This window comes from Oryctolagus cuniculus, chromosome X, assembly GCF_964237555.1.
Source record: "Oryctolagus cuniculus chromosome X, mOryCun1.1, whole genome shotgun sequence".
NCBI classification, from domain to species: domain Eukaryota; kingdom Metazoa; phylum Chordata; class Mammalia; order Lagomorpha; family Leporidae; genus Oryctolagus; species Oryctolagus cuniculus.
In genome coordinates, this window is record NC_091453.1 from 5,044,548 (window position 1) to 5,156,058 (window position 111,511).

Consider the following 111,511-nt stretch of genomic DNA (forward strand, 5'->3'; position numbering starts at 1 on the left):
CTCCACCACAGAGCCCAACCCTTGGAGCGGGGCCTGAGGGGCAAGGGGAAGGAAGGCACCTCACCAGGGCGCCCCCCCTACCCTGTGACGAGTTCGCAGCCCCGCCTCCACCGCAGAGCGGAACCCTTGGAGCCGGGTCTGAGGGGAAGGAAAAAAGGGGCGGCCCGCAGGAGCCACGGAGAGCCTGGCTCCGGGTGGGAACCAGCTTATCTGCCTGAGCCCCTTTGTTCTTCAACCAGCTGGCACCCCAGCCGATGCTGGAGAATCGGGCCCTCTCGCTGTGTCCACCTGGGTGCCCTGGCCACATCTCTAACTCTACTGCCGTGGGGAACCCTGGTAAGGGGACCCAGCCTGGAAGGGAAAGAGGGAAAGCTGGAGGGGTCCCCCAGCTACCCACCTGAGTGCTGCTCCTGAGCTAGGCTTTCAGTTTACCACCTATAGGTCTACAGTTTGACACATGCTATTGGTTCATTTCTCGTGGCTGCTGATGACCTACAGTTGAGTCTTTGGCCTGTTATTCATTGTCCACCGCAATCTGCCCCACTTAAGAATTCTACTGGACGACTAGATTCACGTAATAGTTTCTGCTGGCCGTTGGCTAGTTTGCAAGCAGTTTCTGTATACTTGACTCATTCAGCCCTTCCTTCTCAACTACCTGAAGCAAATCGCTCCCTTAAGGATCAGTGTGACTTTTCCCTGTTAACTCTCCCCATTCCCTAAATTCCTATAGCACTTTCTTTAGTAAAAACTTTGGACTTGCAGTCGGTTCAAATTTCAGTTCTGCCATTTAAAAGTGCTGTGACTTTGGCATGGTGTTTCACTGTTTGGACTTCAATATTCTCATCTGTAAAATGGGGCTAAAGATGAATTTAAAGCCCTGAGCACATGGCTGGCTAGTAGAAATGTACTTAAGTTGTAGCTGCTTTCATCATCATTGGGCAATAACTGTTATGCTTTCCCATATGGATAAAGCATGCTTTTCTAACTTGATTCTAAGTTACTCATTCAAATAGTCTTTGGTGTCTCCTATGACCAGTACGGTGTTGAGCATATGGTTGAAGCTCAATTAATGTTGACTGAATGAATAAAAATCAGTTCTGCTCATCTGGGATCCCTATGTTTGGTCCTTGACCAAGTTCATGTTAGATATTCTGGAACATAAATATGACTTCAATCTGTCACTCAAAGCAACAAATCCATTATCAGCTCATACGCTTCTTGACTTCTTAATATTTTATGAACAACCCATGTATGTATCTCCATGAAAAATTTGCTATGGTCTAGGGGGTAAATAGAACTAAATGTTAAATTATCACTTGATCCCTTTTGGAATTTAAAGCTGTATGTACTCCTAGAGTTTTCATGCATTCGTCATCTCAAAGCTTGATTCCTTTTATTAGGATCTTTTTAAAAATCACATCTGGATGCTGCTCCAGGAGTCCATTTTGCAGCCATGAGGGCAATAACTGATGACCTTTGCACATTACCCGGAACTTCTGCCTAGTATAAAGACATTGTCCTTTTCTTGGTCTGATTCTGCTACAGATTTTGGTGCATAGCCAGTTAACTTCCTTAGGTTTTGGTCCAGGCTTTAATGAACATTACCATATAAGCTGTAGTTTTCAATAAGCTTAAAATTCTGAGATTAAGATCAAGAAGGAAGGCTACTACTTTTTAGCGTTTAAATTCCAAATGAGTTTTAGTAGTTCTTGGACTAGTAAGCTATGTATGCTATATAATAATCAGTCTTATATCTTCATATCCTTGAGATACAAAACCTCCACATCTTGGTGTCCATATCCATCTCCCTTCTCTGGCTATCACCCAATAGAAACCTGTCTCCAAGTCATTGCTCAAATATTTGTCAAGGATAAGATATAGTATATGATTGGAAACATTATTTGCTTCTGAAGCATATTCATGATCTTCATAAAGATGAAAACCCAGAATTACACCTTGGTGTACCACCACGTATGCCTGTCTGACCCCAACAAGAGGAGCTGTCCATCCTGCCACAGGGGCCTCTAAGACAGTTTCCAGAGAGCCACGTGTCTGTGCCCAAGGTGGACATCAATGCTTTTCTCAAAGTTCTGATCTTTAAAGAAAAGCACTCCATTTTTCGATCTAGAGAAGGTCAATTCTGAATTAACTGAAAATGGCCAATTCATTAAATGTAGCTATTTCTATGACAATTTATTTTTAACTCACTGGAGATAATTTTTTCATCATAAAGTTGTAAAGAATGTTGAATTTGGGCCGGTGCCGCGGCTCACTTGGCTAATCCTCTGCCTGCGGCACTGGCACCCTGGGTTCTAGTCCCGGTTGGGGCACCAGTTCTGTCCCGGTTGCTCCTCTTCCAGTCCAGCTCTCTGCTGTGGCCCGGGAAGGCAATGAAGGATGGCCCAAGTGCTTGGGCCCTGCACCCGCATGGGAGACCAGGAGGAAGTGCCTGGCTCCTGGCTTTGGATCGGCACAGCGCGCTGGCCATAGCAGCCATCTGGGGGGTGAACCAATGGAAGGAAGACCTTTCTCTCTGTCTCTCTCTCTTGCTAACTCTGCCTGTCAAAAAAAAAAGTGTTGAATTTGTCTCTGCTCCAGCTTCCTGTAACTAGTTTAAGATTGAGAGGGAAAGAGTAAACGCTAGGGAACGTAAGATTTCTTCATAGTAAGAAATATGTGTATCTAGTAAATACGAGAATATATTCTGGAAGAATGTTCAATTTTTGTCTGCTCCGACTTCTTGATGTTGTACTTGAGACTGACGTGAAAGGAAAAGAATACACTGATAAGAACTCTTCACATTCAAGATTATGTTCTTATGCACACTTGGTCTTTCCTTTTTCCTGTCTGTCAGATTCCAACAGCAGCAGTGAGGAGCTGAGGCAGAGGCAAACTGAATAGTCTTTAAAATGCTGTTATGGAGACAAAATGGCACCCTACAAGTTCACTCGGTGAATTGGTCACTAGGTCTTCATCAAACTGGACTTCGACTGACCTGCCTCCTAGGTGACTTTGTTAGACACACCCCAGTGTCCCAAGTGAAGTTGTTCATCGGTTTTGAAGGGACTAATAATCATGATCATTAAAATTAAAGTCAACAGAATTCCTGCACGAGGTTAATCTCTCCAGTGTTCTGGGGAAATGCTTCTCACATGCTGGCCTCTGCTCTGCTCGTCTTTGCTTTCTGATAGCCTTGTCTTTCTGTCCCCTTGCAATAGTCTCAGATTGTGGATGCTTCTTAAGAGCATTCTCTCTGCCCTGCCCCATTTCTGTCTGAAGTTAAACAAAGTTTCCCTACTTATGCAGACCCAGGGAGGCAATGGTGATGGCCCAAATAGTTGGATTCCTGCTACCCATGTGGGAGACCTGGATCTAGTCCCCAGCTTCCTGCTTCAGCCCAGCCCACTCCCAGATGTTACGGGCATTTGGGGAGTGAACCAGTAAATGGGAGCGGTCTCTTCTTGTCTCTGCCTCTCAAATAAGCACAAATTTAAAAAAATCAACAAGAAAACTTGGCTTAAGGACCATGGTCCAGACCCAAAATACAATGGGAAAAATAAGGGCAGCATGTTTTAAAATGCATTGGACATTGTGAACCCTTTGGTTACATAATCTGATTCAGGAGATTAATTTTGGGGAGGTAAGATGTAGAAACCAGAGTGTATCATCACATTCCTTGTCAACTTAGTATCTTTTTTGGGAGCTGAGGATTTTGGAAGGAGATTGCTCAGACACCTCGAGGGGGGTGAAGCCAGTTTCTCCCACTTGTGGCTCTCATGTGCTTACCAGCAATCTCGAACCCCCAAATCCTGTCCTAACTTTCCTGAAATCCGACAGTTGGATGCTGAGGAAGCAGACATGTGGAACAGATCTGGATCCGATCTGGTATACTGCCTACAGCCCAATGCAATGTGTTAGAGGCAATCTTGAAAGACTACTGGGAAAATGGAAAAAGGCACAGAAATTGATCTTGAAGGAGAACAACCTTTACTCTAATTTGTTATAGCGTTGCTTTCTATCTCCCCAAAGATATTACTATTGTATTTGTCTTCATAAGGCACATCCTACCACTTTCATGCCACCCCACCAGGGAAAGTAATCGTAAATGGCCTCTCTTTGAGAACGTTACCAAACTTCAAAAGACTTAACTGTAAATTTATTTTGTTGATTTTTTAACATTTTTGATTTTTAACATTTTGTCGATTTTAACATTTCTGTCGATTTTAACACTTTTGTCGATTGTAACATAAATACAAGGAAATTAAATAAATCAATAAATCAAAAATATTGTAAAGACAAATCGGCATTCACAGAAAGCTATTATATTATTAGTATGGTTAGTCTGGAATACAGCATTCACTGGAAATGTATGCAAGGGAGGCTTAGTGAAAGAACTAAAGGGTTCTGAAATGTTCTTAAGACGGACATACTTGAGGCACTGCTTGAGCAGGTATGGGGGGAATCAAGATAGGCTCTATATGAGTAGGAGCAATCAGGGTTTGATACATACAGCAACAACAGCATTGCAGAATAGTTGACTGTTCCCAGTAGCTGCTCCCCCTTGCCACTATACACTCTTCAAGGCTTGAAACATTTTTAAAAGTAATCATAAATCTGGTTGTGCCAGGGTGGACCAGTCATAATAATCAACAATGTGCCTTTTAAAGAACAGCAACGTTCTTTTTTCCCCTTCTATAGATCTCTTAAAGTAATCCTGTTCTACTCCTCTCTTCTGAAAGGCTCTGGGGACGTGAGAAGTGGCAGTGTGCATATCTCCTGCACGGTCACTGCGTTGCTGACATATGATCTAGATTACAGTTCCATCCTTCTCGGCGGCCAAGGTATTAAGCTAAAGACCGTAGTGCAGACTGTACACTCTGGCAATTAGGGCTGGAGTCTGCACGTAGGATATTGGTATCGGATGCCAGGTATGGCTGTAAAGATTGCATGAAGATGCAACCAAAAGAATGAGTGGAGTTTGCCAAACAAGGTTGTGCCTGTCCTGTGGAGGCCCCTTTTTCTAACTTGCTCCAAGGCACTGTATAAGCTCATTGTGGCGCTATTTGCTTACATTTTCCAGTCTGGCTGGCATCATTATTCTTTATTTCAGTGAAGTTTCTATATTTCACATCCCATATAGTCTCCAAAAGGAGATTTTTGGTTCACTGAATTATCACATTAGACAAAACAACCACAATTCTATGAAGGAATAAACTTAGCAGAAAATAAATACAAAAAAAAGATTTTTGACATGTGGTCCGCTAGAATTTAGCTTATATACAACAAAGGCATGCAGAACTACACTCACCAACAGGCTGAAGTCAACAGTTGCTTTATATGTTATCAAAGACAATTTCCAGCCCATATGTTACAGAGGCTAACTATTTTTTGAGGGGGGGGTCTTATTTTTAGTATGTTGTTTAAAACCAATCTTCTTTTAAAATGGCTAAGAAACCAAATCACAAATGTCTAAAAACTATGATCATGTCTTGATTCTTTGCTCTTCCGATAGTAACCATTACTCTCAATTAGCTTATGTTCCTCCAGAAGTTGCTGAGTATAAAACGAGTCGATTTTCATAATCTCACATTGTGTAAAAGGTAAAAATTGGGCATTTCACACTGTCAAGCTTCACGCTTTGAGAAAGAAATCACATTTGCTCGACAAAGGGTAAGCTTCCTCGCTTTGAAGTCCTTCTGAGAGTCATACGGCTTTTTCCATTGCAGGAATCATCTTTCTCATTAAATGTGTGCTGTTTCCCCGTGAAATCATGAAGGCACACGTCTCCATTCTGAACACTGAAAGAAACCCCGTTCTTCTCTGTTGATGCATTCCCTACGTAAGGAAAAACAAAGTTGGTGTCATGAAGTATCCAGAAAGCATTAAACAGACATCACTTTAATCTTAAATATGTGCAAAAAATCTTTTAAAAGCATGATATATATTCATGTTTATTTTTATTCCCTAAGGTCACTCAAAATAAGCACAAAAAATTGGAGACTGATTCTGTTGCAGTTTTATTTTTTTAGCAAAATGATCAAACTATGAAACAAAGTCACCCTGAACGCGTCCCATCTTGTCTGATCTTGGAAGCTAAGCAGAGTCGGGCCTGGTTAGTACTTGGATGGGAGAAGTAATATATTTCAAAAGGTTATTTTCTAACTCTGGTTGGACATATATTGATTACAAGTGGTAGCGAATGTATTAAATAACCGAAAGTAATTTCTTGGTGTCCCCAGAAGTTAGTTAAGAGATCCCCATCTATACCCTTAGAAAATTCTTTGTTCCCTAAAATTTCTGTAAAATGAAACTTGATACCAGAGAAACCCAGAGCAACAGCTCCAACATTCATGGTGAGAGAGATCATTTCTGTTGTAGATTAAAGCAGCCTTGCTGATTAAATCAGGGTAGGGCTGCTTCCCAAGAAGAAACCACCAATTGCACCCTAAGACGCCAGGGCCAGGGAGCAGGAGGCCTTCTAGGGCAAATGCGGTTTAAACCAGGGCCTCCTTCATCCCTGAACATAGGGGAATACAGCTGCTGAGATCCTCTAGCTACTGGGTCCCATACTCTGTTCGGAGACAGTACAGAAAGCTGAATAATCTCATTTGTTGGTGACACAATAATAACAATAATGAAGAGCACTTTATAATTGCCATCTTGTTTCTAACCCTACTGGATGGGTAGAATTATATCCATTTCACAGATGATGAAACTGTTGCACAAACCTTGCTGTGCCCAAGGTTACACAGCTCCGAAGTGATGGAGTCAACATGGGATGTTGCTTCCAAACTCTGTGGCCCTGTGTACGTGATGACATGGCTGCTTATGCAAGCCCTCTAAGGCAGCTCATAACTGAAGTATGTCACATTCATGCCAACTCGGTGATGGACATGGTTAATGCAGTTCTACCTGTGCCACCGCTCAAATAGGCCATGGTGACTGGCTCAGGCAGCTGTTCTGATTTAGGCATTTTGGTCTGAGGACATTTTGGTAGAGGAATACTTTGTCCTGGTAGAATAAACCAGTCCACGGTCAGCTTTTTGAAATTGTCAACTCCCTTCCCCATCCATCCTAGATCCTGGTGGGAGGACTAGGGACCCAGGGATGTTCATCTGATCTGCATAGCATGTAGCCTGAAAATACCTTCACCCTTACTGGCAGGCACCAAAAATAGCTGTGGCAAATGTGTGTTTCTGTCCGATCTGACTCTGCAGAAGATGACAAACATTGGTGAGGCTAAGCCAGTGAGGTTTCATCTTTGAGTTCTTTTGAGAATATGGAAAATCTGGTACATGGATTTGGAGCCCTAAATACATGCTGTGATTTGAAGGCCTCTTGATGGACCCTGTACACTCCTTTGATTTCTCTGCTTTCAAATTGCTTTCTCAGACTAACTTATGAACCCACCTTGATTCCCACACCCGCCACTATGTTGACCTACACTGAGTCACCCATGATGTAGCTATTTGGCATGGAGCCCCAGAGCCTTCTGGTATTGATGGTAAAGAGCTAAGGCCACATGGCAGCTGTTTTTTTTTTTCCAGCAGTGGTTCTCAACCAGAAGCAATCGTGGACTTCATTTTGCCTCCCCCTGCCCCGGGGTCAACTGGCAGTATCTGGTGACATTTTTGGTTGTCAAAGCTAGGGGTAGGGTGCTATTGGCTCTAACGGGCAGAGGCCAAGGGTGCTGCTGTATATCCTTTGACTCCACAACAGAGAAGTAACCAGCCCCAAGTGTCAGTTGTGCCTGAGGCTGAGAAATCTCAGTTTGAGGCATCCTAGTGTATTTTAAAAGTCTCTAGACAGACCAACAGGACCTCTCAGCTTTTGGAGATTGGAAAACTATTTTGTAGATGTATGAACCTTCTGACAAATTTCGAATCAGGCATGAAAAGAACCACTAGCCTAAAACAGTGGATAAAGGTAAATTCTCCATGGAAGGAGAAAGTATACTGGCAGAACTTAAGGTTTTATAAAAATGCAAAAGATATATTAAGAAGCCAAAGAAGGTAAAAATAGATAAGCTTTTATGAGTAACGAACAGCCCATTCTTATGAATGAAAGAAAATACAATAGAAGTTTTAGCTAGAAATGTCAGAATTAATGAGTGAAGGAGGCACAGCAGCGATAACGTGTTCATGTATTGGTGACGTACGCGATCACAATACTGGTCACTAATCTTTCGGTATTTGATATATTCATGGGGTTGGGTGCTGTCACAAAGCAGCTGCATTCTGGGAAAGACTTAACTAATGTGAAAAGTGAAAAATAGCAAGGTTTACATATGACTATAGATAACAAAAATCAGTGTAGTCTTATTGACTCTTTTAGGTACTGCTCTCATAGAAATAGCACAGTACTAAAGTCCTTGGGCAACACTTAAATTAGGATTTAAACCATTAAAACTTTTAGGTCATAATCAATTCCCATTATGAAAAACTAAATCTCAAAAAAAATTAGTTGCTTCAGTTTTTGCTCTAAAACAAATTTGAATTAATAAACTTTCTCTTATCAGGGAACCACATTTTGACACACTAGTCATATATGTAATTAGTCCATTGCTTAGCAAAGATGCCATTAAAGGATAAGACTACTTTCAAAAAGAAACACTAGCTTGCTAAATACTATATGGAGACATACATACCATTCCCGCTTGCGTGTACTGAGCAATCATTATTCACTAGCAGTGTGGTGGAGTTAGTGGAGTTACTGTTTGACTGTAAGGAATTTGAAGAGCTGGATACTCCTTGGTTTACAGTCTGCTTCTTTAAACCATTAGTAGCAGTTTTACTCCAGTCTATAGCAGAATAAGCATTACAGAAAAACAGCAGTATGTTGAAGCTCCAATGCAAGAGACAGGTCACAGTGTAACAGTCCTAAGCACCTGACCTCTCACTACCAGACCTCAGACACCTCGCATTTCACAAGTTGACGTGCTAAAAGCATTTCCATCTAGACTATATGCATTTGTCCTGCACGTGACTGCCTCATGGGAAGCCACCTCCTTTTTGGAACGAAAAGCCAAGCTGACTGGGTTGTGTCTGTAACACTCGCTGTGTTGGCCAGTTCAAAGCCTCACACTGCCTTCATGAGAACACAAACTGTGTTGTGTTGCTTAATCGTTCCTAAGTCCGTTGCAATGACTCCTCTCTAGGTACTGTCATTTTCTGTAAGCACTGCTGCGTGGTCTTTGTGGCTGCTTTGCAGGCAGAAGAAATCTAGCTCTTCAAACAGTACTTCATTTCTCTTTCCTTAATAATGACCCATCTGCTCGACTACCCAACAGGGCGTATGTGAAAGTAATTTCAAAATGATCAAACATATGCTATACCCAAATCATCAAGTACATTCAGACGCGAAAGCTTGATTAGGAAGGTTAGCCTGCTAACAAATAAAACAACTGACCACTAGGACCCATAGAGAAAGGGTGAAGTCGTGCATTAAAAGGTTGTGAACCTTAAATATTAAAAATTACTTTGGGAACTGAAAGACATGAGCTCGGTGGGAAATTCTAACACTTTCACTGTTGCTTCCACCAAGAAACAGATGTATATGAATGATTTCTTTTTAATCCATTCGGTCTTTTCTGCTCATGTTCCCAATCGCTATTTTCCCTTGAGTGGATTGCACCCACTGATTTCCTGATGGAATGGCCCTTTGCTAAGGACTGCTTTGGATCTTCATGTACACAGTCTTTCTCTCAAGATGTAGGAGAAAAAGTAAGGTCAATGGTTACCTGAGTTTTCAGCCAGTCGTAACTTGCCACAACAAAGGTACCGCCTCCATTGCTTCCTGACATTCTCTTTGGCTACACAGTAGAAGAGGAATATGAAAAATCCTAAGGGCGAGGGAAAAGCAAGCCAGAACAGAATGAACTCCACAGAAGACCTGGATGTCAGGAACTTACTTTGCATAGAAGAAAAAAATCTTTTGCAGCCATGGGCAGAGTGAAATTTTGCAAGTGACTAAAACATCCAAAATCCCAGGAAAGCTTGCTAGAGAAAGGCATGGGGGCAGGGGTATACCTTTTATTTTTACTCTTGGTAAAATAAAGAATAAAAAGGAATAATAATTCTACCTTTTTCATCTTATTTTGAATTTTTAGGGTGAATAAATTTCATGTATTACACATATACAGATTTAGGAACATAGTGATACTTCCCACATTTCACCCTTCTTCCCCCTTCCTCTTATTCCCTCCCAATTTTTACAATGATCTATTTTCAGTTTACTTATACTCCTAAGATTAACTGTTCACTAGGAGTTCAAAAAACAGTAAAAGAAGAAACTGTTTCTCAGCAGTAGAGACAAGGGCTGTAAACAATCATTGATTCTCAATGTCAATTTCACCCCTGTACATTACATTTTTTGGAACTCTTTCCCCAGCCCCAGTCAATCTACTTTGAAAAGCGTTATTTAAAAATGCTGGGTTTGCATCTAGTAGGGTACATGTGCCCATCCTGAAGACTCGCTCAATGTTGCACACCTGTGAGCATTTGCCACTTTGGGAGGCCGCCTCAGTTGTATTAGGGAAGAAACAATGTAAATCGGACATCAAAGTGGGGATACCCACCACCAAAAGCACACTCTATACACATGTCTTCTTAAACATATATTTAATTTTAACCTTTTATTTGAGAGAGACGGAGACAGCGACTTCCCATTTTCTGGTTCATTCCACAAATGCTCATAACAGCTAGGGCAGGGCCAAGCCAAAGCCAGGAGCCCAGAAGTCGATCTGAGTCTCCTATGTGGATGGCAGGGAGCCAAGTACTAGAGTCACCATCTGCCACCTCTCAAGGGACATGTTAGCGGGAAAACGGAATGGGAAGCTGAGCCGACCTTGAGCCCAGGTGTTCTGATATGGGATGCAGGCGACCCCAGGGGCATCCTAACTGTTGTCATAATGCCCACCCATCTCTTTATTTAACCTCAAAGCCAGCCATGTGAATAGGGCTTTTATTCCCTTTTCTTTCTATTCATTCATATCCAAATAAGATATTCCAGAGAAAAGAGAAATAGGTTCAGTTTCCATATTAAACATGTGTGAGGGCAATTAGCTTTCATGTTAATGATTAGTGAAATTTGGGCATACATACATATACTTATCTGTTACTTTTTATATGCTATTGCTGGCAAACATCTTTTCTTAAAATCCTTAAAAATAATTTGGGGCCGGTGCTGTGGTGCAGCGGGTTAAAACCCTGGCCTGCAGTGCTAGCATCCCATATGGGTGCTGGTTCTAGTCCTAGCTGCTCCACTTCCAATCCAGCTCTCTGCTATGGCCTGGGAAAGCAGTAGAAGATGGCCCAGTCCTTGGGCCCCTGCACCCACATGGGAGACCTGGAGGAAGCTCCTGGCTGCTGGCTTCAGATCGGTGCAGCTCCGGCCATTGTGGCCAACTGGGGAGTGAACCAGTGGATGGGAGACCTCTCTCTCTGCCTCTCCTCCTATCTCTGTAGCTCTGACTTTCAAATAAATTTTTAAAAAATGAAGCTGTAGAGCTTACCTTGTAAAGTGTTAAAGATGGCAAAGAGATACATGAAGGCAACGTTAACTGGTCCCCAGGCAAAGAAGGCAAAACCCCAAGTAATTCCCAGTAGAAACGTAAGGCCAGCGATACTCCTGAGGTCTTGGATGCTGGTTTTGCGCTGGGCTCCCAGCTGCTTCTTCCTTTTAATTCGACAGAGCTGAACCAGGACGACGATGAACATGCTGAGGTTCAGCAAAAATACCACACAGAAATATCCCACAACCGTAATATAGAATACTACATTGCTGTTGATCCAGCAACTGGCATGGGGCGGGGGGTGGAGAAAAACAGGGGAGAGCACATTACACTGATGAAGTGAATTTCAAAATGGCACAATGAACCTATAACACTTTATGGAAACCTCTTCTACAAGCACAGGAGAAACATATTTAAAAACTGCTGTTGTTCACAACCATCTATAACTCTGGGGAGAAGAACCTTAAGAATTTATTTTAGGACATATGCTGATTTAAAGTATTAAACACTGAAGTGTCCAGGGTTTTACCCTTGTAAATCCTAGTGATTCTGCTCCGTGAGTCTTTATCAGTATAATGTAACTGGCATTTCATTTTATCAGAGGCTAACACAGATATTTTTGAAATAGTACCTCTTAAGTCATTGTTTTTCAAAATGTGCCTCCTATCATTACTTAAACAGCAGCTTGCTATTTCCAATGAGCTTATGTCATTACATATAATGGGGAAGGCTGTGATTAAATATTGTCGGATCTGATGAAAGCAAGAGTCAATATGCTGATTAGATGATCCATTTTCTGGGAGAATTTCATTTTTTAGTCTACTTGGCATTCCTTTGGGGGGCTTTATACTCACAAGTCATCAGGTGACCCATTGGGGAATTTCCCATAGGATCCAAGCCCATAGTTATCTGGAGATATAGTCAGGACAATGGTCACAACCACAGCTGGTAACCCTGGAAGATGGAAAACATGGGTCACGCATAGCTCTAACAGCCAAAGGTGGTGAGAGGGAGAAAAAGAGTCAGAGATCACAATCTACCTATACCGTCGTCGCACACGTGTCTGGTGTCTGGGAAGTACAAAACGGTGAGGCCGGCTCGGAGTTCAGGCACCGAAAGCTTGGCCTCATGGCCACCATGCTAACTTTCTAAATGTACCGAGCATCTTCTGTGGCAGACCCAACTCTAGGCTGGAGATACAAAGAATTCATAGCCCAACCTCTAGGAGTTCTACAGTCAGAACAAATCCTGAGGAAATGCATTCCAGAGCAGCCCAGGTTGCTCTCTGGGCAGCGTACTGTATAAGCATAAGGCTGTTTTTGAAACTTGCCAAGTGTCATCTGCTTCATTCTTTCTACCTGATTAAAAAATCAAAACGCTGAAGAAAAAGCAGAGAAAGCAAAGGCATTGTACAAGCAAACTTCTACATACCCCAACCGATGATGCAGAATTTAAGGATGTATTTTCGGATGTAGGTATTAAACACTTTGACAAGGGCCAGGTACATATGGAATGCTTCCAGGCCCATCCATGTGAATGAGACCAAGAGAAAATAATGAAGAAAACCAGCCACTGAGATGCAGAAGCCTCGAGTGTTGTACAGAGCGACCCACGAGTCCAAGAGGAACACCAGGTTTAGCAGGAGCAGAGCGGCACACAGCTGGATGAGGATTTTGGAAGGATAGTCCCTCCGGATCTTCCTAAAAGGAAAGGACAAGAAAAGGATTTGCATGCCCTTCTGCCAAGCCCGCTATGAGTATATTCGTCAAGCTGTCTGAGTCCTGAGCAATTTATTTTTATTCTTTGGTAAACATCTATATTCGTACATTTTAAGTATGCACGTCTCTATGGGGGAGGCATTATAAATAGCTAAAGGAAGTAACCAGAAAAATCTAAACAGGATCATCCGTGACAGCCATATGGAAGGCTTGTGTCTCTATTCTGTGGGAACTTTCCATGATGACCACTGGCCCATGCTCTAAACAGTTCCTAGACATTTCCCCCCAGCCTTCTAGAAGCACTGCTGCTGCTTCTCCTAGAACAGCATGCCATATTCAGATCTTCAAGATATTGCCACATTTTCGTATTAACTTACGTCACTAATTAAAGTGAGATCATGGAAAAGGATAAAATATACCCAAATGCAACAGCACAGGAAAATACAGCTCACTGATGACATGTACATGTTTATGTGTGAAAAACTGCATCTAGGAAAGTCATTCTGAGTAATGGCTAGCCTTCTGGTCACTTAGTCTCATTAACAACATTTCCAAAGGTCCACGAGAAGATCTGCCGTGACCCAAAGTTGGACACTGAAAATAAATTTGTACATTTCCTGATCAGTGTCCAAAATCTAATCCCAGAACCCATAGATTTTCATCTAGTTAATATAAACGTGTCTGTTCTTCCTTCTTTTCCAACAGAATGTTTTGTTAGAATTTTTGCCCCTGAAATGCCTGGGGGATCCTGCTAGTCGGCTGAGAGGAAGATGCTGCATTCTGGCTTTGACTTACCAAACCACACCTGATGAATGTCTACTTTTTTCCAGTGTTTTTCTAAAACTATTTTTTAACCAACACATAAAAATTATACGTACTTTTGGGATACCACATGATGTCTCAATACATGTATACATAATGCAGTGTTCAACTCAGAGTAAACTATCTCCTCTAACGTTAATATCCTTTTGTTAAACATTTCAAAATCTCCTTTTTTTAATATATAGTACATTATTGTTACCTACAGCAACCCTAGTGTGCGATAGTTCAAGTGAAATTTTACAACTTCCTCCTCTGTCATCCCTACATCACTTAGTGTATTACTCTTTGGTGTTGATTCAGTATAATTTAGCAGCTTAATTTATTTTATCAACCATAGCTCTTCTGCTTTACATGGAGTTGAGGTCTATTTAAGATCATAAACTCTTGAGTGTGAGGGTCTGCGTCCATCTTTGCTTTCACACTCATTGTCAAGTAAGCCTTGCCCTCATTCTGGGATATAAAGATGATTATGGCACAACTCCTGCCTTCATTGAGCACACAGACTAGTGGAAGGAAGCAAGTATATAAGCCAAAAAGTGCCATGAACTTTTACCCATAGGTGCTCCACTGGGTAGGTGCAGGGGATTAGGCAAGCCAAGGAAAAGGCCTGATTAATACACTTGAGCAGTGGAGCTGAGCACTGGGTCCTACCCCAGTGGCTCCTACAGTCCTAATCTCCAGTTGTGGATACTCACTCAAAGGCTATGTAGGTGACAAGAGTAACTGACAGAAAAATTGATGAAAGGCCACAACCAATATACGTGATAAACGTCAGGGCCATCATCTGGGCAGGCGGTAAGGATGTCCGAGATAAGTCCTGGAAAATATTGTTTTCAATGATCAAACACTTTAAAATAAGAGCTATGATTTACAATAGTCCCCCCTTGTCCTCCATCATTGCTGGAAACCACAGATTGTACTAAACCCTGTCATTTAATGCCTTTTCCAACTTAGCACTTACCGGGCAATAGGGCTGAGACATGACGGCACAATCGGCACATTTATTTTTTCCTTCTTCATACTTTCAAAGATAGAAGATTCATTCTTACTGTAGATCTTAGCAACCTCAATCTACGATGTTGTCATAACTCATGAACTTTCACCTTTTCACTTAAAGGAAATACTTCATGGCTTCTCTGGTAAACCTGAATCGCCAGCACTGCTTCTCTTGCACTTTGCAGCATTTGGCACAGTGGATGAGATGCCACTTGGGAGGCCCTCATTCCAGAGTGCAGTGCCTGCGTTTGAGTCCTGGGGTCATTCCCTGATACCAGGTGGCAGTAGGTGACGGCTCAAGTACCTGGGTCCCTGCCACCCGAGTGGGAGCCCAAACTGTAATTCTGGGCTCTTGGTTTTGTCTGAACTAGCCCTGGATATTGTGGGCATTTGGGGAATGAACCAGCTCCCTCTCCCTCTCCATCCTGGATACTTCACTTCTGATCTAGCTTCCTGCTAATATGCTTTAGAAAGCAGCAGATGATGGCTCTCATACTTGGATCCCTGCCACCCATGTGGGAGACCTGGATGGAGTAATGGGCTCCTGGCTTCAACCTGGCCCAGTCCCAGCTGCTGTGGCCATTTGTAGAGTAAACCAGTGGATGGAAGATCTTTCTATTTGCTCGCTCTGTCTTCCCGTCACTCTCTGCCTTTCAAATAAATCCCTTTTTTAAAAAATGAGGATAACACTGCCCCATTCTACCTAAATTTCAGGACTGTTGGGAAGATTAAGTAAGATAACTTAAGTTAAAGTATTTTGTGAAAAGTTTAAAGTGCATTGCAAAGCAAGCAATTTTTATAACCCATTCTCATCTGAACTTCTTAGTCCTTAGTTATTTAAAAGGAAAACTTTAAAAATACAATGTGGAAAAATACTTGATTTGCATGTCCAGCTATGCCCCTCCAGGTCATTTAGAAGTCATTTCATTGGTGTATAACTGCCACGGTATCATGACCTCTGCTGACTTATCAAGGGCACACATCAGATTAGACACTGTAGTGTGACACCCGGCTACCCCTCAGACCCTGGGGTCTGCAGCCACGTTGCACGGATACATTACCAACAGGACGCCAAAGCTTGTTAGGTGGTTGCAGGTACAGATGGTTTCATTCAACCTCTGGCCTTTGACGGAGCAGCCATTGGTTGACCAGCCTCCTCTGCCACCTGTTGGCATCGGAAAGAGTAGCTGTCCTATCAGCAAGGCCACAGCACAAGGGACGCCCCACTTCCTCTACCTGTGCACTGAAGACTTGGAAAAGGTCACGACTGGAACCTACCATTTTTGCCCAAGTCCCAAAAGACACATCTCACTGTTAAGGCGTCCTGCAGTACAAAGAGAAATCACAAATACTTCATTTATTGAGCCAAAAAACACAAAAGCAATTGGGGAAAAAAAACCCCATGGTAATATTTATTTCAGAATCTCATGCTTGATTTTTGGAGAGTTCTTGTTTTATGTGTTCCCTAAAAGCAAGCGAACCTTGTGTAGGTCAGGACTTGTATAATCCATAGGTTGTGCATGGGAATCGCTTGGGGACCTTGTCAAAGTGCACATTCTGACTCGGCGGGTCCAGGGTGGGGGTGGAGAGTGTGCAGCTCTGTGAGCTCCCAGGTGATGCTAATGCTGCAGGTGTGTGGACCACACTGAGCAGTAAGGCCACAGCTGAAGCTCACTGTGAACTGAGCTGAGAGATGCTCTCCCTTTGGAGGGGGCCTCTATAGATCTACATGTAGTGAAATTGTGGGCAAGAGCTTGGAGCTTAGGTGGTCCACTATGAGGCATGCTAAAATCCAACAGAGGAAGCATGCGATTCTAGCCCTATATGCTGCTCCAACTGAGTTCAAGGTTCTTTCTGCTGGAATTGACCTTCTCAGGCCATGTCTCGCAGGCACAGCTTACACAAGGTTTCCTGTCAACGAACAGACCAGACTAGCTCTTTCTCACCTGGCTTTGGTCGATGTGCTTTAATGTGACTGTCACATTTCTTGTCAGGTTCCTGATGGTCAGGTTTGCGACACTCGATGATATGACATAGCTGATCAGAGACAGGTTCTCCAGGGAAGGGTCCTAGCATGCCAAAGAATCAGTAAGATGACGACAGAAAGTGAAATATCTTTTGAGAGCTTTAGAAGCAGAAGGGACACTAGAGGCTTTTGATCTGAAATTGAGGGTCAGGGAGTAAAGCGACTTTCCCAAGGGACCACAATTAGGAGCAGAGCTTGTTCCACTGTGCAGTGTTCTAACTACTGAGCTAAATTGCCTTGATCGACACTACAGGATCTTCATGAATCTTTAAAGGAAGCCTTAACAGTAAGTCATTTAAGATGTGTGTCCCTAAGCAAGTTACTTAACCTTCTTGTGTCTTCATGCCTCATCTGCAGAAGGGATAATTGTAGTTCTCTCAGAGCTGAAAAGATCTACGTTAATACTGAGTGCTGGGGCCGGCACTGTGGCGCAGTGGGTTAATGTCCTGGCCTGAAGCGCCAGTTCAAGACACGGCTGCTCCACTTCCGATCCAGCTCTCTGCTGTGGCCTGGGAAGGCAGTGGAGGATGGCCCAAGTCCTTGGGCCCCTGCACCTGTGTGGGAGACCAGGAAGAAGCTCCTGGCTTCAGGATGGCACAGCTCTGGTCGTTGTGACCAATTGGAGTGAACCAGTGGATGGAAGACACCCCCCCCCCCGCGCCCTCTCTGTGTCTCCTCTCTCTATGTAACTTTGACTTTCAAGTAAATCTTTAAAAAATATTTTTGAGTGCTTAGGATAATGCTTGGCTATTGGTAAGTCCTTTGTAAGTGAGTTATTTAGCATCACCAGCACCATTTAAGCTGTGCTTTAAAACGAACTTCAGAGTTTCAGCAATTCATCTGGCTTAGAACAGCCTCAGAATATGCAGGGATTAAAGAAGATGAAATCTTCCCACCTCCAAATTATACCCAAACCAAAGGCAGCAAGCAGCAACTCTACCTGAAACAGGGCAGGTGTTTCAAAAAAGTTGAACTGAATCCTGGAAGCTAGCTGCATATCATTAGCTGGTATGGTACTCATCAGTGAAGAAGGCAGAGTAATAATGCCAATACTGTTCTCGGGAGCTTGAGTTTCCAGAGAAACCTGAAAATCCAAGCGGAAGATAATGTCTGGAGCTCGTTGGCTGTGAGGGCTTGATCTGTGGTATTTCTACATAAAATGGCTTCTGCTTCTGGATCTCTGGTTACTCCCAGTTTGAAGGCAGGATGTGTATTAGGGAAATGAAGCCCCCAAGCCCCAAAGGAAACATCTTAAGGGTGTGCAGAAATGGTCAAGAAGGGTACTGCAGACCCCAGAGAGACCACAGCAGCAGATACAGCAAGTTAGTGCCCAGTGGGTTAGGATAAAGTCTTCATAGAACCCCATGCACTACCCTCAAAGACTAGGAAAGTAAGAAGGAACACTTGGTTTTACTTGGGTGTTTCAAGCCTTGGACCCTCTGATAGGTAGACAGAAAATACTAGAAGCATGATTGATATCCTGGAGCACTATACATGCCAGTGTAGTTATCACTTGTTAAAACATTGAAATGGGTTGAGAAATAGCTGATGTTTCTGCCCAGCTCTCCCAACTGCCTGGGACTCTTCCCTTGGACAACCCCCCCTACCCAAGATTCCATAATCCAGCTGCATAAGGGTGACCTGGAGAAAGGATAAACAAACTGTGGTCAATCTGTATAACAGAATACTACTCAGTAATAAAAAGCAATTAACCTCCAATACATACAACACCATGGATGGATCTCCAATTTTGCAATGTATTATGCTCAAGTAGAATGAGGCTGCATAAGGAATGCCCTACTCTGACAAGACCAACGTCATCTTTGATCCTGTGGTGCTTCACTGTCCCAGATGTTAGATATTTTGAGTACACCCCTGACTATAAGCAGTAGTTGCCTCAATTATGAAGTAGGATAGGGCCTACAGTCACACAATCAACAAAATTCTGTGTTTTCCACAAGAAATGTCAATGTACCTGAAGGTTTGCAGGGTCCTGGGCTGCAAAGGTGGTTGTGTCAAAGTTACTTGCGTTCACTCTGACCACGGCCAAAGCCAATGAAGGGGAAGTGAGACTTATGGTCTTGTTTGAAAAATTTAACTGCAAACCGATGTCATCCACGACTTTTAGCAATCTGTAGAGAGATGGCAATCGACATTTAGCACACCCACTTTTCTTTCCCCATTCTAAGCAGAACATAGAACAGCAACTTGAAGTCATTATGAACCTAGAACTTGGGAGAAAACTACTTGACCCTAAGTCATGTCAGCAGCATCTTTAGCATTGGAGGGTCCCCTCTCGACAACACTTCAGTTTGCCAAGTCGTACCTTTGAGCCAGAGGGGCCAGCAAGGCGGGTGGAGAGCGAAGGAGTTTGCTGACTTGGTTTATCATTTCTCCCGCGTAGTCAGTCTCCAAGCTGCCCAAGGACAGAGCCTTCTCCATCTGGGACACTTGGTTCTCAAGATCAGAAACACTGGTGATGTTGATGATGTCTAAATCAAAGTGTCAAATCATTTTATGAATACATTATGAGAAAAAAATCACTAATAAACAGACATAGACTTTGTGATCTGGCAAACTCACTCCTAAGCATTTGTTCCAGAGAAATGAGAACATATGTCTTGGGGGCCAGTGTTGTAGCATAGCGGGTAAAGTCACTGCCTGCAATGCCAGCACCCCATATGAGTGTCAGTTTGTGTCTCGGCTGTTCCACTTCTGAGTCAGCTCCCTGCTAATGCCCTGGGAAAAGCAGTGAAGATGGCCCAAGTGTTTGGGCCCCTGACACCCAACTGGGAGACTTGGGTGAAGCCCCTGGCTTGGACCTGGCTCAACTGCAGCCATTGCAGCCACTTGGGAGTGAAGCAGTGGATGGAAGATCTCAATCTCTCTCTCTCTCTCTCTCTCTCTCTCTCTCTCTCTCTCAAATCTTTAAAAACATTTTTAAATGAAAAAAACTGCCTTAAGACGTGCTCATGAATGCTTATAGTGGCCTTTCTTATAGTAGTTGCAACACAGAAGCAGCCCTAAATGTTCACCAACTGGAGAATGGGTCAACACTGTGGTGAACCCATAGAGTAGAACATTAATCAGATCTCCAATTTTGATACATTATACTAAGTAAAAGAAGTCAAACTCAAAGACCATCTACTGTTTGACCTTCTTCACACGACATTCTAAGAAAGTCAAAATTATAGGGAAACAAAACAGATGAGCAGTGACCAGGGGCTGGAGACAGGAGTAGGTGTTGATTTCAGATGGACCTGAGAGGACTTTGGAGAGTAGTGGACAAGTTTTGTATCTTGATTGTAACCATGGTTACACGGTTGTGAATGTTTATCCAACTCCAGCAAACTGTTAAACATTTCATTTATCCAGAGTTGGGAAAATGTTACTGTATATAAATTATGCTTCTATAAGCCTAACTGAAAGATGCAAATTGGTTATTTAGTGTATATTTATATAAGCACAGTATACCTGTATTTATGTCACGTGTACAGGATGTTATGTGGGTACCTGGTAGTTCTTTTGTGAAAAAGAAACTATGTGGCGTCTTCAAAAAGTTCATGGAAAATACATATGATTGAAAAACAACGCATGAATTTCTGACCTTTTTGCACCAAAATCAACTTACCTTTGAATTCTACTTTTCCATGAAATTTTTGATATACCTTTGTATTATGGAGTTAACAGCTGGACTGTCACCTCTAAGTCCAACTTTTAATTGTTTTTAATTGGGAAGCAGTGATACAACCCTCTCTAACACAACAAATCCATTTCATCAGCCAGCATCCCATTTCCTATCTTGCATGTTCCTTTATAATCTTCATGTGTAGTTACACTGTTAGAAGCAGGCGGTGTAAACTACCTGCTACATGGCTATTTTCACTTCATGTCAACATTGGAAAAATGCCTCCAGGTTTCTGTAGAACTGTTGTGTCACAGTCATCGTGTTGAGGTGGCACACTTTATTTCATCATTCCTCTCTTGTGGAACCATTAAGTTTTATCTACTTCTTAGCTACCAGGTAATACGCCAGTGTGCGTCTTTTGTGCGTTTTATCTCTTGGCTTCCATCGTCCCAGGAGGGAGAGCACAGAAACAGGCGGCTACCTTGATGGTTTTGTTGGATAACCTGTTGGGCTGATTTTAAGAATCATCCAGGCTAATCAACTTCAACTTAACTTTATTCCTCACCAACCATTAAATCTTTGACAACTGCCATAATGATTTGGTATTTTGGTGTAAAATGTTCACATTTATTTAAAAATGTAAATACTAAGATGCATCAAGCCATTTGGCAGAGGCTCCACATCTCTTGAGGATGCTGGCACCATGGTAGAGGGAAGGAGGAACTACAACCTGAACTCCAATCTAATGTCCTGCAAAACCTGCCTTTGTGTCTATCCTCCAAATTCTAGGGGAAGACCTGCTGCTTACCCACTGAGAGTATCCAGAATTCTCTGTGCTTCTTTCCCTCTTCCCTTTGACTCTACCACTAAGTCCGCTCTGCCAGGAGCCCTTTGTGGTTTCCATGGCATTCTCATCGCAGCTGGTGTGATTGTTTTCATCTTTACATAGAGCAGACTAAGTCAGGAGGAGCCAAATAGCTTGTCCCTGATCACATTGCCTGTGCAGACCCAAAGCTTAGGTCTTTGGAGATTTTCCCTCCTCCCTACTGCTACCTTGGCTCTGTCACACTGAGACTAATTTTCAAGAACATCAATTTTTATTTTTGTGTTCTGTCTACATGGGACTACTTTAATGGTTCAAATGTTTTCTGATGATGACCTAGCAATCTGTAAAATGTCCATCTAGACAAATTGAGATCTGGGCTTATCCCTTAGAGCAATTTCTCCACTATCTTGGTCAAAACACTTGAATGTAGCCATAGCTATGACTACGAGTGCCTTGAGGAAAGCTCTAGAAATTGAATGTCATACAAGGAAAGGCTCAGTGTGGTCTTATCATGGATATCTCGGATCTGCAGCTGGTAGCTGCATCTCAAGGAGCCAAAATCCCAACCAGCACAAGAGCGGCTTGGCTCCACATACTTACTTGTCTTGTCAGGCAGTGCGCTGGTGGCATTTGCAGGTGCAGCCTTGGTAGGAGAGGAAAACGAGGACTTCACGGGTGGTGGAGTGTGGGAAAGATTGGTTTGGGGTACAGGGGGAGAGAGAGTTCCAGATTGAAGTGGTGGCAAACCAATAGATGGGTGGGAAGCTACAGGAGCTGAAGGCTGGGGAGGAGCAAGGTGACCCCTCCCTGGTGCAGAGTGAGCTTTCTGAGTCACCTGTAGATTATCTACAGGCTCAGCCATAGAGAAAGCACTGGATACTTGGGAAACGACAGTGGCCTGAGGTCCAACTGGGAAGGGTTTGCTGGAAGAAGAAAATGGTGGGCCCTGTGGATGATCAGGAAGACAGACAACGGGATCCTGCAGATCACTGAAGGAAAAAAATCAGAGATGCTGGTGAGACACAAATGAGCTGCCCAGGGGCCAATCTCCCCTTCCTAGTGACCATCTGACACTGCCAGGTTGGTGTGATGTGGTTACATCATAGACCTGCCACTTCTGGCTTCTGCATTTCATGTCCTCTGTGTCCCTGCCACTGACTCCCTGGCCCTGGCCATTCCCATTTGCTACCTTTCAGAAAAGGAATTAGCAGTGAGGGAGGCTCTTTCATTTATCCTCAGTTCTCTGGGGCTCTATGCTTTATCAGTCGTAACTCAATGAAGGGAATTTTGCAATGCTTCCATGTGCTCCTGGGGAAGAAGATCTACTACATGCCACATGAGCCAACTGGCTTCCATAGACTAGAAATGTTCCTCAGTCAGTTTCGTACTGCTATGGCCATCAAGAAATGTTGGTTGAATGAAAACGTGAATCAAGGTGAACCCGAAGGGTTGGTGTCCAGCTTGTTAAGTCAGCTGGACCCTTGATGTTGCTTTAGCTCAGTGGTTTTCAAACTTGCTGTGCATGAGAACAACCCAGAGAACTTCACAGGTATAATTTCCATGGTCTACTCTTCAGTGTGTGACTCAGCTCATCTAGGGATGAGGTGGGTGCTTCCAGGCACAAGGATTTTGTCAACATTCAGGTGATTTCCATTGCCATCAAGGTCAAAAAGAACTCATCTGCTAGCTGGTACAAGATCCGTCAATCTTGAGGGATCTTGTGGGGAGGAGCAACTTAGAGGAGACAACAAATTATTACCCAGGAAGCCTTTGATGGATCCAGTTTTAGATGGATTTAGAACACTGACGAGAGTGTGTTCTTGGAGCTTCTCTTGGGTGAGAGGAAGGAGTATTAGGATGAGAGGCCTAAGACAAGTCTCATTTGTAAAAAGAAATGCTTAGGCCTGACTGGCCAGTCACTTGGCCCAAGGCCGCTCTGCACCCCTGAGGTTCAGGGCAGCAGTGAGGACATGGAGGTACAGAGTGTCAGACAATCAGAAATCTTGGTTTGGGCTCTAGTTCTCACTATCACTGCCGCATCGCCGAGACTCCATTCTCTAAATCGTGTACTATTGCAACCCATCTGGCCAAGTTGTGGTAAAGGTGCTTTGCAATGCATAAATTAAAGCTTCTCTGGGTTATCTGGGAGCCTGCAGAAGCCGAATCCACAGGCTCCCCACTCCTTGGCCTCTACCATATATAGGGTGCCTTGAACCCCACTTGTGCTAGTTGGAGCCCTCCGTCCACCACCCAAGACACACAGGAGACAGCAGTGGGCGATGCCACTGTGCTCACTGCTGCCAGCACTTCCATGCTAGTGCCTGACACCAGCTCACCTGGGTTCTGGTGGAGGGAGGGGGAGGCCTGGGTATCAGTAGTCATTTTCGTGTGCTTCCTTACAGATGGGTGGCCTACCTTTGCAAAAGCATACTCATCTTAAGTTTGGAGTTTAGGGAATTTGTCTGGGTAGAGACCTATATAATCACCACACAGAACAAAACAGAGCACTTCCACCACCTCAGAAGGCCACTTGGACACATGGGCATGCTTGCAAAGTGCCTCAGGTGTTTCTAATGTACAGCCAATCTGAAGACCAACGTACCAGGAAGACCCTGAGTGACCTTCTAGGTGTAGCCCAAGGGGTTCTCAATCTTGACTGTATATTAGAATTAGCCCACCAAGAGTTTTTTTTTTTTTTAAACCCAGACTAACTTGTGAAGGTAGGAGGGCAGGTATCAGTGCTTCAAAAATTCCCCAGATAACTCCAACACGCAGCCAGGGCTGAGACCTGCTGCCCTGCTCTGCCCTATGGACTAGAACAGATCCTCAGTCTTCAAGGTTGGGCCCACACACAAGCAGCACTGGCTTCACCTGGGACCTGGTCCGAAATGCAGGGTCTCAGACCCTGCCCCAAACCTGCTTGAATCAGCATCTGCATTTTAAACAGATGGATACACAAGAGCATGTTTGAGAAATGCTGGTCTAAACCACTCCCCAAGTTTACAGGGCTCTAATTCACCTCCTCATTTTTCCCCCAAGGCTTCACAGGTAAAACACCTGCCCTGGAGAGTGGCTACACAGCTAGCTGACGGAGCCCTGGCCAGACACTGGGTTCCCATTCTGCTCCCTTTTCTGCATTCTGCTGCTTTCCCATAGCTCTTTGAATGAGCTGCCATTGGGTCAAGAAGCAGAGGGCCTCAAAAGACTGTGGTCTTCAGATCTGATCCCAGTGTTTCGGGAAACTGTTCCCCAGATAGGCTCAACCCTCCAGCTTATTGGGACACGTGAAGTTTAATGGGATAAGGCACCCTTGACTTCATATGCAGAAAATGCTACAGACCCTTAACTAAAGACTCGAAGCTGTTCCTTGAAGCCCAGGATTTTAATACATCTGAGAAATGTGGCCTGGGAAGGGCGGACAGGTTACCCTGAGCCGCCTTTTCCGAGATGAGATGCTTCCCACTTTAGCAAAGCATGTTTTGTTTTTTCAAATACAATTTTTATCTGACTAGAAAATGCTGCAAAGTAACCTCCCCACACCCCACCGCCACCAAAAACAAAACCAAAAAACAAAAAAACCCCACTCCTCATGCCAGGAGGCAGGTTGATCATTGGGAACTATAGAAAGCATTTTTATGATTTTCCTTCCTGTGTGTTCTCTGTATATTTTATGTAGCTGTGGTCATATACATGACCATCCGTTTTTGGTTGTTTCGAAGCCTCCATCTCCCACAGTCACTCCATTGAGGCACTGCATGATTGTCACTAGAAGGCTTCTAAAAACCCTAATGCTTCAGCCATGTCACAGACCAATTAAATCAAAGTCTCTAATGGTGGTGATTGGGAATCGATATTTGTTACAAATTTAACTGAAGCCAATTTTAGGCTTCCAGAAAAGACAGTAGTGGGTTCAATGTCTTGCTCGCCCAGCTTCCCTCAATGTTAACAGCTAACATCCAGAGTTAGCCCAAATACCTATCAAAATTTAGTATGTAACAAAGGAAGCAACTGAAACCACTGGCGGAGTGGGGAAGGGGCTTCTTAATAAGTGGAGCTGGAGCCACGAGTAGACACTCAGAAGATGATAAAATTGGATCCATACCTCACACCACACACAAGAGGAAACACCAAGTGGACCTAAGTGTGACATGAAGCCGTAAAAGTGCTAGAAAAACGTAAGAGTATGGGGAGAGGCTTTCTAACTCTGTCTCCAAATTCACTGGCAAAATAAGATTAGTAAACTTCGTCAAAGTTTGAATTTACATGGCAAAAAGATAGTCAAAAGACAACTGATACCTTCAATAAAATATTTGCAACACATACCCCAGATAAAGAGTCAATATCTACAATACATCAAGTACTTAAAATGGATCAAATCCTCATCAGAAAAAAGGAGGAAAAGACATAAATGTACAACTCCTAAAGACACGAACATGGCCCCCAATACATGGGGGAAATATCAAACTCTGCCTTAATGAGAGAAATGCTATAATAACATTGAGCTATCAATTCTCAAACTGACAAAGTGTTTTTAAAAATGACAAAATGGGCCAGTGCTGTGGCATAGTAGGTTAAGCTTCTGCCTGTAGCTCTGGCACCCCATATGGGTGCAGGTTTGAGTCCTGGCTGCTCTACTTCTGATTCAGCTCCCTACTGATGGCCCAGGAAAGCCGTGGAAGTCGGCCCAAGTGCTTGGGACCTTGCACCCGCATGGGAGACTCAGAAGAAGCTCCTGGCTTCAGATAGGCCCAGCTCTTGTCGTTGTGGCCATTTGGGGAATGAACCAGCGGATAGGAAGACCTCTCTCTGTCTCTCCCTCTCTGTAACTCTGCCTCTCAAATAAATAAATCTTTAACAAAATAAATAAATAAAAGTGACAGCACAGGAGTGGGCATTTGGCCTAGCCATGAGGACTCTGGGGTACCTGCATCCCATATCGGGGTGTCTGGGTTCAAATCAGTTTCCTGCTAATGGAAACCCTGAGAGGCAGTGGTGACAGTGCAGGCAGCTGGGTTCCTGCCATCTGTGTGGGAGACCCAGATTGAGTTCTGCGCTCCTGGGTTTGGCCTGGCCCAGGTATTGTGGGCATCTGGGGGATGAACAAGTGGGTGCTAATTTTCACTGTTTTCTGCCTGTCTCAAATAAAATTATTTCTAAAACAACCATAAAACATCTGGTTGCTGTGTCTGTGGGGAGAGTCAGGATATTGTTTCATGTTCCCCAGGCCATCCTAACATACAGCCAAGATTGCAAGCCTTTGGTTTAAAGCAGTAGTTCAAATGGAAACTGCATGCAACAGAAAACTGCATCTTCCTGAACACGGCAAGCCCTTCTTCACTCCTGCAATGCCAAAAATAAGCCAGCATGGTGATTAAATGTGTTTTTTGCGTTGCGAGAAAGGTCAGCATGTTTACTACCTACCACTGCAGCTTTTCTAAGTCTTCCGGGGAGGAAGGGCAGGGTGTCCTGACAGAACAGCAGCACTGCTCTGGAGGAGAGAAAAGGGAAAGGTGAAAGTAGCAAAGCCGCACGGGAGACCAGACCCATCAGTGCCGCGCTTCTTCCCAAGGACTGCATTTAAAGAGCGATTGTCTAAAACAAGTGATAAAATGAATTGGACGTCATCATTTTGACAATTATGTGGCTTTTCTTTTGTCGTAGGCACACAATTATCAATCACTCTTCAGCAACTCCTGAGAGATTCAGAAGTAAATATATCCTGAGAACATTGTGCTAAGTGAAATCAGCCAGGCACAGAGACAAGGACCGCATGATCTCACTCATATGTAGAATCTAAGAAGTTGAACTCATAGAAACAGTGGAATGGTGGGGGGTGTGTGTGTGTGGAGAGCTGTTAGTGAGAGGACATAAAATTCCAGTTAGGAAGAGTAAGTTCAAGAGATCTGTTGCACAACATGGTGATTACAGTTACAATAGATTGTATAATTGAAAACTGCTAAGATTGGATTTTAAATGTTCTCCCCACACAAAAACAATGGTAAGCGTGTGAGGTAATGCATATACTAAATAGCTTGGTTTAGCTATTCCACAGCATATCAGAACATCACAAAACATGACAAAAACCATAAATATGTACAATTTTGACTCATCACTTATAAAAAAAGTAAGCATATCCCATTAGTCATCCATCTGACCCTCTAAACAATTCTTCCTCTCACTGGGGTTTATTTTATCCTATTTTCAAATACAATGTACTGAAACTGTAAGAAAGCAGGGACAATAACCTTCTAGGGCTCTTTAAAAATTGCCCATGGAGGAAGAAAAACAAAGCTGTAAGATATGTACATTTATCAATTATATTTTCAATTAAAATGACACATCACACAAGTCACGTGAAAATGAACCCAGCAATGGAGACAGACAACTCACCCATCGGTCGAATCTTTACTCCTTTCAAAGCAGCCATTATGGCACATATATTCATTGTTGTATTCAATTTTACTGTAAATGTACAGTTTTGTGTGCTGTAAAGACAAATACATGTAACCAGAATGTTAATCGGAAACCTCCCTACATATTTGTAACTGTTTTTGCAAATTCGGCTAAACTCTGAGTTAATTTGCAATGTCATCCCAATAAGCTTTGTAAACACCATCCACCGTGACTTTAAGGGTTACTGAGGTTCGCGTTCACTGATGTTGCAAAGCAGAGATGATCTGAGCGCACACAGCTACTGGGTCGTCTTGCCTGCCCGGGCAGGATTGAAAGTCAGCCGTAAAGCCAGCGCCTGACATCTACAGTCTCCCGCCTCTGCCAGCTCCTTGCCTGGTGTCTGCCATTTGATTCTGCTTCACGGGAGCCCTTTCACATGCCAACCAAGATGAACATCAGAGTCTCCTAAATCTGAAATCTCTGAGTCAATCCACATTATCAGATAACCAAGGATTGAAGACTGTTTCTCTTCACTTTAGCCTTGGATTAGGTCAAAAATTAATGTTGCAAATACGGAAAAGAAGTATAATGAACCAACTAAGTAGCATGAGTAGGGATTCAACATACAAGTCCATGGAAGGCTTGCCATTATTCGTACCAAGGAAAAGTGTGGTGAGTAGAAACTCTGTTTCTAGGACTGCGGCTCTCGCGCAACGCTCAGGGGTCAGGTAGTAAGATTGTTCTTCACAGCATTGGTTTATGCAGCTAGGACAGCCAATGGACACAGTGGAAAAGGAGAATCTGTGCAACCTAAGTAACTGTCCAACGATTTCGGATTCAGCCCCGCATGCCCTTTGAAATTTTTTTTGTCCTCTTTCCATTCTTTGCCTTCTCCCTCTCTGCTTCTTGGTCATACTGGTGATCCTAGGGGCTAAGGATCCTCAGCCTCCCAGAGCCAGAGTAAGTGGCCCACTAGCACACACTCCTCCTGTCCCCAGGCCTCAGAAAGAAATGAGAAGATGGACAGAGTGGTCAGTGTTTGGAAAAACTAAAATATATAAGTCCAAAATGTCACTAACATTTATTTTAGACGAACACCTTTGAACTTGCCATTTAACTAAGACTCCTTTGTGCTTTATTTCTCATGAACCAGGAAGTAATGATACTTAAGACACATTAAAGATGACTGACCTTTGGGCCTCTGCTGTAGCACACACTATAAAATAGGTCTGAAAGAAACAACAAATTCATATCACTGGGAAGCGTGAGAAGAGACGACCCAGGGCGAGTCAGAATCTCGGCACCACAAGAATCCCCAGGGCTCGCCTGATTCCCAGTCCTTCCGGACTTCTGCTGTATCACTGAAGCTCCCTACGCCTGTGAGCTGTGCTGGCAGACCTCCAGGGTCGCAAAGCTCACTGCTGCACGGGGCAGCTCTTTCTACTGGGGTTTTCATTTTAAGAGGCCTTACGTGAAGGAAAACTTACCTCCTTGGAACGTCTATTGCCCCCTGTTCTGATTTCTTTAGAATAATGGGAACCAGTTCATTCACTCTGCCATGGCAGATTGGAGGATTTGAATACCTATCTCCCCAGGAATGCACAACTCCATGCTTTCCCCCAAATAATGTCAATTAGAAACAAAGTACAGGGTGTATGTAATTACCTCACTTAGGGCTTGCAGGGTTTTGTTGAGCTCAGACCGTCTGTTACCAAAATGAGAGAAATTGACATTAAGGAGATCATTAGTGATGTGAAGTTGAAAGCCAGTTTTAGCAATTCAAACAAGCACACAGTGTTCACTTTGCAACTACACTGGGTAGATCAAGAGATTCCTATGTGGGGAAAACATAAATTATTGCTACAAAAGGGAAACTAACCCCTGGGAGTTAAGTGGGCTCTAGCCAAGAGCAAGATAGAAATGATGGCTGCCCAACCTTGTCATTCATCAGGCTGCTGCAATCCCCAGGCAGAGGGAGAGCCTGCCCAGGCAAAAATTTGAGAGGGGCAAGCCACTAACCCCGGGGGACCCTGTGTCTGTTTTCTTCCTCATTCTCTCAAGTAACCCAGCCTGCCCTTTTTAGCACTTTCCAGCCCTGTCTTCCCCTCTCACAACTCCCCTTTATGATTTTTTTCAGTCCAAAACTCCAATTCCACTCCACCAACACTTGTCTCTTCAGTGTGGCAAAACTTCAGAGCCTCTCATGAAATGAGGATGGAAGAATTCAAGTTGAAGAATGAACTCTGAGGTGGGCATTTGCCCTAGCAATCGACACACCCACATCCCATATGGATGCCCAACCCTGACTCCAGATTGCAGCTTCCTGCTGAAGTGGGCCCTAGGAAGTAGCATGTTCCCAGATCCCAGCTTTAGCCTGGCCTGGCCCCAGCTGTTGTGAGCATTTAGGGAGTGCCAGCAGACAGGAGCACTCTCTCACTCCTGTCTCTCAAATATTTGTCTTTAAAAATTCACTCTAAGGCAGTGGTTCTGAACCTGGGGTGGCTCTGACCCTCACTCCAAGTGGGGATGCATTTGGCATTGTCTGGAGACCTTTTTGGCTGTTACATTTGGGGAGGGTGTTACTGGCCATCCGGTGGGGAGAAGCCAGTACAATGCACAGGGCAGCTACACAAAGAGTCATTAGGCCTCAACTGTCAATAGCGCTGAGGTTGAAACCCTGCCTCAAGGAAAAGGAGACACTTGTCTGTGGCTCCAGCACAGTCACTGCTGCCCAGCTGAGCTCAGAGGCCACCTGCCTTCTGGGGTTTTCCACAGACCCTTCAGCCAGGTCTAACTGCTCCTCCTGCTCTGGGTTCAGACTCTTAGCTTATCCCTCATTGCAGGGATCCTATGGCATCGTTGTCATTGTTTGCATCCTGTGTCTTCCCCAGCAGACTGCAGAGGTCTGATTGTCCAAACCAGCCTCATGTTGGAACCACTTGGGCAACATTAAGTAGCGCTGACGCCTGGGTCTCAGCTCCCAAACAATGATTTCATTTCTACAGAGTGTGCCTGTGCCTCTGGATTTTGAAAGTTCCCATGGTGATTTTGGTACTTGGCCAGGGATGAGGACGACAAGTCTAGGCTTGCTTTTCCACCTCGGAGTTGAGTCTGCCCCTATTTGAATCCTAAGACCCAGTACGTAGTAGGTGCTCAACACATTCTGGGTGACTTTCCCTGAACTCAACTCTATTTCTAGTCTAGTAATTAAGATTAATGACTTACAAATATGCTAAGTAGCATTCCAAACTTTGAGAATAAAGAACTGTCTCCTATCACTATGGCTGTTTCTGCCCATCTAAACATGATAATCCTCCCAGGTCATTGATACCTTCTGCTTTTCATTTCCCATATGCGATATAACTTTGAAAAGGTAGGAAAGTGTGATTTTCATCAGCAGGTCACAGAATTGGCATAAAGGACACGAGCCACATCCCTGGACTCTATCCTCACTCTAGACTCGGTGTGCCCCGACGATGCTGGACATCCACCAGTTGGAATGGTATTCCTCTCTGCCTAGATGTCACTGAATCATCGGAAGCAAACAAATGCTAATTGGAAACAGGACCTGTCGGAAGGGATTTTTTTAAAAAAAAAAAAACTAGGGAAGTTTTAACTTCGTAGTGTCGTCACAGTCACTAGGTTTAGTTCATAAATTAACAGCCTCATCTGTGAGGGAGTAGCAAGGCTGAGTGTAGGTGAATTTCGTATCTGATGCTAGGCTTCCCTGGCACAAAGGCAAGGACAGGAAGGATCTGTGACCAGGGACAGTTGAGTAAGACTGCCTCCTGGCCCCCGCCAGCCTGCTGTGACCTCCTGTCTTCCTGAGGGGCAGCTCTATGGCACGCATTTCTCTTGTCTCTGCTCGTTCTTGCTCTTTCTAACAAAGATCTCGGACTTTGAATCGCCAGTGCTTCATGAAAGCATGCATAACAAGTGGCACACACGGAGTCTGACTGTGGACTCGTCTTCCCACCAGGCTGGATGTGAAGCCAGATGAAAACCCAAATCCCAGTTCAAATGAAGCGGTTATAGACTCTGAGCACCACAGTGAACAAACTGAGGGGACATTAGCTGATGACAGGTGACTATTGTTTACCAAAAACTCAAAAGCCAATCAGCTCTACAACACGGAGCTCGCTCGCTCTCTCTGTCCTATTTTTGGTTTCCAAAAGCAGACATGGCTCAACGACTATCTATCGTTGATGTCTGAAGTGTTAAATCAAACAGCAGGTTACTCACTTCAATTCACTTAGAGACAGCATTCCATTTAAGGTTCCATTAGCTCTATCTTGATTCTGTTAGAAGCATAAAATCATTAAGAATACAACAAACATCATTGGTGTGTCTTTTCTCACTTTTTACTCTCCGATAAGAAGTTGTTCTTTGGTTTTGGTAGCCACTGAAAGAATTACACCCCCAAAGACTGGATCTTAACTACACGGAATATTGTCTGTCAGTCAATTAAATTGCAGTTACATAGATAAGGGAAAGGGGAGGAAAAGTGGTTCTCAAAAGTTGATCCATAATGACTGAGCAAGTTTTCATTAAAAAATATTCTGAGTCAGCAGCTCTGATGTGCTAACTGCTATCTGTCTTCATTTCCAGGCTTCTCGGAACACTATTATAAAGATCCTTGCATGAAAGGTCCCAGATTGAAGTAACAAAGGGAAACTGGACAGTAGCCATCGCTGCCTCCTAGCACCCAACAGGTGGCAGGTGGTCAGGAAGTATTCACAGGCTGAACAAGCCATGTTTGGCTGGGAGCCTCTGATTGAGTCTGGGTTACAGGAAGACCGAGAGCCCTGTATCTGCGCCCACCATATGGTGAGCCTGCGCAGAGTCGGGCGATTCTGACCTTCGATATGTATAGTTCTGGTTGCTAAGAGTTTCTCATAGCTCTTCAAATTTTAACTGGCGATGAAAATGCATCACATTAACACTCTTACTCAGGAGTAGCAAACCTAGTAAAAACTAGGATATAATTAACAACAAAATTCCCTGATTATTTATGATTCCAAGCCCTTACCACAAAGCTGGGGGACTCCAAGATATGTTTTATTTCAGTTTGGTCATAAAAATAAGCGTGCCAAATGTTATAAGTAATTTGAACCTTAAATAAATCTTTTTAAAGAATAAATCTTGAAATACACATGAATTTGCCTTTTAAGACTGCAATAAGAAAAATGTTTAAAACCTACCTGGGTATTGTTGCTTTCTTCATCATACTGAAATGTTATTTCACCTCGAAAAAATGCTGAAAAGAAGTTTCCAAAAAGAAATTTGAGATTTGTACCCTGACAGCTCAAAGATTAATATAACATGTGAAAAGATGATCAAATTGCTTTGCAAACATTTCCTTGGATTCTTTGTTTTTATTTATATTTACTTCTTAATGATTAAGTTATTCAATAATTTTTGGAAAATATGAAGCATAAGTTTTATGTGGGGATTCAGAAAGACAAAGTTTGTTCCCTTATCAACAGGACTTTGTTTCCCTTAAAACTGCTAAGGAACTGTGGCTCTCACATGAATTTTTTAAAAAGGTCATTTAAGATGTTCTAGTTGCAGGTACACAGATAAAGGAGGGAAGGAAAAAGTGTTCTTGGCAGTTAATCAGCTTATGGAAGTCTATCTATTTTTTGCCAGTTTTTCTTTTTTGTATGTTGATTTCGCTTTTGAATACAGCTACCAATTGCAATATTTTTCCTAGCAACAGAGTTGATAACTTAAAGGGGGTGGCAGGGCAAATTCTTTATTCATCTGAACAACTCAATGCAGCTTTCATTCTAGAAACTGCAGAAAATTCTCTTAAAATGCTCACTTTGGGAAATACTGAACTCAATGCCGTTGAACCTGTATGTACATGGTGTGCTCCTAGGGGCTTTGTCTGGAAACAAATACAATAGAGACTACTAAACAGAAGAATGTGTCGGGAACTTCCTAAATCTGTAATGGCAAAAACGGGTCTGTTGAACAATGGGGTAAGGACGGCATATCAACTTGAGCAGGATTCAGCCTGAGTTGTGGTGTTTTTTTTTTTTTTTTTTTTTGACAGAGCTAGACAGAGAAGTCTTCCTTCCATTGGTTCATCCCCCAAATGGCCACTATGGCCGGTGCGCTGCACCGATCCGAAGCCAGGAGCCAGGTGCTTCCTTCTGGTCTCCCATGCGGGTGCAGGGCCCAAGCACTTGGGCCATCCTCCACTGCACTCCCTGGCCACAGCAGAGAGCTGGCCTGGAAGAGGAGCAACCGAGACTAGAACCCGGTGCCCATACGGGATGCCGGTGCCACAGGTGGAGGATTAGCCAAGTGAGCCACGGCGCTGGCCCCAATACTTGAGATTTTGCAGGCCGAATGGTCTCTGTTGCAGATACTGACAGAAGCCACAGTCAATGCGTAAATGAATGGGCATGGCTGTGTTACAAAAACAGGCGGCATGCCATATTTGGACTATGGGCAGCAGTGTGCCAACCTCCGAGCTAGAGAGTTGAAGGCCTCCTCATCTCCTCTTTTCCCAAATCCCAAAATACAACAGACTCCCGTAGCAGAGCACCCAGTGGTCCATTTCCACTTGAAAATGGTTAACAAAGTTGCCAGAACGATTAACATGACCTATCTCTCAACAACTTTTCCACTGAGAATGGCAACTTTTGTGTATTGATACTGAAATTTCAATTAACACAGAACATAATTATTAAAAGTAAACATGTGATATCAGCATGGAATTAGCCATTAAAATCTTGGCTTTTCAAAAGCTTATTTAGTGTGTGTGTGTGTATCGGTGTGCCAACACCCACAATTCCATTCTCTCATCCTCCTTGAGTACATACTGAGTTTCACAAATGTCCTGGGAGCACAGTGGTACTGCAGCAACCAGGAAGTCGCCACTTACTGACCCTCAGCTTAATTCTTCCTGGTCAACCCCCAGTTTCTTCACCAGCCTCCACTTCCCTTAATGAACCCAGACTGGAACCTGGAAGGAGTGAAAGTTTCTAGTTTCTGGCAGGATATGGTGGGATTTCTGGTGCCAAAAGAGTTGGTTCCCTGATGAGGTTGTTTTCACCAGACACTAAAACAAATGGTCAATTCAGTCACTTAATTGCGGAAAACATTACTGCAGCAAGCTTCTTGGCACCCGTTATTCAGGATGACCAGTTTTTTTTCCCCCCTACACGTTTAATTTTCAAACAGTTATCAAACATCACCTAGACACAACACTGAACTAGACGTTAGTCACCAAGACGGAGGAAGCTCAAAAATAATGATATTATGGGGTGGTCCATAAAGAGAAGGAAGGGGGAGAGAAGAGTTATACAACGCACGAAAATGAAATGGATCCAAGAGGTTTTTTTCTTTTAATCAAAACCAGCTAATACCTTCCTCTCTGTCTACATGGAAAGCTCGCGTGAGCAAATCTCACATTTACACAATAGAAAGCGTTTAGGGAACATTGTTTTCCTATTTTCTAATTTATCCAACTTAACTAATTTTACTTGAAATTGTCACCTATGTGTGTTCCTGCAAATTATTGTTAAAAGGAACAGAAAAAAAATTATAAACATTCCCATAATGATTGTTTACCATTTTGTGACTTTTGCATCATAAAATACCATGTTGCCTTCCTCTTCTCTCTTCCTGCCAGTTCTTCCCTGCCACACCGTATTTTTCTGTTTTTCACATTTGCTTTCACTGGCTTTAACAAGGAAAGGAGCCCACAGAGCCAAATCAATGTGAGAAAAGTGTTTGTTTCATTCCTCTGGCCCACAGAAAAGAAAATATCCTTATTTCAAAAATAGAATGTTCTCAGGAGATTTCCATCTCAATTTTTAAAAATAGTGTAAGTCTTAGTTAGGAATGGCAAAATGAATACACTATAGACACTCCTGGAATTGGCATCCATTTAAACTAGGTGTATGTGAGGTTTCCTCTTTCTAGCAGGCCAACTGGTTTTATTCTTAGCAAAAGAGAACATCTGGTTTCAAAGCTGTTATACTTAAGGTCCTATGGAAACGCTTGAGGGATTTACATAGAAGTGACCTTTCAATAATCAGTAATTTCATTATGTTCACAAGTAAACTAAGGGTATGCATTGTGTATTCAAAAAGTGAAAAGTATCTGTTGTAGAGCTTCATGTATTTTTTCTTTTTAAGATTTATTTTATTTATTTGAAAGAGTTACAGAGACTAGAGCCAGAGAGAGAGGTCTTCCATCTGCTGGTTCACTCCCCAGATGACCACAATGGCCAGAGCTGAGCTGATCCGAAACCAGGAGTGAGGAGCTTCCTCCAGGTCTCTCACATGGGTGCAGGGGCCCAAGGACTTGGGCCATCCTCCACTGCTTTCCCAGGCCACAGCAAAGAGCTGGATTGGAAGTGGAGCAGCCGGGACTTGAACCAGCGCCCATATGGGATGCTGGCACTGCAGGCTGGGGCCTTAACCAGCTGAGCCACAGTATCTTACATTAAGGAAGTTAATCCATCCTCTTGCTAGACAATTTGCATATCTAAAATTTGTTTTTGGTTTCATTAGGGACTCTGAGTAGCTAGGTGTTATGAAAAGAGCAAGAGAGAGTTGCACATCACACCACATCAGGAGAAAAGCCATTTTTGCTATGGAGCTGATTTTATCAGGTAGTGTGTAACGGGCACAAGAACTAACCTGAGTCATTGCAGATGGAGGACAAATTGCAGATATTTTTCTGAGGTTTGATTCCTGCAAAGAAAACACAACCCAGCCGGTTAAGCATGTGAACATTTGCACTTACAGATTACATTGTCAAGAAAATTCACGAATTTAGGTATCAAATATGGACCAAAAATATTAATAAGCTGGATATATTGGCTGGATGAAGTCCACATGACCAAATGAATGAGTTTTCATTTCTTAGTTGGTCAGCTATGGAATTTCTCTACTACTTCCTAGTATGTCAGTGTCTGACCCCTAACTCCTCTGTCAAATTTCTTTAACCCCTTCCAAATTAGCCCATCTCCTGTCCAGTATAAACACAGCACCATGACCACAAATCAAATAGAGATTTGAAGTGGAATGGCCTTTAGCTCACAGAGCCTCCTTCCTCTCTATGGACTCCCCTACCCAGAACACCCTAATGTTGGTCCCAGCCCTTTAGGCAAATGTATATAGGAAATATCGTTAATGTCATGATATCATCTCATGAGCGAACACTAGAAAACTGAAAGTATCTTTGCTGAGCACCTAACATATTCTCTAGGCTTTAGGGAGTTCCAGATACAGACCTTGCCCTCTAGGAGCTTACAATCCAGTGGGTGATGCTGGCCAGTAAATAAGACGTTTTAGTGAGGGCACAATGGAGTGATGGCCAGGACACAGACATGCAAAAGAGGCAGGGGTGAGTGGAAGCTGAAATGAAGCCGCATTAGAACAAAGACCTTCATGCACACTAACCTGAGAAACACTTTCTCCTTTGGCGACAGGAGAAGTGTACCCCACCTTTGATGTAAAAAACGCTCAAGGTTCATTTCTGTAAGAATCTTTCCTTCATTAATCACATCGTTTTGGTGAAGCATGAGAGATGCATAGTAAACAGGAGGAGCAGATGCTGATAATGTACTTAGCAAGGGGAAAACGGTTTCCACTAAGGGATATTTGAGTCTCCTTGTTAGGCCTTGTTTGGTCAGGATTATGTATGCAATGCCCAATCGCTAGCTTATTTCCATTGTACATTAGGAGTCCTTAGTTTGTTCACTAAGCTTTTCATTCTATCATCTGTCATCTTTCTCTAAATTGTTGCTGTACCTCCACCTTTAGTAATGAGTGTCTTTTTGCTGTTCATTAATAGAATTTTCTATTTCTGGGGCTCTTATCTTCAATCTCTCCCAAGTACATGACCATTGATCATTCCTGAAGAAATGATCATGAGGAAGAAAGCTTTGTTTGTCAAGGGTCAGATAATATCTTAGGCTTTTGTATATCCATTTGGTCTGTGCCGCAACTATTCAATTCTGCTATTCTATGTAGCAAAAAGTAGCCATAGAAAATATGCAAACAAATGGGCATGACAACATTCCAATAAAACTATTTATAAAAATAGGCAGTGAACTAGATCTGGTCCATTGGCAACAGTTTGCCAGCCCTTGCTTTAAGTCCAAAGCCGTTGTTAAGCATGTCTTGTGTGCCTCACCTTGCATCAGGTACTCAAAAGTACGTCCGCTCTTTGATTTAAAGAGTTGAGGTTGACCTCTCCTATCTCCCATGCCCCTTCATGTCAGAAATGCTCATATAATCAATTGTCTTTATTTGCATGCACGTTCATGTTATCTGTTTGCTTCGTCTCCTCTTTAGACTAGAAGATTCTTGAGGATGGGCACTGTGCCTGCTTATTAGATAGTCCCCAAACACCTAATTCAACTTCAGGGACCCCGTGTATAAACATCTATTCGTCAAGCAGATTTCATTCTTACAAAGTAGGAAAAAAGATAAATCATTAACACCAGCCATTTCTTTAATTTTATTTAGTCATAAAAAGCTCAATATTGATAATAAGTCATACCTGAGGCATTGAAGGTTTTTACTATAGTGATTTTAGTTTTTTCTGTAAAGAAGCAATTTAAATATTAGAGCAGAACTGTTGCTTGTTTTTAAAAAACAATTTGCCATGAGTATCACTTTAGTGAAGTGCTACGAAAATCATACTGTTGACACCTTTAAGACGCTATCGGTCCTCTCAACAGAATGAACAGGAATCGCATACATGGATCATGTAGCATTGCCATGAGGGAATCTGGGAGCTGGATTCCCACGTCTACCCAGTGAGATCACACTTATCACATTCCACGGATGTGTAATTCTATTTAAGTTTCCGTGCACTACTGCTAGACCAATGAATGAGAAATTTACATGTCATAAATGTGGAATTAAGTTGCTATAAGAACTTAAAGGTGCAGGTTGTAAATTGCAAGTGATTCAGAGTAAAAACTAATATGAAACAGTATACATGAGATCTAAAATATCACTAGTATGCAATCAAGTGTCCTGCTATTTTAAGAGTTAATACAATGTTATTCCCATCATATTGACACACAAAACTATTCTCAGAACAGTCGAGGCCATCTAACTATGGTTGCAAAACCCATAGCAGGACCAGGACTGTTCAAAGTCAAGGACTCACAGGCAAATATTAACATGCTTGGAAGGAAGACACTCTGTAAATAACCTGCCAACACACATGGGGACAGAGGCCATGGTTCCTTCCCCAGATAATGGAGAATAGGTTCAGAAATCCATGCTGTGAGGGTGGCCAATTAGAAAAGACTGTGTTCAGGACACAAATTTGCAAAGATGGGCAAATTCTGAAGAAAAGGGCAAGCTCTTAGACTCACTTGAATGCTGACATTACCCTGGCAGTTTCATAAACTTCACTTGTGTGTGCCATGTTACTGATGAGTTTGTTTCAATATGTGACCCATGGACAATGACTGGTGGCAATTATAGAGGCTGATAGCATTTTGCTTTATGATAAATGATCCCGTCAATATATTATTTTGTTTGCTCTGATATTTTCTTTTTAGGGCAACCAAAACACAACTGTGGAATGAACTTTTGGTTTTAGTAACCGAAGTGCTTTCAAGGGAAAATGTTTAACCTCACTAATAATCAAGAATGAAAAGTAAAACCTAAGGAACTGAGAGAAAGAGTTAACGATATATGACAGTCTCAGCAAAGGTCTGGTGACAGTCATTCTCATCTGCTGGCAGGAATGTTGCTAGGTACAACCCTTCTAGAAGGTAATTGGGCAGTAGCTATCAAGGGTCTTAAAGTAGTCATACTGCTGACCCATTTTGACCAATCCTTGGAATGTAGCCTATGGAAATCAAGGATGAGTGCAAAGATGTTGGCACCAGGATGCTCATTGCAACAACTTTTATTAAAAAAAAATGGCTTTAATGTTCAACATATGGTACACAATGGGATATTAAATCATGAATAGAAAGGGATATTGGAAAATACTTACAATTTAATATTATGTCAAAGGGTAAGATGAAGAAGACCTATGTAAACTGATCATTTTGCAAAGGACATACAGAGTATTTGCATATAAAATACATCTATGTGATACTAGATGGAAATATACTGAATGGTTAACAGTAGTCCTAGGAGAGTAACATTAAAGATAACTTCTATTCTCTTTGTGTTTCTCTATATTCTCCATTATTATAAACTAATAGGTATCACTAGTCAAATCAGAAAAATAATAGATGCTATCAGAAAAATAATAGATGCTATTTTAAGTGGAGTGTTATGGCTGTAACAGTTTAAAGTTTAGGGGTGTGGTGACCAGAGAATCATAGGTCAATGTCAACATTAGAGGGGTGTAATAAATCAATAGGTGAAGGCACAGGATAGAGTGGGCAAGGAGACAAAAGAAAGCTCTTTACTAACCCAATGGACCACACAAGTGAGAAACTCAAGAAGCCATAGAACACAAGCCTATGACTTCAAAAATAACTTGACATTACCTGTTTTGTTTAATGTAGATAATACACTTGATGTGGCATCTGCAATAAAATTCAAAAGTTAGCATAACTACTGGCATGGTTAATAAACATGCATCTTCCCAAATCCTTAAACGTTTTGGTTCTTTCTAGATCTAGGAGAAAATTTTGCAAAAGCCATCTGAAAAGGTAGTTGAATATAATGTTCAAGAACTTCAAATTTAAGCTTGAACTATTTAAAATTGCTTTATAGGAGTGTGCACTAGTAAGAAGCATCCCTAGGGCTACATATTAAAGTAATTGCTGCCCATCCCCTCTTCACTCCCCATTCTCCAATCCCCAGAGACAAAAGTCCTCTCATATAAAATGTTTCCTGAAAGCAAGTTGTGCGTCTAATGTACAGCAACACACCTATAGTGATTGACTTTAAGTAAACTCATCTACACTGTTTAAAATGTTCCTCTTCCCTTCTGTTGTGATAAAAGTCCCACAGGGATGTGATAGTTCCAGCATCACTACTAACTTTCATATATAGCCCTGTGGGTGCTTGCATTTCTCACACTGGCATGCTCTTATACAGCAATTTTAAATAATTCTAGTTGAAATCTGAAGTTCTTTAAACATTGCATTCAACTATTGGGAAAATCTCATTTGGATCCTGCTTGACTTATAATCAAACTTTACTTTAACTGGTATTCCTTTAAATGAAAATCATCCTAGAATTTACTAATCTGGGTGCAATGTTAGGAAAACGAATCTCACACGCACACACACACACACACAATGGGACCCAAAACTGCTGCCAAAGCTAAATGGAAGATATTCTTTTTCACTGTAAAAGGTCATTGTACATAAAAGTGGCAACATTTGGTCTTTCCCACTGGGCCAAATACGAATTTAAACCAGTTTTGGTCGGTATGAGCTGCATCTATGATTGCTTAGCTCCTTAACCACCAAGACCGCGGTGAGACTTTCACTAAGAGGTTGTGAAAGGTACTGGGGTTTGACCACAATGAGATGGGAGGCAGAGGGGAGGGAGTAGAACATGCTGCCCTGCCCACCTGCCTCCGACACAGCCCAGTTCTTTGTCCTTTGCTCTAGCCTGATGAGGATGCCAATTATTTTTCCATTTCCTACTCTTTCAAAATTGATAAAACCGTCTACTGAAAGGCTGCCTTTGGACGCTCCGTGCTTGCAAATCTATGCTGAATCATATTGAAGTCACTGGATGTGCTCTTCACATTGAAACAATCTGTCCTGTTAGACTTGCTGGCATCGTGTGCAAGAGCAAGCGCAATAGCACTCGCAATGTGATCTGCGCTTCTCTATATCATTTAGAGTGACTGGGGGGGAGGGGAGTCTTCTCTCAGGACTGTAAGAGTTTTATCATGCGACCAGAAAGCTGCAGTCACTCTTGAGGGTTTTGGTTATTGGCAACTATCAATGTCTTCAGAAATAATTTAGAAACTGAACCCTCCAGCCTCATCCATTCTATTTATATTCACATTCAGAGTTTGTAGCTTTCACTTGCTTCAGAACAATTCTTACCATTGAGACTTGTAGTTTGAACCTCTTTTTGTCCCAAGGAGAAAAACAAGGTGAAAGTACAAGTCAAACCCAAACTTAACAAATTGGGCCAAATCTACGTTTAAATGTTTTCAAAATCTTGCCTGGAGTACCATTGGAGTAGGAAACAAAACCGACAGATGATTCATCTGCAAGAGAAAATGACAACAAAACATTAAAATAATAACAACATGGAGATAATTATTAAATTTTTAAGGAGTTAGAACTTTTGAGACAATTATGGAAAGAAGTAGAAACCATACTAGCAGATCCATCTGTAAGCCCCACAATCACTTTGTGAGCATGCATTTAAAAACAAATTACTTGGGGGGATTGGCGCTGTGGTGCAGTGGGTTAACGCCCTGGCCTGAAGCACCAGCATCCTATATGGGCACCAGTTCAAGACCCAGCTGCTCCACTTCCAATCCAGCTCTCTGCTATGGCCTGGGAAAGCAGTAGAAGATGGCCCAAGTCCTTGGGCCCCTGCACCCGCGTGGGGGAACTGGAAGCAGCTCCTAGCTCCTGGCTGTGAATTGGCATACCTCTGGCCATTGCAGCCAATTGGGGAGTGAACCGGCGGATGGAAGACTTCTCTCTCTCTGCCTCTTCTCTCTCTCTCTCTGCCTCTTCTCTCTCTCTCTCTGCCTCTTCTCTCTCTCTCTGCCTCTTCTCTCTCTCTCTCTGCCTCTTCTCTCTCTCTCTCTGCCTCTTCTCTCTCTCTCTCTGCCTCTTCTCTCTCTCTCTCTGCCTCTTCTCTCTCTCTCTCTGCCTCTTCTCTCTCTCTGCCTCTTCTCTGTCTCTCTCTCTGCCTCTTCTCTCTCTCTCTCTGCCTCTTCTCTGTCTCTCTCTCTGCCTCTTCTCTGTCTCTCTCTCTGCCTCTTCTCTCTCTTTCTCTGCCTCTTCTCTCTCTCTGCCTCTTCTCTGTCTCTCTCTCTGCCTCTTCTCTGTCTCTCTCTCTGCCTCTGCCTCTTCTCTCTCTCTGCCTCTGCCTCTTCTCTCTCTCTGCCTCTTTTCTCTCTCTCTGCCTCTTCTCTCTCTCTCTGCCTCTTCTCTCTCTCTCTCTGCCTCTTCTCTGTCTCTCTCTCTGCCTCTTCTCTCTCTCTGCCTCTTCTCTGTCTCTCTCTCTGCCTCTTCTCTGTCTCTCTCTCTGCCTCTTCTCTCTCTCTCTCTGCCTCTTCTCTCTCTCTCTGCCTCTTCTCTCTCTCTCTCTGCCTCTTCTCTCTCTCTCTCTGCCTCTTCTCTCTCTCTGCCTCTTCTCTGTCTCTCTCTCTGCCTCTTCTCTGTCTCTCTCTCTGCCTCTTCTCTCTCTCTGCCTCTTCTCTCTCTCTCTCTGCCTCTTCTCTCTCTGCCTCTTCTCTCTCTCTCTCTGCCTCTTCTCTCTCTCTCTCTGCCTCTTCTCTCTCTCTCTCTGCCTCTTCTCTCTCTCTCTCTGCCTCTTCTCTCTCTCTGCCTCTTCTCTGTCTCTCTCTCTGCCTCTTCTCTGTCTCTCTCTCTGCCTCTTCTCTCTCTCTCTCTGCCTCTTCTCTCTCTCTCTCTCTGCCTCTTCTCTGTCTCTCTCTGCCTCTTCTCTGTCTCTCTCTCTGCCTCTTCTCTGTCTCTCTCTCTGCCTCTTCTCTCTCTCTCTCTGCCTCTTCTCTCTCTCTCTCTGCCTCTTCTCTCTCTCTCTCTCTGCCTCTGCCTCTTCTCTCTCTCTGCCTCTGCCTCTTCTCTCTCTCTGCCTCTTCTCTGTCTCTCTCTCTGCCTCTTCTCTGTCTCTCTCTGCCTCTTCTCTCTCTCTCTCTGCCTCTTCTCTGTCTCTCTCTGCCTCTTCTCTGTCTCTCTCTGCCTCTTCTCTGTCTCTCTCTCTGCCTCTTCTCTCTCTCTCTCTGCCTCTTCTCTCTCTCTCTCTGCCTCTTCTCTCTCTCTCTCTGCCTCTTCTCTGTCTCTATCTCTGCCTCTTCTCTCTCTCTCTCTGCCTCTTCTCTCTCTCTCTCTGCCTCTTCTCTGTCTCTCTCTCTGCCTCTTCTCTGTCTCTCTCTCTGCCTCTTCTCTGTCTCTCTCTCTGCCTCTTCTCTCTCTCTCTCTGCCTCTTCTCTCTCTCTCTGCCTCTTCTCTCTCTCTCTGCCTCTTCTCTCTCTCTCTCTGCCTCTTCTCTCTCTCTCTCTGCCTCTTCTCTCTCTCTGCCTCTTCTCTGTCTCTCTCTGCCTCTTCTCTGTCTCTCTCTCTGCCTCTTCTCTGTCTCTCTCTCTGCCTCTTCTCTGTCTCTCTCTCTGCCTCTTCTCTCTCTCTCTCTGCCTCTTCTCTCTCTCTCTCTGCCTCTTCTCTGTCTCTCTCTCTGCCTCTGCCTCTTCTCTCTCTCTGCCTCTTCTCTCTCTCTGCCTCTTCTCTGTCTCTCTCTCTGCCTCTTCTCTCTCTCTCTCTGCCTCTTCTCTCTCTCTCTCTGCCTCTTCTCTCTCTCTCTCTCTGCCTCTTCTCTGTCTCTCTCTGCCTCTTCTCTGTCTCTCTCTCTGCCTCTTCTCTCTCTCTCTCTGCCTCTTCTCTCTCTCTCTCTCTGCCTCTTCTCTGTCTCTCTCTCTCTCTCTGCCTCTTCTCTCTCTCTCTCTGCCTCTTCTCTCTCTCTCTCTGCCTCTTCTCTGTCTCTCTCTCTGCCTCTTCTCTGTCTCTCTCTCTGCCTCTGCCTCTTCTCTCTCTCTGCCTCTGCCTCTTCTCTCTCTCTGCCTCTTCTCTGTCTCTATCTCTGCCTCTTCTCTGTCTCTCTCTGCCTCTTCTCTGTCTCTCTCTCTGCCTCTTCTCTCTCTCTCTGCCTCTTCTCTGTCTCTCTCTCTGCCTCTTCTCTGTCTCTGCCTCTTCTCTGTCTCTCTCTCTCTCTCTCTGCCTCTTCTCTGTCTCTCTCTCTGCCTCTTCTCTCTCTCTCTCTCTCTCTCTCTCTCTCTCTCTCTCTCTCTTTCTCTCTCTCTGCCTCTCCTCTCTGTGTAACTCTGAGTTTCACATAAATAAATAAATCTTTATAATAAAAATTACTTGGAAGGCAGAGGCCGCACCCATTCACTGGTTCACTGCCCAAATGCCTGCAAAGGTAAGGGCCAGACCAGGCAGGAGCCAGGAACACAATCCGGGTCTCCTGTGTGAGTGGCAAGGACCCGAGTACTTGGGCCATCATTGCTATCTCCCTTGGCAGGAATCTGGAATTGGCAGCCAGAGTTGCAAATCAAACCCAGGCACTCCAACGTGGGATGTGGGCATCTTAACCACTGGAACAGATGCCTGCCCCCCAGGGCAGTGAGTACACATGGAATTGGAATTGCAGAGGAAGGGGCCTGAAACCTACGATCACAAAGTCTATGCATGGAATCTTATGGAAATGAGTTTTAGAAGCACACCAAAATACAAGAAATGCTTCTTTCAAGATTTTTAAGAGTTCTAGGAAACATTTTAAATAACTGCTTGAACCATAGAGATGAAATATATTGGTACACTGGCTCCATTCTGTTCGAATGATGCCTACTTCTTCCAAGTGAACTTGGGATTTTAAAAAAAAGTTTCTGCCACTCAATACTATCCTATTGAACACAATTTCCTGGTAAGTTATTTTAAAATATGGCTGCTATTAAGACAATCAAGCTATAAATTTCCAGGGGAATAACTCCATTTATATTCAGAGATCAATCTGCTACACACACTATGTATACTGAAGTATTAAAGATCCAATGGCCTGACCTCATCACGAGAAAAGCCAACAAATATTTGACAACTCAAATGAGTTTTATACCAAGGATCCTGGTTTTCAGTCTGGAGGGACAAAATCTGGGTGTGTCTGGGCACTTGGCTGGCCTGTTTGAGACTGCTCATGCGTTGCCTGGAATGCGCACACACACCCTGTCCCACATTATTGCTTCCATATTTTGTCACTTCATGATTTTTTTTTTTTAATTACCAAAGGTATGTCTTGGGAAAGACAATTTCCGAAGAGCAAGACTCACAGTATGGATATGGAATACTTTGCTCTTGCACAGAACAAAATAATTGATTTAAAGTTTTTAAGTGAATGACCATTAACGCTCCCAAATGTTGATGCCTGGAGACATCAGGCAAAGAAAGAGGCCGGTGGCACATCTACCCATGTATCCCTCGGTGCTACCCCTGGCTCTTGAACTCCGGCTTCAGCAGCTCTCCTCTGGGACAGCCACAACCCAGGCTGTAACTAGCTCTGCTGGGTTCCCTAAGGCCCCATTCTCCACTGCAGGCAAGCACAATTTTGCAGGCACCACCATAGTTAAGTTTGCTGGAGGCTATTCTACCAGAAGCAAACTACGTGTTCACTGCAGTCTGGAACGTAACGACCAGAGAGCAAACTGGCCCAGGGAAAGATGAGCTTGGCTCTGGAGGCCCGCAGGCCTGGTTCTGATCTTTGCCTCATGACTCAATAACTCACAGTAATGACAGTTATTATTTATTGAGGCTTGACTGTGTTAGGCAATGTGTTACAGTTCATCTTCACAAGTACCCTACAAGGCAGGTACCATGGTTGTTCCCAATTGACACCTCAGGGAAGTGAGGCACTCGCCCATCATTGTGCAGCTAGCAGTGAGGTGAAGAGGGGTGGTCAGAGTAAAACTCCAAATAATCTGGCTCTAGACACTGTGCCAACACGAGCCTCAGCTGCCTCCCCTGTGACATGAACATGACAGTTCTCACGCTGCAAGACTGAGAATGAGCAGTGTGCGTGAGGAGTAACAACGATTATTATCAAATTGTTGGAAATAAACGAATCAATACTACTAGAAGCTCATTTTCACACAGCAAAGGATAGAATGGAAGCTGACTCACTTGTTACCATAAAAGTCTGTTCTGGAACCTAGGGCACAGCAGAAACAAGACACAAGTCGGACAGGCCACATGCTGCTGCCTTCATGGGACATGGCGCTGGAAGCTGATCTTGGGAAAGTATCCCCACTGCCCAAGGCTTCACGCTCTCCTCAGCTAAAGGCTGACGCGAGGCCACTGTCCCCTAGGGCGCCATTCCAGCTAGCAGTCTCGAATCCTGGTTCAGTTCCTGGTCCCCGCCGATCTAGGCTCCAGTTCATTTGTCCTCGCCTTACTCGACTTACAGCACTAGTGAACGCTGAGCCCTTTGAAGCCTTTTGGAAAAACACTCCCTCGGCAGGGAAATGGAGGAACTTTACGAGAACATCGCATCCCTCAAGTACAAGAACATCTGGCACGTTTGCGTTCTTGCCTCTCTGTGGGAGACGTGTGAACTTCGGCACCAAAAATAATGGAAGAATGTAAGCGGCCGCCATAAGGAAAACCAGTTTCTTCCAGTGACTCCCTCTCCAGCTTTGCCCAGGAAAATGGAAGGACTACTAGGTCTGTCCTCTTGGCTACGTTTGCTACTGATTTCTCGGGTGTAGACTGCATGACATAATTAAGCTTCTTAGAGGAAAACCCAGTTTGCTGTGTCTGACTCCATGCCACATTTGTGTGAATTTTTAAAATATTTTTCCTGAAATTCCCCGAAGTCATTTTAAAAAAGTCTTACCAGGTGGCAATAACAGACTGGAATTATCAGCGTTTTCTGTTGAGGAAAAAGGTGATTTAGATTAGTTTAGTTCATGTACCGGTTTGCATATTAGCATCTTCGATAAGAGTGAATGTAAAAGGAGTTGCAAGTAGCTACCGAGAGAGGGCAGCATGTTGCTTTACTATTTTTCACCAGCCTGATCAGTCCTTCTTTTCAGGTCTCTACGAAGACAGACCTCTGGTGAAGCATCCTGCAGGTTTTGCTATATAATGGTTAGTTCATTTCAAACTAAGAATGATGACTAAGAACTTCAGACGTTGGCCAATACTCACTAAAATGTGTAAATTTCCACCAACTGTGCTGCTTTTTAGCACGGACTTTAACTCCTAAGAAGTTAAATAGGTATAATAGGTATAAACTAGATGAGTGGGCTTGGGGTGTAAAAACTACAAGAGCTACCGAGTTTCATTTTGGGAAGAGGTTCAGATCCAGTTCTTTTTTTTTCCTGTGTGAAAAAATAATACAGGCTTATTAGAAAGGCTTTGGAAATTACAGATAAAATGAAGAAAATAAAAACCACTGATAATTTTACCACCCAGGGATAAATGATATTAACATTGTAGCTTATATTTTCTGTATGTCTACATATGTAAATAGATATATGCATGCATGTGTGCATTCGTATGTATAAAAAGGATTGTATCACAAAAATATTTACAACTTGATTTTTCTAATATCATTATTATATTATATTATATACCATTTGTGATGGATGCCCAGTAGTTAACTGACTGCTTGTATCAGTTATCCATATAACAAGTTACCTTTTAATGGGTATTTTGGTTTGTACCGTTTTTCATGATTATGAACAACACTGCAGTAAATCCTTTTGGTTAAATTTTTGCACACATACTTGGTGGTTTCTTTTAGAAATTTCAGGAATTTGGATTGTCAAAATGCCCCACAGAAAACCTGAACCATTTATACTTCTATCTGCTGCATATGAAAATGTTACTTCCCCAAACCCTCACCAACATCGGGTGTTATCTCATAAATTAAATGTTTCCAATGAATCTTAATGAAGAATGAGATGGAAGAGGGAGTAGGAGGTGGGATGGAAGTGGGGGTGGGAGGGCGGGTATGGGGGGAAGAACCACTATATTCCAAAAAGCTGTAGCTATGAAATTTATATTAATGCTTTCAAAAGTTTTCTCAGAATAATATTCAGTGTCGTCCTTATATATAAGGGATCTTCAAAAAGTTAATGGAAAATGTATTATGAAAAAACTACATAGACTTCAGTTTTTACACCAAAATTTATCTTTTAATGTTTTAATGTACAGTCAGTAGGAAAGAATAAATATGGAAACTAAAAATTGCAGAATGAACACACCTGGTGGCCTCTCGAGCCCATTTTCCTGAAGTGACAGTAGATAACTGGTCATTTCTGGATAATTAGTCACAGTTCTGCTTGAAAGCTGGGCCAAATGAGTGCTCAGCTTCCCCAGTCACCCTGCAGCCAGCAAGGCAAGCGTAGGCAGAGTGGTTTGCCTTGATGCCCTCACTTAGCTGAAATTATCTGCCCTCAGTCTCTGTTCTTCAATATATCCCTTACAATACTCTAATGTTCTACCAATTGAAGAGTTTGTTGAGTCACCTTTCCAAGCATTAACTTCAAAAGTACTCTGGGGAGCACTAAGGGGCAATCAGACATTCACACTTTAGTGTGAGTTAACATACATTGGCTAAATTCTTCTGATCATCTAGCGACAACTTAACACACAGGCAATGTAGAAGAACACTGGGGAAGAGTCAACATTCAACACGGGCTCCTCTGAGCACACTTTTTGCTCATGTAGGCAGCTGAAGGTGGAGTTGGGCAGGTGCATGACAAAGGCAAGGAGCAGGGTGAAGGCACTGGGCAAAAGTTGAGTTCCACAGAAGAGGGAGGCAGCGTGACATTGGGAGGGCAACAGAGGCGTGCTTTGCCATTTGTCCCAGTGGCTGACCAGCATCAGCAGAGACAGCCCAAGTCCTTGGGCCCCTGCATGCATGTGGAAAACCTGGATAGAGTTTGTGCTCCTAGCTTCAGCCTGGCCCAGACCTGGCTGTTGCAGCCATTTGACAAGCTGTGAATGGAAGATGTCTCTCCCACCTCTCCCCTCCCCCCACTTTGAATAAATGAGTTAATCTTAGAGATTTAACCAGTCAACTCAAAAAATTTTCAATCAGTCAAGACTGAGTCAGGAGCCTACAACAGGTAGTTCACGAGCAGAAATTTAACACAGGGAGTGGTGCCAAAGTGAAAGGCTGGAGCAATGGAGAGGCCAGCAACAGTAAAAAGGTGCTGCTGCATGAGCAAGGGAGGCGGGAGGCATAACCGAGTGCCAGGAGCAGCCACAGCACCGGAGCTGAGACCACGAGGGGGTCTGCCCAGTGAGACTGGAGTCATGGAGGAGCCACAGTCCCTCGTGGAGATGCCAGCCAAAACCTGCTCTCCGCTCTCCTGCTGCTGCTGCCCACTGGCCACATCTGGCTGGAAGCCATTTGGCAAGGGGATGTGAAATATACTGCAAGGGGTCAGGTCTCTGTGCCACAAAGCAAAGGAAGGGAAGGATGAGGGATGGATTTGAAAGTCACACGACAAAATGGCCTACACTGTGTCGACAAATCCTCTCAGGACTGCTGTCACTCGGAATCCCAGTGTGGAGGAGCATTCTAACCACCAAGCACAGCAAACACTGGACTAGACAGCTCTTACAAGGATCTGCGCGAATGTCTGCCCCAACTCAAATTGAAAACGACATGGAAAATGGCCATCGTGAATCCTCATGGCCTTCAAGGCCTCCAACGGTGATGTCAGTAATACACCCCTGCTCACTGTTCGTTTCTTACTGATGCCCTTGCTGCTTAGGATTGCCTCCCAGATAAACCACCTGCACTCAAGCCAAGGAAGAGCACGTCTGGGTGTTCCTGAAGGCTTCCTTTTTCTCCACACCATTTGACACTGCAGTAGGTGCGAAACCTTCAAATGGAGAGATGGTTGTCTTGCAGCTGTGACGGGTAATACTAACAAGAAGTGGCCTGTAACACAGCCACACTTAAGTAAAGACTTCATCTTTTAGGAGTAGATGTAAAGAGGATACGATGAACTGACCCATGGGTGAATATCTGAGACCCAACTGACACTTGTAATCTGGGGGCAGTCCTCCTCTGGATTGAGTCACTGCCCCATAGCAAGATGGTTAAAAACAAGCTGCCACGCCTGGGCACTCTTATATGGGAGCCCCAAGCAAAACAATAATTTTGTTGTTATTATATTGGCTCTTCAGGACTTAGGACAACGGCCACTCTTCCAGGAAGAAGCATTTTCAGTTTTAACTACAGAACCAAAAGAGAAAAGTGACTGAAAACATTGCTAATTCGGCACATCCGAGACGTGTTTACTTGAGCTGTAACTGTCTTGCTTCACACTGCTCAATAAGTTCGCTTACATAATGTCATTTTTAAAAGATTAATACTGACATCACTAAAGAAAACTTGAGCTCTTAGCTGATGGAACTTGGAAAATGGCAAATGATCAGCAGTTCGAGGGGGACTTTGGCCAGAATGGGAAGGTGCAATGTGTTCTTGGTCCCTGAACCCCTGACTCCTGCTCTTCCCGCACCTGTGCATGGTATCGCTCGCCAACCCCCTTGGCCCTTGTCTCTCCAGATCAGGGGTTTATGGATCGCTCTTCCCCCTGCCCCCGCAGGGTCCATGAGGTGCATTTTCGATGTCCATAAACTCCCTGAAAGAAAATGCAAATTGGTGTGCAGTTTAGATGCTTGGGAGTAGAGTGGCAAAGGGGAGTCTACTGTTCATTACCAAGCACCTTTGTGCTATTGCGAAGACCAGGCACTGTAGAAATCATAACTCACTCAGTGCTCCTGACAACTTCTAAGGTAAGTAGCCCCATTTTACATAAGAGGAAACTGAGGCACAGAGCAATCAAATCACTTACAAGACGACTGAGGAAAGAGCACAACGAGGATGTGAGCCGGGCTCTGTAGCCCCACTGCACTGGGCTGTTTCTCATCTTGGGCTGTGCTCTAAAACAAGGAGCCCCCAGACCTACTGGCTGTCGCCTCTGCCAGGAGGGATGTACCCTTTAGGAGGCAGTGAGATAACTTCTGACAGGCGAGGCGTCGTGGACCACCGTCGCCCCTTCCCAGTGTCCCTGAGACCAGACACACAGCCAGTCCTCTCTGGGCCGCTGGGCGAGGCCCGCGCTGGTGTAGAATCTCGGCTGTGCTCTTCCTTTCAGGAAGCCAGCCACGATCTGTGTTCAGAACGATGGTAGCTTCTGGAACTACTTCAGTCTGAAGCCCTGTAAATGTTGCTGGCGGGACTGGCTTTTATGGAGCATTCACAACACGGGCGTCCCATCCCTGCTCCTTGGTGGAATCACCCCACCGTTCGTAGGGAGCAGATGGCTCTCCACCCCGTGTTCCCTCAGTCAGCCGTCCCGGCCTCCCTGCTGTTCCCCCAGCACACCAGCCTAGTCCCATATCAGGGCCTTAGCACTTGCTGCTCCTTCTGCCTGAAACCCTTTCCCCCCAGGGAGCTCCTGGGCTTGCCCTGGTGCTGCCTTTAAATTTTGCTGTGAACTGAGGAGGGAAATCTGAGAAAGCCAGAGAGCCAACCACTACAGTAGACTGGGCACGACACAATGAAGACTTGAACCCAAACTTGGGAAGCTGGCATGTAAAGAGATGTTCCATTGATGGACGTGGGAGTGAAGGGTGTATGTTTCTCACTGGGGTGTGAGGGGCAAGCAAGAGTCAGCCTGCCAACAGCTCATGTCTTGAATCCCTCAAGAAGGCAGTGTGGAAGGTATGTTGAGAGCCTAGATTCCCAAAGACCAGGATGGTCCAGGTCCAAATCTTGCCTCTGTCACTTGTTAACTCCATCACTTTGACAAGTTACTTAACCCATCTGCACTTCCATTTCCCACCTGTAAAATTAGGCCAGAAATGAATCGGACTAGGGCTTATTTCACAGGTACTACCGCTGCAGTACCGAAGAATATGCAGTAAGCACTGCTCATCTCAGTAACTGATAGAACCATGCTTCCTCTAGTCCTCATTCTCCCAGTGACTCATCTAAAAATGATTTCTCTCTTCTACGTATAAGGCTTCCACTTCCACTTTTCTCTTTATGCTACTTGCTTCCAATTTTCAAAATGCACTTGGGATCACTTTAGAAACATGGAAGAAGGAAGGCTTCAAAAGATCTGATAACCATACCCTCTATTTCACAAATTTTTATACAAAGTCACGACAGGTGAACTTTCAAGGAAGAAAATGGAAGGCACAGCTAATTATAATGTTATTAGGTTGTCTACGTGTGGGATGTACAGTCTCCCTAGGGGTTATATAGGCTACTTCTAAAACCTAACATCAAGGTTTCTCTGATTATAAGTCATACTGTGAGCTTATGTGGAGAAAATTCTAAACCACAGAAGAATATGAAGAAAAACTAAATACAGTCTTACCACTCAAAGATAATGTTAGCTGGCTGTAGAGATCTTCGGAATATCTTTGGGCCAGCTGCAGAACTGAGCCAATGAAACAGAGCCTTGGGACACGTTCACATCATATTTTCCTTAGAAGAATTAATATGGGGCAGGCGTCTGGCACAGTGCTTAAGAAGCCACTTGGGACTCCCGCATCCCATATCAGAGTGCCTGGGTTTGAATCTCAGCTCCACTTCTGATTCCAGCTTCCTGTTCATGTACAGCAGCAGATGATAGCTCAAGTACTTGCATCCCTGACACCCACCGGGGAGATCCAGATTGGGTTTGGGGCTCCTGGCTTTGTCCTGGCCCAGCTTTGACTGTTAAGGGCATTTGTGGAATAAACCAGGGGATGGAAGATCGATCGCTCGCTCTCTCTTTCAAATAAATTAAAATAATAAACTGAAGCACATTAGTGAAACACCTTAAGGTCATCAGTAAGATTTGATTCCAAAAAGTGTAGAGTCTACAGTCTTAACCTTAGGCCATCCCATGAAGGTCACAGTGCCCTGGCTTGGCACAATGGGCCTAGGTGGCTCTGGTGGAATCTCCTGCCCTTGAATGACAACAATGGGCTCCCCCAGCTCTCTTAGATTGTATGTGCTTCAGTTTTTATACCACCTTAAGAAAGGATGCCTCCCTTGCCTCTCTCTACCTGATCTTCCAATGGTAGAATGATATGTAGCAAACAAGCCTCGTGAGAAAGGTCACGGTCAAATGTATTAGTTAAGGAAAAGTGAGCTGCCATTAAGCATAAACCCTGAAATCTCAAGGGCTTTAAAATGGGTTATTGGGGCCTGTGCTGTGGCACAGCAGGTTAAGCTACTACCTATAGTGCTGGCATCCCATATGAGTGCTGGTTTGAGTCCTGGCTGCTCCACTTCCAATCCAGCTCTCTGCTATGGCCTGGGAAAGCAAGAGAAGACTGACTCAAGTGCTTGGGCCTCTGCACTCCATGTAGGAGACCAGGATGGAGTTCTAGGTTCCTGGCTTCAGGCTTCAGCCATCTGGAAACTGAACCAGTGGATGAAAGATTCTCTCTTCCCCCCACCCTGTGTGTGTGTGTGTGTGTGTGTGTGTGTGTGTTGATCTTTCCCACTCTCTGTAGTGCTACATTTCAAATAAATTTTTAAAAGTATTTTCTGCATATGAATGCCCAATTGGCAGCCTGTCATGGAGGACTGAGCTGGGGGGCAGGGGGAGGAGTGTCTTTCAGGGAGCCAGGTTGACAGAGGCACTGTGGTCTTCAACTTGAAAATTCCAAGTTTGCTCTAGAAAGCAACGGGCAGCAGGCAAAGAGAAAGGGGAATCCGGTGGGATATTGGTCATAGTGTGGCCTAGAAGTGGCACACATCCCTCTGCCCACATCCATTGGGCAGAACTTGGTCACATGGCCACTTCTAATTACAGGGGTGGCTGAGAAATGTAGTCTAGCTGTGAGCCAACGGGGAGAAAAAGTAAAAGCTTTGGTGCTAAGCCAGCCACGGTCTGCCACGTCAGATTTAATTAGAGTGCCATGAAGTTAAACTAACAATGGGACAAGATCAATGCCCAAATCATTCTCTACACCCACTTTCTCTCTTGTTCTTTGTCATATCGACAAGGTCAAGAGTCCGGGGATCAACATGCACCAGGGGAGGAGCCCTTGCCATCCGGGGACTGAATGTGAATCTCCTTTGCTCCCTGCAAGCACCCAGATCGTGGTTCTTCCAGGACCCCAAGACTTGGACTCCCATTTGACAAACCAGTTCCGTAAACAATGATGTACTAGTAAAAACCACTGTGAGAAGTTGGAATTATGGTGGGCTGCATGGAAAGCCCACCTAGTTGGAAAAGTCCTATTTTTGAGTTGGCTCTGTTTTGAAGCCACATCAACCAGTAACTTTTGCTGTGGTACTTCTGGATAGAAGATCCTTAGCAGGTTCCCGGGCCTCTAGATTGTTGGTGGTTCTTATTCTAATGCTTCTCCTTACATATCTTCTTTGGCTTGTCATGAACTTTGAAAGTATGATCTAGGATTCCTTTTAACAATCTGGCACTCTGACATGATAATCTTCTCCATTAGAATAAAATACCTTTGTCCACTTCTTTCTAGTGGATGAATGAATATGCCTGCTAATCAAGCCTTAAGTTTGAAATTTGATTAAAAAGACTGAGCTCCGCACAGAGACTGACTTCATTTCAGATTCTGGCTCTGTCTCGAGTAAGTGTGGAACATTTCTCTATTTCCTTATCTGTAAAATAGGGTTGATTACTTTGAATAAAATTATACTTATCTGTCACTTTATCATAGTTCAACAATATAAGTATTATGAATGCAGACTATATCATTCTGTATCCTTGGAAGAAGTTTACATTTATGTAATAAAGTATTTTTTCTTTAATGCAAATAATAGCAATTTGTAGAGGGCATTGAAAAAAACTTGAAGATGGTTTTGTCCAATGATTTGCATGTATGCGATTTCCCTTCTAACTATAAAAACATTCTTACATACACCAGTGCTTAATTTGAGAGTATTTATTAGAAGCCCATATTTGTCTAATTCAAGTTCCCATAGTTTGGGATCATGGGAGCACCTCCTAGACAGATCACAGGGCTCCATCCCTTTGTTTTACACATCAGGAAACTGAAGCTCATAGAAATCTGTTTCAGAGGTGAAGGAGACTGGAAGATGACCTAGTGCAATATGGTAAGCTCTGCAAAGTCCGTCACGTACACTGTAGTTTCATCATTTCCACAATGCTTATTTACCCACAATAGGCTGCATAAGAAAATTAGAGTGTGATGTCTGCTTTGTTTGGAATTATATCCGCACTGGTTTTCTACTGCTGATTACAAATACTGGATACCGTCATACATCTTTGCTCAACACAAGCATGGGAAAGAAAACCTTAAATTCTTTAAAAGACAGCATCTTTTGGGAGTTGGAATTTGCTAGAAGAAAAGAATTATAAAACTGGCCATGGGTGGGGAAAGACCATATACCCAAATAGTCCAAGCACCTGAGTCCACAAGTGAGGAAACATGAAGTCATTTGCCCAAAGTTTATTGTCTTACGCTAACTCCTGAAGGCCTACTGTGTGCCAGGCACTTAGCAGGGAATAAGAATTCACATTCTAGTTGATATTATGCAACCCACTTGAAAGTTTAAAAATTCCACTTTGAAAATATCCTGTAACTGGAAATTCCTCACTAATTCAAAGTGATCTCCTCCTGCCTATACACCAAGGCCTCGATTTTGTTCGACTTAACTGTAGATCCATGTCAGTGCCATAATCAATCTTTTAAGAGCAAGGCAAAAATGTCTAGGGAGTTGAAACACAGCTGTGTGTTCAATTAATTACAAACAATTTTAATTCACTTATTAAAGCAAGATTATTACCCCTTTTAACACATTAACAATTAAAAGTTAACAATTAAATTCTATACTAAGTTCTATAACAGCATGGGAGGAACTTTAACTTTACATTTTGTGCATTCTCAAAAGCAGAGAGAATGGTATAGGTAAAATAGAGGGAGTTCAAGACTAACAATTGCCACAAATATCATTGTAAACACATCTGTAACTTATGTTGATAGTTATTAAAATTATTTACTTGACAGGCAGACTGGCAGACAATGAGACAGGTTCTATCCCCTGGTTTATTCTCCAGTGCCTGCAAGAACCAGGACTGGACCAGGCTGAAGCTAGGAGCCAGGGACACTATCCAAGTCTCCCACGTGGGTGGCAGGAACCCAAGAACTTAGGCCACCTTGATGGTTTTTAATAGTACTGTGATCTTATAAATATCAGATGTCTTGGCAAGATCAATGTTACTTCTCAAAAGATGCACCTATTCTCAAGGTATGTTTCAACAGCATGGTCTCTTGGAACCTCAACTTGACCCTGATAGACTAAATCAGTGGAACTGTTGCTTTGATTTCTCATACTTCTCTTAATCTTTTATCCAGTGCTTTGGGGGTACAAACCATCCCAGGATAAATGAATCATGGCAAAGTTGTGTAAAAACCATTTTCGAGTGCTTCAGTGACTAAACACTAGGGAAGTGGTTAAGAACACAAATTCTAGAATCCCACCACCTCCACTTTCCAGCTGTGTGAACTTGGAAGTGATTCAAACTGTCCAAGCCAAAAATAAGCACTTTGCAGGCTGGTATAGAGAGTTCTGGAAAGCTGCTTGCTGGATCTTGGCACTGTTCCTCGCTGGGTAACCTAGAAAGTTACTGCGTTGCTTTGAGCTTCAGTCATTTACCCCATCAGCAAAGTGAGGAGAACACTGACTTCTCTGCCTATGTCCAGGGAACAGACCTCCAGAAATGTCCAGTTGTGTTGCTGCTGCTGTTGTCAGTACTTAATGCCATGAGCTGCTGCTTACTGGGTCCTACCAAGAAACACTGAGGGTTTGCAGTGGAGAATCGGGCAAGGGTAGCACTGGCAACTTGGGCTTTTACTAATCAGCAAGAGCTGCTGTGGGGGCACATACCAATTTTGAATTCAAGGGATTTACTGGCATCATTATTGCTTTAGCATCCTTTGAAATTGCCTCCCATAGAAAACATAGTGTGAAAAAAATAGGACTTTGAAATTGTTTCCAATTTCACATTAGGAACTTTAACTAGGAGAACAGGCTTAAAATGGGATCGCAGAGCTGAGTGGTTCTTAGTCCTGCTAAAATCACTTGGGTCACTTGGAAGAATACTGATACCCTGGCTGCACCCCCAGAAAAATGCCATCAAAATCCCTGGGGGTGGGTCACAGACCTCAGGTCTCCTTGAAGCCCTTGGGTGATTCTAATGTACAGCCAAACTTGAGAACCTGGCATAGGTAATGAACACCTGAGACATCACACAAGAATATTCAGAATGACACTATGTCCAAGGAAGGCCCCAAGGATATCCCCAGTATCCTAGGACAATGACTTCAGAATCTGAAGACTGTCCCTACTGAGGGGTTGGACTTGCAGACTAGAATGGAATCTTAATTAGTGCAGCCCCTTCATCCTATGGACAAAGGGCAATGTATTCTTCAAGGCTAATTCTAGCCAAAGGACAGCCACCTCACTGAAGTCTTTGCAAAGGCCTGGGGCAACAGTCTGTTGTACCAGGACTCACTGGGTTCAGATGTGGATAATGCTGGGGATATAAGCTGAAGAGAGGCCCATGAAAACCAATCAACTACAGTTAGTAGAGTACTTACTGTGTGCTAGACATTATGTTTGATACAGAGAGAGCCTCCACCCCAGAGGTAGAGGAAAGGGATCCTTAAGGCCCCTTTGTCTCCTTTGCTCTAAAATGACCTCTGGTTAACTCAATGCCTTTCGAATAAATGTGCAATATTTGTTTTCCCTCTTCCTTATAGTCAAGATGGCGTTTGGGCTGGGAATGGGGTACTAGCAACCTTCTGGCAGGAGGGAGAAGGGGCATAGGTCTGTGAGCTCACCTAGCGCTGTGGCCTGGGTTTGCAGTGGCCTTGGCAGAAACCTTGCTCACCCTGCAGGGTTCCTGAGTATCCAACCAGCAATCACCGCTGAAGGCTGTACCCAGAAGGACCCATGTTCTATTGTCTTAGAATCCCGCTCAGACCTGGGGGTGTGTCTCTCGCTGATGCAGCTCCTTTCACGCTCCATTGAGGGTCCATCATATCTTTCGAGTGGCCTCTGGTCTAGCTTGTCATACCATATTCTTTGCAGCTCTGTCCCCACCCCGGCCACCTAGTACTAGGAAACTTTAGAATCCCTACCCTGTCACATGAGAGGTGAGAGAGACTTGGCAGAGACACCACCTCCAGCCTTCTCTGCCCAAACAGTTTCACCCTTTCGCATCTCTACAATTGCCCTATGTTGGTATACAGGTCCCCTGTGAGGAGGAGTCCCTACCAAGGGTTCCAAGCGGAAAAGTAGGGCACAAAGTCCTCTGCTTTTAGTGCCCCCCTCCCTATCTAGAGAATAACTCATCACCATGTCCACCCGCCAGGAAAAGAGTCGGCACCCAACAGTAGCATCCTCATGCTTCTATGTGGGGAGTAGGATTCAGGAGGGCCGGGACATTGGCCAAGCATCCGATCAATGTCAAAGTATTTATAACATCATTTCTACAGATAGAGGATTGAAAGCAAAGAAGATGACCAGCACCGGGTTTAGTATTGTAGGACAAAGTGTAACAAGACAGGTTTTCCATCTCTCAGGAGCATACAGCCTATCTCTTGCAGCTCTAATGTCTTCTGCACAAGGAGGAACAAAGACTCGGATGAACAAAGAATGAGAGGGTAGCAGGAAATAAGGCAGCGAGGGCTTGGAGCAGGGGAATTGTAAAGGGACTTGTCACTGAAAATGCCTGCAGCACAGAAAGATCTAGGACCCAGCCCAGAGGGAGAGTAAGTTGGGGATTATAGCTCATGAGCTCACCAAACTGGCTCAAATGTATAATTATTTCCAAATGGGGAAGACAATTCTGCAAGAATGAAATTATAACCATCTTCCACTATTATGTCATCTCACCCTCTGGAAAACAGAATGGTTGTGCCCAAATGAAGACCTCCTTCAAAGACTAAAGGGGGCGGTAGGGGGAGGCACTGGTACAACCTAGGAGAGCCAGAGGCTAGAGCTGAGTATGGTTACCTGCCAAGCTCCATTTTTGGCTCCTGGTGGACCAAGACTGATTCCCTCAAATGTCACTCAATTATACAACTGAAAGTAGTAAGGCCTAAGGATTGTCCCTGTTGGCCAGTGACCTAACAGAGAGGGTCAGGCCCACCTCTCGCTGCTGTCAGGAGCAAATGAGTCAGATGTCCTGCTTCCAGGGTGAAGCTACTGGGTTTGCGGTCTGGATCCCCCAGCGCCAGGGGACTGACTGCTCCCCAGCGGCTTACTGCGAGTTCCCTCTCTACCCTGTGCCCGTGCCCCCGTGACAGGCTCACGGAGTCCTCAGACACCCACTGAGGGTGCTCCGTGCAGTCTGGTAGAGTGTGAATTAGCACAGGCCACGGATCCCCAGGGGGACCCTTCCCAGCTGTGTGGCTCTGGGCAGATGACTTAATTCCTTTGACACTCAGTTTCTTCATCAACCAAGCAAGACGCAAAATACCCTCTGCGACTAGTTTGGGGGGAGGATTAGATGACTAACATACAGAATACACCTAGAAGAGCCTGACCCGGGGTAGGCTCTCAATACTCTCCGGTTTTCCTCCCTTTGGTTTTCCCCCTGCCTCACCCACCCTTCACCCTCCTCACCCGGCACTAATGATGCACTGAAAAGACTCACGGGGTTCATCACAGTGAACACGGTTGGAAGCGGCAAGTGTCAACAGGTAGAGAGGAGGGGCACCGGGCAGAGACGCTACACTGCTGCTGAGCAGGTCGGGGCTTTGCGGAGGTGAGGATACTTGGCTCGCCCTCGGAGGCTGAGCATGTTTCCTGATGGGGATGACCCCAGCAGCAGAGAGAGGGAGTACTTAAGCGCCGTGGGGAAGGGAGTAAAGCCAGTGATGGGCACGTTAATGAGCAGGTCACTGCTACGGACAACCGGGGCACAATCCAAGAGGTAATGGAGAACATACCTTAGCGTTGCCCCACCGAAAGGCAAGGAAGCTGGCACAGATGGCACATTTCCACACCGCCCCATCCCTCACTGTTTCAGGGCGTTAACTCCCTGCACTTGGGGCTGCTCCCATTCACAGGCCACACTTGCTTCCATGGGCACAAATTGCTCTGAGTTATGACAGCCTTCCCCATCCACAGGGACTGCCTGCAGACGACCTCTGGGCTAGGCCACAGGGATATCAGGCAGGGCATCAACACCATCTGCTACAGGTGGCTTAGCATTGAACTACACTAATGCAGATTTGGCCCCGCGCCATACACAGGGACTTGAGAGAGCACGTAGAAAAAAATAAAACGAAAAGTTTATTTACATGTGAAAAATTTTGAAATCCATGTAGCTTCCTTTTCATAATTTGCATTTTCCACGAACTTTGTGAAGACTCCTCCTACATTAGAGCACTGTGGCACTGACTCACACTGACCAGTTTGTGCTGGTCTCATACATCAGGGTCCCGTCCCTCCCACTGGAGTGTGCATCCCCTGAACCAGGGATGACTCCTCTCAGCAGCCAGTGCTGCTAGGCACGCATTACCACACAGTTGATCATCCCATGTCAAAGTAGCGTGTCCGTCCCTTGGGCCTTCATTGAAGATGAGACCCACACCACTGTGAACCAGAGAGAACCTCCCTCAGTCCGAAGGGGGCAGGGAGGTGATGCCTCGGAGCCATCTCTGGGGGGCCCAGTAAAAAAGCCCAGTGATTGTCACAATTCTGGATTCCACCTTGCTTTTAATCTACACATGCACAACCACCACGCAGCTGAGCCTAGCACTGCAGACAGGTCAGGAATGCCGAAAGGGCGAACATATAAACTCCACAGCTGATGGCCTGGGTTTGCATCACAAATCTGCAACATCTCCACTGTTTGTCTTAGGGCGAGCTGCTTACCTTCTCTGCGCCTCGACTTCCTTATCTGTCAAATAAGCTAACACTAGTACCTATTTCAAGGGATTATTGAGTGACCTTTAAATGACTGAGCCTTCTATAGGAACTTGGCACCGTGGCTGACACATGCTGAGAGCTACTGAAGTGACTGTTACCTAAGACGAAGAAGTAATCTCGGGAGTTCCGAGACATGATAATAAAATCTTGTTTAGTCCTTTGGAGATGTTTAAACATTTTTAAAAAATATTTATTTGACAGAGTTAGAGAGAAAGGTCTTCCTTCCATTGGTTTGCTCCCCAAATAGCCACTACGGCTGGCATTGCGCCGATCTGAAGCCAGGAGCTGGGTGCTTCCTCCTGGTCTCCCATGCGGGTGCAGGGCCCAAGCACTTGGGCCATCCTCCACTGCCTTCCCAGGCCACAGCAGAGAGTCAGACTGGAAGAGGCGCAACCGGGACTAGAACCCGGCGCCCATATGGGATGCCAGTGCCGCAGGCGGAGGATTAACCTAATGAGCCACATTGCAGGCCCTGCCAAAACATTTCATTCAGAACAATCTTTGCCTTCCTGGAGCTTCTTTTTATCTACTTATAAACATACGAGAATACTTCAAAAAGTTCAAGAAGATGAAATTAAATGGCAAATTAATTTTAGTGAAAAGAAGAAAAATCCCCTTGAAATGCATGTAGAGTTTTTTCATATATGCATTTGCCATGAATTTTTTGAAGACCTCCATGTACCAGGCATTACAGCAGCTCTGCTGATGGCAGGTGAGGAACTGGAGGCCCGATGAAGTAAGCAGCCAACGCAGCTCACAGAAACGGTGGAAGGCCTGGGGGAAGGCACTAGGGCCAGCTCTCGCCAGCTTCCTATTCTGACTCGCGGCCAGCAGCACTGTGTTAGCCAGCAGTGCACACTTGAGTGTGCTGGCAGCACTGGGTAAGATGCACGGCGCTGGGCCCTACCCTGACATGCTCTGGCTCAGCAGTTCCAACAAGCTCCATGGTGATGCTGATGCTACTCATCTGGGGCCACACTTTGAGAACTACTGCTGCAAGAAATCTGTTCATCAGAGAGCTGGAGCAAGAAATGTATTCAGCTACCTTCGGTGACCACTCAACTTTTCCCTACTTAGGTTTCCTTCAGTGGCATGTGCTTTCCTATTTACCTGCCCCGGGGTTGGTCATTTTAGATATATTTCTTTGGAAACAGCAGTTAAAGCGCCACTTGGGATGGCTGCATCCCTTATCAAAGTGCCTGGGTTTCAGACCTGCTCCACTTCTAATTCCAGCTGCCTACTAATGTGCACCCTGAGAAGGCAGCAGGTGATGGCTCAAGTACTTGGCTCCCTGCCACCCATGTGGGAGATATGGATTGTGTTCCTGGCTCCTGGCTTCAGCCCAGCCCAGCCCTGGCTGTTGCAGGCAGTTGGGGAGTGAACCAGAGAGCAGAAGATCTTTCTCTGTGTCTCTTGGCCTTTAAAATAAAAATCCAATACATAAGAAGTTTTAAGATTTCAAAACATTGTAAAAAGGACTTATTTGTTAGGAGTAACCCTACGTTCCACTTTCCTCCGCTCATCCACCCTTGTGGTGGAAAAGCAGTGAAACGGGACACTGCAGCTCTGGCGCAGTCTGGGACCCCACCATGTCTCAACCACGTCCCTGGGGACATTTACTCACCAGTGAAGGGGGGACCCTTGGTTTCTGCCCTGCCAGTCCCATGGTGATGTCTTAATGCCTCAAGGAGATGATGCGTGTGAGCATAGTTTACATGAATTCATGTGGTCACAGCATCAGGATCTGTGGCCCACGATTCTACCAGGTGTTTCCTGTCCCTATCTTCCACCAGCAAGTCCCTGGACCAGTGACAGTGCCACCACCTGGGAGCTTGTTAGAGACATCAATTCTTAGGTCATAGCCAGACCTGCTAAACCACAAACTCCAGGGACAGAACCCAGCGATCCATGTTTCAGCAAACCCTCCAGGGGTCCTGTGTGAGAACTCTGGCTTTGTGGTTACAAGCACGAAAGCTGGAGCCAGGCCACTGGCGTTCAAATTCCAGCTTTGCCACTCCCTAGGGGCTAACAATCTTGGGCAAGTGACTTATCTCTGAGCCTCAGCCTCCTGCTCTGGAAAATGAGGTTAACATTAGGATCTCCCCTTCCTAGATGAGGTTGAGAAGACAAAGTGCGGGCCCACGTAAAGCAGGCAGGGGCCAAGCACACTAGCAGCATCGGGACACACTGAGCTCTTATTTCTTTTTTGAAAGTGTGCAGGCTTCTTGACGACGTATCCCTTAAAGACTGCCACTTGTATGTTGGCCTGCTGGGAAGTTTTCCATTTAATTTGGGTGGCTGTGTTCATACGTATGCTTCCTTAGCTTCTGCTGCTAGCAGATTGTTTTAGCCAATGAAGATTCCTGGGTCCTGCCACCCTCTTAAGAAAGGCATTTGTCTGTGTGTCCTTGTTAACTACCATGCGTTTCCTATTCCCATTCCCAGTGAGGCACTTTGCACTTGGGTGGCACTATGTTCTTCTGCCAAATTCCAGCAGCCTTTTGCCTGCCTTCCTCAGCTATCTTTTCTCCTGGTTTCATAAGCTTCTAAACATCCCCTTTTCTGAAAATACCATGCTGTTTCATTTGTTTCTCAACTGCGTTTAAATTTTCATATGGTCTTGACTTCAAGTAGATACTTTTTTAAAAAATTTATTTGACAGAGTTACAGAGACAGAGAGAAAGGTCTTCCTTCTGTTGGTTCATCCCCCAAATGGCCACTACAGCTGGTGCACTGCGCTGATCCAAAGCCAAGAGCCAGGTGCTTCCTCCTGGTCTCCCATGCGGGTGCAGGGCCCAAGCACCTGGTCCATCCTCCACTGCCCTCCCCGGGCCACAGCAGAGAGCTGGACTGGAAGAGGAGCAACCGGGACTAGAACCCGGTGCCCATATGGGATGCCAGCGCCGCAGATGGAGGATTAACCAAGTGAGCCATGGTGCCAGCCCCATTAGTAGATACTTTAAAACCAAATACAGACCAGAAATAAGTCCTTACATATATGGTCAACTGATTTTTGAAAAGGACCCCAAGACCAATGGTTGCGGGAAAGGATGATTTTGTCAACAAATGGTGCTGGGAAAACTGGAGATCCACAGGCAGAAGAATTAAGCTGGACCCTTACCTTGCAGCATAACCAGAAATTAACTCTAGGTGCTGGCGTTGTTGCCCAGGTGGTAAGCCACTGACTGCGATACCAGCATCCCGTGAGTCCCAGTTCGAGTACCAGCTGTCTCAATTCCAGTACAGCTCCCTGTTAATGTGCCTGGGAAAGCAGTGGAAGACGGCCCAAGTGCTTGGGCCCCTGCACCCATGTGGGAAACTCAGATGGAGTTCTTGGCTCCTGGCTTCAGTTTGGCCCAGCCCCAGTTGTTGCAGCCATTTGGGGAGTGAACCAGCAGATAGATCTGTTTCTGTGTCTCCCTCTCTAACTCTTCCTTTGAAATAAAGAAATCTTAAAAATTAACTCTAAACGGATCAAAGGACCTAAATGAAAGACCTAAAAGTACAGGTCTCTTAGAAAACAGGGGAAAATAAAATGGGATTTGGCAATGCTTTCTTGGGTATGACATCAAAGCACAGATAATAAAAGTAAAAATAGATAAATTGGACTTCTTCAAGACTAAAAACTTTTGTGCATGGAAGGACACCATCAATAGTGAAAAATCCCTCTCCCACAAAATGAGCAAAGCTATTTGGAAGCTATATATGTGATAAGGAATTAATATCCAAAAACTCAACAACAAAAACAATGCAGTTAAAAAACAGGCAAATAGATATTTCGGCAAAGAAGATATATAAATGGCCAATAAGCACATGAAAACATGCTCAACATCACTAAACATTGAGGAAATATGAATCCACAGGATAATGGGATACCACTTCATACCCCTCATCAATACAACAGAAAATGACAGGTGTTGTCAAGGATGTAGAGAGAACTAGAATCCTTTGGCCTTGCTTGTAGGAATGTAAAACGGTACAGCCACTGCAGAACACAATCTGGCAGTTCCTCCAGAAGTTAAACATAGAATTACTATCTGACCCAGCACCCCAAAAATTGAAAACAAGGACTCAAGACATTTCCATGCTGTGTTCATGGTGGCATTATTTACAGTAGTCAAAGGCAGAAGCAACCCTTGTGTCCATGGACAGAGGAATGGACAAAGTGTGGTATATATGGACAATGGAATATTACCCTTCAAGAGGAATGAAATTCTAATATGTGCTATAACACAGATGAACCTCAATAACATTATGTTAAGTGAAGTAAGCCAGATAGTATATGATCCCACTCACACGCAGCACCTGGAATAGGAAAATTCATAGAGAAAGACTAGGGGTTATGGGAAGGGAGGGATGGGAAATATTGTTTAATGGGTGCAGCATTTCTATCTGGGATGATGAAAACATTCTGGAAGTGAATAAGGGTGACAGCTGCACAAAACTGTGATTATACTTAATGCCAATGAACTATACACCTTAAAATGGTTAACATGGTAACTATTATGTATATTTTATCATAGTAAAAAAAAGTCCAAATGACAAAAAGCCACATATATATAAAGAGAAACGGAAACATTAAGTGAAGAAAAACGGGCACCTTACCTTCCAGGGATGTAACCAGGACAACGTGAAGACACATGACAGCAAGGGCTATCCGGAAGGCTGCTAAGATGTCTTCCATTCTGCCAACATGGCCACACTGCCCACCAGAGAAAAACATCCTGGAATAAAATAAGGGGAAACTAGATCACCCCAGCTGCCATAATCCCCACACAGCAACACCCCAAAGGTCATCCCACCCGGGCAAGCAGCCACCCTGCTTCCTTTACATTCCCATACCTCCAGAGAAGGTGTGGGGAGCACCCACTACAAAAAGCAAGGTGTGTGCTTACTGTGGAACAGTCTCCCAGTCACACATTACATTTAAAATGATAAGATAACCCATGTGAAATTATGAAAACATCAACACATGCAAAATAGTGTGAAGAAATTAAAAGCAGGAAATATTACATACCTAGTTATTACCAGTATACAAAACCTGGGGAAAGTCTATGCTAAGAATCAGAATGGCAGGGTAGTCCTAGAATGTTTTAAACAATCTATCCCTATTAATGTTTTTTTCATTAACTTTGAAAAATTGTTATTTATGGGGCTGGCATTGTGGTACAGCAGATTAAGCTGTTGCCTGCGATGCCAGCATCCTACATGGGCACCAGTTCAAGTCCTGGCTGCTCCACTTCTGATCCAGCTCCCTGCTAATGTGCCTGGGAAAGCAGCAGAGGATGGGCCAAGTGTTTGGGCCTCTGCATCCATGTCAGGGATCCAGAAAAAGCTTCTGGCTTCAGTGTGGCCCAGCTCCAGCTGTTGTGGCCATCTGGGGAGTGAACCAGCAGATGGAAGATCTCTGACTTTCAAATAAATCATACAAAAATTTCTTTACCTTATTTACTTTAAAAGCAGAGACACAGAGAGCTCCCATCTCCTGCTTCATTCTCTGAATGTCTTCAATAGCTAGGACTGGGACAGGCTCAAACCAGGATCTGGGAACTCAATCTGGGTTTCATGTGTAGGTAGCAGGGACTTAAGTACTTGACCAGCACCACTGCTTCCCAGGGTGCACACCAGCAGGAAGTCAGAATCGGGAGCTGAGCCAAGACTCAAACCCAGGCACTCTGACCGTGGATTGAGGGCATCCCCAGCAGCATCATAAACACTATGCCAAACGCACTCCCTAGCTACTTGTTAGATTCTGTTAAAAAAAAAAGTATGTTGCATTTTCTCTTTATTGCATATTTTATTATCACTCCTTGCAATTTTAGTAGTCAGGAGAGCACACTTTTTTTTTTCTTTTAAACAAAGCTGATGTCAGAACTGAATTTAAAAGCCTCAATTACCATTCATTTATTTATTCATGGAGGGTCAGTGTGTACCAGGTGAGCCATGAAGGCTCCAACGGAGTTAGCAGCTGAAGTGCAAGGTGGAGGCGGAGCAGGGGCTGGGGAGAGATTGGCACACAGAGCGAACTGCAGATACTGGCATTGGGGCTTCCCTGAGTTGGCCACGGTTACTCGTGATGGGCAGCCAGCACCAGCAGAGGCTGAGGCAGGAAGAAACTGGCCAGCACATCAAAGTGTACTCCTGGGCTCAGGCACAAGCAGGGGGCAGTGTGGACCCAGTGAACAGGCTCCGTCTACATAACTAAAGGAAGCCCAGACTTACCAGGATGTGTGCTCTCAGCTCAAGGATACCTGTGAATCCAGCCACCAAAAACAGAGGGGCCATAGGCAGTGGGGAAGATGAGTGCAGGGTCCCAGCTGTACCATATGATGTGTATAACCCTGGACAAGTAATTCCCAAAAGTCTAGCTTCCCCATCTAACAAATACTGGGAACAGCACCGAGCTGCTAGTGTTGCTATGTTGAGCAAACAAGAGATCTCTGCAGCGGCTGGCGTTGTGAATGCACTGTAAATGTTAGCTGTACCCCCATTCGTTCATCCAACAATTCTCTTTCTGTACCTGGTAAGTGCGGGCTCAGGTAGTGCAGGGATTAACAGGGATGAGGGCATGGAAAGGAGGGAATAAATAAACCCCAATTCTCCAGTCTCAAGGTACAGCTGGCAACAAGCCAGTTCCAAAAAGACAAATATCAGATGTTCTCCCTGATTTGTGGCTACTGATATACAGAGTATAAAAAAGTAATATATATGAGAAAAATTGACCATTGAGACTCGATTATTATTAATAGCCCTTGCCTATACTCTTGAGGAACAGTGGTTTTTGTATTTACTATTTGTTGAATTCTTTATTTAGTGGGCAGGTTAAGCTTGTAATTATAGAGAAAATGGAAAGTATGTTATCGAAAAATTAAGGAAAGGAGGGAGGGAGGGAGGGTATGGTAGGAAGTATCATTATCCTCTTAAAACTGCGTATATTAAATACAAAAAAGTTATTGCAAAAATTAAAGGAGAAAAAAAGGATTTGAGGGAGGGAGGAAGGGAAGCAAGCATGGTTGTCTTATTAAAATTATATCTATGAAATCTGTTCTCTTTATATTAATAAAACATTTAGAAAGAACCCTGTAACTTAATATCCAATACAGGAGAGTGATTTGTTCCTTGACATGGCACGATAACATTTTAGACTGAGGGGTGAATCTTTGTCCCTCAAAAGAGGGCTTACATTGTTAAAATCAATAGCTTGTATTATATGTTAATATGTTAACAAATGATGAAATGCCTCTGATTTATCCCTCCTCTTCAGTACTTTCCTCCTCTTTCTGTGCATAATGGCATATTATTGATCTTTCCAAATGAGTCACTCAAAGTAAAATGCTAATTCAGTTGTGCAAAGATTATCAATGTCTCTCTGGAGAAAAAAATGGGTCTGCTCCAGCTACATGCAACAATATCAATGAATCTCAGAAGTACAATATCAGCCAATGAAACCAGACAGGAAGGAATGCACACTGTACATGATGCCATTTATCTGAGAAACAAAAGCTGTCAAAACTAATCAATGGACTGAGGAGTCAGGAGAGCAGTTATCCTTGAAAGGAAGGACTTGGAGTAACAATAGAAATGGATAGAAGGTGGGGGCTTCTGGGATACAGGGCATGTTCCATGTGCTGGCTGCATGGATGTGTTTGCTTTCTGAGATGCTTTGGGTTGTATATGTTATGTGTGTGGCATAAGTAGTTTCAGTGAAAAGTTTAAAAGTTAATATTAAAGTTTCTGAATTCTGTTCCACCTCCACAAGCACTGTACTTAGAGAAAGGTTATTGTTTAGTAAACTAAAGCTCTACCAAAAAACTCTTCAAATGCATTGGGCTTGGCTCTGTTGCAATAGGTAGAGTTGGCTCAGCAAACTTAACATACAAGTATCCAACTTTAGCTGTGAGAAGAGTATCAGAGTATTTTATATTTGGAAAAGAACTTAGAATCCACCTAGCCTCAAATCTCATTCTATGGCTGTAGAAAGATGACCAGCATGCTCTGTGAGATGGGTCAAGGTCATTTGGCTATCTAGTGGAACTTCTATTTTTACCAGGTCATAACGCCAATCTCCTGAGGATCTGTCTCCTTGTAAGTAAAAGTTCTGAGCCAGGTGAAATGAATGAACATTTTCAAAGTTGTTGTAAACTTGAGTTTTGCCACTTACTATGGCAGAACCTAAATGGTATACGAGATATAGTCAAAGTTAAATTAGTGTACACAGTGACTGGCTACTACATAGAGTGACTTGGGCCTCTGATCAAAATAAACCATGCTTTTCACTGAAGACAGCAGGTGCTCAATTCCCAAATGAGGGCAGGAAAGTCAAGAACAAAGGATGATTGCAGCAATCATATTGAAAAGAGACTACAGATCAAGAACATACTATATACCGAATACCACTGAACGGGTTGTTTTCGGTTGTCATGTCTAGAATATGTTTCTTCAAGGCTGAATATAGTATGAGGAGTCTTCAAAAAAGTTAATGGAAAACACATAAGAAACAACATAGCTCTTGCTGCCTTCTGCATGAACTGAGAACATCCTGCTGGGGAATAAGGTCTCTGGGATCAGTAATCAAAGAGGGAAATCTATGGATTTTGGTATTGTTACTCATTATAGATGAAAGTAATTTTTATTGTTTTTAGCTGGAACATTGTTTCATCTTCGTGTGCATCTGGGTTAGCTCAATGTTCTCTAGGTCATCAACAAAGATGATTTGGATAGCTATTAGCTCTTAGTACATTTTTAAGGTACTAAAGATGGCTAATAAAAGAGTATCAGGTACAGAGAAAACTATCTGCCTGCATTAAACATCTAGACATTGACACTAGATAACCACTCATAAAAGATGATCCCAAGTTCATCTTAATCCAGAGCTCCCTTATAGGTTGTGGATGCTGATATAAAGGGCAACATGTAGGGTCATACAGGACATAAGCTACATGACCGTATGTAATGCCCCAAGCTGCTTAAGCCACTCCATCAGATTGTTCTAGATCTCTTCAATGTCATTCATAATATCCCTACCATATTTTTGAGTGTATATTATCAGTATAACATTTAGTGGCAATAAATGATGAATCTATCTTTGACTAGACATAGAACAATTAAGAATAAAATTTAAAGGGAGGGGGGCAGAAATAGCTTAATACTTGCCTAGGGCAGGTCTGAATGAGGGTTACTCTGTTATCACTAATTAACTAGCATAACTTGATTATACCACAGCTGCTATGATACATGCAATGATCAAATATTTTTGATGTGACTAACAGTGTATGGTAATCGTTTCCTAAGTCACTGGTAAACTCGGAGATATTTACATTGAGTCATAAGCATTGAGTAACAAGACTAGTAGGAGGGAAAATTAAAAAGGAAGTATTGAAGAGGTTTCAGGGTGTATAAAGGAAGAAAAAAAAATGCAATTGATTTGGATTTTCAACCGTGCAAGAGGTCAGAGAAAAAGAAGAATAAGGAAACTGTTGGTAAAAGCATAATTGAATTTCTATTTTACCTCTGCTAAAAGACCTTGATACAGTAAATATTCCAGAAAAAAATAAAACATTTCTGCAGTGTTCCAAGAATATGTTTGGTTGGGTTATTTAGCCTGAACCTTCTACTTAAGATAATTAAAAATCATGAATAAAATGTTAAAAGTAGTTTCTTAAACATACCAAAGACCTGAAAAGATACAAAGGAATTGCCAGGCCAAAGCTGACTCCAACACAGGAGCCCAAGGAGGTAACTAGTATAAGCAATGAACCTACTTATACCTGAGGGTATAAGCCTAATGATAACCAGACAAACTTAAGTTTCAGATATAAAATATGAAAGAAAAGTTCAGAGATATAGAAAAAATAAACACAAGATCAAACAAATATTTAAACAAAACTGAAAGAGGAGAGAATGGGGCAGTCAACATTTGAAATAATAACCAAATGATCCCAACTAGTGGAAAACGCTAATCCAGATTCAAAAAGCCCAAAGAATATCAATTACAATAGAGATCTACACCTGACACATCAGAGTGAAATTGAAGAAAAGCAAAGACAGAAAATCTTGAAAGCAGTCTGGGAAAACAAGACAGTAAGCCTTCAAAGCAGCAGCTATAGTCTTGGAAGTCACAATGGAAGCCAGAATAAAGTGGAATTTATCTGCAATGTACTGAGAAAACTAATGGCCAACCTAGAATTCTACTCCCAGTAAAAATAATTTTAGAAATGAAGGAAAAATAAGATATTTTGAGGCAAACAAAAACTATATTGATGTTCACCCCCTGTAAATCCTCATTAAAATGAATCCTAAAAGATATATTCAGGCAGAGACATAAGATCTGAGATGCAATAAAGAATGAAGAATAAAGAAATTGGTTAGTATACAGCCAGACCCACCCCTAACCCTTGTAAGATATGGTCAAGAGTTTAAAAAGAGCAACCAGCCCTTATTCTTTCACAAAGGCTCTATCATAAATTGCAAGAGGTTTTGTGCACATGTGGTCACAACAGTCCACATATCCAAAACCCCTTCTCCTGCAAACATGTACCCACTGGTTATCCCTTGGGTCTAGTGGCACATACACTTTGCAGCATGTCTTATCCTGGGGAAGAGGCCTGCTCAGGTCTTAGAAATAGGTACAGAACTTTTGGATAGGGAAATCCAGGTCTTTGTTTTCCAGAGTACGATCTAGAAGCAAGGGTTAGGGGAGGAAGGAGACAGGCTCCAGGTAGGCATGTCTTCTTGGTGCCTTGAATTTCTTACCCTTTGGAGAGGCATGCAACTAGAGGAGGGACCTCTAAATCATGAGACAAAGACCAGAGACCCTGTGGTCCAGATCTAAGGATGGTACTATATATTGGCAAATCCAATTGAACCTTGGCTATATAAAATAGCAATGATTGTATCTTGCAGGGGGTCATGAAACACAATAGGATAAAAACAAGGCAATTACATATACTCATACATATAAAAATTTCTCAAAAAAAGGTATTAAAAGATTATGCACATTTTCTATGAACATTTTGAAGTACTCTCATGTAAAATATAGGAGATAATGTTTTTATATAATATATAAATAAGGAGATGAAAAATTCAAGTATTTCCATTAGGATAATAGATTTTTTTTTTTTTTTGACAGGCAGAGTAGACAGTGAGAGAGAAAGACAGAAAAAGGTCTTCCTTTGCCATTGGTTCACCCTCCAATGGCCGCCGCGGCCAGCACACCGCGCTGATCCGAAGCCAGGAGCCAGGTGTTTTTCCTGGTCTCCCATGCGGGTGCAGGGCCCAAGCGCTTGGGCCATCCTCCACTGTACTCCCGGGCCACAGCAGAGAGCTGGACTGGAAGAGGAGCAACCGGGACAGAATCCGGCGCCCCAACTGGGACTAGAACCTCAGTGTGCTGGCACCACAGGCGGAGGATTAGCCTATTGAGCTGCGGCGCCAGCCAATAAGTTCTTGTATTACCCTAGAGGCTAAGGATATTATATTTAGACATTAAAAAGTTGAGTACACATGTTATAATTTCCATAGAAGCTACTAAAGAACAGAAATGGGACCTGGGAGTAGGCATTTGGCTTAGAAATTAAGTAAGATCCGTGCATCCCATATCAGAGTTCCTGTATTTGATTGCCACCTCTGGCTCCCAATTCCAGCTATCTGCCAATGCAAACCTTGAGAGGCAATGGGTGATGACTCAAGTAGTTGGGTCCCTGCCATCCATGTGGGAGACCTAGAGTGAGTTTCCAGTTCCTGGCTTGGAACCTGAGCCTAGCCCCAACTACTGGGGGCACTTGGAGGGTGAACCAGTGGGTGGGATCTCTCCCTCTCTTTTTAAACCACACACAGAAATCAATGATTCTGTATAGATGGAGCCGGCACTGTGGCATAGCAGGTAAAGCCACTGCCTACAGTGCCAGCATCCCATATGGGAACCACTTGAAGTCCCAGCTGCTCCACTTCTAATCCAGCTCTCTGTTGTGGCCCTGGGAAAGCAGCGGAAGATGGCCCAAGTGCTTGGGCCCCTGCACCCATGTGGGAGACCCAGAAGAAGCTCCTGGGTTCAGATCAGTGTAGCTCCAGCTATTGCAGCCAACTGGAGAGTGAATCAGCAGATGGAAGACCTTTCTCTCTGACTCAGCCTTTCAAATAAATCTTTTTTTAAAATCAAGAAATACTAAACTTAATAGGACATGTAATCATTAAAAACCTCAAATTTTCCCACAAAGAAAACTCCAGACCCAGATTTCACTAATGATTCAGTCAAGTATGTAAGGATCGAGAAATCTAACTTCACAAAAACTGCAAGTAGAGAGAAAGAGAGCATATCCAAACCCATTTTTACAAGGCCAGAACAACCCTGGTGCCAAACTCTGACAAGAAAAGCCTTCATAGTTTGACCCATTATATCAATCAAATGAGACTATTTAAAGAATTCTCTGGAATGGCCACCAAAACTTCCAGCAGCAATTTCAAATCCTGTAAGTTGAGGTAGTTTGAATAAATATAGGACAAAAGGAACCAGTCTGAATTTCAGCAGCAGAATTTTTTGAACATAAGGTCACCAAGAACTTAAGCCAGCTTTGCTGTAATAAAAGAAACAACATCCCACATGCCAAAAAAAACCATGTCCTAAAGATGACAGAAACTGGGTTAGCTGGTGAGTGCTGGGTAGGTATGAACTCCAGAACATCAGCTTTGTGTGGTGGTTGTCAGAGTACAAAGGCAATCAATGCTGAAGTCCCAGTGTGACTGCCATATGAAGTTTCACATCTCTAGAAGCAAATGGAAGGCAAATGATTTGTTTGGTCTTCCCAGTGCAAAATGATTCTCTTTAATAAGCATTCAGGGATTTCTACTGCAGAAAAAAAACTATTCCATGGGGCTAGTGTTGTGGTACAGTAGCTTAATCCTCTGCCTATGGCGCTGGCATCCCATGTGGGCACCGGTTCTAGTCCCGGCTGCTCCACTTCTTATCCAGCTCTCTGTTATGGCCTGGGAAAGCAGTGGAAGATGGCCCAAGTCCTTGGGCCCCTACACCCACATGGGAGATCTGGAGGAGGCTCCTGGCTTTGGATCAGCCAGCTCTGGCTGTTGTAGCCATTTGGGGAGTGAACCAGTGGATGGGAGACCTTTCTTTCTCTCTCCTTCTCACTGTCTGTAACTACCTGTCAAATAAATAAGATCTTAAAAAAAGCTCTATCCCATAAAATGAGTGAATCAATATCAAATTGCAAGATTAGAATTGAATTGCTCACTTAACATAGATATAAAGCCTTTAAAATCTTGCAAGGGGTATTAGGGTTTCAGGTTCTTCACCCATCTCCAATGTCTCTACTCTCCTACCTGCAATCTACTATACTCTTGATTACACAGGTGTAAGTTATCCAAAGCGAGGTGAACACCTATTCCATGTTTATCTTTTCGCCCTTCCAGCTCTTCGTCCAACGCTCATAGTGTGAGTTTACCATACACAGCAGAGCCGAATAGCTCATTCAAGGGTGTGCAGGATACAGCCACCTGCCTGCCTTTGAATCCAAGCTCCACCACTCAGTGTAACTTTGGGCTGTTTCTTAAGCTCTCTGGACCTGAAGTTGTTCATCTGAAGAAATGGAGAATAACGATGGATGTTCTGTAGGGATTAACTAAGGTAGCATAATGAAAATCATAGCATAGTCAAGAACCATCAGCTATGATTACAAGCATAATTAGCACACAAGTTTAGAGTGCATGCCAATGCTAAACATAAACATATTTTGCAATGATTTCCTTCATTTATCTGTTTACAAGTATTTACTGAGGTTTTATTACAGGACGTTACTATGCTAAAGGCTCAAGATGCTGCAATAAACATGACAGCTAGCTTTTCCACCTTTGAGAGTACAGCCACTACTTAGATACATTGGTTATTGGTATAGCCAAATAAATAGCAGTTTTTTAAAAACCACACAAACCTAAAAGAAACTTCTCAGGGTGGCATTTGGCCCAGTGGTTAAGATACTGCTTGGTGTGCCCACGTCCTGTATCAGAGTGTCTGGCTCTAGTTCCAGCCCCTCTGCTTCTGACTCAACTGCCTGCTCAGGAGCACTCTGGGAGGCAGCAGATGATCACTCAAGTACCTGGGCCCCTGCCACCCACATGGGAGACCCAGATGGAGTTCCTGACTCCTGACTTCAGTCTTGGCTGTTGTAGGCATTTGGGAATGAAACAGTGAATGGAAGATCTCTCTCTCTCTCTCTCTCTGCCTTTCATTATTAAATTTTTAAAAAGTTAAAATAAATATTTAGTAAAAAAACAAAGGGGGGAGGGACACTTTTGTTTCATGGTTGATGTGCCTCAACCTGGCCTCAAAATAAAAACAAAGCACCAGAACACAATATCCTCTCCTCTCTGTGCTTGGTCGCCACCCCACCCCTATCCCCACTGCAGGCACTCGGAGACTTTTTCAAAAGGGTTCGATTCAGAATCAGTGGCTTTAGAACAATGTTATGACCGTGGAGAGGTGAGAAACAGGAGAGTCCTTTGAAGCCTCCGCAGAGTGTTGATCTCACTGGGGGGATTAGGGTGGGATGAGCCAGAAGACTGTGGATCGCACCATTCTGCAGATCACAGTGGAGTGGAAGTGAGGCACTAGGAAAAGCCAAGGCCTCTCCACACCCCAATATTCTGTGCCCTTCTGTGCTTTTGTCATCACACCATACCAATTGCTGCTTCAAGTCCTGTGTTGCCCATTTACTCTGTGTAACATTACGTAGGTGTGTTTTCCTTATTTATAACAACGACTTACTAGACATGTTATCTATCATTTAAATTATATAATGGGATCATTCTAATTTCTATTATAATGTTTGCATTGCTTATAAGCTTTTGATCATTTATATCAATGAAACCCCAGAAATATTCACCACTGAAGCAGATGTTGTAGTGCAGTAGGTTAAGCCGCTGCCTAGAACCCACATACCACATCAGAGCTCTGGTTCAAGTCCCAGGTGGTCTGCTTCCAATCCAGCTTCCTGCTAACACACCTGGGAAAATAGTGGAAGATGGCCCAAGGGCTTGGGAGACCCAAATGGAATTCCAAGCTTCTGGCTTCAGCTGGCCTAGCCCTGACTGTGGCCATCTGGGGAGTGAGCCAGCAGATGGAACATTAATCTCTCTCTCTCCCCATCCCCCATGTCACTCTGCCTTTCAAATAGATAAATATTTATTTTGAAAAAAATTGCTACTGATGAGTCGCTAAAGAAGAAGCAGGAAAGTCAGTAGTGACTTCAGAATTTCTTCCCTAGAAGGGGGTCAGGAGTAGAGTCTGATTGGAAGGAGCCTTTGAAAGCTGCATGTGTACTACTCTTGGGTAAGAGAAAACGCTTCAATGATCTGTTTCAAAATGTGACAAGAGCTGCTGGAGCTAGGGAAGCAAGTCTGAGGAGGAAGAATGGGAAAAACAGTGAAACAAAATCCCAAAGAACTCTATGTAAATGATCGTTCTCCCTCTCCAGCCCTTACTGCACCATGTAATTTTAAAATGTGTGCCCGTTCCTAAAAGTCTATTCAAAAACAATTGGGTTACCAAGAAGAAATGGGTCAACAACAGAATCTCCAAGGAAAAGAAAGTGTCTAAAGAAGAGAGCTTCAAGTGAGAGTGGAGAGTTAAAAATAAAGCAAATGAGAATAAAGTTGTGATGGGAATTGGGATTTGGAATGAAGGAGAAGTATGACCAAAAAAAAAAAAAAAAAACCCAGCCAAATGTGCCCATCATGTCTACAACATTATCGCATAGAAATGGACTCACCTGACAGGAAGTTCAGAATAAAAGGTGGAGGAATTCTGCACACATCTAGAAAAGGAACAAAAGAAAGGAGCAGAAAGTTAGACCATTAGAAAAGGACTCTTGGCACCATCAGGCTTCAGTGTTGTGGTCAAGCATCGGCCAAGGCCCCACACACCCCCTCCTGCACATCACGACTTGACCTTGGCAGTAGAGTTACTAAAGAAATGGAGACTGCAAATCCTGCTCTTCAGGAACTTACAAACAGGAAGAAGAAGCCCAAAGTGAGTTTGTTAATGTTTTTGCAACTGCCAAGTCTCGAGCTTCATTTGCAGCGGCCTGGGGGCACTGGACAATGAAATGATCAGACCAGATCTAGAGACCATGCCTGGTTAGGTATCTCTTCTTGTGTTTGTGATGTAACTTCTCAGAAGCTATACTCCCATTAGATCTCAGTGCTGAACGGGGGAAGCAGGATGAATGACAATGGCGTAAGTTTAAGAAAGCCCAGATGCATGCTGGGGGAGGGAGATATGGTTCCCAACCACAGCAGCGAGCATTACCAATGACCTGAGTTGTATCTTTTAGACTATTCTGTCATATTTTACTTCAGAATCAAAATGCTGGTATAGCCATTAGCTGGAGGGTGACAGTCCCTTCACACAATGATATCCTCTCACATGAAACACACACGTAATGACTTTGAAATCAAGATCTGTGAGAGAACATTCTACAGGGTGATTCCAGAACTTTCATGACCGAAGTTGAAGGTTCAAGGAGGAATCCAGGATATGAAATCAAAGACGAAATAGAGTCATGGTGGGTTTGTGATGATCGTGATATGTTCTCGAAGAAGAAAAAAAAGATCTTAATAAAGCCAAATATGCTAGAAACCGTCATCAAGCAATGTTTAAAAGGACAAAAAATGAAAACCAGGTCACCCTGTTCTAAGGACAAATTACAAACACCTGTCCCAGTGTCCAACACAGAAGGGGGGATGCAGGATTACCAACTGAAAAGCATCCAAAAAGCAAATCCATCGCAACTTCAGCATGGAAATAATTTCATTGTACATTTATGAAAATGAGGATTTTCTTCGTAGTAATTTCTGATGGTATTGTGGTGAAATGTTGCAACTCATACCTGCTGCCTCTTCTCAAACCGTATGGATGCCCACAATAAAGCACACTTAATGGTCCCTGGAAGCCCAGTTTATTCACAAACAACAGGACGTTCTGCTCGCTCCTCTGGAACACTTTCAGGTGGAAAAGTAGGGCAAGCAACAATGACATTTGTTTTTCCCAGCAGATGAGAAAATTAAAATGTCTAATAATATCCAAAGCTGGAGAGCACGTGGTGAAATAAACACAGGCATATATCATTGGTGGGAATGTAAACTTTTGGCTTTTGAAATTTTAAATGTGCATACTTTTTTAAAATATTACATAAAATACTTGTAAATGTGTAGAAATTCTAATTCTAGAGATTGTCCCTATAGGTATACTCCCACATATATACAAAAATAGCCAGGAAAACACTGTCATTGCAGCTTTGTGGTGGTGGCAGGGCAGAGTCCAGATATCCATCAGCAGATGAAGAAATACATGTTGGTGCATCCAGATTATGGAGCAGTATGCAATGCTTTAAATGAGTAGTTTCTGATGTATTGACATATAGATTGTCAAATCTTATAAGCCAAGTGCAAAAAGGCAATTCCTTAGTAATATATATATATGTAATATAGTAGGACATGTAAAGCAACAATCTGAACTACATATGTGTGTGTATATATGTACAGCAACATAGCTGCATTTACAAAAAAAAAAGCCTGGAAGGAAGCCTGCTACATCTGAACATCTAGGAGTGTGATGGGGGAAAGCTAAAACTATTTTTCATAGGACACAGACACGTGTTCATGTGTTACCTACAGAATTTAGGATATTTCTTCTAGTGACTAAAAGCAGACCAGAGCAAGGGCCAAACAGAGCTCCCATGTCAAGTTCGAGGGAGGACCAAAAGGAGGGAAAAAGCTACTTGTTGAGCTAACATCTCCTCTGGCTTGGTCTGACCCAATCAGATACTACACTTGATCTTAGCCAAGACGCCGAGAAGTGATTCTAACCCAATCAGAAAGGCCCAATTGGGAGCCCACAGATTTCTGGTCTCGGAGCCAAAAAAGCAGCTTCCTAGCCAGCGAGTGGAAAGGAATGCCAAGAGCAACGATGCGAAAATGCCTGATGGACACAGGCCTCCACTTCAAGAACTGCCCGGCCTTCAGCCTCCGACGCCTCCCCCCACCCGCTGGCCATCTCACCTCCTAGAGAAACTAAACAGGAAGCAGGAGCCGCCGAGCAGCAGTGCTTCACTAACAAAACAGAGTGACTGCCAATGTTTGGGGTGCTTACATCATTGAAAGGAAAGGGCAAGTCACAAAAGGAAGCGTATCAACTTATGTAAGACATGGCAGGGAGTCTCTCTGAGAGGAACAGCAAACTCACCAATTGCTAGGATTAACTGCAACCTCCCGCAGTTGCAGACTGTCCCAAACCATGACATCACTGGGAACGCATCCAATTTCCTCTATTTATCAAGCTGGCTAAAACTCGGGGTAATACCAAGGTGACTTTAAAAAGAGGGAAAAGTAGTGGCAGGCAGACTTTACAAATGGTTGGGGTGAGAAGGACATTATCTCTGGATGTACTTACAGCCCTGCCCCAGTGCAGAGGGGCTGTGCCCAAGAATCACAACTCGAGTCCAGGGCAGCTGGCTACGGGGCCCACACATCCTGAGGAGGATCAGCAACCCGACGGGGAGAGTGTGCTTCATTCAGAACCTAATGTTTAGTGACCCCAACTCAGGGCTGCAGACTGCCTTGCAATTCCTGGCGATGACACCCACACCACAGAGGAAAGGACCAGAAGACAGAGGCCTCAATAAATCAGGAGTGAGGCCAGAAATAAGCAAAGAGAGCTGTCCCCAAGCTAGTGCGAAAAGTAAATCACACAGAGAGAAAACATAGCGAAGGGTAGATTTGGGGCCTACACAGGATGGAGAATTTGCAGAACCTTAGCTGTAGAGTGATGGGTGCTGTCACCAAGTATCAGACGAGTGGTTCTAGAATCTTGTGGTCCTCTTACCAGATCCTGAGGCTAGCACCCTCACCTGTGCAGATGGCTCTGTTCACTGCCAGATGTCACCATTCAAGAGGAGTTCAGCTGTGGGAGAGCTCAGCAAACTCTGAATAGAATTCATTCAACCACCATTTGGCAATGGCCATGACTATTAAATTTAAGAAATGGCGGGCCGGTGCCATGGCTCACTAGGCTAATCCTCTACCTGCAGCACTGGCACCCCAGGTTCTAGCCCAGGTTGGGGCGCCGGATTCTGTCCTGGTCGCTCCTCTTCCAGTCCAGCTCTCTGCTGTGGCCCGGGAGGGCAGTGGAGGATGGCCCAGGTCCTTGGGCCCTGCCACCCGCATGGGAGACCAGGAGGAAGCACCTGGCTCCTGGCTTCAGATCGGCGCAGCACGCTGGCTGTAGTGGCCATTTGGGGGGGAACCAACAGAAGGAAGACCTCTCTCTCTCTCTCTCTCTCTCTCTCTCTAACTCTGCCTGTCAAAGAAAAAAAAATTGAAGAAATGGCGGAGAGATCTTTTGGTATTGCTCTCTGAAACATCTCAAAAGATGAGCTCTTAGGCAGTCTGGTGAGGCTGTGTGTTGAGGTGCAATGAACCAGGCCACACCATGCTATTTTTCCTGTGGCACCAAAAGCTTTCTCCTCTCTCCAGCCTTCTCTTCCTCTTTGCCCTCCTACTCTCCTTCATCCCACAGTTCCCTTCATTTCCTTCCCTCCCCTCTGCCAGCTTGCCAAGTGCATGCCAGGGGCTAGAATACCACTGGCTGCCTGTGCCCAGAGCTGAGGAAAACGAAAGACTATGGGGTGAGAGACCTCCCCACACATGCCTCCCTGAGCTCCAGCCCCGAAGGCCTGGGTGAGGCGGCCACCAGCCCCCGACCCAACACAGCAGCACTAAAGGTGTTTCCTATCAGTCACCACTTTGCTCAGGGTCTAAACTGTTGTCAAGGTAAAGGTATATGCCCCTGAAGTTTTCATTGCTCCCCCTGGAAATGAGTAACATTTACGTTGTTGTCCAGCCCTGTTTGACAGAGAAACGGTGGGTGATTGTGGTTAATATTTTCAAATTCCATGTGAGAGCCTTGAACTCAACTCCAAGATTACTGCGTCCCTGCCACCGTGGCCAGCAAAAGATGTGTCTAGCCCTTTCATTCTGTGGGAGACTGTAAAACTACCCATAAATTCTCCCTTTCCCAGCATGGGGGGCCATGTGCAATACGACTCAGCAACCCCTCCAATTAAAAGGGGTAGTTTGTTTCTCCGCTCCTTGCATATGAGCTGGCCTTGTCATTTGTTTTGCCCAAGGGACATCAGCAAACAGGACACAAGCAAAAGCTAGAAATGTGTTTGAACATGGAATCTGCTGTCTGTTTGCTCTTAGACCCTCAAGCCGCTGTGTAGGCACAGAAAGGAGCCTAGCTAGACTGCCAGATGTTGAAAGCCATGAGCCGAGTCCCCGTGATGCTCCAGCTGGCTAACTCCCAGCAACAGAGTCACCTGGCTGACTGGCAGTTGACTACAGATGCCAGAGTAACCGTGGCTGCCACCAGTGGAAGGAGCACCCCGCCGCACCTAGCCAAGTCTGCAGCTTCCCAAACTGAACTACCTACAGTCACATGCTGCAGAACAACATTTCGGTCAGTCACGGGCCGCATCTGCAACAGTGGTCCCAGGGTACTGTACCACCTCATGCTGTGTAGCCACCGTAGTTTGTGTGAGGGCACTCTATGATGTTGCCACCGTGATGAACTCGCCTAGTAGCGTGTCCCTCCAGGCACATCCTCGTCGTTAAGCCACACACTATGGTGGGGTTGCTGCATGACGCTGCCAAGCTTGGGGGCATTTAGTTTCACAGACAAAACTAACCTAAATGCCTGCTCCTTCCTTTCCTTTCTCCTTGTTCCTTCCCTTCTTCTCTACCCTTCCCTCATTTCATTACTTTTCCTGCTTTCGTCTCTTCCTTCTCTAAGGACTACAAACACCCATTGAAGGGCCCACTGTGTTTAGGATACTAAATGGAGCTGCTTCTAGTTTCTTCTAAGCCATTCCTCCTGGAACCCACAGAAGCAGACTGCAAGCCTGGTGCTGTCTATGGGCCCCACTCAAAGTGATGAAGCAGGATGGTTCTAGAGAGTCTGGAGTCCATCTGTGCACCTTTGCCGGTGATGGTCTCCCTGGTGAATCATTTGACACTGTGACCTGTTGAGCGTGTTGTAGCCCTCTCCTCCAGCCACCACTCCTAGCCACTGGAGGGAAAGTATAATAAGAAAATGAGCCTGCAAGCCAGACACCCAACAGTTAAGGGGCATAGCCTAAGACCCCATCCCTCATGTGGCTGCCCAGGCTAAGAGGACAGAAAATATATTTCTAAGTATAGGAGACAATGCACTGTGAGTGAAAAATGCTTAGGTTTCCTTTTCCTACTACACAAACAAAAGGAAATCAATAGGATCATCTTGCTGATGGCATCAAACCTCTCAGTGCATCTCAGAAGCCAGAGGAGGGCCATTTCTGAAACTGTTTTCCTTCCTTCTCCCACATGTAGAGTCTGTACTTTATTCCCACTCTAACTTTTCTTCCCTCAATGATGTTTTTCAGGCTTTTTAAAAGCTTGCTTTTCCCTGGTGTCCTGGAACCCACCATTTGTTTTTGGTTAAGGCGTTAATGTTTAGAAAGGTCCAATTAGAGGTCAAGATTGGATAAATGTTCCCCTTCTTTTTATGAGGCTTTAAAGGGGACCCTGTTCTCCCTTAGGAGTCACTGGAGAAATTCTTTTCTTGTCTAGCTGCATGTGTAAATGTCTCTCAAAACTGACCTCCAAAATCTCAGGTGGGCAGAGACTTTCATGGCTTCCATCAACTAGTGGACGTGGGAAGCGGATCCTCAGAATACATTTCCAAGACTGCCCTTAATTTCATCATGGAGTCTTCTGGAAGATCACAGGAAGACTTCACGGCTTCAAATATCTTCCAATATCATCCTCTGTATGTTTCTAAGCTGTCTATAGAACTTCCTCATTGAAAGAATTAGAGGCTGGCATTGCGGCATAGCCAGTTAAACTGCAGCCTGCAGCACTGGCATCCCATATGGGTGCCAGTTCATGTCTCAGCTGCTCTACTTCTGATCCAGCTCTCTGCTATGGCTGGGAAAGCAGTGGAAGATGGCCCAAGTGCTTGGGCCCCTGCACCCATGTGGGAGACCCAGAACAAGCTCCTGGCTCCCAGCATCTGTCTGGCCCAGCCCTGAGTGTTGCATGCATTTGGGGAGTGAACCATCAATGGAAGATCTCTCTCTCTCATTCTGTCCCTCCCTTTGTCTCTGGGCAGAGCAGGAAACCAGTCCTGGAGCCCTGAGCAGGGGGGCACCAGCCCTTCTTCTCTGCTTTTGTCTCTGCCTACCCCGCCCAACCCCCAACCTTCAGTGCCCTAACATTCTGTGTTTGCTCCTGTCCACAGTGACCACAAAAACACACCCTGCTCCAAGGCGAGGTTGGGGAGGAAAGTCACGTTGGCTGCATCTTAAAACCTTCAGGGGGCTGGCATTGTGGTGCAGTGGGTTAAGCTGCTGTCTACAGTGCCAGCATCCCATATGGATGGTCCCAGCTGCTCCACTTCCAATCCAGCTCCCTGCTAATGGCGTGAGAAGGCAGTGGAAGATGGCCTAAGTGCTTGGACCCCTGCACCCACATGGGAGACCTGGATGCAATTCCTGGCTCCTGGCTTCCACCTGGCCCAGCCCTGGCCATTGTAGCCATTTGGGGAGTAAACCAGTGGATGGAAGAAACCCCTATCTCTATAACTCTGCCTTTCAAGTAAACAATTTTTTTATTAAAAAAGAACCTTCAGTTATATTTTGAAAAAAAAAATGCTGGTTCAAGGAGAACATAAATTGGAGATGGAGATCAAAGCTGAGGAGGGGAGCAAGAAAACAGAAAATGAGACCAGAAGGCCTTCACACTTGAGTGATCAAACTACAAGCCTGGCTCTTTGGTGTCAAAATAAAAAAGGAGATCACGTTTTATTCTGAAACTTTACCCACAAAGAGAAGAGACCATGACAGCCCTCGGAGGAAGCAAAGCAGTTCCTTGCAACTGGTCCATAACTGAACCTGCTCGGGGGTTGGCCACACATGATACCCCCACTTCCCCTCTTCCCAGCCTCTACAGCACTGATTGGCTTCAAGGTCATACTGACTTCCATCTGGTATCTGGTCCTCAGCTTACTCCTCCCCACAAGAGCCTGGGATGGTGGATCCATCATCTGAAGGGAGTGGCGGCCCTTACCCCCTCTTCCACGTGGAAGCCAGGGTGTATGTGGACAAGGAACATGTGGATAAAGGGGTATTTTCTGGGAAGACTAGTTCAACTCGTGTGCAAGGACAAGAGGTGTAAGAAAGCATCCTCCTAAGATGACCGGGTTATGGTCCTGAGACCACTGCTTTGAGGACAAAAAGATGGGAGTAGCTGATTGTGTCTAGAGAACATGTAGGGAGATAGACAGCAGGGAAACACGTGGTCCGGCAGAGAGCTTGAGCGAGATGCTGGTGACTTAGAAAGCCCAAGGAAGCCAGCCTGGAGGATGGGACTCCTCTCCTACCCTAAAAGTTCCTGTTCATTTCTGATTGATCACCATGAGGCCAGCCCTCAAGCATGCCTGTCCTTAATAAGGCGATGGATTCCATTTGAGAAATGCAAATTTCCATTGCTGTGATCATCCACGGATGAGTGTGACTTCATTTAGCAGCTCAGCTTTGAGGCTACATGAGGATACAGCAGGCCTGGGGGACTGGGGAGGGCCCAGTGGGGTCAGGCATGGACAGCCCGAGCACACGGAGATGGGAAGGGCTGCTCTTGGCTCAGGGAGCACAGAGGAGGAGCTCTGGGAGAGAGAATCCCAAGGAGAGGCCTGGCCTGCCTTTTAGGTTTGCTCTCCTGGGCCACAGAAACCGGAAGTGTGCACCATTCCAATGGGCTCTCCTACATATAGGGCACCACCCAGCTGCTGGCTAGCTTTCTCCTTGTTTTCAGTTTTGCTTCCTCCCTCATTGGCATGTCCTCTCCTAAACCACTACCTGCTCCTTTTGCTTACAATGCTTTAAATGACCCTCCCAAAGCCAGAAGCGGAGTGATTTTTGAAGACTGGACGGTGTCGGGCAGGGTGGGGAAAGCCAGGACGGGAAGCCTCCGTGGGTGGAAACTCGCCTATCACCAGCGAACTTGGCCTCGCACCAGCACAGCGCCATCCCTTTGCTGCTTTTTTTAGTACTGTCCTCTTCGACCCGCCCGGTGCTGCGATTACTCAGCGTGTTTTTCCAGGAGACCTGGCAAACAACAACTTGACAGCTTCACCGGTTCTCACTGACAGCCTGAACGGAGTTCTCGGAAGACCGCAAAACTGGACACACAGACAGACCGTCAAAATCCTGCCTCCCACAGGCGTCTGGAAGCCGCCCTCGCCCAAATGACCCCTCTGCACTGATGCACCATGGGTGGCTTCACATTTTTTTTAAAGTGATTTTCCCAAAACTGGGGTGTTCCAGTCTTGGAACAATAATACTGGGAGTATTTTTTCCCCCTTGCAATAAGAGACTTAACTCCCCAGATATCCTGAGAAAACGGGAGCAGACTCCATAAATCAAGGTAATCACCTGCCACGAGACCCCAGTCGGCAAGGTGCCTTGGGCCTGCCTCTGCCAAGGCCTGTAACTCACTTTAATATGTGGCAGGGAAAGCAGCGTGATGTTTGTGTGGGCCAGTTAGTCTAAGGTTGAACTCTATGACTGCTCAGCAGAGTTCATAGCAGAAGCAAGCAATCAGTCCTCCTGGCACCCAAACCTTGACCAATCCACGCTTTGCTAATCAGCATCTGGGATGCCAAAACCACTTTATTGGTAAAACCAGTGACTCATTCATTAGACTGATGGCTACAATGCTGAAATAGAAGAGTCACTCCAGAGATAGATGAAAACTTTTATAGCGCACAAAGTATAGGGTGACAATCAACTAGACTATTTCAGGGTCCCAGGACCAAAATGGGAAAGTTGAGTGACAGATTAGTGGGATCTTGGGAAGGAAATTTCAGAAACCTCCTAACTCCTTGTGAATTGTCGATAAACATTAACCCGTAGGAAGGAAAGGTGGTTGGGCCTGTTCGTGAAGCACACGATGGAACATTGAAAGTGCGTAAGCCCCTGTGTTTGGAATTGGGGCCTAGGGGAGAAAGTGTGGGTGTGATTTGAGGGACCAGGACTGCTTTTTAGGGGTTCAGTCTCTTGCCGAGGGCTGTACAAATGGCCAGCCCCGACCCTGGCCCTGGGAGCAGGGAACTCGCCCCAGCTCAGACACTGTCCCAAATAATTATCAAGTAAATGCCATGTGCCGGACACTACGCAAGGTGCTAGGAGCATGCTGGTGAGCGAGACAATACAGCTGTGCCATTTTGCAGCGTCCATGCAAACACGGAAAACTGTAAATCGGCAAAGCTAGGAAGTGGTGATGCGTTTTTAAGAGAGCTGTAAGGCTAACACATAAGGGGCTGAAACACAGCCTTAGAGGAGACACCAAGTGTAGCGCATGCTAATTTCTATGAAGACTCATCTTGGCAGGAGTCAGACTAAAGCTCCACCAGAAACCCTGAATTCCAAGTGCAGGTGCCCTTCTGTGTTTGCCTTTACTTCTAGTGACAGGACTAGGCTGCACCAGTGCGTTTACATCTTCCCAGAGCAGTCCCACATGAAAATATGCAGGAAAAAGCTTATCTTAAAGTAATTACAATCACAATACCATTGTGTATCCCTTATCCGAAAAGGTTGGGACTAGAGGTGTTTCAGATTTCAGGATTTCTCAGATTTGGGGACTATTTGCATCAACTTGACTGGTTAATCAGCTCCACTCTGAATATCCAACATCCGAAACACTTCGAGCTTTTTGCAGCATTCAAAAGGTTTGAGATTTGGGGTTGTTGGATTAGGGAGGCTCAATTTGTACTTAGTAATCACAGGAAACCATCATTTGCTTATAAGCTGTTTAAAGACATGATTAACTAGGAAATGGACTCGCTTTAGGGCTGGGATAAACTACATTCTTTTTTTTCTTTCTTTTCTAATAGTGTTTTTCTTTTTTCCCCAGAAGCCTTTTATTTAAGGAATACAAACTTCATACATCTCATAATTACAACTTTAGGAACATGGTGATTCTTCCCACTGTACCCACTCTCCCACCCCTCTTCCTCCCTCTCCTATTCCCATTCTTATTTTTTACTAAGATCTATTTTCAACTGACTTTATACACATACAGTTAACTGTTAAACTGCATTCCTAATGTGCATCAAAATACCAACTTGGGAAGGAGGTGACAGGCCAGGGGTGAACTTGTTTCAATGTGTTCTTCCAAAATTGTAACGGTAAAGATACATTATTTTTAAAAATAGAAAAACAGATCTTTTTACAGGCATTGTTTATTTTGTTGTCTATCCAAGTGAATAGCAAAACGTTAGTAGTAGTGCAGTAACACCTGTATGTTACTACCAAGGGGAAGCAGGGAGACGCAGAGGAAGTGTCGGGGAACGGGTAGGTAGATGACAGCTGGGCCGACACTGCTGCCGAGGGTCGGGAGGATGCCAAGAGGCTCCCTAGGGACGAGTTCTGCAGGCACAGAAACTGCAAAGCGGGAGAAGACTTGCCACTGGCCAGCTGACCCAGACAAGCACAAGTGCTTCAACAGGAATCAGTGTGGACTTTGTGGAACCAAGCAAACGGTCAGAAGAAAAGTCAATGAAAGATTGGCACGGTATTGCAAAGAAGTAACAGCCCAAGTCTACCAAATGCTTACTGCAGTCGGCCATGATGCTCCAACATGTGATTTAACGTCCAAATGGCAGTGCCTGGGAGTAAATGGGGCACTGATGGTTAACGGGAAAAGAGGCACAAATTAGGGCTGCCTTGGGCAAACTGGCATGCATTACCATGCTGCCAAGAAGGAAAAGTGTTATGACGACTCTCTTAAGGAAACAGGCAGGGCACACGGAGTTTAGACAATGTGCAAGGTAAGTGTCACAGCAAGTATTTGAACTTGGGTAGCCGAGTTTCAGAACCCACGTTTTCTATTTATTTATTTGAAAGGCACAGAGATGGGGTGAGGGAGGGCACAGAGACACAGAACTCCCCAAATGCCCACATCAGCCAGGACTACACTGGGCTGGGCTGAAGCCAGGAGCTGAGAATTCAGGCCTGGTCTGCCACCTGAGTGGCAGTACTTGAGGCATCAGCACCCCCAGGGTGTGCATTAGCAGGAAGCAGGATGGCAAGCAGAGCCAGGACTGAAAGCTGGGTGCTCTGACGTGGCGTGCAGGCGTCCCAAGCCCACACTCTCGATGCCTATACAATACTGCCTTTCTGTGCTTCACACGCTAGGAAGCGCCACATGCTAAAATTCTGGGTTGCGGTTATCATTGGGGAGCAGAACATTTGACTGCAAAAAAGCACGCACTTTTAGAGTTCACCACCACCGCTTTACGAGGCCAGCAACCCTGGACAACCCTGGTGATGTGTCCAACCTCAGTTCTGCCAGCCCTCAAACAAAGCCACTCAGATCCATCTCGCAACAGTGCTGCAGCTCCCCGATGCGACCATGTGCGTGACGATGCTCTGGAAGCTGAACAGCACAACCTGGATGATAATTCCAAAAAGTTATCGCTTGCAAAAATGTTCAGTTCCTCTGCAAAGGGCCAAATCGTAGATATTTCCTATAAAAGGCCAAATGGAACACGTTTTAAGCTTTGTAGTCTATATGGTGTCTGCTGCAACTGGCGGACTCTGGCTGCAGTGCAAAAGCAGCCATAGACCATCTGTGAATGAATGACCAATTCTGCTCCAATAAAACTTTATTTACAGAAACAGGTCGTGGGCCATGAGACACGCTTGGCCAACTCCTGACTTAGAGAAATGCTGGTAAAAATTGCAACTCCTCGGAGTGGGTGTATGGCTTAGTGGTTAAGACACCCAACAGGATGCCTATGTCCCACATCCGAGTACCTAGGTTCAACTCCTAGCTCTTGCTCCTCATGCCAACTTCCTTCTAATACAGACCCTGGAAGGTAGCAGGGATGGCTCAGGTAACTGGGTTCCTGCCACCCTTGTGGGAGACCTGAATTGAGTTCCTGGCTCCTGGCTTTGGTCCCCAATAGCTGAGTAGCTGCAGGCATTTGGGGAGTAAACTGAGGAATAGGGGAGTGCTCTTGTTCTCTCTCTCTCTCTCTCTCTGCCTCTCAAATAAACAAAAATGTTTTCAAATATAAAATTGCAGCCCCTCATACTCCCTGCGCCTCTTTGTCCTCAGTAGACAGGACTAGTCACCACCTGAGACACTGTATAAGTCACTCGTTGGTTGTCTAGGATGAGTAACACTAGCAAATAACCCTTGTTGAGGCGGATGTTTTGTCTTTTTAGCTCACTGGCAAGTCCTCGATGCCTGGCACACAGTAGGGACTTTATAAGTACATGTTGAAAGAACACACAAATGAATGAGTGAACAGTGATATTTGGGCAAGGAGGGGAAATTTCTATGGAGGAAAAAAGGAAACAAAGATAATGATGTTGGAAAACCCAGGGGGAAGAGGAGCTAATGCAAATGAACTCAAATTCAACTTTGTGATTTCTTGTAGGCAAAGGGAAAACAATTATTTGCAAAATCAATTTTGTGGGTTCTGGACATATGAAAAAACTAAAGATTTAAAAAACAATTCCAGGAGCCAATGCTGTGGTGTAGTGGGTAAAGCCGCCGCCTGCAGTGCTGGCATCCCATATGGGTGCCAGTTCAAGTCCTGGCTGCTCCTCTTCCAATCCAGCTCTCTGCTATGACCTGGGAAAGCAGTGGAAGATAGCCCAAGTCCTTGGGCCCCTGCACCTGCATGGGAGACCCTGGAAGAAGCTCCTGGCTCCTGGCTTCAGATCAGCGCAGCTTCAGCCATAGTGGCCTTCTGGAGAGTGAACCAGTGGATGGAAGACCTCTCTCTTTTTCTACCTCTGCCTCTCTGTAACTCTGCATTTAAAATAAATCTACTTTTAAAAAATCCAAAAGTATTGGTTAAAACCTAAATGGAAATTTCCTTTAAAAAATGATTCAGGTTTAGTTAAGAGAATAGTTTGGGGTGTGTTCCAGATCAAGTAATTATGAGTGAGTGTGTGTGTGGTGGGGGCTCTCCTCTCCCCCTATCTTGGCAAATGTGGGTTCAGTTGTTCATTAGGAGTGAATCCAGGGTAAAGCAAAGGAAAAAATGAGAGAGCTACATGTATCAACCTGGATGAATCTCACAAAGTAACATTGTATGAAATAAAAATTGCAAAAGAATATGACAAAAAAAATGCCCAATCATGCACAGTTAAACAGCATGCATGTGCATTCTCTCCTGCTTGGGGCCAGAGTCGTATGCAGGGGAAGTTTAAAGAAATGTTTCAGAAGGATAAACACAACTTCAGGATAGTGCTCAACTTCATACACTGTTTAAAAAGCTGACATGAGGCCAGGGTTGAGGAGCTCAGCCACAGATAGGGCAGGCAGTAAGGGGATGGAATTCCATGTGCCCTTTTCCATAGCAGAGACTGGCCCACCCTCAACACTCAGCACTCAACAGGTCCCGAGAAGGGCAAAGGCCACGCAGGAGTCGGAGCTGGTTCCCAGCCACAAGGACCCACAAGAAATGGCTCACGTCACTTCAGGTGCAACCACGATGCTAGCAAGGGGAGGAGGCGAAGCACTGAGCAAACATATTCTGGTTAATAAAGGATTGCCATCTGATAGCAAACAGTAACCAAGACTTTATCAAAATCATAGTTAATATGAAAATTATCCCCTACATAATCAATATATCATTTCAAAAAGCACTTTGGACTCCAGCAGCCCCCAATCACCATTACTACAACATCTGTTGTCATTACAATAATTTGCTGGTTAATAAAGAGTTCGTGTCAATACAAGGATGATTCAACCAATGAGAAGCTGTGCTTCTAGCTCTCCCTTTGCATGCAGCCAATAAGACTACCTCTGTAAAAGACCTCTGCTCATAGGTCCAACAAAACAAAACTAAATACTCAAGCCTTTAATTTTAAGGGATCTTTTACAGGAAATGGTAAGAAAATAACTCTGAGGACTAGGGCAGGCTATCTCAGCAAAGGCAGCAAACAGGCGTTATTCAGGAGAAAACGGACTCTATGTAGTACTCATTCTGCCCTCTAGGTGGGGCCCATTCCCAACTTGTGAGTGCCCCATGACCTCATCCTTTTTGAACCCTCTCTTGCTCTCTGGAAAAGCCTTCACTTACAGGCACATCAACCAGGTTCTGTGTCCACTGCTATTCTAACGACACTTGCAACCAGGAAATGAATGTGCAGTTGAGGCATTTCAGGCTTCAGCTATGTGAACAGTGACATGCTGTGGGGCAGGGGGAGCAGAGCTGGGCAGTTAATCCTACAGACTGCATTGCCCCCCCCCCCCCCAATACCAAATTCATATATTGAAGCCCTAACCCCAACTGTGACTGTATCAGGAAGTAGTGTTTGAGGAGGTAATTAAGATTAAATGAGGTCATAAGGGTGGGGCCCTACCCCCACAGGACTGTGGCCTTGTAAGAAGAGAAAGTCTCATATTCTCTCTCCCTCTCTCCCTCTCTCAAGTGAGGACACATGAGAAGGCCGCAGTCTGCAACCCAGGCAGAGGCCCTCACCAGACACCAAGCACTTTGACCTTGGACTTTCAGCCTCCAGACCTATGAGACACGCATTTGCTGTTTAAGCCACCCAGTCTATGGTATTTTGTTCTGGCAGCCCAAGATGACTAAGAAAGTTATCTTCCTTAGCTCCCAAAGTGACAGGGAAGCAGCCACCCAGCCATCCACCCTTGAGGTTTTAACAGATGTTGACATTAAAGTTAGTCCTGTTGATACCGTGTGTACTCTTAAAACATCAACCAAAGCACCAAGGGTCTCCAATTAGGGCTCCCAAGAAACCCCAAAAGAGAGATGGATGTGTGGCCTAGTGGGCAGCACACTCTGGCAGAGGTAGGGCAAAGCTATGAGCAATTCAGTCCAGAGTGCCAAGTCGGGCCACCCTCTCTGACATCCCTGCCCAGTGTGGTTCCAAACCCATCACAAGGGGAATTTCAAATACAAGGCCTTGAGGGGGAAAAGGCTGGGGCCTATCACACTTCTGAACACAAAGGACTAAGAAATGCAAGTAGGTCCCTGGCAGCCCCAAACCCCCTAAAGTTATCTCAAGGCTCAGGTCCACTTCCAGTCTGGAGAAGGCGGCAGCAGGAGGGAGAGGGGAAGATGTGGCTATGAGGAGCCCAAAGCCTGGAGAACGGACATGGGGACATCGTGGAACCTTAACGTCTGGGGCTTCCACTCACTGAATGTTCGAGAACTCCTCGTCCCAGGGGGCTAGGCAGAGAGCCCACCCCAGAGGAGGCCAGGATGTAGTCAAAGCTTTGAGGGAGAACTTGGATCCATCTTCCTAGACAACGGTCAGACGGACCAGAACCAGCTCCGCTGGGGAGCGCAGAAAAATCAACTGCTTGGCATGATCCCCGAACAACCCAGGAACACGGAAGCATTCGCTCAGTATTGGGCTGATTTCCAGCCATCTGAATGTTTAGTGTTATGCCAGCCAAAAAAATAACAATAATCTAAATACTGATGAACACCCCCACACCCCTTAGAATAACCTCACGGGGCTTCTATCCTGTTTTCTTGTACTGGGATTTGAGCAAAATGAGCAAAAGGACCCTCCTGACTGTTGGCCTTGAAGAGCCTTGCCTCAGTTTTGGGTTCTTCCAGAAGGAAACTCCGAGGCACGGATTGAAGAGGGAGTCGTTTGTCTAGGATGCAATCCCAGGAAACACAGGAGAAAGGGGAAGTGAGCCGGGGCAGGAAGGCAGCGGACACAACGGGTTAGCACTGGGGATTCTGGGAGCCAGTGTTGACGTGGGTGCCCGGGGTCTCTGGAGTGAAGGAGGAAGTAGCCAGGGCAGAGAGCAGAGGACGCCTGCATGCCTACCCCACCCCTGCTTTCTTGTCAGTACCTGGGACTTAGCGTGTGTGTGTGTTTGGTCTGGCACATGGTGGGGGAATTCAGTGGTTTCTCATCAGCTATTTGATGGGTTGGAGGGGAGGCCGGGCTTTGCTGCCCCTCTGGGAAGAGCAGGGCTGGAGAGGCCATGGGGCAGGCATGTTTGTACATAAACCCCAGGAATAGAGAAAAAACCGAAGCCTGGTCCCTCGCCAGGGGCACCACAGCCAGCACCTAGGAGCTGAAATACAGAAGTCTCCAGCCCCAGCCCCTGGGACCCCACAACTGCGTTGAGATCCGTGGGCCCTGGAGCTTTGCAGTGTAGCTGGAGATGACCCCACTCTCAGCTGGCTGCATGAAAAGTACAGTCAGGGAGTCTGTCTCCCACCAAAACAAGTGGAATGTGTCAGATACATGTGTTTGCTGAACAGAGACGAAGGGAAGTATTATGTGCCCAGCCTGCCAGGCTGCGTGTAATCCCAACCAAGTCACAGTATGGTTTTGGAAAACCTCCTTATTTACTCCTTTCTTCACTTTTTTCTCCTTAGAAAAATGAGGAAGCAGTGATGGATATGCCTGGGCCATTCGAAAGTGGTTTAGGTGGTAAACCTTTGCCCCAGTAGCTGCATAAAACAACCAATGGTTCCCCATGTGTTGTTCATTTCAAAATCACAGGTGGGGGTGGGAGGGTGGAGTAGGGAGAGGTTTGCAGGAAAAGAAAAGGCAAGTCAAGCCAAGATTCTTAAGGTATTTTAAAATGATATTGTGATATCAGTAGTTGCTAAAGGAATAAATGATCAAAGAAACAGATACTTGGGGGGGGTAGTAAAGTATAAGAAAAACTGATGCTGAAAATTAATTCAGAACGTAGGAAAATGATCTCGATATTGAATACAGGTATTGATGCGAGAGTCATGTCCAAAGGTGACTACTAATCCCAACTGCCTTCAGCGGAGAGTTTGACAGATGTGAAATCAATTCAAAATATATTTAAAACAACTCTTTTAGGTGTTTACTTGGTAGCAGCGAATGCATGTGTTTGCTAAAAGATATGTGAGATTGTTCCTCATAGCACTGTTCCTAAAAGCCAAAAGCTAGAAACAAACCAGAGGGTGCTCAACAGTGGAAAGGACGAAGCAACACCACCCGGCAGTGTGGATGAGCCAGCTACAACGATGAGCCCCAATATGGCAGAACGTCTCCACCATCTAGGGGAAAGAGTAAGATAGCCGGCCTGGTGCCAAATATATGGAATTCAAGAACAGGCAAAATTCATCTATGCCATCGGAGTCAAGATGGTAGCTACCTTTGGCGTTTGAGTTGGGATGGCTGTGACTGGGGGCTCCTGTGTGCTGATTCTTGATCTGTGGGCTGGTGGCAGAGCTATGCCAGTGTCTGAAAACTCTCTGGGTTGTACATTGCCAATGTGTATAATTTGTACTTCAATGGAAGTTTAATTTAAAAATACATGCATTCATACTCGATCCTTTTTCATGGATGAGCCAAAAATAAGCCTCTAAACAGAATTCATGAAACATGATTTGCCATTCTTGCTTTCTTTCACAAGGATGGTTACTGGAAGGAAAAGGTCCTCACTGATGCATGGGTGATAAATATCACACAAGTGAACACTGCTGCACAGCTCTTGACACACATGTGAACTGTGACTACAGCGAGACTTGGTCCAGTTTAGAGAACCAAGTCCTTCTGCACCAAAGGTAATGGTTTCTCCAAATACCCCCAAACGTACATTCTGCCAAAAAACTAATCACCTGGACAACAAAACCACTGGTTGAGCTCATTTGTGCTGTTTTTCTTGGACGCTTTAGTGCCATATAGAATCCACTACAAGAATTTTCAAAAACACAAAAACCAAAAAACACAGCAAGCACATCTTCCAATAATGCCGAAGAGGGAAACCACTTCAGTATCCATCCTCTCAGCCTTTCTCCTCCTCTCCCCATCTGCTCGATTCATGAGTTTCAGATGCAAATCAAGTACTGTGAAACAGTTTCTAGTGTCCTCTTCTCCCACCCCAGTAACACATACACAACCCATCACTTGTCTCACGCCACAGCTATTGCTGAAATGCACACACTAAATTACACCAAAAACAAAGGCAAAAAAGATTGCCATTTCCTTTGCTAGCCCCTTCTTGCCACTTACAAATCTACTTGCAAGCCTACAAAATGAAGCATCGAGATTTACATGTCTAGATCCCAAGATAAACATGTTGATTTTCTGGAATCTGAGAATATTAGTTAGGAAAGTCCCCCCGCCTCCCCAATCCGGAGAAATGTGACATTTGTGATCCCTGGAATTCTATCACTGTTTACTTTTTCTTGATAAAATGTGATTCCTCCTTGTCTAGAAAAGCTAGTCATTAGGATCCAAACACACAAAAATGAAGCTTTTTATCAGCTCACTGTCCTCACTAGAACCTTCTAGATACATGAATGTACTCAGAAAAGAATGAGAACATTTCCTGAGTATCTTCTGTGTCTGAAAAATTGTTACATGGTTTAAAAGCATCATTCATTCATTTATCAAATATTTACTGCACACCAACTATACAAGAGGGCTTGAAAAGCTTCATAGAAGATGGAATTAAAAGATGTTGATTTTGGTACAAAAAATATTTGAAATTCAGCATAGCTTTGCATCTCATGCGTCTTTCGTGAACTTTTTGAATACCCCTCATATATCATACATACACTGTCCTAGGAACTAAGGATGAACATGTGGGCCCTGCTCACATTCTAGCGTGGGGAGGCAGAGAGGAGGACAGAGAAACAACTTCAGTACAAATAAGTAAGGAAAGTAATAGATAATAAATGCATGATTGAGAATTAAAGTAGGATAAGAGTGATATATAGGGTGACTGGGTGGCTACTTTGGATCAGGTCATCAAAGAGGCGATATCTAAACTGAGATCTGAAGAGGAAATCGGCCATAAAAGACAGGAGGCAAAGAGAACATTCTAGGGAGAACGAACAGTGCTAAGTCCAAAAGGAGCTTGATGTGCTGGAAGAATCAAAAGGGATGTGGTGTGCAACACACAGAGGTGAGCACAGAGGCCAGGACATGCAGAACACTGTGGCACAGTAAGGGAATGACATGATCCAATTAGCAATTCCTGCTTCGGAAAAGACGCTCTAGCTGCCAGGTGCTCACCAGATCGTAGGAGGCCACTAAAGTCCTCCAAGAGGGGGACGGTGGTGTAAAAGGATGCTGGGGTAGGGAGACGTTGGGAAGACCGGTGATATACTCTACACTCCAGATAGACAAGACTTGTTGATGGGCTCAGCGTGGGGCTTGAACAGTTGAGTGGAGGTGACGTCATAGGCTAAGATGGGAGTCACGGGGAGACAATGGGGGTTTGTATGAGGCTGATAGTGAATCGAGTTTTTGCCTTGGAAGTACTGAGGCTGAGATGCCTGTTGGGTACCTGTGCGGATTGTTCAGCCTTGAGTGGTGTGAGAGGTCAAGGCTGGAGTTCCCAGCACTGGGATGGGGTCAGCTCAGAGAGTACAGAGAAAGAGAAGAGAGTGTATGTGCCCTGGAAGCACACCCACCTTTGTAGGCTGAGGAGAGGAGGGAGAGACGGAAAGACTTCCAATGAGTTACCAGCAGGAGTAGGAAAACCAAGACTGTAGAACAACCGAGGCCACACGAGGTGTTCAAAGAAGGAGGCAATGACTAATTGTGTGGATTGCTGCTGCCAAGTCCAGCACAGTCAGCCAGGGAAGCAACAGCTGTGTTTGGCGATGTGGACTTCATTGAGGACTGACAAGAGCCTCAGCACAGAACCCGGATGAGACAGGACAAGTTGGAGCACCCTCTGAGAAAGGGTGACCAGCAGCTGGTGGGCGGTGGCGGTCGTGTGGCAGTATCTGCAGATACTGGAGCTTGACTGTAAGCTGATGGGAATGCTCTAGAAAAGAGAGGAATTCACTGAAGCAGGAAAGAGCGGTAAGCAGGATAAAAGGATTCAATCTTTCACAACTTGAGCGCCAAAATAATTAAGCACAGTGATGAATTATAAACCATTTTGAAAATATAGGAAGTCATGAGTTCATCTCAATAGGAAATAGACAAATCAATAAATGGGGGGGGGTGCTATTGCTGTGGGCCAACTGGGCGGGGAGGAACACTAGAGTTGGAAAATCATTATCTTCAACTGTCGTCTTAAAGATTGGATCAGGTAAAATCATCCTCGGATGCTAACCCTAGAGGGAACTATTCAGGAGGAGCCGGATGTTGGTGTCTTCCCACAGACTGCTGATTCGGAAAGAAAAATCAGTATGTACACCGTGGAGAAATGAGCTCATTCCTCAACAGGTGATCAGAGCGAACCTCAGCAGTAAGGCAGCTGCAGGCCCTGTGGGCCTCTACGACATGATACCCTGAGAAGGGGTACGCAGCACACTGGCCCCAAACACCTAACCTAATCTCACCACGACAAACGCCACACAAACCCCAAATGAAGGAGAAGGGGATGGTCTGTATGCATCCCAGATATCAGTGTCATAAAAGACAAAGGCCACAGAAATGTTCCTAACTGATAGAGGCTAAGAAATACAAAAAGAGAGCGCAGTAGCAACCCTCAGCTGGATCCTGTACTAAAAGGAAAAAATGCCGGAAAGGATGTCCGGTCTACTGTCCACGTCGGAATACAAATGGCATATCAGAGAACAGTAGCTATCAACATCAGGAAATGGAATATTGATGGCAGGACTGTGATCATGTAAGAGAATATTCGTATTCTAAGGAATGTGTGTATCCAAGTATTTAGGGGTAAAGGGTCCTGATAAATATAACTTATCCTCAAATGGTTCCAAAAATAAATTACACACATGGGCCAGAGTACAAGTGATAAAGCAAATGGGTTAAAATGTTAATGGCAGAGGAATCTGGATGAAGGGCTTATGGAGCTCTTCGTCTGTTTTCATTTTTACAATTGATTTATAAGGTTGAAAATAATTTCTAAAAAGGAAGAGAATGTGTTCTTCAGTGTAGTGCTAGGGAGCACTGAGTGTTTGCACAAACGTGGGCATGTTGGGAGTTTAGGAGGAGCGTCTCATCCAACAAGCAACAGCTGGTATAGGAGGGGCAGAGGGAAAATGTTTAAAAAGCATGAAACAGCTCTTTCAGAGGCTGGAAAAGCAAACCCACTAGGTAAGCATGAAAGTGCACTAGAGGTTTGTTAAGGTCAGGAACTGGACCTCGACGTTGGCATCTATTTCTAAAACTCCCCAAGTGGTGCTAACGGACAGCCAGCCTTCAGAAGCACTGTGTTAAGGGAAGCTTTCTCAGCCGTAGCACTAGGAGAGTGTGGGCCAGATCATTTGCAGTGTGTCTGGGGCAGAGGTGGGGACGGAGATCCTGTGCATTGTAGGATTGTAGGCAGCATCCCTGCCCCTCTACTCACTAGATGCCAGCAGCAGCTCTGCCCTGGCCGGTGAGAACCATCAGAGATGTCTCCAGACACTGCCGCGTGTCCCCTGGGAGGCAACGTCATCCCCAGCGGAGAAGCACTATGCTGGAAACAAGAGTCGCAACCATCGCAGGCTTAGGAAGGGCTGCAGTTCACTCTCTTTGCTATTACTAGGAGCACTGGGATTAGGAACACAGGCACTGAAATCCAACAGTCGGTATGCAAGTCCTTGGTCCGCTAACTTGCTTTCTGTATAATCGCAGACAAGGTACTTCTCTGCGCCTCAGTTTCATCCCCTGTGGAATGCTAATGATGGTGCCTGCCTCAAGAGGTGGGCAGGATTAAATTAGTTAACATGTGCAGAGCAGTCAGAGCAGGACCTGCCATCATCATTACCACAAAGTCAGAAAGGCAGTAGATACCAGGAGAGTGTATGTCCATGGATGAACTGTTACACTTAAATACACTCAATGCTCGGACAGAAAGCAGAATAAATGGAATTTCTTTTAGGATTAGCATCTGGTTTATTTTAGATCCTAGGTACATTCATTCGGTCATTTGACACATACAAGGAGCCTTCAAAAAGTTGATGGGAAATGGAACTGGAATTACGAGATTCCATAAGATAAGCTTATTTTGCTGCAAAAACTACGTGTGCACAGTTTTTTTTTTCATAATATACACTTTCTGTGAACTTTTGGAAGGCCTCTTATACTTATTGAGCTCCTAATAGGTCCCACTGTTCTAGTTCCTAACAATACAATGGTGAGCAAGACATGCAAAGTCCTTGCCCTCCTAGAATTTATATTCTAGTAGGGGGGAATAAAAGGACATAGAATTAATACACAAAACAATTAAATAGCATACTAGTAGGTAAAAGTGTTAGGAAGAAAACGAAAGGGATTGTGCTTTCCAGTGGTAGGTACGGAGTTCTGCTTTTAGAATGGGGGTTAGGGGAAACCCAAAGGAAACCAGGGAACAAATTCTGGGACCCCCTGGTGAAATGGTTTTCCAGGTAGGGAGCACAGCAGATGCAGACTGGGAGTTAGGCACGTGCTTGGTTTGGGCAAGGAGCAATGCGCAGGCCGGCGTGTTGGGAGGTGCGTGGGAAAGACAGGGAAAGGAGGCTAGGCCGAGGAGCTGGGATGGGTCCTCGGTGCGCTAGGTTGTTGTCAGAGGTTCGGAGCTGTGGAATTACAAGGGTGCATGTACTGGCTCTGCAGTGGGGGCCAACAGTACATGCGAGGAGACTGGTTTAGAGGCTACACGGTCCTTTAAGAGAGAAAAGTGTGTCATCCCAGGGTATTATAAATGGACTAACTTTGCTTCCTAACAGGAGCATCTGACCTGGACCCAGTCCAACAGTTTGGGGCACAAAAACTAAACGAACAGTTCTATCAACCAGTGTATGTCAAATGGTGGGACATGTAATCTAATGAAAGGGCAGTCAAAGCAATGTAGGGGACCCTGATCATCATTTCTATGTGCAACAGAACACATACTAGAAAACTGAAAATATCAGAATACAGTGGACATAGAGAAAAATATACTTTTGAGATTTTGTTTCAACTACATATAGGCATGTTTGTGGTGGGTTAAAATATAAAATGCACTTCTTGTGAATGGTGGGCAAAAAAAAGTTTGCAAAATACTACAAAAAGCTACCTTATTTATACATGACTAGGTTATACACCATTGCTTTATTCTCTCCTTCCCTCACTGTACTCAGTGTTCCCCAAGTGAGAACACTATGCTAAAACTTCAAAGATAGGCTCTTTATTATCTAAATAAAATGAAATGAATTAAACTGCTACACTAACCTCTCTGAGGAGATCAAATTTTCAATCTCAAGGGTGGGAAGACTGACCTTAAACTTGTTAGGCTTCCAATGAAAGCAAAGTTCCAAGCAGAACAATAAATTATTAAATTAAACTTGAGGCTTTTAGCAAGCTAAAAGCTGGGGGAGGGAACCTCCTGAAGATAATGAGGGTACCTACCAGAACCCTACTACTTAATACTGGTAAGATATTGGGAGTATTCTCACCCAAGACAAAAACTACTATTCAACATTATCCTACAGGGAAACCTAGCCAGTACGACAAGAAAATAAAACAAAGTAAAAATATAATGGGAGACAGGAAGCAGGACAAGGAATGGGGAAGAAGCCCTATACTATACTATGGCCATTTGCGGACAATTTGATTGTTTTCCCGAATTTTCAAGGTAGACAAGCAGAAAAACTACAAAATCTCATAAACATTCAGGAAGACAGCTTGAATATATGACAGATTCGCCAAAAAAATTCAATTGGCTTCCCATTCAATAGTAGTATGATAAGAAAATGGGAGAAAATATATAATTTCTGAAAACCATAAATTACACACTAGAAATCATGGGGGGGGGGGGCGGATTTGGCACAGCACTTAAGGTGCTGCTTGGGACATCCACAGCCCAGATCAGAGTGCTAAAGTTCAAGTCCTGATTCTTTTTTTTTGTGGGGGAAGAGTTGGAGAAAGGGGGAGAGGGCGACGTTCCATCTTCTGGCCCACTCTCCAGGAGACCACAAGGGCCAGTGCTGGACCAGGCCAAAGCTAGGAGCGAGGAGCTTTGTCCAAGTTTCCCATGGGGGTAGCGGGGGCCCAAACACTTGGGCCATCTTCCACTGCTTTCCCTAGACCATTAGCAGGGAGCTGGATTGGAAGTGAAGCAGCCGAGACACCAACCGGCGCCCATATAAGATGCCGGCATCACAGGCAATAGCTTTACCAGCTACGCCACAACGTTGGCCCTTTAAGACCTGATTCTACTTCCAATCCAGCTTCTGCTAATGCATATCCTTGGAGGCAGTAGGTGATGACTCAAGTAGTTGGGTCCCTGGCACCTACGTGGGAGACCTGGGTTCAGTTCTGGACTCCGGGCTTTATGCTAGCCCAGCTCAGGCTGGTGAGGGCATTTTGGGAGTGAACCAGTGGATGGAGATCTTTCTATTCTCTGGTTTTCAAGTAAATAAAAATAAAAATAAAGATAAATAATCTAGAAATTCACCTAACAAGAATGTATAAGACCTATAGAACTATATTGGCATAAGGACAGGTATACAGATTAAAGGACTAGAATAGAGAAATCAAAAATAGACCCACACATATACAATCAATTTTTGACAAAAGAATATGATGGCGTTGGAAGAAGTGGGTATCTATATGGGAAAAAATGAACCCTGGCCCTTATTTATACAAAAATTAGCTTGAAGTAAAGTTTACAGCTACACAGAAATGACAAAACCATAAGATATCTAGACGAGAGCACAGAATATATTAGTGAATGTGGAGTAGCCAAATATTAGATGGTTTACTATGCTATCCATAGAAGAATGTGTTAAACAAGATTTTATGCAAATGAAAAATGTGTGCTCTTTAAAGACACAGTATTAGGAAAATGAAAAGGTAAGGGCCAGTGCTGTGGCGTAGTAAGGCTAAGCTCCACTTCAGACCCAGCTCTCTGCTATGGCCTGAGAAAGCAGTGGAAGATGGTGCTTGGGGCCCTGCACCCTTGTGGGAGACCCAGACGGATTGGCCCCGCTCCAGCCACTGCGGCCATTTGGGGAGTGAACCAGCAGGTGGAAGACTTCTCTCTCTGTCTCTCCCTCTGTCTATAACTCTCTCAAATAAATAAATAAAACTTTAAAAAAAAAAAAAAGAAAAGGTAAGCTACAGACTAAAAACATTTGCAATACATCAAACTTGCATTCAGATATACAAAGAACTCTTACGATTCAATGATTGGACAAACACAATGAAAGAAGACACTTCACAAGCAAAGATGCACAAATGACCAAAAAGTACCTTGGAAGACGTTCAACATGATCAAAGAACAAACTAAAGGCAGGAAATGGGGCCACAGCGAACCTGCCCGAATGGCTCAAATGAAACAACGCAGCAAGATCAAGTGCAGGGGAGGAGGCTGAGGCGAAGCAGCTGTGCCTGTGCCGCACTGCTCGGCCCAGTGCAGGGCGGTACTGCCACTTTGGAGAAGTGAGGCAGTTTTCACAAAGGTAACACAGGTGTGTACCCCAGTGAAAGGAAAACCTGTGTTCAGACAAAAAGCTGAATGGCAATGTTTACGTTGCCTTTATTCATAATCATCGAGAGTTGCCACAAGGATAAACAATGAGGAATGTTACTCAGCAATAAAAAGGAACAGATTCTTGAGCCGTACAAGAACACAGATGAGTCTCGCATGTACTGCGCTTGGGGAAAGAGGCCAGACTCGGGCTACATGGTACATGAGTTCATTTACAGAAATATTCTGAGAGAAAAACTCCAAGGGACAGAAAGCCAATCACTGGCTTCCCGGGCTGAGGGGGCAGGAGGAATGGACCACCTTGAATCGGAGGCAGCTGCTTTGAGTGAGGGAATTCTTCTGTCTTGATATGGTGGTGGTCACTTGATATGGTGGTGACTGTGCATTTGTCAAAACCTCTAGAACTGTACAAATAAACCAGAATTTTAAAAACATGAACTAGGGGCAGGCTTTTAGGCCAGCAGTTAACAAGCCTGTGTTCTGTATTGGATGGGGTACCTGAGTTTGATACCTGGCTCCAGTTTCCCAAAAACGCCGACCCTTGGAGGCAGCAAGTGATGGTCCAAATAGGTGGGTTTCTGACACCCACACAGGGGACCTCAACTGAGTTTCCATCTCCTGACCTCAGCCCTGCCTAGTCCAAGCCAGTGCAGGAATATAGGGAGAGAACCAGCAAATGGGAACACTCTCTCACTCTCTCCCTTTCTCTCTCTCCCACCCTGCCTCCTTTCAAATGAGTAGAGTAAAAAAAGAAAATTAATTAAAAACATGAATAGAGTGAAGAATTAAGTAAACAGATTTACAAAGTGAGAGCAAGTCACCACAATCTTATCTGATTGAAGGAATTTATTTTGTGATAATGCCCCCCAAATGTTTAGCACATTTCTTAGAATCTCTCCTTTCTCTCTTTAGAACTCTTAGCCTCACGGAAACACATCCCGGTCTCCCTTTTAATCAGCAGTGCTCTTCCCAGTTTGCCTCTTGTATTTGAAAGTGACTTGGCACTCTCAGGCAGCAAAACAGAAAAATGTGTCTGTTGGTTTCATCTAAGCAGAAAAAGCACCAGGAACATAGGTCATGATGGCCCTCCCCGAGCGCCCAGAATGACTCCGTCAGCCGTGGAAAGTCAGCTTCTTTGCTGGTTCTCCCTAACACCTGAGCAAACTCACTCTGCCATTTCTGGAAGGTTGTTCATGGTACCAAAAACACAGCGGCTTCCCTTTGCCTGCCAAACCTGCCAGTGAAACTCCTTCTCAGACCTCTTTCTCCCTCTGCTGAACAAAAATCATATCCATAAATAGAGTTCATTTTTTTCCTTTTCTGTATTTCAAACATTTTTTTCTAGAAAAGTACACACACCTGGAATCTGGTTTTTTGGCCAGAGTTATTCACAGACAAAACATCGTGGCTGGCTCTCTGTCACTTCAGTGTTTTTCAATAGCTACGTCTGCTCTATCCCTCTTTTAATGAAAGTTACCTTGCCGGGATGTGGGGATGATGAAAGCAGAAGGGAATCTTATCCGGCGTGGCATGGCTCTGAGGCCCTGCAAAACAATCCCCCCGACCAGCTACAAAGTTTGGCCACTTTCTATTTTCCAGCCTTGCGTTGGAGCTGGAAAAGCAGCCAAACCAAGCAATGTCCAGCTCCTTTTCGATCGCAACTAAACAAAATTTTATGCCACACGAAATAGTCTCCTCTCCCCAATCCTCTGGAAATAATGCACCTTGTCAATTACCTTATGGATTATTTGGACATCAACCTTAATTATATTATCTATTAATAATTGAGCTCTTAATGCATTATTAAGACTTAAAGAGCAGTAGATTTTTTGTCATACCTTGTCTGACTGGGGTGATACTCCCAGGCTCGCTTAAGATAACCTTACTGCGACACCTTGCTGCTCTTCCTTCACTTCATCCAGCAGCCTGAACCCCTTGATCAAGGAAAAGGGGTCCTTACCCACCTCTGGGAGCTCTCCAGATCCACTGCGGAATTGGTGGGGCTCAGGGCACAATGAATGCGCGGTTCCTTTGGCCTACGATCATTACGAATTTCAGCATGAAACCAAGTGCGGTTGGCTTGCTCCTGAAGCCAGCTCTGCTGTAATATATGAGCGAGCGTATCTGGCTGGAAAGCTGGTAAGTAAAGCACTTCTATGAAGTGAACAGCACTGCTTTCGATGTGTGTGTGTGGGGGGTGGAGGTGCAGCTGTGAAGTCCTCCCGGTCTCGCACTTATCTGAAGCTTTTCAGCCCGTTGGACAAAAATTACTTCTGTAGAGCCTGTGAGCCATGGGCGGCGGTAGCAGCATCCGGGCGCGGGTTAGAAATGCAGACGCCCAGGCCCCACCCCAGACCTAAGGAACCTGAATCTCATTTTGAGGAGATCCTCAAGGGATTCGGGCGCACAGTACAGGCTGAGGAGTGTCACTGTCGCGGCAGCCACGGGAAACCTCTGGCTGCTCCTCTTTCTTTCCCTCAGAACTCAAGCTCCTGCCGAAGTGCGCAGAGCCCCGGACCACCGCCGGTGTTCACCCCCTGGCTCGGGTCTGCGGCTCCAAGCCGTCGCGCCCAGGGCCACCTGCTCTGGACCCCGCCAGGTGGTGCTGCGCCAAGCCGTCCCGCGCCAGCGCTGGGGCTGCTCGCTCGCGCTCCACAGGCACTGCCACACCCACTGCCCTGCGCGGTAAACCGAGTCCCCGTCCCCGGGAGCTGGCGTCTCGCAGTCGGCCCGCGCCACGAGTTAAGGCTCGTGGCTTGGTTTCCCAGAGAAGTGGGGAGCGCCTGAGTGGGTTTAAAGGTTTGGGATACACACGTCCCCCCCTCAGAGTTTACGTCCCCAGAGTCCTCTGTCCGAGGGCGCACGGTTTTGCACTGTCGCCGGGCCGGCCTCAGCCTTTCGGGACAGCCCCGAACTCCGGCTCAGATCCGCGGCCAGGAGGAGGGAGCGTCCGCCCCGCTGGGCCATCACCCTCCGGGTCCCGAGCCTCGGGTGCCGGTCGCCAGCTCTCTGGGCTCGGTCTAAGGGGACAGACGGAGCCATCTGGGCGCGGGTGCTTACCTGCCGATCCCGGCGACGGGCTGGCTGCGGGCGCCCTCCGGCCCTCCTTTTCCCCCTTCGCTCCGGCTGCGTTCCTCCTCCTCCTCCTCCCTCCCCCGGGCTGGGCGCCGCCCCCGCTCTCCCGGACCGCTTGCCCGCGGGCTCCGAGCTGCCCAGCGCAGCGTGGCGCGTCCGGTGTTCGGCGGCGGCGGCTGAAGCTGGGCGCGGAGGTGGGGAGCGGGCGGGGCGCTGAGAGAGGCGGGTGTGAGCAAGCAGTGCGGGCTGGGCTGCCCGAACCCTGGGGGCTCAGGGCGGTGGGCTGGGGGTGGGGTGGGGACCGTGAGCCTGGCTGCCCACGCCACCCTGGCCAGGGTCCCCGCAGCACTCTTGGCTCCCTGGACTTCTAGATCCTCAGATGCCGTGTACCTGATCATATGTGCCCTTCCTTGGGGTCCCCAACTTCCGGAACCAGCCGCTCACCTTTAGGGGCCACCCTGATGCCCAAATGCCTGTCTTGCCACTTCCAGCACCATGTGCTGTGCTGGGTGGGAGCCCCAGGTGACCCCGTTACCAGAATGTTCCTGAATGTAGAAATGAGATGCCAGACTACTTGAGGGGGTGCTTTGGAGAGACCGGTAGAAAAGGCCTGAGAAAGGGCACCATACACAGAGCACTTAGCGCTCTGTCCGCTCAGGGGAGGGGCAGTTTACGAAGTGGCCCTGCTCCCCTCTGCCTGGACTCTGTCACTTCGTAAACTGCCCCTCCCCTGAGTGCTCTGTACGTTCGTTAGAGTAGAAGCTAAATCTAGACAGGGCTTATAGAGCCTCTATGCAACTGTCCAAGCATCCCACTTTTTTACAGATGCAGAAACGGGAGCCCAATTCTACAAGGAAAACCAGTTGGCAAGACTAAGAGAAAACAAACTCTCAGAATTGTGCTTGGGAAGTGCTTTATCCCTTGAAAAGTACCCTTCTCTTTTGAAATTCGCAGGCGAACATGCTGGTTTTCGGTTTTCCTTGGGAGCGCAATAAACTTGCGGATTCTGAATCGTGCTCTGGGCCCTGGAGGTGCGATGTTGATGAGGGTGCGTCTGCAGAGCACACCCTGGCTGGCGCGCTGGATCAGACACACCAGGGCGCTTGGCACGAGGGGCTGCGTTTGTTTTGCAGACACCAATTTGTTAACACTCACAACATGCTAGACGCATGAATGAATGGCCAGTGTTTTCCCAGAGGCTCTTGACTGGTTGAATTGAGGAGGACTGGAGGTCAGCGAGCTGCTTTGGGTTACATAACAAGTGAGAAGTTAGGAGCAGGCACACCGGGTATTTCATAAACAGGCTCGGTCTTACTCAGGAAGGCTCAATTATTTCCATTTGAATTAGCACATATATTTGACTTGTGACAAAATAGACTTTGTAGCGTGTACAGTCACCCAAACTCTCATGCACTGCCAGGAGGAGTGGAAATTGCTGCAAGCATTTTGGAAAACTCTGACAGAATGCACCAAAGCTGAGCGTAGGACTCCCTGCCTCCCAGCCCCCGCCAGCAATTCCCTCTCTAGGTGTGTACTCAGTACAACTGAGTGTGTATGTTTCCTGAAGGCGACGTGCTAGAACACTGTACCACTCTATATTGGTAATAGCTGTAGTTAGAAACTACCCAAATGTCCAGCAGCAGCAGCAACAGATTACAAACATTGTGGAGGATAGTCTCAAAATGGAATACCAGGCCACAATGCAAAGGCGTGAGCTATTGTGATGCTGAACCTGTACCGACCTTATAAAGGAGGTTCAACCAAGGAGGTGAGACACAAAAGTATACATGCTATGTGCTTCTGTTTCTATAAAAAATAAAACAGGTTGGGACTGGCATTGTGGTGCAATTGGTTAAAGCACTTGAGACGCCAGCATCCCATATTGGAGTGCCAGTTGGAATCCCACCTACTATGCTTCCCACCCAGCTCATTGCTAATGCATCTGGGAAAGCAGCAGAGAATGGCCCAAGTGCTTGGGCCCCTGAATCTTTGTGGGAGACCCAGATGCAATTCCTGGCTCCTGGCTTTGGCCCAGCCCAGCCCTAGCTGTGGGGACTATTGTCATAGATGGATTCCTTTCTTGACTGAAACATCATCAGGTAGTACATGGCTCTATTCCATTTGGGAGAATTCCCTGGGCTACTCTTGTAAGGACTGCATGGGCACTGCTCTGTGTTTTACTTCAATAAGAAGTTAAGGCCAGTGGCGCGGCTCACTTGGCTAATCCTCTGCCTGCGGCGCTGGCACCTGGGGTTCTAGTCCCGGTCGGGATGCTGGATTCTGTCCTGGTTGCTCTTCCTCCAGTCCAGCTCTCTGCTGTGGCCTGGGAAGGCAGTGAAGGATGGCCCAAGTGCTTGGGCCCTGCACCCGCATAGGAGACCAGGAGAAGCACCTGGCTCCTGGCTTCGGATTGGCGCAGTGAGCTGGCCGTAGCGGCCATTTGGGGGTGAACCAACAGAAGGAAGACCTCTCTCTCTCTCTCTCTCTCTCTCTCTCTCTCTCTCTCTCTCTAACTCTGCCTGTCAAAAACAAAGTTAAAATAGGTATATCTTATATTGAAAACTACTTGAGTATCTAAAATTAAGATACCAGAATAAGTATGCTTTTCCTTTAAACAAACTTGTAGTTTAAGGAAATATGTCTTAAAAAAAAATGAGTCAGTTCTTACCCTAAAATTAAAAATTCATATTTTGATACACTTCCAGCAAAGCTTTCATTCCCCCTGACACACACTATCAGACCAACAGAACTGCCGTATTGGGACCGGCAGAAAGGAAGGAGGCTGTGACTAAAGAGGCCACCGTGGCCCTCCTCCAAGGGACTCTGAGCCCTTCCTGGGACAGGAAGCCCTGCTCCTGCGCCTCCTACGCAGGTACTGGATGGTGACCTGAAGGAAGGCAGGCCATGGGTGCTTAGGATTTGCGGTTGACTATTTGGCCAAAGCCCCCGGGCTAATGTCCCAGCAATGGCTCTTGCCCACAGGGTGTTTGAGCCAGTGTTGGTTTTGATGGCCAGGCGTGCATGGATCAGCAGGCAGCCCAGAGGCTGAGTAAGGAGGGCAGAAAGCCTTGTCTCCTTGCCCCCTCCCACTGGTGGGCTGCCTAGTGCGGAGCGCAAAGCGATGTGGCCCAGGAGAACAACTCGCCAGCGCTCCACGCCCTGCTCTCCTGAGAACATCGAAAGCAATCTACCTGTGGCCAAATAGTCTGTAGACACCCCACACAATGGTCTCGGTCATCACTTCCCGAGGGAAAGGAGAGTGGGAAGAGAATAAGTGAAGGCAGTGGGATGAGGATCTAGAACAACCACCACCACTGGCAACGGGCGTTGTCAGGTGTTCACATGCTTCACCCTTGAGTTAACATAAGTCTCGTGGCAACCCACTGAGGACTGTGCAGCAGTAGCAGAGCCAGGGCTAGGGTCACTCAGCGTGGCTCCTGAGCCCTCGCTCTCTTTACAGCTGGCTGTGAAGGGTAGAAAGATGGGATGGCAAGAGCACTGGGCCGACCGACAAGAAGTGAGGGGCTTGGTGTCCGTCAGCTTTGTCACTTAGTCCATTTTGGTCTCAGTTTCCCCACTTGGAAAATGTGCAGGCGGTGACAAAGGCAATCAGAACACCCATGACAGTGCCAAGGGCTGGTTTGGGGTACTTTAGCCCCCGTCCCTTAATCTCCATCAACTCTCCCACACCCCCAATAAGAGGTATCTAATTAAAACAGTATAGTATACAAACAAAGCAAGTTCCCTAGCCAATATGCTCATGGTCTCTCATACCTGTAATCAGATTACCATGCCCGAGTCTCTCCTTTACAGAAACTCCAGAGCAACACTGCTTTGAGGTGTCTTCTTGTTAAGTTGTTCGTTCATTCATTCATTCATTCAACGTGTTCATCACAGGTTAGAAGGGGAGCTCTACCCATGGCAATCACTGAGCAACCCAGTATTAACTGAGCAAACCGCCTTCTCAAACATGTCTGGGTACTGAGCTGGAGCCCAAGCATTTAAATGCTTAGCCTAGAAGTGATGTGCAACACTTCTGCTCCCAACCCATGCGTGTGAGCTTTTGCCATAGTTGCACCCAGGCACAGAGGGCCAGGAAATGCTGCCCTTGAGGGCCCAGGAAGTGAAGAGTTGGTAATACCTGGTAAAGAGCACTGGTCGCTACCATAGCTACTATGTGCCAGACCCTAGGCAGAAGAAGATGGGCAAAAGGTGGTCCTAGCCCTTCACAGCACCTCAATCAAACCAGGGAGGCCTCTGTTGATGTGATCCCCACCCCACCTGCTGCCACCCCCCATTGTGGGCTCTGGTGGATGTAGGTGAGAGACCAGTCACTGCCAGCTTGAGTGAAGTCACCATGTGAAACAGCAACATTTTTATCCAGAACATTGTGTTAGTTGTAACAGTGGTGAGCCTATTGCACAATGAAGGAGATAAATCACGCATTCTCATGGGAGGTAAAAAAAAAAAAAAGGCCCTCTGTTATGCAAAAAATTGAATGAAGACAGTTGGACGTGTTGTCATTCTGCTCAATGAAAGTTACCAATGGCAGTTTAATGAAAAAATGAAACCAGACTTTGGCGTCGACTAAGATGAGGATGGTGGGACCAGCCCTTTCTGAGAATGCGCTCCAACTTGGGAAGAGCTGAACATAGTGGCCCTGTGCCAAAGCAAATAACCCAAAAATGCAGAGGAAACTAAAGGCAACCCAGTCACTCTGCACACTGGGATTAGCTTGTGAAACTTGCCACCACCCTGCCTGGCAGTGAGCAAGCCCTGGGCCTTGGGAATTGTGGTAGGGAGCAGGCAGGAGGACAAGCCTTTTAGGTTCCTCAGTAGTGAGAGATGACTCTGCAGGCCAGGCCACATCGAGCTCAGTGCTAACTGGAGGACTCTAAACAGCAATGGTCCCTCTCATTTCTTTGAGAAACCCATGAAGGGCCAGCCATGCTATTATTATTATTATTATTTTTTTTTTTTTGCGATTTATTTGAGAGACAGAGATTTAGAGAGAGGGAGAGACAGGTCTTCCATCTGCTGGTTCACTCCCCAGATGGCCACAACAGCTGGAGCTGGGCTGATCTAAAGCCAGGAGCCAGGAGCTCTATCTTCCACTACTTTCCCAGGTGCATTAGTAGGGAGCTGGATTGGAAGTGCAGCAGCCAGGACTCAAACTTATGCCCATATAGGATGCCAGCACTGCAGGCAGAGGCTCAACCTGTGCCAAAGCACTAGCTTCAGCCATGCAATTTTAAATAGGATCTCTTGTGTTTCCTGTCTGAAACCACAGGGCACACATTTCAGGGGGGGCATTCCAAACAGACACCCCTATAGTATGCTGGTGTGCCTTATGTACCCAGCATACCCATTGGGGGGATACTATGAGATGATGCCAATATGCCATTTCTCCTCAAACC

At 45.0% G+C, this 111,511-nt stretch overlaps 1 protein-coding gene across 17 annotated transcripts; it reads right to left on the reverse strand.

The window, feature by feature from the left end:
• Nucleotides 1-4,134: 4,134 nt before the first annotated feature.
• ADGRG2 (adhesion G protein-coupled receptor G2) lies at nucleotides 4,135-106,272 on the reverse strand. Of its 17 annotated transcripts, none has more exons than XM_051826972.2 (30): nucleotides 106,080-106,262; nucleotides 77,333-77,377; nucleotides 66,162-66,280; nucleotides 47,478-47,513; nucleotides 42,073-42,108; nucleotides 41,942-41,965; nucleotides 40,418-40,456; nucleotides 38,452-38,493; nucleotides 36,582-36,635; nucleotides 33,123-33,178; nucleotides 32,164-32,219; nucleotides 29,587-29,626; nucleotides 29,113-29,150; nucleotides 27,919-28,013; nucleotides 26,950-27,016; nucleotides 22,129-22,517; nucleotides 19,401-19,566; nucleotides 19,050-19,206; nucleotides 18,015-18,158; nucleotides 16,995-17,117; nucleotides 16,327-16,372; nucleotides 16,110-16,213; nucleotides 15,014-15,073; nucleotides 14,748-14,869; nucleotides 12,944-13,212; nucleotides 12,367-12,466; nucleotides 11,513-11,796; nucleotides 9,740-9,841; nucleotides 8,648-8,800; nucleotides 4,135-5,835 (listed from the first exon to the last, which is right to left on the reverse strand). In XM_051826972.2, exons 3-30 carry the CDS (start codon nucleotides 66,277-66,279, stop codon nucleotides 5,651-5,653), a joined length of 3,105 nt encoding a protein of 1,034 aa, XP_051682932.2. In that variant the 5' UTR covers nucleotide 66,280; nucleotides 77,333-77,377; nucleotides 106,080-106,262; the 3' UTR covers nucleotides 4,135-5,650. The 17 variants fall into 17 exon arrangements, with proteins under 17 accessions (XP_051682932.2, XP_069922728.1, XP_051682937.2 ...); XM_070066627.1 differs by lacking the exon at nucleotides 106,080-106,262 and adding an exon at nucleotides 104,984-105,072; XM_051826977.2 differs by lacking the exon at nucleotides 77,333-77,377 and having other exon boundaries at nucleotides 106,080-106,272.
• Between the last annotated feature and the right edge of the window lie 5,239 nt (nucleotides 106,273-111,511).

Coding starts and splice junctions, on each gene's coding strand:
- ADGRG2 (XM_051826977.2), bottom strand. CDS start 66,279: ATGTTTTTCTCTGGTGGGCAGTGTGGCCATGTTGGCAGAATGGAAGAC. Junction 19,567..22,128: donor CGCACTGCCTGACAAGACAA/GTAAGTATGTGG, acceptor ACTTTGATTTAG/ACATCATCAACATCACCAGT. Junction 15,074..16,109: donor CAAGCTTTGGCGTCCTGTTG/GTAATGTATCCG, acceptor TATCTTTGAAAG/TATGAAGAAGGAAAAAATAA.